A 144,179-nucleotide genomic window follows, 5' to 3' on the forward strand; every position below is an offset into this window, starting at 1 on the left:
GACATTGGCAGAGAGGGAAGCAGGCTCCATGCAGAGAACCTGATGTGGGACTCGATCCCGGGACCCAGGATCACGCCCTGGGCTGAAGGCAGACGCTCAACCCCTGAGCCACCCAGGCGTCCCCATTTGTTTTGTTTCCTAAATTCCATATATGAGTGATGATGGTGTTTGTCTTTCTCTGACTTATTTCACTTAGCATAATACCCCCTAGATCCATACATGTTGTTGCGAATGGCAAAATTTAATTCTTTTTTATGACTAATTTCCATATACACACACGCACACACCCCACTTTTTTTTCTTTATTCATCTATTTATAGACACTTCTTGGGTTGCTTCCATATTCTTGGTACTAGAAATAAACCTGCAGTAAACATAGGGGTGCATATTATCTTTTCAAAATAATGTTTTCATATTCTTTGGGTAAGTAATAGCGCAATTAATGGATCCTTTCATAGCATTTTGCAGCATTTTTCCATTTTTTAATATACCTGTGATGTTCTTCACTTAATATGTATATGTCTTAAAGACTAGAACTTTCTATTTTTTTCTAGCAATTCTCTAGACACAAAGATTTCAGCTTCTTTGAATATGAAGGTGACGCTTATTGCTTTTCTTGCTTCAAAAGAATTGTCAACCCTGAATTTGCCAACTAACATGCATTGAGTTCCTCCATTTGATATTCATATAGTTGCTTATCAGCTTATACATATATTTACTTTCTATACACTTGTGTATATATATTCCTTATCACTCTTACTCTCTCTTTATCTTTGTGTACAGTAGAGAAATATGAAGGAGTTAGAAAGACCAACATGTTTTTGGAATTACATTGATTTGGATTTCTAATATCCAGGAGCATATAGACCACAGATAGGGAACATGACATGGGCATGGGAATGGTGAGTTAAGGGTCAGGGCAAAGAAAGCCCTGGAGTATAAGAACTACGCAGTCAGATCTAAGAACCAAGGCAGGCTGTTCTCTTTAGCCTTTTCCCACTCTGTCAAGAGATAGGTTCTGGGCATCAACCTGGGCATATAAATAGCCTAAGTCTCTGCTCTAAAAGTTGGCTCTGGGCCTCCTGATTGTATAGGTTATCTTCTACTTCTGCATCTAAAATGGAGTCAATTCCACAGGCAAGATGAGGTGTTCTGGCTCTCTGTAAGGTCTTTGGGGTCTCCAGAGTCCTTGGAGACCCTTACAGAGGTCTCTCTGAAGAACTTATGAAAGAAGGGGATCCCTGGGTGGCTCAGTGGTTTGGCTCCTACCTTCAGCCCAAGGCATGATCCTGGAGTCTCAGGATCAAGTTCCATGTCAGGCTTGTTGCATGGAGCCTGCTTCTCCCTCTGCCTGTATCTCTGCCTCTCTCTCTCTCTCTGTGTGTCTCTCATGAATAAATGAATAAAATCTTTAAAAAAAAATAACTCATGAAGGAATTGATTTTTGGAAATGGATGACAAAAACAGGGGAATTTCTTCCTGTGCTTACTAATAATTAGTTAGAGTAGTTGGATAGATAGATAGCTGCAATTGTTTGCTAACAATAATGGAGAAATTCATTCAAATAATCATGTCAGGGACTTGCTGAAGCAATTCTCAAATGAATGGCAACTAACGGAAAGTACCAAAGACTCATAGCATCAAGATGTTCTCTGCTTGTGAAATACTGTGTCTCCATAGTGGAAGCATATTTCTTATTTCCTAACCTTTAAAACAGACTCTTGATCAAGGGAATAGATCTTTATTTTGTGAATAATCAGTTGACAACATGTTAGTTTGGAGAGATTATCACTTTTTGCCAAAGTCTACACCATCTGTTTCACACTCTAATTACCAATAAAAGAAGGACCTAATTCACAATTGCATCATAAAAAAGTTAGATGTGATTTAAATGTATTTGTTTGTTTTTTATTTAAAGAAGTTTCAATGATGCATCTGTTACACATTTTTCAATATTTTGACACAGATGATAAGAAAAATTCAAATAGGTGTATAGCAAGCAAATATGCAAAGTTTCCAAATGGACAATTTCTGTCAGTATATGGACCTAAAAATTGGTGTTATTACCCATTAGATTAATGATCAAATAAAGAGAATTTGTTATAAAATCCATGCATATTTTGAAACAACATTTAAAATATTTTAAATTCAGATTACCTAAGAAATTATATCTGTAAATTTTTTAAAAACTACTATATTTCAAGAGGAATCAATTAATTTTTATTAAGTCATGTGGCATTTTGAAGGTAATTAGGATTACATGAGGTCCTGAGGGTGGAGCTCTCTTGAATGGAATTACTGCCTGTTTAAGAGTCGGGGGAGAGGTTGCACCCTCTCCCTGCTCTCTACAATATGAAGATACAAAAAGTCAGAAGTCTGCAACCCAGAAGAAAGTTCACCAGAACTCAACCATGCTGGCACCCTGATCTGGGACTTCCAGGCTGCAGAACTGTGAGAAATAAATTTCTGTTGTTTATGAGCTACCCAATTTATAGTACTTTGTTATAGCAGCCAGAACTAAGTGTGTTGAGTTTGGGCCATCCTGGAGCCACATTGAGGCTCTATGAAGAAAACAGAGCCAGGAGCTGGAGAAAACAGATTCTTATGCCATTTCAGCTGTTGGATCAAGCTGCATTGAAAACAAAGTGATACCTGAACTTGTTGATTATATAATGCAGTAATTTTATAAATTAAGCAGGCTTTATTTTAGTCTCTTCATTTACAACAGAATGAGTCCTCATTAATCCTTGATTAAGAGCTCCTCAGTTTAGAAACAAAAAGTATTCCAGCCTTTTACACAAATCATTTATATAGTTAGTTATATATCACTAAGGGTTCCAAGGAAATGTAAAAGATTTTTGTATTAGTTTTCTGCTCTTGATTATCATAGGGATTCACATGAAAATAATAATATTATTATTAGGAACTGTCATGTGATTATGTCCTTGGCAATCAATATTTAGTAGGTTCTGAAGAAGTTGCTTTTCATATATTATTTAATTTCTTTCATACAAAGAAGTTCTCAATTTTATACTTTAAATTTGTTTTTCATTACTTTACTTATTTAAAAATATTTCAAATGTAGATATAAAGAATATGTAAAACTATACTGAAAACTCTGTATGTACCACCAATTTTATAACATATTTGCTTCTAATGTTTTTAAAACATAAGCATAAATTACACATCAAAAAATAAAAAAAACTCAGGGCTCTCTCTCATCTCACTTCTGTTCATCGCTACCCAGAGGTTGCCATCCCTATCAGTGTTTATCCTTTCTATGTTTGTTTTTACACTTTATTTATTTATTTTCATTACTTTTTGGTAAAGGGAGCATGAGAGCGAGTGGGGGTTGGGAGAGGGAAAAGGAGAGAGAGAGAAGCCAAACAGGGGACTTTCTCTCACAATCCAGAGATTATATCCAAGCCAAAGTCAAGAGTCAGACGCTCAACCGACTGAGCCACCCAGTTGCCCCTGGTTTTATACTTTAATCACATGTTTATACCTAATAACCTTTCCATAAATAGTATTATTTATATTTTTAGAGACTATAAAATCGTGTCACTTTGTATGGACCCTTCTGTAGCTTAGCTTTTCTACTCTTCATTATATATATTTTTTAAAGATTTTATTTATTTATTCATGATAGTCAGAGAGAGAGAGAGAGAGGCAGAGACACAGGCAGAGGGAGAAGCAGGCTCCATGCACCGGGAGCCCGACGTGGGATTTGATCCCGGGTCTCCAGGATCGCGCCCTGGGCCAAAGGCAGGCGCCAATCCGCTGCGCCACCCAGGGATCCCTACTCTTCATTATATTTTGGAAACTTGTCTACATCTTAGTTTATTCCTTGAACATTGCTTAGAGATATCTATTTTATACATGTGCCACAATTTATTTTTATTTTTTTATGTCAGCATTGCCTGTATAGTGAAAATTGAAATGATTATACAAAAAAAAAAAAAAAAGGAAAATTGCAAGCAAAACTCATTAAACAACTAGATACAAAAATTCTAAAGAAAATAGTAAGAAACCACATTTGCCAGCATATAAATAGGATAAATTATTCTGGAAAAATTGGATTGATTCTAAGTATACAAGTTTGTCTTAATATTTTCTAAAACACAAAGCAATTCATATTTTAGCACAATAAAGAAAAAAATCAGATCATCTCAGTAGATGAATACAAAGCATTGTATGAGTTTTGTTATCCATTCTGGGAAAAAAATAAAACTTTGCATTTAGTTCTGAAATGAGACAAATATGCCTGCTATTACCAATTCTTTGTAATACTTTGTTTCCTGCCATTGAGGCATGCAAAATACAGAAACCAATATTATGAAGATTTTCATGCAAAAAATAAAAAAGTTATTATTTTCAGAGGGTATTATTATGTTCATCAGATTTTAAAAGAAAAAAAAATCAATGAATAGGATTACAGTGACTTAAAAAAAGTTACTGGATACCAGATCAACATACAAAACTCATCTACATTTCTCTGTAACATCAACATGCAATAAAATAAATATATATGTGCCATCTAAAATGATTCCATCAAAATCACATATATATAAACAAATCTAATAAAAGTACCTAAGCAATCTTCCAGAAAACTATGAAGTATTAATAAAGGTAAAAAGACTTGATAAGTGAAAGGATATTCTTAGTACATGAACTAGAAGATAATACCATAAAGATGCTGATCTCTGTAAGTTGACTTATAGATTCAATGATATAATTTTAGTAAAAATCTCTGTAGATTTTATGTGAAGGTATGACTATAACTTGAAAACTAATTGTAAAATATGCATAGAAACTCAAGGAGCCACATAGAAAGGAAAGAAGGAAAAAGCAGGTACCGGTATAGGTTTGACAGATCAACATAGCAGAATAGAGAGCTATGAAATAGTCGTGAACACATGTGGGTATTTGATTTAAAACAAAACATTACTTACTGACAGTAGAGCAAAAACATGTCAATATACAGTAATGAACAGTCAGATATCGGATAATCGGAAAAGAAAAACCAAAAACTTGATCCTTGCTAGATACCAAACATGAAATCATGTCAGGTTGGAGGGAGGAGGAAATTGAGCTAAATGCAAAAAGTAAAGCTATTAAGAGTCTATAAAATAATATTAGATTATTATCATGACCTCTGGGTATGGAGGACTTCTTAAGTAAGAATCAGAAAACTCTTACCAGAAAGGGAAAGGTAGATAAATTGTACGAAATTGAAATTAAAAACTTATTTTCTTTAAAAGAATCTACTGAAGAGATGGAAAGATAAACCAAGAAATAGAAAGATATTTACAAAACATGTATCCATGATATATACATTACTACTGCTATATTTTCATTAAGAAATACAAAAAAGAGGGACGCCTGGGTGTCCCAGTGGTTGAGCATCTGCCTCGTGCTCAGGGCATGATCCCCGAGTTCCAGGACTGGGTTCCACATTGGGTTCCTTGCATGAAGCTTGCCTCTCCTGTCTCTGCCTCTCTCTGAGTCTCTCATGAATAAATAAATAAAATCTTTAAAAAAAAAAAAAGAATTATGAGAGACATAATGGATACTTTACAAAAGAGTATATCCAGTGGTCACAAGGATATGAAAAGACATTCAACTTCATTATTAACAATAAAAATGAAAATTAAAACTATAATGAGATACACCTCTACAACACCTACCAGAATGCATTACATTTAAAAGTCTGATGAATATCAAAAGTTGGTAAGGTTGTATAGCCTAAGTAGGTCACAGAAACTACTGGTATGTGAAAAAAGTTTAGCACTATTTACTTTAGTTAAAGCTGCACATGTTGTAAGACCCAAAATCATACCCTAGTTATACAGCTAACAGCAATGCATGTACCTGTGAACCAAGAGGTATATAAAAACTGTCCAATAGCAGCAATATGCAAAATTGGCATACATTGGATTGTCCATCAGTATTTAAAATTAATAAAAAAATTTTTTGTAAAGTGGAATAATATTCAGCAGTGACAATTAAGAAACAAGTATTGCTACATGCAACAACATGGTTAAGTCTCATAAAACAATGTTGAACAAAAGAAGCCAGACAAAAAATATATACTGGGTATTCTATTTATTTAACTTTCAAAATGAGGAGAAACTATAGTGTTTAGACACAGACTTAGTTGGCATCTAAAGGACCAGTGGGGTTTATGAAGAAAAGTCAGGAGCTCTTCCTTAAACATCAGGTTAGTGGTTACCTTAGGATGGGAGGGAGATTTAAGTGATTTAGATAAGGACAACATGAAGAGTAGGTTTTTGAGAGTTCCATTTGCTGTTTTTTTTTTTTTCTCTTAATATGGATAACTATTACATGGGATTCATTTTGTGATAAAGCATTGAATAAAACAAAACAAAAGAAGTATACCTTCTTAAGCCTAACTCCACGCCAAAATATTGTTTAGGTTATCTGCATTGTAAGGTGTCATGTGGCTGAGGATAGAATAGGTATTTCAGGTGAGAGTTCTCATGATCTAATACAATTTAGTTATTTAGTTTTTTTAATTTCTTTTTAGATATAGATACATACATATGATTGAAATGATGGTCTAAATGTCCCTTTCATTTACAACTTGTTAATAACCTGCTGAGCAGCAGCCTTAGGCAATCTTTTGCTTTTACTAAGTCAGTCATTAAAAGAGGAAACTGTAAATGACCAGCAGGAAGTAAATTGCTCTTAGTTAAATGAAAATGTGTTAACTTCATTTGACTAATAAAATTACTTTTGGCACTAAGTCACAAAATAGGAAATAGCTACAATTCCTACTAGGAAACTTGAAGTAAGAAAAAAATATATATGTATATACTTTGATGCTTCTGAATTTGAAATATCTTAATTATATTAAAATAATTACATTTCAAAAGGCTAGAAATTCCTTTGTCATTGGCGGGTAATAAATACTTTTGAAAAGCATAGGAGCTGCAGTAAAGCATATGCAACATTTTGAACTCCTTTTGTTAAGCAAAATTTAAAATAAAAATATTTTATTCAGGAAAATATATCTCAGTTTATTGGCATCTCAAGGCAAAATATTGGCATTAAATCCTGTGTTTTCAAATGTACACATTATATTTATATGCACTACAAATTGATACAGTGTGCTAGTATTCTTGAACATTCTTGCTTGCCTCTGCCTTTGAGCCTTTTGTTTTCTGCAGTTGCAAAGACATTACTTCCTTCTCACTTTTCCATTTTTCTTACCTGTTCATGGGGTAGCCTAATTCCAGTGCCATCTATTTCAGGTATCCTCCCCCTTTTGTTCTGATTCTAAATGAATAATACCATCCTTTGTTCCTGGATCCCTGTGTTTACACTTCCACTATATAAAATATAATCAGCCCATTTTTTAAAAAATTTATCCAGGTATGTTTCTATGACACTAGATTATCAAATTTCCTAAGGACAGGGACAGGTCTTATATGTCCTTGTATATCTATAGGATACCAGCTTGATATATTAAAAGCTTATTTATTAAATCACTTATTTATTGAACTAAATTTAACAAAATAAAGAAGCAAATTCCATGTTTTCTCCTCTCAAGATAAAATCATTTCAACTAATAGAATGTATCCCTGCTTAGTGACAAAGTTAGCTATACCATTTTTTCAGTGGTCCGTGTTTAGAGATTTATTATTTGGACAATATTAAGTTCAAGCCAGTGCTTTAAGGTGGCTTTAAGGAGCCACATTACCAAGGATACATGATTAAATTCATATTTATTATTTATCAGATGCCTCTGCCATTTTAATGGCTAACATTTATTAAACACTATGTGTCAGGTAATCCAATAAGCACTTTAGTTGATTTATCTTTTTTCAATCATATCACAGATCTGAGGTTGGACTATTTTATCTCCATTTTATAAATGGGGAAATGGAAACTCTGAGGCAGTAATAAGAGGCACAAAGTAGCTGAGCTAGTAAATGGACAGGATAAAACAATAGATAAGGTCATGACCTAGCATTTGACATCCTAAGATAGAAACCCATTCCACTACTGAGTAGTAGGATACCCTGAGTAGTGTGAATGCACTTTCAAAAGTATGACAAGCTCTTCTTACAAATCCCTGTTGAAAAACCTCCAAAATGCATGGACATCAAGATTTCTACTTTTCTTTTTTATATTGATAATATTACTAGTATCAAGAGGTTTTATTTAAAAACAAATCAGTGTATTTGAAATAGATGAAGGTACAATAAAAAGTGCTGAAAGCAAAATAGAAATTGATAGCTCAAGAAGGTACAAAATCATAAATGATATCATAATTAAGTTTTATAATGTGGTGAGCTTAAGGTAATCAGCAGCTTCAGTTTTGCCCTCTGAGAAACCTTAGAACAAATTACTTGGCATATGATGTCGAGGCTATGATATTTCAGGTTATATTTATAGGATTTATGAATTAATATTTGAAAAATGTCTTTAAAAGAACCTGTGAGTTAAGCAATATATGAAGTTATTACAGCATGGTCCTCCTATCTACAGCAACTTTTATGATGGCAAAAATATATCAGGTCTGTTTATTAATGTGTTCTTTACCTCGGAGTGGAGGAGCTTCCCTAAAATATCAATTAGAAAAAGAGCTGGCATAGTGCTTGCTGTCAAATGTTTTACTTATTCAAGTTTCTTTAGACAGGTTGATGAGAGATCTATGGTCTTGAGAGGGCTGTGGTAGCAGCATGTCTTTTCATTCCAATTCAGATGACATCTGTTGAGACATGGGTCTGAATCATTTAATAACTAGGATTACTTGGCTTAAACTTCAGTCGGCCTTAAGCAGAGTATTTTCAAATAGCTACTTTTTGAAGGGATGGTTATATATAGTGTCCAAGACATGGTAAAGACTCAGGAAATGTTACAGAATGATCCTTTGGATGAGGAATGAGTTGGAGAAAATATAATCACTGTGACAGGGAACTAGGGTAGATAGAGATCCAAAGAAGACTGTGAGAAATCAAATCTTGTCATGCCCCAAGAAATCAGACTAAAGCAAGTGGCCATGGCAATGTGTGAATTCCATGATAGTCTTTGCACTCAGTGTGTTCTGAGATGAAATAGCTCAGTGTTTATGGGGTTGTAATCCTACCTATTTCTCATTGAGCTCCATGTCCAGGGTTAGGTTTTTTTACAAGCAAACTTCAGAGCACAGTATAATATTTTATGAGCTACTGTTTCAGCAGCTTGGTCTAGATAGAGCAATTAGCAAACCAGTTCAACTCAGCAGAATCTAGGAGGATCCTACATCTTTAGACATTTTTTTGGATAGAACAGTTCTAGCTAACAGTTCATAGATACTCAAAAAAGAACATATAAGCTACTGCTTAAGTAAGGAGATCTACCTTAGTACTATTGTGGCTGAAATTGTGGCGTAATTGGTATGGTTCTTCAGTAGTGCAAGATTGACACTTCCACCTAGTTGGTGTTCTATTTGAAAGTGGAAAATATACTTTCACAAACTTGCAAAGAATAAGCAGGTAGCCTACCTATTTTCAGCCCCATCTTCCCCTATTTATCAACATGATGCAGTAAGACAAATCCTATTTTTCAGAGTAATCTGGATGTTCCATGGTCTCTAAAACTACTAAAACCTTTTACTTGGGCCTCTCCTAGAATGTCCTTCACTGCAAAGTACACACCTTTTACAACTCAAAAAGGACTAGAAGGTCAAAATGGCATCACTCAGCTGTCCTGTGCCAATTGCTCATTAAAATAGAGTGAAGAGACAGAACAAGATTTTAAAAGGTCACAAATGAAGACAGACAAAATAAAGCCCAGGTAATAGAAAATGAATGGAACTTTTTCTGATTATAAGACAGATGATAAATATGTTTGGGGGGAGCAGAGTGACTGGGAGAGGTTATGTGACAGACTCCTGACTTCCCTTTACAAAGTAAAGGCTTACTAGGCAAATATAAGAAGAGAAGTGCACTGAGTAACACGTCCCCACCTTGTGCCATTATCACTGGAATCTTGATTCAGAACCCCAGGGGGCCCAGCAATAGATCTTGACCTCTGTCTCTACCCTTTGGATGTGTTGTATACTGGGCAGAGTGTAGCACCTTCTTCACTCCCCTGTCCTTAACTCTGAAGTAATTTCTGTGCAGGAAGAGATTTCAAATCTCTGCTACAAATGAACAGGAAAAAGTGGGAGAAGTGACAGACTCTTGGTGATGCTCTGCAGGATTGGAGTTATAATTTTCATTAGAAAATTAGCATTTTCAGGGATGAATATAGCAAAGACTGTAGGAGACATAACAGAAGGGTTCATCCAAAAAAGAATGACAATAAAGTTAGTGCTGATATTAAAATGTTTTCTAGGTTTTCTTTCTCAAAAAAAAAAAAATGTGTGGAGGGGCACTTGGATGGCTCAGTCAGTTAAGCTTCAGACTCTTGATTTTGGCTCAGATCATGGTCTCAGGGTCATGAGAGCCCCGTGTCAGGGTCTGTGCCAAGTGCCTGCTTAAGATTCTCTCTCTCTCCCTCTCTCTCTCTCTGTACCTCCATCGTATGTGCTCATCCCCCTCCTCTCTCTCTCTCAATTAAAAAGAAATTATAAAAAGATGTGGTTATATTTAAATTACAGAAGCAATTTGTGTTCATTGTAGAAAAGCTAGAAAGTTCACAGATTATGGATAAGCAATGCTTTAAAAATTGTCTTACTACCCATCGAAAACCTTTGAGGGTTTTTAAGTTTTGGAATTGAATTTTGGCATTTCTACTATTGATTTCTAGTTTATATTGACCCTAAAACATATACTATACTATTCTATATTATACATTTTAAAAATTGCATATAATTTAGAAAAAAAGTGTTAATCTCAGTTTATGGGAATCATAGGTTTTCTTTTTATATACACTTGATTACATCAAGACTAAACATCATACACTAAATTGTCCTTACTAATATTATAGTCCTATTAATTTCTCTCCTATGCTTAGAACTAAGGCTTACATATAAAAGTTTAAGGGATATAGGCTTCTTATAAGTTGAACACTTTATTAATATAATGATACCATTTTTCATTCAATAATTGTATTCATCATATTTTCCCTAATGTTACTGTTGTAACTGCTGCTGTCTTTTCATTTTTCCATAGTTGTGCTATTAACCGTAAAATCTCAATCCTAACTTGGTCTTTTTTTCTACATCATCTTCCTAGTGATCTTATCTATTTTTATGCATTAAATTCCAACTTTATGATGATAATTCCCTTACTTATGTATGTAATCTGTCCTCTGAGTTCCAGATTTGCATCTTCAGGTACCTATTTGATGTCTCCATTTGCTGTATCACAGACATCTCAAATATAAGTATTCCAAAAAAGAAGCCCTTACTTTCCCCCACCCAATTCCTCCCACTACCTACTTCCCTTCCAATATATATTCTATGTCAGTAAATAGAACTAATGTTTACCCAGATGATAAAAACAAAAGAAAAAAGTTTCTGATATATCATGCTTACAGCAGGGAACAGGAAGTGCACTCAAGTTGGGTAAATTTGGAGGAGTTTAATGAAGTTTTACAAGTATATGAGCAGGGTTAGGAAAAACACAAAGGATAGTGAAGTATCTCAGGACTAGCAAAGGTGGGAACTTATCACCACATGATACCTGAATGGGCTTGTAGAAGGGCAGTTATCAACATATGGGCAATAAAACTCTTTGCAGAGAGCTACTCTTCACAGGAGCTGTGGTTTCAATACAGGGTCACATCGTCCCGTCATGAGTCATGGATAGAAATCTGAGGAAATAAACACTGTGCCCTTGATCTCTTCCACTATGATCTCCTGCTAGTACCTACCATTGACTGAACTCAATAGGAAACCAGAGAGCAAGGGGATTCTGTTGATAGTCCATCAAAGTCAGGCTTTCAAGTGCACAGAACAAGATGGAGTCGATTGGACGTGAATTTCATTGGACAGTTTAAAAAGTATGAATGTTTGGTATATGGCTCAGATATAATTATCCCTAAAATGTAATATAAAATGAAAAAACTATGTCTTAGAAAATATATAGTATAATTACATTTGTGTAAATCAAAATTACATGAAGAATATTGAATATTATTTAGAAATATGTCAAATAACTTAAAAATGTTAACCAAGTTCCTGCTTATGGGGAAGTGGGGATAGTGTCATAACTGTCCCTATGAAAGGAAAACTCAGAGGTCAGTTCCTCTTTATTTTCTCAAAAAAAAACAACAAATAAAGTCAAGGTGATGAAATATGTTACAACATTTATTTTAGTTTTGGTTTTCTTTTTTTTTTTCTAGTTTTGGATTTCTATTCATCGGTTTCAATCTGAAGGCAATTTTCTTCAAAAGAAAAAAAATATAAAATCTTATAGCAATTAAACTCTATATTCATTACAGTCACACCTTTCTCTCCCCTGCCCTCAGCCACTGACAGCCATTAACCTACCTTCTGCCTCTAGAGATTTATCTATTCTTGACATTACATATAAAAGAAATCAAATAATAGAATTCTCATGTTTGTCATTTTTCAACCTTAGCATGTTTTCTTTTTTTAATATTTTTTTAATAAATTTATTTTTTATTTGTGTTCAATCTACCAACATACAGAATAACACCCAGTGCTCATCCCGTCAAGTTCCCCTCTCAGTGCCTGTCACCCATTCACCCCCACCCCCCACCCTCCTCCCCCTCCACCACCCCTAGTTCGTTTCCCAGAGTTAGGAGTCTTTATGTTCTGTCTCCCTTTCTGATTTTTCCCACACATTTCTTCTCCCTTCCCTTATATTCCCTTTCACTATTATTTATATTCCCCAAATGAATGAGAACATGTAATGTTTGTCCTTCTACGATTGACTTACTTCACTCAGCATGATGTTTTCAAGGTTATCCACGTTGTACTATAACTTAATTTGTTTTTGGAGCAGAGTAATATTCCCTTGTATGGGTATATACCATATTGCTTATTAATTCATTAGTTGATGGAAATTTGGGTTGGTTCCACTGTATATCCAAATTAATAATGCTTCTGTAAACAGTTATGTTAAAGCTTTTGTGTGTCTTTGATTCTCTTGGGTATATACTTGGAAGTGTAGTTGTTGGATCATATGATAACTCTGTGTTTAACATTTTGGGGAACTTCAAAATATTTACTAAGGTGGCTAGAGCATTTTACATATCCACCAATAATATGAAGGTTCTAGTTTCTTCTTATCTTGGCAACATGTGTTATTTTCTTGTGGTTTTTTTTTGTTTGTTTGTTTTTTGTTTTTGGAGGGTTCTTTTTTTTTTTTTTAATTCTAGTCATTGTACTAGGTGTGAAGTGGTAGCTCATTGTGGTTTTGACAAGGGCCAAATGATGTAGAATATCTTTTTATGTGCTTTTTAGTTATCTATATATCTTCTTTGGAGAGATATCTATTTAAATCCTTGTTCATTCTTTGGATTTTTTTTTTTTTTGCTCCTTTCTTTGTTGCCTCTCTTCCTGTATTCCCATTATGCATAAACTGTTTTTTTTTTTTAACTGGTATTTTTGATGGCATCCAAAAGTTCTCTAAAACTCGGCTCATTATTCATTATTATTGTCTTTTTTAATATCTCAGACTGAAAAATCTCAGTTGACTTTCTTCAATATCATTGATTTTTTCCTTATCCAATTAAAATTAAATTTGTCTGTTCAAATCCCCACTCTAGTGAAATTTTCATTTAAGTTCTACTTTTTGACTCTAGAATGTCTTTTTGTTTGCTTGCCTTTAATTATTCAGAGCTCTTTATTAATATTCCCTATGGACATCATTCTCAGACTTTCTCTTGGCTTTCAAGGTATAGTTTTCTTAACTTTAAAAAATCTATTTAAAATAGAGTTAGTCTTTGTCTAGTAAGTCCATCGTCTGGTGTTCCTACAGATAATTTTTATAACAGCTTTTTTTTTTCTGTATAGAACGTACTATTTATTCTGTTTAATTGCTCTATCTCAGAACTTTTTGTTTAAACCTGGATATTTTAAATAATATAGTGTGTCAGCTCTGGAAATCAGATTTATATCCCCTGCCCCAGATTTTTTATTGCTGCTTGTCACTATTGTGCTGCTACTGCTAGTTATTTTACCAGATTAAACTATTAAATCCTATATTCTTTATTGCACCCTATTACTGAAGTCTCTGTACCATTAACTTACTAATTAGCTCTGATCAGACAGAGATTTCCTTAAATGCCTTAAGCTAATAAGTCTCCAGCCTTTGCTAAGGAGCTCAGTGGATGTTTTGGGGCAAACCTGCAAAACTTCAATGGGCAGGGTGCAACTCTGGCTTATCTGTCCCTTCCTGCTTGTCTAGATCCTCAAGGTCAGCCAGAGGTAAGATCCTAGGACCCTCTCAGGACTGTTATCCTTCACTTTCTGCTTGTGTGGAGACTTAAGGTTGGCCAAAGGTATGAACTTAGCACTCTCTCGGGACTGTTCTGGGCATGTGCACAACCTTGTGCATATGCAGACGTTTATAGATTCCTTATATTATCAGAGGTTTTTTTTAGAGGACCCTGTGGACATCTCATTACTCAATTTTTCCTGATTTTTTTTTTAATCTGTAACCCTGCAGATTTATGAACCCTGTTCACATAAAGTGAGTCCTGAGTCAGTTCAACTAAAATGAATGGAGCTTTTCAGAGTTTTCAGACAGGTCAAATGGTGACCCATCCTCTAGGAATGAGGCTTTTATGAACTCCAAGCCTGTTTTGTTCCATTCAGGCTGCCAGGCTGCTGTTTTTCACAGCTACCATGTTTGCAAATCTGTTGGTTTGCACGGATGCCACAGAGCTGAGGAGAGAGGGATGGAATTACAGCAAATTAAAATGCTACATTGCTTACTGCTCATATTGAGATTTAGCCATATTTCTTGAATAAACACTCCTCAAATTATTGTAATTCTTTAGTTAATATCCAGAGTTGTAAAAAAGTTGATTTGACAGCTTTTGCCAAATATCATTGACTTTATGAAGGACTGACTTTTCAGAGGTCCTTACTATAGTGCCCTGGCATTCAGGTCTTGAATCTCCTTAAATATTACTGAACCTAAATCAGTTCCCTGAATGTTGTGAATATTTCCAAGAACAAATGTAGTTTTATCCTTTAAACAAACATTTCCTTGAGCTAAAGAATGTTACACACAAAGCACATGTCTTATGAGCCATTTTATCCTGACATTGGGCTTAGGTGTATAAAAGATAATAAAACTGGGACGTTCCCCCAGTGAATTACGAAATTAAAAAACAATGACTTAAATGTAAATCTGCATGTTATTTCCAGTTAGCAACATTTAACATTCCCCTCATTTATAATATTGGAGCAAGTTTTGCAGAAAATACAAGCAAATGGCCAGAGAGTAGCGTTATCTCAGCTTGAGTCTAAATAGATTTTATGTAATAGTAATTATTGCAGGATGACTGAAGCAGCTCTTTAAACAAAGTAGACAATTCCAGAAAAGTAAGTTATTCAACATGAAATTAGAAAATGTGACTGCACTTCTTGAAGAGCATTTTAGACTTTTTTGGAGCTCCTCATTTCATAAGATCTAAACTTGTATAAAACACATTTTTTTGAAAAACATTTGAGCTTAAATTACTAACAAATACATAATATATGGTCAAATATGCCATTGTGTTTACTTTAGTGATAAAGAAACAAAGATACACAGTTTTCTGGTATAATGAGAAAGATTCTCCAGATATAGTATATGAAGAATACGTGTAAACCAAGTTGGTGTGATTCAGTGATATAAACAGAATGATTACATGGCTGGGAAATATATCAACAAAAATTTTGATTAGTTCACAAAATCATCAAGTTGAAGATGTCACAAAAAGATATCTTAATTGTAATTGTAATGCCACTATCCATACAGATCCATTTATTCATAATTCATTTATTTATTCATTTAATTAATTTTACAGTGATTCTTTCTCCTCTGTTGGGTCCCAGTTGGCCACAGGATACATTTCAAACCCTTGTGTTAGTTGGTGGAAAGGGCCCTTTATGAACTGATCACCATATACTTTTCCAGGTTCATCTCTTGTCAATTTTTTGTCTCTGAAAGCCCACAATCTTCCAAACAGTTATACTGACCACATTTGCAGTCGAAATGTATCTGTGCCTCTGCTTCCAATACTTTCTTCAGGTTGTTTGTTTGTTTGTTTGTTTTGGGAACTACCTTCTGGCCCCTTGCCATAAGTACCAAGTTTAAATGTTACTTTGAGAAGCCTTGTCCTAACCTTAGGGAAATCTTACAGAGATTATGATTAAGCATGAAGTCATTGAAGCCTTAAGTCACTGAAACTCTAGCTGCTCCAAGTTTCTTATCTGACAAAAGGAGAGAGAAACAGTAGCTGCCTCATGGATTTCTGTGAGGATGAATTGTGTTGATACATGTAAAATTTTTAGTCAGCACAATAAGCTGCTACTGCTACCTCGATCACTACCACCACCAACACTTTTAGAATGTAAGAGGCATAGAAAGAATTGTACGTTGAAACTGGAGTGGAAAAGAAATGATAATTTCTCAATGGAGCCTGAAGAAAGGAATTAAGAAACAGTAAGATGCTGGAACAACAGGTATGGACTCCTTAGACCCAGGATGGGAGGAGCCGGAGTTGACTAGAATATTGAGAAGGATCCTCTCAGGGCTTGAATTTCTGTTGCTACTTCTTCTCTGCACACTGACCAAAATTTATTATTATGTTGCCTCTAAAGCTTGTACAGTCTCATGTTCCTATTACATCCAATTTAGCTTTATTTGAACAGGAAGCACAGAAAATGTTTCTATCCAGGAAAGAAAAAATGAGTATGCTGGCAGCATTTTTCTCAATATATTCCTTAGAGACCTGGTCCCCTGAGATGTTCCTTGAGGGAAAATATATGAGACGAGGTTTGGAAAATATTGCATACTATCAAACTATATGTCTTTCTTCGTAGTTCACACATTATATTTGACTATTGAAGAATATGCAAGCCTGTAGTATGGTATCGTGCTTAATTCCATTTAACATGGTGTTTCACAAATTATTAACCTTTGAGATTACACTCACTTCTCATTTATTTAACACCAGTTAGCATTTTGTGAAAAGAAATTTTGCAATTTATCATCTTCCATAAAGACTGAAGGAGAATTTTCTAGTATAGATCTTCCTCTGTCTCACTATAAGACCCTCTTTTGGGCTAAGTATTGGCAAATGCCACATTGTAATACAACCCGATGTCTTTGGTTAGCTGAATTAATTAAAGCCTGAAGGCCTTAATGTACATACAAGTGGACACAGAAAGAGTATAGGGCTTAAATGCAAATTAACTACTCATCTTAAAGCTTGAGAAGTCTGGCCGTAAATGATAAATTTGAAATATTACCTTTACATGTACCAACCTTTAAACTCAAACTTTAAATTGCTCAATAAAAATCAATGACCAATTCACTTAGCCAAAAATAAAAGAGAACTTCACAATTCTATCTCCAAGGCAGCCAGAAGTGATGGAACATATTCTGTGGTCCTTACTGAGCCATGGTACCTACTAGAAAATTCTCATTTCCTCCTCTTACTAGTCAATGCAGATGGAGTTTGAAGGACATCATCCACCCATTATGGTTCTCCTCTCCTTCCAACTCTTCATTCCTACTGCTGTCCCTTTCATCCTCATTGATTCCGAGCAGGTTTGGAGTCAACCCTATAGTGTATTTCTCTCCTATGCTGTGTTTTATGCTTTACACACACTTCACAGAGACACACTTGAAATTAAGAATTTTGTAGATGATCAATATCATGTTTTAACTTTTTTCATAAAATTCTGTTCTTTAGAATAATTTGACATTTTGAGTGTGTAGTATCACCTACTAGATGAAAGAAATGTTGTTAGAATTGAATGTACAGCATCATGCCCAGCAAAGACAAGTTCTCAGAGTGAGAGTGTGGATAATGATCTGATGAAAGTCACACCTTGAAGGCTTCAGAAAATAGCGAGAAACATTAACTGTTCTGCATCAGATTAATGTAATCCCATAAGTGGTTGCTAGAGATTCAGTATGCAGGGAAATAGAACATCTTAGGCCGAGAGGCAGAGAAGCCCGGGGCTCAGTTCTGAGTGTAATGATTACAAGTCCAGCAGACTATTTTGTATGAGGTTAGAATGACAAATGACTTCCTCTTTATGCCTCAGTTTCTTCCTCAGCACAAGAGTCATTGTTATTTCTGCCTACCCCATAACATATTTGGTATTTAGGGATGTCACATCAGCAGGACGTCACATCAGCAGGACAAATAGTTCCCTAATTCCTCTCCTCTGTCTGTCTTAATCATTGCTTTTCATTTTGTCCTTTAGGTCTTCCTATGATCCATCTCTTCCAAGTCTTGAAAGTGTTCTCAGTTGCCATTGTCCTCTGAATCCACTGTCCATACTAACTGTTAAATCCTCAGCTCTGGATTACTTCAGCAGTTACACTTCTTTCTTTCTTATCTGAGACTGTGGAGCCCTACTGAAGAAAAATAAGATACCAGTGCTGCTATAAATCTGCATCCTCTACCCTCAGCTGGACTCCGACACTGTCCACTAATCTCTATTTCCTGGGTGGGGAATTGTCCAAAGTGGTATTTCCAAGCTATGTCTGCTTTTCTCAAATACTCAACCCCTCTAATTCCCCATTTTTGTTTCTTCCTTAACAAAAAGTGAGAACATCCACACAGGAAGTCCCCAAAGTTGTATCTTTATATACATTTTACAACTGTAATATTACTTACAACATAGCTTATCTATTCCCCCAATTTTATCTGACGTAGCAGAAAAGCTGACATTACTCTTTACCTAATGCTTCGAATCTTCTCATCTTCTGCTGCTTCAGTGACCTGAACCTATAGATTACCTCTTCTGTCTTATAGCATCATCCTCTTCATGTCTTAAAATAGAATTAATTCTTTAAAGAAGTTTGGGGTTCTGTGCTCAAAAAGAATGTGAACAGAAAGTATAGAGATTTCCCACATCCATCTGTCCCCACACCTACACAGCCTCCCCCACTGTCGATATCCTGCATCGAGCAGTGCATTTGTTACAAATGATGAACTTTGTACTGACACAACATTATCATCCAAACTTCATGGCTTACATTAGGTTTTACTCTTGGTGTTGCACATTCTATGGGTTCTGGCAAATGCATCCACTAATATATTACCATATAGAATAGTTTCTCTGCCCTAAAAGTCCAGTACTCTCTGCCTATTCATCTGTCCCTCTCCCCGACCTCTGGCAACCACTAATCTCTCTATGATCTGTATAGTTTTGCCCATCCAGAATGTCAGATAGTTCGAATCATACAATATGTAACCTTCCCAGATTGGCTTCTTTCACTTAATAATATGCATTTAAATTTCCTCCGTGTCTTTCTGTGGCTTGGAAGCTCATTTCTTTTTAAGGCAATCCTCTTTATCTTCTCTATTTTCTCTCTTCCTAAGGAAGTAAATACTCCTTTCAGTACTTTAAAATCTCATCAGTCTTTAATCCAAACAAACTAGCAAACTAACACATAAGATGTCCCTACAAACCCTTTTGTCTTTCACAGATTATTCTTTCTTCCTCTTTCTCTAATAACCCAGATTCTTGTGTTATTTACAGTCACTATTTTCTCTCTTTGAATTTACTTCCCACCCATACACTGAAATCTAATTTCCACTCATGTATATCCACAGTTTTTTTCAGCACTGGCATCGCATTTAAAGCCTTTTTCCAGGAACCCCGGGGGCTCTGCGGTTTAGAGCCACCTTCAGCCCAGGCCTGATCCTGGAGACCCGGGATCGAGTCCCATGTCAGGCTCCCTGCATGGAGCATGCTTCTCCCTCTGCCTTTGTCTCTGCCTCTCTGTCTCTGTGTCTCTCATGAATAAATAAATAAAAATCTTTAAAAAAATAAAAAATAAATAAAACCTTATTTCTTTTGACTTCCATAAGAACAGTATCCCAATTTTCTCTCTATTCTTCCTCCTTCTTCTTTACCTGCTCTTCCCTTTGATATTCTTTTTGAATAAGAGATAGATAGATAGAAAAATGATAGATATATTTCACTCTGCATTCTCCTTGGACGGTCTGGTACACATCAATGCCTTTTGCAGTATAAATTATAAGGAGTCTTTGCTTTTCATGGTACCATGTTGACTGAAACATGTGCAAACTGGAAATGTGTCTACACTTTGCACAGTTACCATGCAAACAAAGACCTGTTTCTTATATGGATGGTTTTAGTTCACACAATATCATGCAAAGTGAGGATTACCTATATTAACTATATACTCCCATCTTTATCCAGAGCCCTGCACATGAATTTTCTCAGTTATCTCCATTAGCTTTCCCAAGGGCTTCTAAATATTTATAGGTCCAAGTCTGAATTTTTCAGCTTCTATCCACACTCCTCCCTTTCCATATTCTCTATCACAGGTCAGTAAACAGTTTGATACTTATTAGCACAAGCTATTGCCAGGCACTGTGCTAGATACCTGTGATACAGTGATAATATTTCAACATGTCTTCTGCAGTAATATAATTCACAATCTAGAAGAGAAGGCAACTTTCCAATAGATTAAACAATTATATAATGATTATGGTTGTTCAGTGTCCTGTAAAAGAGGTTATTACTGAAAGGGAAGATGGATATGCAGATTTCTCTGAGGAAGTGATAAATAAGATGCTTTGTGAAAGTTAAATTGAAATTAGGTAAAAAAAATAAAGGCAGAAGAGTACGTAAGGATGGGAACCACATACATAAAAATTCAAAGTAGGGAGAGAAAATGGGCTTCTCCAGGAATTGATACTGTAGTTGCCCATTGTAGTTGATACGTTAACAGTCAAAAAAAGACACACACAGCAAATCTGATGAGGCAAATAGGAAATGAGCATGAAGGTGTTTGTGATTACCATTTTATTTTACATTGCTCAAGTCAAAATCTGCAAGTCATTCTCATTTCTCCCTTCCCTTCACTCTATGTAAGCATTCTGTTACAAAACTCCATCATATCTCCTGAATAACTATCAAACATGTGTTTCTATCCCATTTCCTCACTCAGAGTTCAAACAACAATAGCTCTACTGCATTACTATTTTACTATTTGGCACCTATTTTGTCCCTGTTTCTTCCCATGTCCTAAAATGCAAGCATACATTGACTTATCCATTGGTTAATTTTTGACAAATACTTAAGGGAGGCCTCGCCCATATATAAACCCTTTTAATTCTCAATACTACTATATTTAGAAAGTGCTGTTATTATGTTCATTTTACAAATAAGGGCATCAAAGTACAGGAAACCTACTGCAGTTCCCAGAGTAGCATTTCTGGCTAGGGGCCTTGCATATGCTGTTTTGTCATGGAAGCTCCACTGTCTTGGTACTCTTTCTCACGTTAACTTCAAATCATCCTGTAGGCATCTCTTCATTCAGAAGGATTTTGAGACTTGATTTTATTTCCTTGCCACATGCTCCATACTGCATCATTCGGTATTATCATAATATGCCATGTCCATTTTCTTCTCTGGACTCTAAGCTTGCTGTAACTATGTTAGTAATTGCACTTCCGTAATTATTTTTTTAATGAATCAGTTAATTGAAGCATCATATGAGAAACTTAAATGCAAAAGTGCTTTGAAAATGATAAATGACCATAAGTGTGTTGCTTATGAATGAGAGTGCCAATAATGACAACTATATTTATTCAACTAACAATTACCCACTCTTTATAAGACACTATGTTATGAAGATGGAATAAATAAAGATAAATAAGAAATAACTAGTACCCCCAGGGAACTTACATTAAAAATAATTATATCTCATTACCTAAAGTAGCTTTTTAAAATGAATGCATTTTCAAGTTATTTGTGTTCCTTAAAAGATAAAGGCCTATAAATAGTATATTCAATGTTACTCGTATCATTTTACTTTTTCTTTTATATATTTGTGAAATTTTGGAACTCCTAAAACAAAGCACTTCTGCATAAACATTACGTAGACTTCTCAAATAGCTAAGAGGCATGATCTATTTGGTTACTTGAATTTTTTTTAAATTTTTTGAGTATGAATGGAATAAAAATGGACATTATGCAGAATGCTATATATTCATTTATTCGTCATTCCATTTATCTAACATTTATGTATATAAATATTATGTAAAAATATGTAATTTTATGCACAACATTGTAAGGCCTGAACATACACTTTTAATGTAACAGTAAACCAGAAACAGTAAGACTTTATGGTCATTTATTGTGAGAGTGGCTACAGAGATAGAAAACAACTGAAACTCCCCTGGGATATTCAAACAAAATATTGCAGAGAAAGAAAAAAAATGGATTATATGACAGTTCTTCCTACCAGCAACATTGTTGAAGGTTTAGGGTTATTTGTAGCTCAGAGAATACTAGGCAAGGCAGATGATGGCCATTGTGCGCTCTATGGATTACTGAAAAGTTGAGAAGTAAATCTGCTATAATTCAAGAGGCTTACTGGATGCCTCCAAGACTTAATGCAGATCTCAGAGAAAGAATAACTCTCTTCTTGTCCTCATGGTAACTTATCCATCATAATCTTGGTAGAGACAGAAGTCAGTACGTGCAGCAGAGTCTTGAGAAACTTACAAGATGGAACAGAAAAGTAAGTATCCACCAAGGAAATTATCCCTATTAATCTTCATTTTATGGTAGTCTGCGAATAAAATATTTGGATCTGGGGAGCAAATAAAGACATGTTACATCAATATAGCAAGAATATTCTAGACCTAAAATCCTTAAACAAGGACAATTTAACATCCCACAATTAAAAAAAAAAAAAAGCTAGTCAGTAAATTTTAAACATTTTACGTTACTAGAAAAAATGACTATGACTCATCTGACTAGAAAGTTAGCAAAAGAGATTCTATGACAGCAGAGTCAAATTTTTCATCTCCAAAAGGTCCTAGTTTTTCTTACTCAGGCTGGTTGTGAAAATGTTATGTATAAAATGAATAATAAATCTAAGAGGTTTGATGGATTATGTAACTATTTTATACTGACTACTTACATAGATGAGTGGGAGAAATTTCTTAAATGTGATTAGTCAAAGATCCATCTTTTGCCTTATGTCTGACTTGGTTATATGTATTCAAATACTAGCAATCTGGTTTTTTGGGTTTTGTTTTTGTTTTTTGTTTTGTTTTGTTTTTTTACTTAAATTTTGTTTTTACTGGGATGCCTGGGTGGCTCAGCAGTTGAGCACCTGCCCCTGGCTCAGGGCGTGATCCACGGTCTCAGGATCCAGTCCCACACCGGGCTCCCTGCCTGAAGCCTGCTTCTCCTCCTGCCTGCATCTCTGCCTTTCTCTCCATCTTTCATGAATAAATAAATAAAATCTTTAAAAAAAATTTGTTTTTACTTAGAAAAATAGGGTGGAGAAACCTCTAATAATGAATAATAAATTAGAGACTGTATGTAAAGTAACTCATACAATACCCATGATATTGGCAATAATGATAGTATTATTTCCATTGTTTAAAAACAGTACTTACCTATCTGTACAAAATAGGGAATGTTTGTTTTTGCTATTTTACTGCAATAAAATTAATGATAGTAAAGTATGTAAATCTCAAAAGTGGATTGTTGAGTCCTGACTAGTGCATATACCTGTGTAACTGACATTTGTTAAGATATAGAATACTTTATCACCTAGAAAATTCCCTATGCCCTTTCCAGTCCATCTCCCCAGCCTGCTCTACTACAGGCAAACATCAGCCTGCCTGATACCCTCATAGATTAAGTGATACACACCTTTTTCAGAAATTTCTCATAGTTAAGTGGAAATTAGGGTGAATACCTTTTTGTAAAATGTTATCCAAACAAAGACCTTCTAAACTAAAAGGCAAAAATATTCCAGGTAGGAGAAAGATCCTCTACTGGATTAGAAGAAGAAGGAATTTGATTCAAATAAAAATATATCCACCAATTAAACAACCAAGATATGTTTTGACAAAGGTGATATAAATAGTAATGGTTTTATACAGTTAATAAAAGGACCTTTATCCCATAAGCCCTCCAATAAAACAAAGGTGATATTGGGCAGAACAATAGACTCTTTGAATTGAATGTTGAATAGATAGTAATATAAACTATCTCCCCTCAATAGATTTTGAATTCCAGAACCAGAAATAATGTCTCATTCAATTTTGAATGTCCTATAGTACCCAAGTCATAGAAAATAGCTGGTTGTAAAAAACATTTGTTGCCTTAATATTTACCTTAAACACTCATTGGCATGAACTCTTTTGATGTTAAACAAACAGAAAAAGAAATTTTTTATTTTGGAATTCTATAACAGGATGGATTGACAAGATTGACTATACGTGCTAGAATTAGAGTTTGTATCAACTAAATGGAGACTTGCATACTCAAATGTGAATGAGACGAATAGTGTATCAGAATGAAACAAGCTTTGTGGGAACTAATGAGTGCATGACTATCTAAATGGAGCAGTCTCTAATCTGCTTTAGTCATGAGTAACCATCAGAAATCGTTACCACGCAGCCCCAGTGGCTATGGAGGAAGTATCTCCCTACAGAAGTTGTCATTACTTAGGAATTCAACAACTACAGAAGAAAGATACCAAAGCAAGGAGGAAGAATGATAAGATTCTTAATCTTCCCTTTTTCCTGCCCTTTGCTGTCCTGTGGTACTTCCCATTGGCCAAATCATGTAACAAACCAGTCCGTAATCTGCAGGGATCAGCCACTCTGGACCCAGAGCAGGGTGGAGGAAGGTAATATGGTGCCAGGGAGAATATAACCAGCATGAGAAGTGTTTTTCTTGTAAAAATGAAAGGAAAACTATAACTCACTGTTAACTCTAAAACTGAAAACTGTAACTCACTGTTATTTTAGATAAAAAGGATGTGTAATATTTGGAACTCATGTGAACACATTGAAATAGGTATATGTTATATTCAAATAATAGCACTATTTTCAATTTACTAAATATTTACTGTGTGACTACTATGTACAAAGCCTACTCTGGGATGATTGGATATTCTCTAAAATCAAGGACAGAATGAGGAATAGACTTAAAGTGCAAGATGAAGAACTTATCATTAGTAGTAAGACCATGACTTTGTTTTAAATATTTACCTGTCTGAGCTGATTTAGATGTGCACAACCTGCAGACAGAGCTATGAAATCTATTTTCTTTATACCTAGGTGTTATAATTTTTTTGGTGATGGATGATTGAGGTTCACCTAGAAATATAAGGGCCATAATTAAGTAATTCCTGTTCACAGGTCCAAAGAAATTTAATCTATTCATAATGCCAATTTATGTGAACAATTGTAATAGAAATAAGTTGCTTTAGAATTTTTTTCCTGTAAACACAAGCAAATAAATGGCAATCGGCTCCAGTAATGTATGCTTCTGTGTGCCAGTATAGAATCACTCTGTGGGATTTTTTATGAGCTCCGTGTCACAACTACATTCAACAAGAGAGGCAACTTCTAGAAAAATGTTTAAATATTATGTTCTTGTTTATGATATTTTACCATATGTGACTATACTACAAATAAAATGGACTAGTCTTCTTTGCTCAAGTTATTTGAGAAACACCCTACAAAGAAATCCTTGCTATTCATATGAAATGTATATTAGTTTCTAGGGCTGCTGTAACAAAGTACCACAAACTGAGAGTGTCTGAAAACAACAGACAGTTCTGCTGTCATAATTCTGGAGGCTAAAAGTCCAAAATTAAGGGTTTTCAGGGCCATTCTCCCTCTGAAATCTGTAGGACAATCCTTCATTGATTCTTCCTAGCTTCTGGTGGTTTCTGAATAATAGTTGGTGTTCCAGGCTTGCAACCACATATCTCCAATCTCTACTTTTGTCATCACATGATATTCTTTCCGTAAATATCTGTCTTCTCATGAATGTCTTCTTATGAGGACACCAGTCATATTAGATTAAGGTCCCATTCAACTCCAGTATGACCTCATTTTAACTAATTCTATCTACTTTTGGAGGTACTGGAAATTAGGATTATAACATATCTTTTAGGGGGAACAATCCATAACAAAGAATAAGCAATAAAAATTTAAGTGCACATATAGAAATGGGAACTAAGGAGGTTCTTGTAAAATCGTTCTGTCATTATTCTATTTTTCTAATAAAAATTCTGGTATTTACCTAAATACCTTTTGGTTGTATTAGGTTGATTCAGATACAGCCAGTTTAAATGTAAACAAATTAGATAAGTATTTTTTTTTAATTTGTTCTGTAAGTGGAAGCTACTTTAGTTTTCTACTACCCATCCTATTCTATTGATAAGTTGTCTTGGTGTTAGAAATACTTTATTTAGAGTTTTAAGAAGATGAATTTTTAGAGGATAAATTAGGGTAGGATATTACCAGAGAAAGAAATGTTGGTATTAGAGTATTGGTGTGTTCAGGCTAGAGATAATAGGACCTGATTTAGAACTGAAGAGAAATGGAAAGGAGATAATAAATAGGATATGGTGTGGGACACTTTGATGTTGATGTCTTCTGGTTATGTTAAAAGATTGCATATCAATTAAGGATCTTCTTTGAAAATACCAAATTCCACTCTTGATGGAAAAGAAGAAAAGGATCTTAGTATAAGGTAGATAACTCCAAGATTCCCTAAGAAGAGTAAGTGGAAAGTATGTGTGGCAGGTTTAAGAAACAGCAAAGAAGCAATTGTGGTTGGAACACTGTAAGCGAGATGAGGTTATACTGTTGAATGGCAATGGAAGGAAAAACAGGGACCATGTTTTGTGGGGTCTTACAGAGGATTGTAAGGATTTTGATTTTTACACAACCCCAATGAAGCAGCATTCCTTAAAAAGTACAGGTGCTATTGCTGCCATGTTGAGAAGAAACACTGCAGGTCAGTCAGGACATCTACCATGACTGCTCCTGAAAGCTTAGTTTCTCTGCCACCCTTACCATAATCAATTCACTCTGTCATGTCCTTTATTCTCTTTATTATCTTCCAAACCGAATGGCTGAGTCTGATTGTCAGAGTTGAGGTGACAAGCCTTTAAAAGGATGGGGTAAAAGTTACCAGTTTCTGCTCTAAGCATGATAAATGTCCAGTAGAGATTGAAGGACATGAAAAGGGTGAAAAAGAAGGAAAATGTAAAGCTAACTCTGAGTATTCAAGTCAGAGAAACAGGGAGATTATGTTAACTTGAAAAAAAAATGCCACAGGAAGAGTAAATTTGTGGAAAAGGAGGTAAATTTCATGTAAAACAAAGGAAATTTAAGTTAGAACATGTCAAATAGAATTACTCACTAAGAAGTGACAATGAGTAAGGACAGAGGGATGAAACTGAGGCTATTGATGGAGATAAAGATCTTGAAGCCAAATTCATGAATTGCCCATGGGCATGAAACAAATATATATTCTTTTTGGACATAAAGCATTGAAAGTTTAACAAGAATTGGAGCTGAGAGTGCTCATACACTTTGTTGTTGTCAGTGGGGGGTAAGGAGTAGCAAGAAAATCAGATAGATGTGAATATTTTGAAGGAGAAAAGAAGTATTTGGTAGAAAGATTGATAAATTGAGAATAAGAGTGATAGCATATGGTAGAGAATTTAAACATGCAAAGGAAAGAAAAGATGGTTGAAAAGGGGATTGGATCAAAGAGAATTGTGTTTTATTTTTGTTTTTAAAGAGAAAAACCTTTTCCTAGCAGGTAGGTACAGAGAAATAAAGTAGATTTTTTCCCTGTGTTTTCTTCCAAGAGTTTCATGTTTTCAGGTCTTTCATTTAAGTCTTAAATACATTTTTAGTTTATTTTTGTATATGGTGTAAGAAAGTATTCTAGTTTCATTATTTTGCATGTAGTTGTCCAGTTTTCCCAACACCATTTGTTGAAAAGACTGTCCTTTCCCCATTGGGTATTCTTGCTTCCTTTGCTGTAGAATAATTGACCATATAACTGTGGGTTTATTTTTAGGCTTTCTATTCTGTTCTATTGATCTATGTCTATTTTTGTGACAGTACCATATTGTTTTGATTACTGTAGTAGTAGTAGAATCTCTTGAAATCTGGGATTGTGATACCTCTAGCTTTGTTCTTTTTCAAGATTGCTTTGAATACATAAGGTCTTTTGTGGTTCCATACAAATTTCAGGTTTATTTGTTCTAGTTTTGTGAAAAATGCTGTTGATATTTTGATAGGGATTGCATTAAATGCGTAGATTGCTTTGGGTAATATGGACATTTTAACAATATTTGTTATCCTGATCCACGAGCATGGAATATCTTTTTATTTGTTTGTGTCATCTTCCGTTTCTTTCATCAGTGTTTTATAGTTTTCAGAATACAAGTCTTTCACCTCCTTGGTTAAGTTCATTCCTAGGTACTTTTATTATTTTTGGTACATTTTTACATGTTGACAGTGAAGTAGCAGAAAGAGAAATTAAGAAAATAATCCCATTTACAATTGCATCAGATAATTTTTTAAAAGCAAAAAAGAAAGAAAATTTGAGCTGAGGTCTGGGAATTTTAGGGTATACACATTCTTATTTATTTTTTTATTATAAAATCATAAATGACCCTGGGTTTCAAAAATGCAAGTTATACATAAATGTTTTAAGTATTAAAAAAAATGGAAATGCCCTCAATACATTTCCTTTATATATCCTAGCCTAGCTTACTTCCCAAAGACTAACCATACTGTTAAAATTTCACTGTGCATTTGTGAGGTTGTGTATAGGTGTATGTGTGTGTGTGCAACACGTACATGATGAAATGTACATCTATGGTTCCTCTTGGGAATGATTCAGTTAGAATCACTGGGTTTGTGACAAATGACTGAGGAAATACTAAAACAATGGATACTATTTTTTCAAACTTTTTTAGTCCTGTTACTCAGGTTGTGATAAGAAAACATTTGCCAAATTTCAGTGGATTAATAAAACAGAAGTTTATTTCTCATTTAGGTTACACGAATAATTCCAACTAGTGGGAGCTCTGCTCCAGAAAGTCACTGAAGGACCCCAGTTGACAAAAACCCAAATTTTGTAGTTGTACCATCTGCTAACAAGCAGGCTGTTTTTAAAGCTCCAGTCTGAAAGTGGCACACTTCACTTCCCTTTATAGTCTGTTGGCCAACACTGGTTAAAGGTGCTATGCCTGACAATAAATGGGGGTGGGATGTGTTGGAAAGCACAATGACAGTCACCTAGCAGTAAATGACTGCCATGCTAACCCACAGACACATCAAATTACTTATAGAATCCTGGCGTTTCAGCTTTAAAACAGTGAAATAATAATTATCACAGGATTGGTAGGTAAATATCAACCCTCTGTGACCATATAATTATGTGACTTCAAGTGACTAGCTTTTTTCCCCCCAAAATATTTAAACATAGATTCCTATTATAACATACACTAACAGAATTTTCCTTTAAAAACCAAGCATGTATAATATAACCTCCTTTATTAATAGCTATATTCCAAAGGAAATAACACAAACTTTTAAAGCCTGGCTATCTCACAGTTCCAGGTCAAAAATAGAATACATTAGTTAAAACAAAACTTTTAATACTTCAGAAAGATCCTGGCCCTTATTAGCATACAGATATTGATAATACTTTTCCTTTGTACAAAATCTATATAGTGTCATGTAAATATTCAGTAAACCTTTTCTTGTCTGCATATTAAAGCAATGTTATAATCACTTTAACATATATTAACCCATTTAGTTATATCAACAGTGTGATGAATTAGTTGCTGTTTTTGTTCCCATATTTAGTAAGACAACTGTAAGAGGCAAAGAAGTGCTTAATATTCTTTAACACCAACATCAACAGTTTCACATTTGTCAAATATTCTTCATTACAGTGCTAACTGAGATTTATGGCGTCTGTGTTTTCCTTTGTTTTTCTAATCATGTTTGAATTAAAGAATATAGGCCTTCTAATTTTCTGTTTTCACAAACATACATTATATATATTTACTTTTACATAATAAGATGACAAATATTGCATATACTACTTTTTTTATATCCCTCAATTTTGGATTATTGAATAGAATGTGATTAACTAGTGCTCTGTTGACAGTCAATTGAGTATTTTCCCCATTGATTCAATTTCAAATATGTTCCATGAATAGCTTAGGCAAAGCATATGTGTATTTCTTTACCAAAATCTCCAAAATTGCTGAACTAACTTATACTTCCCACAAGTCTGTGTGTACCTTTTTCTTCCTTTTTTTTTTTTGAAATAAAACATTGCCAACATGTGGTATTATGTATTAGAAAAAAGTAGCACATACAGTTGTTCACTTATGAGTGCACATCAACAGCCTCTATACATCTTTTTTTAATAAAGCTTTTCATCTTATATGAAGTTGTCATTTTTGTTTTTTTTCAGTATTTTTATTTAAATTCAATTAGCCAACATATCGTTAGTTTCAGATTTAGTTTTCAATAATTCGTCAAGAGTATATAACACTCAGTGTTCATCACATCATTTTCTTATTGTTACAGAGGAGTCCTTTGTATATATGGTATGCAAAAAAATCACCACCACCCCACCACTGCGAAAGATGTCTGCATCCTAAGCCTCAGAATCTGTAAATGTGTTACCTCACATGGCAAAAGAGACTTTGCAGGTGCGATTAAATTAAAGATCATGGAAAAATTCTATTGGATTATCTAGATGGGCCCATTATTATCACCAAAGTCATGGAAAGGAAGGCAAGAGTCAGAGAAGAAAATAGGATGACAGAAGCAGAGGTCTGAGTGAAACAGAGCTATAAACCAAGGAATGTGGGCAGCTTCTAGAAGCTCAAAAAGACAATGAATAAATTCTCCCCTAGAACTTCCAGAAGGAATGCAGCCCAACATTTTGGCACCTTGACTTTAGCCTGTAAAATCCATATTTGGGCTTAATGCCAAAAACATAAGATGAATAACTTGTGTTGTTTTAAACCACCAAGTTTGTGGTAATTTGTCTTGCAGCAATAAGAAACTACTACAAAATATTAAGGCAGTTGGTCCTATGCCAGTTGACATATGCAATTACTTTAACTCTGTCCTTTAGTCCTTGTTTCTAATGTTGGGTTTTGGGGGGTTTTGCCCCAGTATATTTTAAAAGTACTCAACATTGATACTCGAAGTTTTTCAAGGAATTTTACAGTTTTGTACTTGCTTGTACTTGTTCGATCTATCAATTTATTTTGATGATACGGTTAAGGTGGGAATCTAATGTTACTATTTTTCTCCAAAACAAATGACAAGAGATCACAATCTCCTAAGCATGGGCTATATGTTTTATAACTGTGATTACTCCAGAAGTCTATTTCTTGAACCAGACTAACACTCAAAAATTATTGCTTTGGAAGATAATAGTGATTTTTGTGTGTGTGATTTAGTTTGATGACAATTACAATTTTGACTAATTTCTCTTCAACCTGAATAAGTACATAGCAGTGCAAGGGAGATGTGAAAATATGCACAGAAACCAGGTTGAGTGAGCTTTCCTCAATCCTTCATTTTTTGATGTTTAGAAAAAGAGCATAAACTGAAAATCAAAATTTGTCCCTCTAATTCATATATGAAATATTCAGAGTAGAATAATAATGGCTTGAGTGTCAGGAAAGTAAGTGATTGATTTGGTAGCTTAATTCACTAGGTACCATATCACTTGAGGCAACAAAGGTAAAACTAGACTAACTGATTATTTTTGTCACTTCTAACTCAGTGGATTCCTGGAGAGTCCTCTGGAGAAAAGCTGCCCAAATGATGAATAGGGATTTCTAGCGCCTGGATCGTACACATGGATTTTAGTTTTCTAGCCATCTCTAATTATTTCCTTTCTATTCTGTGTTCATTTATAAATCTCTAAGAAAGATATAAAGAGACAGTCTCCTTGGTGAACATAAAAAAAAAAATAAGGAAACCAACACAAAGCAGGTACACTAGCTTTTTATTAAGCTGCTGAAAATAAAAGAACAGGTGGAAAGCTTTATAGCCTCTTCATCAAGCTACAAGGAAGCGTATTGAACTCTAGGCATGATAGTGACTTGGAATTAATGTGTTTAGTGCAATATCAATAGAATTAAAGGAGAGAAATGCAAAATGTGAAAATGCTAGTTTCTGTTTCTCAAACTATTTCCCCACAGTTAAGAGAAAGTGGTTAGTAAAAAATCCTCATCGTTAGTATTTAAAAGTTCTGTTGTTTTACAATTAATTACATTGTTTTCACAAGTTACTGTGAACTTCTTTCCAATAAAACAGATATTCAATGGGAGGTTTGTTTTTGTTTTTGTTTTTTTTTAAGGAAAACAGTATTTTTTGATAAATACTTGGAAACATTAGAATGACAGAAATTCTGGTATCTAATTAATTTATGAATTCAAACTAGCATGAGTATGTATCACATAGAAATAAATTGGTTTTAAGCAAGATGCATACCTTGCCTGTATCAGTAATGGTCAACGAAAGTTAACATTAAATACATTGTTCAGGTTTGAGATATCAGTGTGTTTGGTGATCTGGATCTATTTCTGGAATAGGAATTAACACTGCTAGCTAAGGAACTTTCAGTGCCTCCAAAAACCAGTTATAGCCTATCTCTTCCACTGTTTACAACTAAACTCTGAACAAAATACAAAACCACCTCTCAAGGACTCTTAACTGTTAACAATAGTAGGCAGATTGGTGAGGAGAACCACATCTTGAAGAAAAACCTGTAACCAGACTGAGTTTTTTTTTCTCTCTCTCTTTTTTTATCTCTCAGCTTTATTGAAGGGTATACCTAATGTGGGACTGCTAAGCAAGTATGGGAAGAGAAATTCTTCTGGGAAAGACAGGAACCCCTGTCTTTCAGGCCAGAAGATAGGGATAAGGAACCTCTGCAAGCTGTCACCAGTAGTAGGTGTAGGGTCACTGTGTTTTCTTCATATTTTCCTCTTCCAGCTGGGCAGCAAGGGGAGTCTCAGCAGTAGACTGACAATGTAGTAATGGCAGCAGATCTAAAACCCTAAAAGGAAACCCAGACTTTAAAACAACCATTGAGGTAGTTTAAACTCCATTGAAATTAGTGAAAAATTAATATTTCTCAACAGAAAAATAGAGGTTACATTAAGAACTAAATGGAAATGTTCCAAGTGAAAAAGTAAAATATCTTAAATATAAAAATTCACTAGATGTGCATAATAGCAGAATAGAGATTACAGAAGAAAGATTCAAAGAACTTAAAGACAGATAAATAGAAATAATCCATCTGTAGAGAAGACAGAACAAAAATGTATTGAATAAAATAAACTTCGGGGACCTATGACAATATCAAATTTGGGAAGTCTTGCTCATTATACCTAAATAAAAAAAAATTCCTCTCCTTTTAGGAATCCAGTGACACAAGAATTAGACTTTTTGATATTGTATTTTGATTTTTATTTTACAATTTGTTTCATGAATTCACAGGGCTTTAAATGTCATGTAAATATAAAAGTTCATTTTGAGGCCATTATAACTCTTCTTATAACTCAAGAAATCCAACTGAATCATTTGAATGAATAGAATTTGAAATCTTCTTAGTTTGTAAGCAATTAGTCTTAGAGAAAGAAAATATAAAAACAGAGTTTAGTTTCTGGCAGTGGCATCTCAGATATTTGGGAGAAAAAAACACCCTCTAGGAATTCTGGATAAAATAAAGTTCCTTTCAAATGCATTGTTACTTGTATTGAATTAAGGAAATCTCTAGGGTTTGAAAAAAAAATATGTTGCTTAAAATAAGAGTGCTTTGTTAGTCATACTGAATGAATTTGCCAACCTTGGTCATAATGGACCTTCAATATTGACAATTGATTTTTATGAAATGTTCATTACAAACCCAGGGATAGCAGTAAAGACCTTGGGCAGCATGAACTGAAGAGTTGGAACAACTGCTCAATGTTGGTATCCTCCAATAATGAGACACTAAATTAGGGAAAAGAAATTCACAATCATGAACAAAGATAACAATTTTTGTTTTGTTGTTTTGTTTTTGTTTTTATTTTTCTGTCTCAAATTGAACTCCGGCTGAGAAACAATATTGACTCTTTGAAAACCAAAACCACAGACCTGCTGTCATACACTATTGGGAATCTAAATTTACACTACCAAAAATATTATAGTAAGTTAAAATTTACCAAATCTCTTATAGTAATTTTCCCTGGCTATCTGGCAGACAAAAAAAAAAAAGAAGATTAAATTTTATGTTGAGAAATTTACTTTCAATTAATGCATTATGAGATTCTGATATATGAAGTTCCACCAAACTTTAGTAAGCAATCCAAAATTCTGAAGACATATGAGGAAATATTATAGGGATTGTCAGTATAAATTAAAGAGAGAAACATTAAACAGCAAGACACAGGAAGTAGTAAATGAGGCACCTGTTTAAAGAAGCATACAAGATGCCAAATTTGATTCTAACAAATAAACCTATACCACATTGTAGTGATTCAGTAGAACACTAAAGACAAAGCAAAGATCTTAAAAGAACCAGAAAAAAAAAAAAAAAGAATACTATGACAAAGAATGTCAGTTAGACTGAGGATAGAATTTCAGCAAAACAAAAGTATTCTAAAAGAGTTGAGAAAAATAACTGAAAATGCATGATTTTCTATCAAGGTAAAATATTATCCAAAGAAGATATAGAAATAGAGACATTTTTAGATAATCAGAATTCAGAGAGATTATTGCTAGCATTATCAAACTGAAGAAGCTTCCCACAGATCTCCCCAAAAGAGAAAAAAATTTAAATAACATAAAATGATGGTTAAGTGGTAATCAGATTAAATTATCAGAAGATTAGGGCACTATGAATCATTTCCAGATCATCTGATAAAAAAGAAGAAAAACCCCTCTATCAGTCTAAAGCAATATACAAAAAGGTGAAAAAAGACAAAAAAAAAAAATCAAAGTAAATGAAAATCACAAATATATGTTGTAGAAACAAATCCATACATTTAGTGACCATAATGAAATAAAGTTGCCTGTATGAATGACAGTTGTTGTCAGAATGTATTTGTGAAAAAGAAAGCTTCCATCCATGAGTTGTTTATAGATATACCTAAAACCCAATGGGAAAGAGAATTTGAAAGTATGGAAAAATATGTACTAGGTATATAATAACCAAAATAAAACCTGTGTATTTCTATTAATGTCAGATAGAAATCTTAATCACCTTAGATATTAATAAACATGATAAGGAACAACAAGATCGTAGAATATCTATACAATGGGATGCTATATAGCAGTGGAAAGAAATGAACTAGAGCTAGAAGTTGAATAACAATATAAATTACTAAAGAATTTAAATTCTTTTTAAAGAATTAATTACTAAATTACTTACTTAAAGAATTAATTACTAAAATTACTAAATATAAATATTTTATAATTAAAATATTATAACAATATAAATTACTAAATATCATACTTATGTATGATATATGTATGTGTAAAACATTAAAAATAAATTTAATATGGTATAATGGGACATAAATAGTTGCTTTAATAAGTACTTTACCTAATGAGTACCCAGGTAGTTGTACTTTGTTTATTTATTTTTGTATGCCTATGAAAGGTCAGAACAATAAAATAATACAAAGAAATAAGAAAAACATAGATTCTACAGTGCTAAGAGTTCCTCTGGCTTGTATAAGCCTTTTCCTGGGAATGATAATATTATCTGGCTTTCATTGTATAATGAAAAAATAAATCATTAGAGTCATCTCAAGATTGATTTGGCAACAGTTTTTTTTTTTTTCCTTCAACTCCAACTGCCTGAACTGTGTCTAATTTGTAAATCCCAGGATGTATTGCTGTCCTTTTGAAGAAGTCACATTATTTATTTTATACAGACATTAATTTTATTCCAGTTTCTTTTCTGTGGGCAATTAGAGTATTTTCAAGTCCAACCCATTATTCATTTGGGGGTTGACAAATTCTTCTGTAGCTTGCACTGACTTTCTAGATTTGAATCTGATTTTAATGCTCTTTGGTCTCCCTTCCACCCTGACTCTCAGGACATGTAGTTGAAAAAAAGCACGAATCTTTTTGTCCCAAAGTACATATCCCAGTTTTATTAGCATATCCATAATCAGAATGATTCTGACAATATACAAAATACAAAAGTGGTGCATATTATATGTGTCTATATACACACATATATATAATGATAAAATGTATAATTATATGTTATATGTGTGTGTGTACCTATAATCGTGACTGAGGTTTAGTTCAGTTGTGCTTTGTTTTAGTTGTACTTCACTATGGTGATATTATAGGCTGAGTTTGAGATTCTAGAAACTATCTCTCCTTCAGCTTTGACCTTCCTGCCCCACCTCAATACCCCTTATAGATTTTTACTTTAATATTACAATGATTGATGAATATAGTGGATTTATCACTTTGTGTGTGTGTGTGTGTGTGTGTGTGTGTGTGTCTTTATGCTTTTTTTTTTTCTTTCTGATATTAATTTGATTCTTTCCTTTGGTAAATTTACTGTGATGTTAATTTGTCAGGTCTATCTCCAGGTCCCTGGCTGCAAATGGGTGAACAAAAGAACCTCATCATCCTCACTGATTATTTATTTATTTTTAATATTTTATTTAAATTCAATTTGCCAACATGTAGTATAACACCTAGTGCCCATCCCATCAAATGCCCTCCTTAGTGCCTGTCACCCAGTTACCCCATCTGGTTTGCCTTCTTCTCTAATTTTTTCCCACTCAGTTCACTTCCTTTCCCTTATAGTCCCTTTCACTATTTCTTATATATCACATCTGAATGAAACTATATGATAAATGTCTTTCTCCAATTGACTTATTTCACTCAGCATAATACCCTCCAATTCCATCCACGTCAAAGCAAATAGTAAGTATTCATCCATTCTGATGGCAGAGTAATATTCCATTGTGTATATACCACATCTTCTTTATCCATTCATCTGTCAAAGGACATCTTGGCTCCTTCTACAGCATTGACATTTTCACAATGTTAATTCTTCCAATCCATGAGCATGGAATATTTTTCTATCTCTTTGTGTCTCAGTTTCTTTCAGAAGTGTTCGGTAGTTTTTAGGGTATAGATCCTTTACCTCTTTGGTTAGGTTTATTCCTAGGTATCTCATGCTTTTGGGTGCAATTGTACGTGGTATTGACTCCTTAACTTCTTTCTTCAGTTTCATTGTTAGTGTATAGAAATGCCACTGATTTCCGGGCATTGATTTTGTATCCCACCACACTGCCGAATTGCTGTATGAGTTCTAGCAATCTTAGGGTAGAGTCTTTTGGGCTTTCAATATACAGTATCATGTCATCTGCAAAGAGGGAGAGTTTGACTTCTTCTTTGTCAATTTGAATGGCTTTTGTTTCTTTTTGTTATTTGATTGCTGAGGCGAGGACTTCCAGTACTATGTTGAATAGCAGTGGTGAGAGTGGACATCCCTGTCATGTTCCTGATCTTAGGGGAAAGGCTCCCAGTGTTTCCCCACTGAGAATGATATTTGCTGTGGGCTTTTCGTAGATGACTTTTATGATATTGAAAAATGTTCCCCCTACCCCTACACTTTTGATCAGGAATGGATGCTGTATTTTGTCAAATTATTTCTCTGCATCATATGGGATCATATGGTTCTTTTCGTTTATTGATGTGATCTATCACATTGATTGTTTTATGAATGCTGAACTACCCTTGCATCTCAGAGATAAATCCCACTTGGTCATGGTGAATAATCTTTTTAATGTACTTTTGGATCCTATTGGCTAGTACGTTGGTGAGAATTTTTGCATCCATGTTCATCAGGGATATTGATCTGTAATTCACCTTTTTTGGTGAAGTCTTTGGTTTTGGGATCAAGATAATACTGGCCTCATAGAATGAGTTTTGAAGTATTCCCTTCATTTCTAACCTTTGAAATAGCTTTAGTAGGATAGGTACTATTTCTTCTCTAAATGTTTGGTAGAATTCCCCCGGGAAGCCATCTGTCCCTGGACTTTTGTGTCTTGGGAGGTTTTTGATGACGGCTTCAATTTCCTTGCTGGTTATTGGCCTGTTCAGGTTTTCTATTTCTTCCTGTTTCAGTTTTGGTAATTTCTAGGTTTCCATGAATACATCCATTTCTTCCAGATTGCCTAATTTGTTGGCAATACAAATTAGTTGCTCATAATACATTTTCAAAATTGTTTGTGTTTCTTTGGTATTTTGGTTGTGATCGCTTTCGTTCATGATTTTATTTGAGTTTTTGCTCTTTTCTTTTTAATAAGGCTGGCTAGGGGTTTATCTATCTTATTAATTCTTTCAAAGAGCCAGTTCCTGGTTTTGTTAGTTTCCATGAATCTTTTTAATTCCTCTCTAATTCCCTGGTTGAGCCATTCATCTTTTGGTAGGATGCTCTTTAACCTTCCACGTGTTTTGAGTTTCTTCCAATTTTTTTTTTTTTTTTTTTTTTTTTTTTTTTTGTGATTGATTGAGTTCTAGTTTCAAAGAATTGTGGTCTGAAAATATGCAGGGAATAATTCCAATCTTTCGGTATTGGTTGAGACCTGATTTGTGACCCAGTATGTGGTCTGTTCTGGAGAAAGTTCCATGTGTACTTTAGAAGAATGGGTATTCAATTGCTGGCTGGGATCCTCCTGGGGTCAGGTGTGGGGACACTGACTCGTACAAATTGGAGGGTGCCCAGCTGCAGGAGAGCTTTTGCCATCTTGTGGACTCTCTGGTTCTGCCTCTCCTGGGGGGAACAGAGGGTAGCCTGCTTCTGTATGCTGCAGGGCCCTGGGACAGAGAGTGCTGATCCACTGGACTATGAACCCAGTCCACCTCTCCCAGATGCCTCAGAGGGTTGCTGTGTTCTAGTCCTTTACCAGGACCTAGGATGGCATTGGTCCCACTACCGAACCGCATTTTGTAGTTTATGGCATAGGTTGAGCTTTCTCCCAGGTGCTCCTGTCCTTACTGTGTCTCCAGGAATATTGAGACTTCACTGCCCCTCCTGCAATTTTGCCCTATTTCCCCACTGAGCACTTTTCAGGCAGGGGTGATCCTCTGAGGAGCAGATTTCTAAAGTCCCTGATTGTGCACTGTACCGCTTTCCTGCAGCAGCTTAGCAACTTTCCCCCCAACCTTTTATCTTCCAATATATCCCCTCCTTTTCTCTTCTCTTCTGCACACTCCCACCTTGCAAGAAGCGATCACTTTCCTTTGTCTCTGTCGCATCCCACCTGTTCTCTCTTTACATCTCAGGTTGAATTCATAGGTCTTCAAGATGGTTTGAAAGCTGTCTAGGTAACTCAGGAAACCAGATGAAACAAGGACTTCTACTCTTCCGCATCTTGCCTCTCTCCCTCGTTGATTATTTCAATGATGGTACGTGACTAAAGCTAGTCTTTGTTGTGATTTACCAGACAAATAACAAAATAGACAATCTCTCTCACCCAAAGTATTTAAGTTTGTGTTCTATAAATATGGGGCCACTGACAGCCATCTGGGCTGCTAAGATAATAGAAGTCATTTAAGGAATAGAGAGAGAAAGAAAAAGAGAAGAGAAAGATGAAGGCACCGGTGACAACATTCGAGCACCTGGACTCAGGAAGTAGACTTCAAGAATCTAGAAATACAGAGCCTGGACAATGTCATTTGGTCCAGATTTGTCTGAATCCAGCTATGCCCTAGGACTTCACAACCATGTGAGTAATTTTTCTCTATGTAGGATTGGATTTCTATTATTTGCTATGAAAGGGTTCAGAATAATGCTGATTTCTAAAACGTTTTTGTTGAAATAGAGCATACATATGTATGTAATTAAACATACATATTCAGTTTGCTAGATTTTCACAAAGTAAACTCCTCTAGTAATGGGCAACTAGACCAAGAAACAGAACACTCCTAGTATTCACCAAGTCCTCTTGTGCCTCTTCCAGTCAATGTCCTTTCTAAACACAACTACAATGCCATTTTTAATTTTTTCAACATTGTATTATGAAAAGTTTCAAACATATAGAAACTTTGGAAACCTTTTACAGTAGACACTTAAATAACCATCATATACATTCTATAATTAACATTTTACTGTAGTTGCTTGATTACATATTTAGCCATTTATTCATATTTCCTCCTGTCTTTTAATCCATCTCACTTTTTCAATGCATTCTAGGTAAGCTGCTGACATCACTGTACTTCCTTGTAAGTTCTTCATCACAAATAACTTTCAGTAAGAATCTTTATCTTCCTTTTAGGAAAACATATAAAATGAAACTCACAGTCAATTCTAGTCAATCTTTGAACTCTCTCAGAAGCAAACGTGTTTATGTTCTGTTTTCATGGTAATTGGGAGGGTTGTCTAAAATTAAAAATAAAAAACCATGAAGTCAGACGGGTGATATGTTTACTGTAGTTTGACTAGATTTTATAATCTAATCACTATTTCATGTAATGATTATACTGTCTTTTTTCCTCTTTGAATAGTCCAGAAAGTGTGTAAGAATGTATAATACTTATATTATTGCCCAGTCATATTTGTGTTAGGTATAGACTAAGCTGACTTGAATCTTCCATTTTTAGGCAATAGTTGGAAGCCTTCCCTGGGTGACTAATGTCAAAGTGGGGACCTAACATGCTCAGCAATCAGTCTTCATTCTATCAATGGTTCTACTTTCTGCTGATATCAGTTCACTCCAAAGATGACCAGGAAAGTAATAGGTCTTTTGAGAAGTTAAAAATACAGTCTACAGTCCTTGGTGTAATATTTAGGAGGAGTCAGAAAAACCAGTATCCCATACATTAAACCAGCCTTTAATTTATTGAGTTAATGATTAGAGGTCAAATTATTTATGTGTTTATTCTCACTTCATATTTCTAATGGGTTCAATATATTTCTAACAGGAATGTTTTGAAAACAGATGTGTTGGGATCCCTGGGTGGTGCAGTGGTTTGGGCCTGCCTTTGGCCCAGGGCGCGATCCTGGAGACCCGGGATCGAGTCCCACGTCGGGCTACCGGTGCATGGAGCCTGCTTCTCCCTCTGCCTATGTCTCTGCCTATGACTCTGCCTCTCTCTCTCTCTCTCTCTCTCTCTGTGACTATCATAAAATAAAAAAATAAAAAAATAAAAAAATAAAGAAAACAGATGTGTTGATAAATGCAACATTTTTTTAAACCAGGTAATAACCTATTATACTTATGTTGTCAGTAAAAAGTGTATCAGTTGTTAAACATTAGAAACTATATTTATGTCTCATGCTTTTTTCCTGTTTTTGATTGAGACACCAGTGAAGGGTAGGGCTGCTGTGCTCTCATTCTCTAATGTACCTGACAGGATTCCTAAAGATGAAACCGGGTACCATTTCCTAATGATATTGTACCATTGAGTGCACAGAATGGGATCTATTACACCATAGAATCCATGTGCTCTGTGAGCCACTTTGCATTTCCAACCTCTTATTGTACTTCCATTGCACCTTCTGCCTCCAAACAGGGTGGATTCTCGGGTCTCTAACTTTCACCATCTTCAGGCCCCATAATGCTTGTTTGTTATGGACTACAGAATATGATTGCTTGTGCTTGCATTCTTGTTTTGCCTATATGCAATCTTTAATAGTACTTAACTCTTCTTATTGGGATTACATTTATTACTTAGGGACTAAAGTGAGATTTCACCAACAAATGTGTATAAAGAAATATAATTTTCAAGTGAGAATTAAACTATAATATCTATTCATAATGAAAATAGCCCAAATAATTCAAAGTTATAATAAAAAAACAACTGATGATTGACTGGCTCCAAAGCCAGCAAATTTTGATTATAATGCTTTTGAATTCATTCACTCATTTATTTACTCAGTGACTCATTTATTCAGTCAACAAATCTTATTAAGCACCTTCTATGTGTTCAGCATTATTTAGAGTACTGAGAATACAGAAATGGAAATGAGACAAAAGTCTTTGCCCTCATGGAACCCAGATAGAAAAAAAGAACTGCTAGTAAAAAAAACCCAGGAATAGAATAAGCTTGGCACATTTATGGAGCATTAAAAAAGCCAGTGTAATGCAAGTTTAGTGAACAAATGGGAAAATGAGAGATGAGAACAATGACTCTTCCTGGGCCCCATGGGCATGGTGTTATGGACTGCATGTTTATGTCATCCCACAATTTATATGTTAAAATTCTAATCCCCAGTGCAATGGAATTTGGAGATGTGGCCTTTGTGAGGTAATTAGTACATGAGGGTGGAGCCCTCAGGATTGGATTACTGTCTTTAGGAAAAAAGAGGAGAGGCGCCTGGATGGTGCAGTCCATTATAAATCCGACTCTTGATTTCCCCCTCAGACTGTGATTGCAGGGTTTTGAGATCAAGCCCAGTGTTGGGCTCTGCAGCCAGCATGGAGTCTGCCTAAGATTCTCCCCTCTGCCGCTCCCCCCAATGTGATATCTCTCTCTCTCACACACTCTCTCTCTTTCTCTCTCCATTTCAAATAAATAAGTATATCTTGAAAAGATAGGAAAGTGTGCATGTCTCTGTATTCTCTGTCATACAAGGACACAGCATGAAGGTTGCTGAGAAGTCTAATCTGAGTGCTGGCATGATGGTGTTGCAGTGAGAACTCACTTCCTGGCTTGTAGACAGCCATCTTCTTGCTGTTTGTCAGAAATAAATGTTTGTTGTTTAAGTAAACCAGTCTTGTTTTGTTACAGCAACCTAAGCAGACTAAGGTATGTAAGAAGTATTTTGAATTGAACTTAAGATATGATAAACCATTGGGCAATTTAATCAGGGGAGTAACAAATTGATCCAATTGGTCTTAACTACCCCCTCAACTTGATCAAACCTAGACAGGATTCTTCTTGTTTCTAGGCCCCTGGCCTCCCTTTTCTTAGAGCTTTCCTTTGAAAACTTGTGATTGTAATTTCTTTCTCTCCACTTTGAGATGTAAATCTTTTTAAAAGCCTCTTGCTAGTTTTACAGCCCAGGAATACCTTTCTAATAGGTAATTAATTTTCAGGTGATTGTATATGTGGGTGGCTGGCTCCTACAAAAATCTAAGGTACCCCCTATGACAAAAGAAATCATAGCCATTGAGGGAAAAGGAGACATTCAGTGAGGCTGGAGCCCCAGAGAAAGGCGGAGCAAAGTGCAATATGAAATGGGAGTATCAAGTAGGGACCAGCCCGTGCAAAATGTTATGGGGTACCTTAAATGTTTTCATTTATCCAAAAACAAATGAAACCATCAAAGTGTCTGGGCAAAGAGAAAGGTGGGTCTTGACATGGTTCGATGTCTTTGGGGAAAAACATAACAATCCAGTGGTGATGTGGAAATTAAATAGAGAAGAATAGAGTATATGTGAGGGTTTAGTTAGTAGGCCAGTATGGTAATTTAGATAAGACAGGAGCTGGTCAGAAGGTAGTGGAGATGAGAAGGAGTGAACATAACTTCAACTATTTATGAAGCAAAGTAGACAAATTGGGGATAAGTTAAACGGAGAAGATGAGAGAGAAAAAGTAAAGATGACTATTAGTTTTGGAACTGAAGAAACAGACTCATTCACTGAGAAACAGAATATGCAACAGCGCCAGTGTTGGGCAGGAAGAGGGGCTGAGTTGGGAGAAGTATATATAAAGAATACCGCAGTCAAAAGGGAAGTCACTACGTCATAAAGCTACAGGAAGAAAGTCAGAGAGGCATGTGTAGGGGATAAAAAAGAATTTTCTCTCTACTCTTCTAGGTTTTTGGTTGAGACACCCATTAATAAAAAACAGATTAACAAGAGAATAACAAAGCAGGAGTTTAATAACCTGTATACCTCCTGCATACATTGAAGATTGAGTAACTCCCTGAAATGGGCTGAGCTATCATCTCAAGTACTATCTCCAGCTAAAGATAAAAGATGATAGGGGGTGGGGTGTTGTGCCCAAGATTGCAAATCGGAGAAACCACCAAGGAGCTGACACTGATGCAAGCGCACAAGGGTTTATTAGCAAGCTCGAGCTTGGGTCCAAGTATACCCGACACAGTGGAGCAGGGACTTGGACCCCGAAGTAGGTTACGGCTGGGTTTTTTATGGGCTGGTCTAGGGGATCTTCAGAAGGGGTAGAGGAATTTCTCAAGTTCTGTTTACATTCTGATATGGGGCTTTCAAGGGCATTGAGCTCTGTTCTCATTCTAATATGGGACTTTCTACCACGGGCGTGGGCTCTGTTGTCTTTCTGATATGGGATTCTGTGCCAAGGACATTCTGGAGTTTTTCCTGTAAGGTTCAGCTCTTATTCACAGGGGCCTAAGATGGCTGTACTTGTGCTAATGCTAAACTTGAGGTGGAATGGCCTTAATGTTTCTCAGCCTCCACATGGGGCAGGAATGGGAGTAACACCTTTTTTTTCAGGCAAAGTATGGTCAGTGTTCCATTGACCTGCATAAACCTATACAGATAGAATTTCTAGAGTTTAGTTATCCTTCCTGGTACAGAGAAGGAGACACCCTTACAAATGGAGATTTCCCTTACAAATGTAAATGTCTCTCACAAAAGAGTGACTTCTAGTAGATTTTCAGAGATTTCTCTATGTCTGATGCTTAAAAATAACCAGCTCAAGATAATCTTTATACCGAAGAGACATATTATGGGGATAGCAAATTCTGCTCCCCTTGATGTGTATCGACAATGACTTTGAAAATTACTTTTCAGGGAAAGGTATCCTATTCAGAAGTAGGATACCTTTCATTACCTGACTGATGGGGAATCCATGTGGCAAAATAAAACAAAAAACAAACCACAACAGAAAACAGATTACTTTAGTGTCTTTCATTCATTCATTCATTTATTCACTCAAGAAAATGTTTATTGTGTAATAACTAAGTGGCAGGAAGCTTAAGTCTAGATTTAGGATCACCTAATGCTACCTTCTGATACCATGCTTACTCACTCTCTTTTTATTCATAATTTGGATTTTATGTAGCTTTCGCATGGAAAAAAATGGGCCAACCAAAGAACATGAGTTGGCAAGAGCCATTTTGGCATTTAAATTTCCACTGCAATATATTTAATTTGCATTCAAGTTTTATATATCAGTATCCTCAGTTTACAATATGTGAATTAATCCCAGATATATGGGGCTACTCTGAATAGGCTAACAAACTACTGAGTTCTCTGAGCCTGAAAGACTAAGATTAGGATACACTCAGGGGTTTTTATCACTCAGAAATATACGGAAGATCCTTTCCATTGGCCAGATTGACAAAATGATCGCATACACATTAAGTGTAATGTCTTGAATGGGAAGCCAGCTCAACTGAGAAATAAAACTATAGTGTCTTGATAAATATCCTCAAGGAAGCATTTTTGAACCATTCCATACCTGAGTTATTTTTAAAGTGTTAGGTGTAGTTCACTTATCCCATGAATACCATTTAACATTATTTGAATTAACACTCACCCTTTCAGATTTTACAGCTACTAGCATTTACCTACCTTGTTGATTGGTTAATTCATCTTCCACTAATGTTTCCAGCATGCAGACTTGACAGATTATTACCCTACTTGTAAATGGATTATTTGGTGTTCTTAAAGTTGGATGTGATTTGACATAACATGACTTACAACTAAATAAACAACTTAAAAGCCATATGCCAACTCGCTTTGCTATTATATTGATTTTTAGTTCGTGCCTAGTGACATGTAAAAGAATTTTTTAAAAGTAGCCACTTTTACCACACCGAGGAGTGATACGGTGTGAATAACGTAGAAAATATTTTGAAGTGTGACAGACCATGGATTGAATCACTGCCAGCCCCTGTCAGCATTACTGTATGTCTCCCCTAGTTTCCTACGCCACACAGTTATTCTGAGGTCTAGGCATAATGTTTGTAAAATATCCATACAGTTAATTAGCCAAAAGAAATGGCCTTAGAAATATGTAATGAGAAATAGTAAAATTATTGTTACAATAATCATTGTCATTTTTAGCCATAGAAGCTTCTGAAATCTTTTTCAGGAAAAGCACCATTTATTTGGTATTTGGGAGAGATCCAGGTTCTGTAGGGTCAGAAGCTTATAAAATTGTGAGTGTTTTCTTTAAAAAAAGGATTACAAAAAAACCCAGAAAATTTGGTGCAGAGCCTTAAAAGGGGCTAGGTTAGTTAAGGAGCCCTGAAGCTTAAGCTTTATTAATAAAGGGCAACAAAATACATAACCCCAAAATACGCCACTTTGGCATGTAGATTGCTTTGGGCTGAAGCAGTAAAGACCCAGCAGATTCAAGAAAAATTTTTACCTCTCCTTTAGCTATCCAAAAGAATTTCGATCGATAGTCTAGCCCAGAAAGAGAGATATTACCAGAGATAACTTTTTATTTGAAAGACCTCTCTGTCTGGCAGGGCAAACATCCAATTACCAAACATCTGATCTTCATATAGTCCTATGGATTACCCTGCTCCCTTTTGAAGCCTCAAGCCCTTATCCCATTCCTTACCTCCGGATGGCATAGAAGCCATAATTACGTGACTTGTCCCTGGGTTTCATATTCTTACAGCACTCCCATACATATGTAATTAAATTTGTTTTTCTCCTGTTAATCTGTTTTATGTCAATTTAATTAATAGACCAGCCCAAATAACCTAGGAGTGCAGAGAAAAAATTTTCCCTCCCCAACATTAACTTCACAGTAAATAAACCTCAAACAAAAGCAGACTAGGGTTTATAATCTGGAAAATCTGTAACATCACAGTAATTAATATTTTCCCTCCCAAGAGTAAAATAGAACTCCAATTCAGTGATGCACATCTCTCCAGGGATTGTCCAGGCTCTTTTCTATATGCCTTTATTTAAATTTTGAACATGACATCAGGATAGAGCACATTTGTTACCTAATGTCCCACTGATACAAATGAAGATATGCCTACATATCCCTTCTGGGACTCTAGTAACAGGTATTTACCAATAAAGTTTGTAGAGAAATCAGAGAGGAAAAAATGCTGAGAACTAGAAGTTGAGGCCTGGACCTGCAGTTAGATGGATGGAGCAGTTTCAAATGTCAATTCAACTCAATTTAACAAGCATCATTTACTTTGAAGCAAATAAACCCAACCAAGATCTGAGAAGGCTTCACGAAGAAAGTGACTTGACTTTGGCATTAAAAGATGATTTGGATCCATCAAATTACTTTTTCTCTTGTTATCCTCATTCCCTAATTTGGCTCTTAACTCTCTTGAAGGGATTGCTGTGCAGACCCATCTCTGACATGCATCATAACAGAGAATCTTTCTTTTTTCTCTACACTACTATCTACAGCTTAATATTATGAAATATAGGCACTGTTGAAATGATATTAAATCATTTACAGCATTTTTAAAAGCTCAAGAAAACCATGCCATGAACTGAAGTGGCTGTGCCTATGTATAAGATGAGGAAATTGAGGTTCAGGTGCCCATGCTCCTTATATAAGTGGCAGAGACAGAAGTCAAATCCAGGTTTCCTCAGATCCCTCTGTTTCCAGAACACCTATTCTTTCCATACTTCAATGCACTTCTGTGTCCTTCTGGACTACTCGGCTCCTGTCTTACCTGTTGAATATAATAAATTGCTGTTCCTTTTGTGCACAAGTATTTAGAAAGTTATAGTCCTTGTTATTTTAGGATTTTTAGAGGTACATATCTCACTCATATTCAAGAACCTGATTCTCTACGGTACATGTGAAAACCAACCTCATTATTTAAGGTCTTGTGATTAATTAAGGTCTTGTGATTAATTAAGATACCCAGATTCAAATTATTCCTTTTGCAAAGCAAGTAAGTGATCTGCAAGCTGCTGCATTAGTTACCGTTCTGTAAGGAAAAGTTGACTCAGTAAAAATGTATTTGTAAAAACCATTTGATTAGTGCAATACACTTAAAAATTTTAAGATTGTTAGTCACCCTTTACCAATTTATGTTTGACTTTTGATGCATGTGACCTCTTAATATAAAATCTAGTTTACTGGGTCTTTAAACGGAGGCTCAGTGAGTTAAGCATCTGACACTTGATTCCATTCAGGTCATGATCTCAGAGTCGTGAGATCCAGTCATGCATGCGGCTCTACCCTCAGCAGATTCTGCTTGGGACTCCCTCCCTCTGCTTCTCCCCTCCCCCCCCCCCCCCCATGTGCTTGAGCTAAGTAAGTAAGTAAGTAAATAAGTAAAGTAACAATTAGGATTCTAATTTTTAAAAAGATTTTATTAATTTATTTATTCATAAGAGATATACACACAGAGATAAGGCAGAGATATAGGCAGAGGGAGGAGCAGGCTCCATGCAGGGAGCCCAATATGGGACTCCATCTGGGGACTCCAGGATCACGTCCTGGGCCGAAGGCAGGTGCTCAACCACTGAGCCACCCAGGTGTCCCTAGGATTCTAATTTAATGCAATTTTTTCATGGGAAAGTGAAGCAAACTTCACTACTATGCTCTACCCAGATTCATGAAGTAAGTCCTTAGGAGTTACTTTACTACTTTACTACATTCCACACACTTCTGTTTTCCATTTCTCCCAGTGAAAAGGGGAAGGGGCTTAATCAGGGGGATGTTTGACAAAAGTAGGAGGAAATTTTCATATATTTTTTTAAAAAATCAACTCTGTTTCCCAGGGGGAATCATTGAAAAAAAAGAGGATATGTGCAAAATGAAGAGAAAAATCTCTTCATCTGGAATATTTCATTAAAATTTTGGGATTCCAGGAGGAGCTCAGAAATGACTGCGTGCTGAACATCCCCAATAACTGCATAGAAGAGTCACCTTCCAGTGTGCCAGAAGTCTCTCTGAAGAGAAACCTCTGGGGAGCTGGCCAAGAGGCAAGTGGGAAAAGAGAAGAGACCAAATCACCAAAGCAGACACTAAACATTTTTCTTTGCTTTGGTAACTGTTTCAGGAGAGATGCAGCTGAAAACTTCACATTTTGTTTTACCTCACAAAGTCTTTACTCTAGGTAATGGGGAACATGATGAAAGTAAGGATATCACGAAATTTTGCAGAAACCTTTTCCTGAGAGAATATAAAATCCTCACAGAAAAATGTCTAATTGACCCTGTCAGCAGCAGCTTATGGACCAAGGAGCTCACAACCCAGCACGTACAAATGAAGAATTAAAAGACTCCGTGCCTTGCCAACAGCTCAAATGCTATTATGGATGTGTCAGTTCACTAATCCAGCCACTAGAGTTCACTGGCGGATGCCAATGCGGGAGCCCTGGCCCAGACAATCAAGATGGAAATGTTGTGTAGCATGGCTCACCCAGTGGAATACCCAGAGCCTTACTATGTTTATTAAATTCTCTGCTTATTCTAGCAGTTAAGTAGCTTTTTATTCTGAGTCAAAAAATGTAATATAGTGAAAGCTCATTAATTTGGATTTCAGTGGCTTCTATTCTTTCATAATCTTGAAGGAAGTTATACAGAATTTCCTTTGGAATATCTCTAAAGAAACATTCAGTAAGCAAATTAATAGCAAGCGTAGGTGGTTTTGGGGAGGGGCTTTCTTAAAATGCTTCACAGATGGAACTTTTCGTTCACCATCAAATAATTTATATACTCTCCCACTTTCTTGCTAAGGCAATCATGTTTTAGTTAGAAATCATTCTTACGTCTTCATTTAAAAATTTTCTCTAAGAATATCTCCCAAAAAAGATTTGCTTGACTGATCCCAGTTAATTTACAGTGAATGCAAATTTCCTATCATTCAGATTTATTTATTTTTAAAGACAATAGCAGTTTATTAGGGTACAGCCCAAAGTTTGTAGCATGATTTACAAGACTGAACCTGCATAAATGTACTTTTTAAATTCTCTTGCCACCTCCCACCTCCACTAAACACACACACATACACACACAGGCACTATAAACTGCTAGGCTGATCTATTTTCAGTTTCTTCTCAAACATTGCATGAATTGTCTCCTTCTGAAACATTCTTTTCACATCCTTTTCACCTAGAATATTTATATTTCAAATTTTATATTAGATATCTTTTTTTTTTTCATGAAAGCCTTCTGTAGCTTGAACAGAATCCTGTATTTCCTCCAAATTCTTGCACAGTATAATGAGCGTCTGATCCCTTAGGCTGCAAACCTTTGTTTAGCACCGGACTCAGCTCAGTGCCTAAGCCCGTACAGGTTGAATACACAAATGAATAAGTTAATGTAAGTTGGTATATTTTTTTTCTATTGCTAAGCAACAAAATTACCACAAACTCGTCAGCTTTAAACAACATATACTTTAAAAGAAAAAAGTAATGGCCTAATTAGATAGTCAAAGCTATTAACTGAACACTTTATTTTATTTTTTAGGGTAAAATGGGTGCATGTGTATTAAAGATGAGAGTGATAATTAGTAAAACCTCCTTTCCAAAATTCACAATTTGAAAAATAGTAAAATATTGTCACTTTTTGACAAAGAAAATATATAACCAAAAACTTATTCCCAGGAATTGATTGGAGATATGAAAAAATACTTGGATCCACAATCAGAATATTATTCATAATTACAGCATTATTTTTAGCTGGGAAAAAAAAACAGAAAAAACTAAGAGATTGAGTAACAAATTGGAGTATATGTAAATGGTACAATACTGTATGGTACTTTTATCTTTTTTAAAGATTATTTTATTTTCTTTATTTTTTATTTTTTAATACTTAGAGGTTTTAAAAATTTAATTAAATTCAGTTAATTAACATATAATGTATTACTGGTTTCAGAGATAGAGGTCACTAATTCATCAGTCTCATGTACAGCCAGTGCTCATTACATCACATGCCTTCCTTATTGTCCATCACCCAGTTACCACACCCCCACCCCTCCAATTTGTTTCCTATGATTAAGAGTCTTTATGGTTTGTCTCCCTCTCTGATTTTGTTTTGTTTTATGTTTTCCTCTCTTCCCATATGTTCACCTGTTTTGTTTCTTAAATTCTACATATGAGTGAGATCATATATTTGCCTTTCTCTGATTGACCTATTTCGCTTAGCATAATATCCTCTAGTTCCATCCAAGTTATTGCAAAATGCCAAGATTTCATTTTTGATGGCTGACTTCTATTCCCTTGTACATATATACCACATCTTCTTTATCCATTCCTCTGTCGATGGACATCTGGGCTCTTTCCACAGTCTGGCTACTGTGGACATCGCTGTTGTAAACATTGGGGTACAGGTGCCCCTTCAGATCACTATATTTGTATCTTTGGGGTAAATCTCCCCAAAAAGATTTGTTTGCCTGATTCCCGGTACTTCATTTACAGTAAGTGCAAATTTCCGAACATTATTTTTAAAAATCCAATTGTTTTTTTCCTCAAAGATCCCATTATAAAGAATTTTTTTTCCCCTAATCAGCCTCTACTTAAATTTTTTGCATCTCATTTTGTCCTATCATACCCTTCCCTGAATCTGCCCTTCTTCTTCTAAGACTATCTTGGAAATAATTCTTTGTCTTGGTTTCTTTTAACCTGTCCTCATTATCTTTTTTTTTATCTAATGTGTTCTGCACCTTTAGATTGCTGACTGGTTGCCATTACTCTTGTCTGGTGCTTGGGTTGCATTTCATGAAGTATTTTTGTATCACCACCCCCCATCAAAACCAGTGACCCATTTCCGAAAGCATACCCTGTCTGCTAAGATGTGCCTACTGCTTCAGTCTGATGTTTGCCAGCCTTAAGCAACCAGGTTTATTAAGTCAATTAAAAAGCAGATGCTTTCAGAACTTTTTGAACAATAATATGGTGATCCTTGAACACCTTGAGATGCATGGCTTTGGTTAGGTCATTCTTGTAATCACCACCAAATTACCATGGATGTGACTGCCTGTTTTGCTGAAACAAAACTGCCTTTTGGAATTGGGGACACTATTTTACTAATCCTTCCAGCAATTCCTTCTGCCATACTTTACTTTGAATGGTCTGTCAGGCCTTTGCCACTTGTGAAAGTTTTAAGAAATAGAGCACTAAAGGGAGTCAACAGAAATGTGCTCTTTTCTTTAAAATTCAGACCACTCAATAACTTAATACTTTCAGTATTGTAATTTACAGATTTTATAAGCTGACATGAAAATATTTAGCATTTTTTCAAAGTCATTTTCAAGCAAAAAAAAAATTAGAAATGTAAAACCACCAGTGTCTTTACGACTTCTTTGAGTTCCACCATCCGTAAAATGCACATAATACATTTTATATCACAGAATGTTCTGAGTCTATCATGCTTGGAATAGGTACATTGCTCATTGTACATTGGTTCTCTTCTCACTGCTTAACATAAACGTGCATGTGTACACACATGTAGTTAGGAAATTGTCTACACTTGCATTTACTTGGAGATGTTTGTTTAATGTAAAAAGTGTTTCCTATTATATTCTTTCATTGAAATTTGTCCTCATGAGGATTATAGCATGCTTTCTTCCTGTTTTGTGAGAAAGACCATATATACTTCTGTTGCTTTTTTTTTTTTGCTTATATTCTTTTTTTAAAAAAAAGATTTTATTAAAAAAAAGATTTTATTTATTTATACATGAGAGACACACACACAGAGAGGCAGAGGGATAAGCAGGATCCCTGTAGGGAGCCCAATGTGAGACTCTATCCAAAGATCCTGGGATCATGACCTGAGCCAAAGGTAGATGCTCAACCACTGAGCCACCCAGGTGTCCCTTTTGCTTATATTCTTAATCTCAAAAGAGGTCCTCATCATTTTAATCCATCTTGAATAATGCTGTTTGTGTTTACATAACCACAATACCAAAATGTGTGCAGATATGGATGTGTGGCTGTGTGAAAACAGAGGTCTTTCTCACATATACCCCAAATTCCTTAATCAAGTTTCTTTGAGGCACTGAAAACCCTCCTAAAACCTAAGAGAACAGGAACTTTGGGAACTCTGGCTTTTATTTAATTTGTGATGAATTCCTATTGATAATTTCTGTTTTAGAAATAGTACATCATAGGTTTTTGATAAATATTTCTAAGGGAAGAAGGAATACAAGGCTGAGTGAAGAGAGAAAAAATGTCCTACATCTAATAGAACAAATGCAACTTTTAAAAATAAGTTTTGACAGTTAGCAGTACCTTGTCACTTAATGTCTCTTAATATTTGAATTTTCCCAGCCTGTTGTGTGCTTATATACATGACTATGCATAAGCACACACACACTCACACACACATACACACACGCACACACACACACCACTTCACTGTCTCACTGACCCCAGTTAACTGGAGAGGATAGCTATTTATGCTAACTTTGATTCCATTAAGGTTGTTTGTTTACCTTTTGTATTGGTTGTTATATCTCTTTCTTGCAATATTGTTGACACTTGTGCAGGATTGGCAAAAACAGAGCAGATGAGTAGGCTGGACTTCAATTTTCTGGCGATTGACTCTCCTCTGTGCAAATGAGTTCATACAGACTTTGTTCACTGGTCAGAGAATTGCAAGCTGTTAAAAACCTTTATTTAGCTTTTATCTCATCTATCTCTTACTTTTGGGTAATGCATGAAATATATTTTATTATCATTACTAATAGCATCAAGGTGTGGAGACTTCCAGAAATCAGAGTACCCCAGTACACAATTAGTTGGGACTGAAACTCAGTCTCATTTTTCTCCCATATATAAGATGATGTGCCTGAGGGATCCTTTCCCTTTAATAGACCTCTGAAAGTCCAGGAGTCTAAACTGCTATTTTAGATGCATCCCCTCATGATAGTTCCTGGCATGTCTGGACCTTTGCTGTTTCCAAACTACCCTTGGGTCAGCCCCACCACTCCTTGGGCCCATCCTTGGGCTAGCGGTGCTCAACCTCTTAAGCCCCAACCACTATTTCTTTTTCTCTTTCTTTCTTTTTTTCTTTCTTCCTTTCCTTCTTTTCTTCTTTCTAGATTTATTTATTTCAGAGAGACAGAGAGCACAAGTAGGTGGGGGAGAAGGAGAAAGAATCTTTGAGTCCTGAATATGGAGCCTGAGGCAGGGCTCCATCCCTTGATCCTAAGATCATGACTTGAGCCAAAACCAAGAGCCCTTCGCCAAACTGGTTGCGCCACCCAGGTGCCCTAATAGATTTTTTACTCCAACCTACTGCTATTCACCACCTGCTCTCGTGTTTTCTTTTGTTATCTCTCCTTTGATTTCTCCCTTTTCCTTGCTAAGGAGAGGTATTTGGTGACTACTTTATTTACTTTGGCTGCCAAACACCCAAGCTATTCTCTTGCAAATGATTTACCAAAATATTTTTCTTAAAAAAAGATTTTTTTTTAAAGACATTTTCTATACCCATAAGACACATGCTGTGTCCAACTTCTAAAATGCTAAATTTTCACCCTAAATGTTTAAAATAATATTTAGCTCTAAAATGAAACACAAATTTACATTAAGCTTCATTGTAAGGACAGGATCCCTCCTGCCCCCCCCCCCCAATTAAAGGTCATAAGGTGGGGGGCGGGGCAAGATGGCTGAGGAGTAGGGTCCCCAAGTCATCTGGCCCCATCAGCTTATCTAGATAACTTTCAAATGACCCTGAAAACCTAAGAACTCGACCTGAGATTTAAAGAGAGAACAGCTGGAACACTATGGAGAGAAAGGATAGGAAGGCAGGAAAAAATAAAAAAGCATCCAGTGGGGGAGGGGCCCTGAGAGGAGCTGGCTGAGGGGGGCGGCGGGAGCCTCGGGAAGGAAAGCCCCGACCCGGAGAAGCAGGAACTTTAATAATCCGCCCCGATTCTTCCTGGATGGAAAGGGGCTCACATGGAACTTGGGGAGGATCCGGGGGTGGCAGGGAGCCCCCAGGTTCCCGGGGTCACTAACAGAGGAGGTGCACGGGGAGGGCGCTGCACACCGGGGGGGGGGGGGGCTGAGCGGAAAGGGCTGGAGGGGGTGCCCGGTGGGGCCTTGGGAGCAGCTCCTGGGAGGCTCCCTGGAGGGGGATGCACGCCAGGAGCCTGGGACCAGGCGCAGGCCCCAGAGCCCAGGGTGCTGGGGGACACAGCCCTGGATCCGATGCTCCCCCTGGGATAGGCTGAGGTGGGGAGAACACAGGACAGCGACAATGATCCTGTCCCGGGTGCCCCTGAGGTGCCCAGGTCAGCGCCCCCCACCCCTGGAGCATCGAGGCTCCTGCAGACTGGGAGCTGTGGTGGTTACTGCGGGAGCTCACTCCAGGGCTGGAGAGTTGGCCGCAGCCACTGTTGTTGTTCCTCCTGGTGTCACCTTGTACCTGGGACTGAGCAGGGGCCTCACAGGATAAACAGCTCCCACTGAGCGGTGAACCAAGCAGAGGGCGGGGCAGCTCCCCCAGGTGCACACACCTGAGACTCAGCACAGCAGGCCCCTCCTCCCGAGGGACCTACAGTATATAGAATCAGAGGATGCCCTCCTTGGTTTTTTTGTCTTCCTTTTTCCAGTACAACTAGTTTTTATATCAGACTGTAAACTTCCAATGTTTTTTCTCTTTTTCCACCTTAACTACAATATTTTACCACCTCTTCATTTTTAAGATTCTTCATTTTTTACTACAATTACGGGTCCTAGATATATTTTCCACTTCTAGATTCCCTTCAACATACTCAACTTAATTTTGGAAGATATACAAGATGTTTTTGTTGGTGTTTTGTGTTTTTTGTTTTCTCTGCCTCATTTTGATCTACAATGGCAAAAGTTAATACCTTCTAAAACATGACCAGTATGCACCCGGAACCAAGTGGCATACCATGCTGGTTCATTCTGTGAGATTCCTCATTCCCATTCTGCCCCCTTCTTTTATCTCATTTATGTTTTGGGGATCAATGTTGGGGCCCTCTACAAGTATTTCTGGTTTATATAAATGTGGGACTGAGCATCTTCTAACATACAGAACTTAATATATTCAGAAACAATAGGATCACCATCTAATGGAACCCCTCAGGTTGGACTACATTCTCCCTTCACTACAACTTCTTCACCACCACCAAATCCCAGCCCCCCCTTCTTTCCTCTCTTTTTTTTCCTTTTTTCGTTTTCTTTCTTTTTTTTTTTTTTTCCTCTTCTTCTTTAAGATTCCTGGCATTTTATTTCTTACTACTTTGTTTTAAAATTTGTTTTTCACCTTAGTGGTCCTTTTGTTTTATTTCATTCTCATCTTTGTTTTCAATTTCTGGTCTCTGATCTCAACAGAATCATCTAAGGTGAAATTTACTTAGGTCGTGGTTGATATTCTTCATGCACCCCACTCACACAGCCACTCTGCACTGAGCAAACTGACTAGAAAGAAGAACTCACAACAAAAGAAAGAATCAGAAACAGTACTCTCTCCCATAGAGTTACAGAATTTGGATTACAATTCTATGTCAGAAAGCCATTTCGAAGCACAATTATAAAGCTACCGGTGGCTCTGGAAAAAAGCATAAAGGATTCAAGACACTTCATGACTGCAGAACTTAGATCTAATCAGGCTGAAATTAAAAATCGAATAAAAGAGATGCAACCCAAACTGGAGGTCCTAATGACAAGGGTTAATGAGGTAGAAGAAAGAGTGAGTGACATAGAAGAAAGTTGATGGCAAGGAAGGAAGCTGAGGAAAAAGAGAAAAACAAAACACCATGATGAAAGGCTAGGGAAATAAATGACAGCCTCAGAAGGAAAAATCTACTTTTAATTGGGGTTCCAGAGGGTGCCTAGAGGGATGGAGGACCAGAAGCATATTTAAAAAAATCATAGCTGAGAACTTCCCCAATTTGAGAAAAAGGTATTCAGATCCAAGAGATAAAGGGGTCTCCCCCTAAAATCAATAAAAACCATTTAACACCTCGACATTTAATAGTGAAACTTGTAAATTCCAAAGATAAAGAGAATATCCTTAAAGCAACAAGAGACAAGAGATCCCTAAATATATGGGGTGAAATATTATTTAACAGCAGACCTCTCCACAGAGACGAGGCAGGCCAGAAAGGGCTGGCAAGGTATCCTATTGAGGAGAACATGTAGCCAAGAATACTTTATCCAGCAAGGCTCTCATTCAGAATAGAAGGAAAGATAAAGAGCTTCCAAGATATGCATAACCTGAAAGAATATGTGATCACCAAACCAGCTCTGCAAGAGATATTAAGGGGGACTCTGTAAAAGAAAGAGGAAGCCCAAAGAAATAATCCATAAAAACAGGGACTGAATAGATACTATGATGACACTAAATTCATATCTTTCAATAGTAACTCTGAACATGAATGGCCTTAATGATCCTATCAAAAGGCACGGGGTATCAGACTGGATAAAAAATCAAAACCCATCTATTTGCTGTCTACAAGAGACTCGTTTTAGACCTAAGGACATCTACAGCCTGAAAAATGAAAGACAGGAGAACCATTTACCATTCAAATGTTCCTCAAAAGAAAGCAGGGGTAGCCATCCTCATATCAGATAAATTAAAGTTTATCCCAAAGACTGTAGTAAGAGATGAAGAGGGTAAAGGATCTATGCAACAAGAGGACCTAACAATCATGAACATTAATGCCCCTAATGTGGGAGCTGCCAAGTATATCAATCAATTAATAACCAAAGTTAAGACATACTTAGATAATAATACATTAATACTGGGAGACTTGAACATGGCACTTTCTGCAATTGATAGATCTAAGCACAAAATCTCCAAAGAAACAAGAGCTTTAAATGATACACTGGACCAGATGGATTTCACAGATATTTACAGAACTTTACATCCAAATGCAACTGAATACACATTCTCCTCAAGTGCACATAGAACGTTCTCCTGAATAGACCACATACTGAGTCATAAATGAGGTCTCAAAAGATACCAAAAGACTGGAATTGTCCCCCGAATATTTTCATACCTTAATGCTTTGAAACTTAACTCAATCACAAGAAGAAATTTGGAAGAAACTCAAACATGTGGAGGTTAAAGACCATCCTGCTAAAAGAAGAAAGCATCAACCAAGAAATTAGAAAAGAATTTAAAAGATTCATGGAAACTAATGAGGGTGAAGATACAACAGTTCAAAATCTTTGGGATACAGCAAAAGTAGTCCTGAGAGGGAAATACATCGCAAAAAAAGCTAACCTCAAAAAACTGGAAAAAAAAACTTAAATACACAAGCTAACCTTGCACATAAAGGAACTGGAGAAAGAACAGAAAATAAAATCTACACCTAGCAGAAGAAGAGAGTTAATAAAGATTAGAGCAGAACTCAATGAAATAGAGGGCAGAAGAATGGTAGAAGAGATCAACAGAACCAGGAGTTGGTTCTTTGAAAGATTTAATAAGATAGATATACCATTAGCCAGCCTTATTAAAACAAAAGAGAAAAGACTCTAATTAATAAAATCATGAATGAAAAAGGAGAGATCACAACCAATACCAAGGAAATACAAACGATTTTAAAAACTTACTTTGAGCAGCTATACACCAGTAAGGTAATCTAGAAGAAATGGACACATTTCTGGAAAACCGCAAACTACCAAAACTGGAACAAGAAGAAAGAGAAAACATGAACAGGCTGGTAACCATGGAGGAAATTGAAGCAGTGTTCAAAAAACTCCAAAGGCACAAAAGTCCAGGGCCAATGGCTTCCCAGGGGAATTCTATCAAACGTTTAAAGAAGAAACAATACCTACTCTACTAAAACTGTTCTGAAAGATAGAAAGAGATGGAATACTTCCAAACTCATTTTATAAGGCCAGCATCACCTTAATTCCAAAACCAGACAAAGACCCCACCAAAAAGGAGAATTATAGACCAATATCCCTGATGAACACAGATGCAAAAGTTCTCAACGAGATACTAGCCAATAGGATCTAACAGTACATTAAGAAGATTATCCACCATGACCAAGTGGGATTTATTCCTGGGATGCAAGGCTGGTTCAACACTCATAAAGCAATGAATGTGATAGATCATATCAACAAGAGAAAAAACAAGAACCATATGATCCTCTCAATAGATGCAGAGAAAGCATGTGACAAAATACAGCATCCATTCCTGATCAGACTCTTCAGAGTGTAGACATAGAGGGAACATTCATCAGCATCTTAAAAGCCATCTAGGAAAAGCCCACAGTAAATATCATTCTCAATGGGGAAACACTGGGAGCCTTTCCCCTAAGATCAGGAACACGACAGAAATGTCCACTCTCACCACTGCTATTCAACATAGTGCTGGAAGTCTTAGCCTCAGAAATCAGGCAACAAAAAGAAATAAAAGGTTTTCAAATTGGCAAAGAAGAAGTCAAACTCTCCCTCTCCGCAGATGACATGATACTGTACATAGAAAACCCAAAAGACTCCACCCCAAGATTGCTAGAACTCCTACAGCAATTTGGCACTGTGGCAGGATACAAAATCAATGCCCAGAAATCAGTGGCATTTCTCTACACTAAAATGAGACTGAAGAAAGAGAAATTAAGGAGCCAATCCCATTTACAATTGCACCCAAAGCATAAGGTACCTAGAAATAAGCCTAACCAAAGAGACAAAGGAACTATATCCTAAAAACCACAGAACACTTCTGAAATAAATTGAGGAAGACACAAAGAGATGGAAAAATATTCTATGCTCATGGATTGGAAGAATTGATGTCAAAATGTCAATGCTACCCAGGGCGATTTACACATTTTAATGCAATCCCTATCAAAATACCATGGACTTTGTTCAGAGAGATGGAACAAAGGATCTTAAGATTTGTGTGGAATCAGAAAAGACCCCAAATTGTCAGGGGAATATTAAAAAAGAAAACCAGAGCTGGGGGCACCATAATGAGAGATTTCAGGTTGTACTACAAAGCTGGGATCAGCAAGACAGTGTGGTACTGGCACAAAAACAGACACATAGATCAGTGGAACAGAATAGAGACTTCAGAAATGGGTCCTCAACTTTATGGTCAACTAACATTCGACAAAGCAGGAAAGACTATCCATTGGAAAAGGACTGTCTTTTCAATCAATGGTGCTGGGAAAATTGGACATCCACATGCAGAATAATGAAACTGGACAATTCTCTTACACCAGACACAAAGATAAACTCAAAATGGATGAAAGATCTAAATGTGAGACAAGAATCCATCAAAATCCTAGCAGAGAACACAGACAATACCCTTTTCGAACTTGGCCACAGCAACTTCTTGCAAGATACATCTATGAAGGCAAGAGAAACAAAAGCAAAAATGAATTATTGGGACTTTATCAAGATAAAAAGCTTCCGCACAGCAAAAGAAACAGTCAGCAAAACTAAAAGACAACCTACAGAATGGGAGAAGATCTTTGCAAATGACCTATCAGATAAAGGGCTAGTATCCAAGAGCTATAAAGAACTTATTAAACTCAACACATAAGAAACAAACAATCTAATCATGAAATGGGCAGAAGACATGAACAGAAATTTCTCCAAAGAAGACATAGACATGGCCAACAAGCACTTGATAAAATGCTCTGCAGACTTTGCCATCTGGGAAATACAAATCAAAACCACAATGAGGGGATCCCTGAGTGGCGCAGCGGTTTAACACCTGCCTTTGGCCCAGGGCACGATCCTGGAGACCCGGGATCGAATCCCACGTCGGGCTCCCGGTGCATGGAGCTTGCTTCTCCCTCTGCCTGTGTCTCTGCCTCTCTCTCTCTGTGTGTGACTATCATAAATAAATAAAAAAAATTAAAAAAAAAAACCACAATGAGATACCGTCTCACACCAGTGAGAATGGGGAAAATTAGCAATACCAGAAACAACAAATGTTGGAGAGGAGGTGGAGAAAGGGGAACCCTCTTGCACTGTTGGTGGGAATGTGAACTGGTGCAGCCACTCTGGAAAACTGTGTGGAGGTTCCTCAGAGAGCTAAAAATAGACTCTTTGACCCAACAATTGCAGTACTGGGGATTTACCCCACAGACACAGATGCAGTGAAATGCTGGGACACCTGCACCCCGATGTTTCTAGCAGCAATGTCCACAGTAGCTAAACTGTGGAAGGAGCCTCGGTGTCCATCGAAAGATGAAGGATAAAGAAGATGTGGTCTATATACACAATGGAATATTCCTCAGCCATTAGAAACGACTAATACCCACCATTTGCTTTGACGTGGATGGAACTGGACGGTATTATGCTGAGTGAAGTAAGTCCATTGGAGAAGGACAAACATTATATGGTCTCATTCATTTGGGGAATATAAAAAGTAGTGAAAGGGAATAAAGGGGAAAGGAGAGAAAAATGAGTGGGAAATATCAGAAAGGAAGACAGAACATGAGAGACTCCTAACTCTGGGAAATGAACATGGGGTGGTAGAAGGGGAGGTTTGGGGGGGTGACTGGGTGACAGGCACTGAAGAGCCTACTTGATGGGATGAGCACTGGGTGTTATGGTGTATGTTGGCAAATCGAACTCCATTTAAAAAACAAACAAACAAAGAAATAAATAAATAGATCACCTCTCCTCCCCCGTCACCAGTTATTGATTCAGCGCCTCAGAAATTACACTCAAAAAAAATATTCTCTATCTCTGCATTTACTTAGGTCTTTTATTTTCAAGATTTTTTGTTTGTTTATTTATTTATTTATTTATTTATTTATTTATTTATGGATTCTGGTCCACAGTCCACTTTTGGCAAACTGTACTGGTGTGTGATGACTTACCATGTCTTCTTCCAGTCAGATTTTTGAGCTTTCTTATTTGTTCCACTTATCTTTTTAAATTAAAATGATTCCGAATTCCTTTTCCGTTGCCATTGTCAATGAGATGATTCCCTTTTATATTTTCCTGTGTGCGTGTGTGTGTGTGTCTGAATCCAATTGTCAAAGAACACCAGAGCTGGACAATAGTTAAAGTAGTAAAAGCAGATTGAAGTCAGGACCCTTGCAATAAGCAAAAGAGACCTTCGTTAGAATTGGGCTCAAATCTGAACCCAGGATGGACAAGAAGAAATTTATAACCAGGAACCAGAGCAGGGGTCAGTGGATAGAAAATTACTAAGAGGAAACATGAGGAGAAAAGGAAGATTCTGGCTAAACCCACATAATGGGACTCTGTAGAAGAAAGTCCCCAATGGTCAGACATCACATGGGGATGGCAGAGGATAAAGGAATCTGAGCAAATATCAAGGGTAATCTGATATCGAGGGTAGAGGTTCAGATTCAGGTTAAAATGATTTAGCAGGGTTTTTGCTAAAACTGGATTTTATGTGGGTATACTAAAATATGCTTAGGAGAAGGTTCAGGAACTTGACTAAAGTTTGTCAAGCAAAGAATTTTTGTCACCATATCATTCTAAAGATGTCTGTAATCATTCAAAATATTAATGGATTGGGGTGTTTTAAAAGATTTATTTATATTGTCTTCTGATTAAGGAGTATTATCTCTATCTTTGCAACACATGGTTATTCTTGCTCTATTTAAATATTAATTTTTAATTATTTAACTTAATAATTACTGTTACTTTATTTTTTATACTTTCTGTTAACATTAATATATGTACATAGTAAAAAGAAAAAAAAGAAACCTCCAAGTGTATACGTTTATAGTACAAAAGTAAATTACCTTGATGTCTGTCCTCCAAAGAAGCTGCAGCAATATATATTTATATATACTCTGAGAAGCCTTGAGAGTATCTTTACTAGAATATTTCACATTGGATAATCAATGTTTTTAATCTTTATGGGAATGGTAAATAAAACAAGGTGTGATTCGTATTTCAGTTTACACTTTTCTAAGCTCGAGTGATTTAGCATATTTTACATATGATTAAAAACATGCATATTTCTATTTTTGTATGCTATCTCTTCCTGTCCTTCATACGTAAGTAATATATGAATAATCGCTACTATAAAAGTGAAATATTACAGATAAAGCATATTTCTCCTCAGGTCACCAACCACGATCCTGTGTTTTTTACTGCCTATCTTTTAATACATGCACATATACAAACATAAACACACATGCAGAAAAAATACTATGATTTGTGTATGGTTCTTGTTTTTCATAAATATTATTTTTTATGAATTGTCCTGCAACCTGCCTTTTGTTTGTGACAATATCTTGAAGTTTTCCTGATGTACAGACAAGCAGATCTACCTCTTGTTTTTAACTGTTGCATATTATTCTAATGTATAAGTGTACATGTTGGCTAGCCTTTTCCCTAATGATGGTAATTTGGGTTGTTTAAAATTAATATCCATATACATGCTTCTTTGAGCATATAAGTGAGTGTTTCTCTGGAGTAGAAAAAAATGGAAAGAAATTGTTGCATCATAAAATATGCATATTAAAAATGTTTAAACATTGCCAGACTGCCCTTCAAAGTGACTGCATAAATTTACATAGCCACTGGTAGTGTATGATTGTATCTGTTTCTCTACATACTTACCTATAGTTTATATTCTCATGTTTTATGAGTTTTGCCGACATGAAAGATTAGAGATTATTTTATAGATATTTTATTTGCATATTCATTTTGCCTAGTTAGGTTGAGCAACTTTTCATGTTTGTTTTCTTTATAGGCAAATTACTTGTTTTTATTTCTCAGCAGGTTTTCTATTTGTTTGCTTATTTATTTTTTTAAATTAACCATGAATAAATAAATTGTGGATTCAAGTTTATTGTCTTCTGAATCTATAGCTAATATTTGTTTACAGCGTTGGGGCACCTGGGTGACTCACTCAGTTAAATGTCTATGTCTGCGTTTGGCTTGGCTCAGGTCATGATCCAGCTTCCAGTCGGGCTCCTGGCTCAGCTCAGGCAGGGAGTCTGCTTCTCCCTCTTCCTCTGCCCCTCTTCCCCACCCCAGTCGTGCTCTCTCTCTCTCTCTCTCTCTCAAATAAATGAATGGAGTCTTGTAATGTTTGTTTATAGTGCTTTTTTATATAAAGGACTTGTATTAAATTCTGAGGTAGCTAAACTTATCATTATTCTTAGATTTTGCTTTTTCAGTCTCATTTTTTTTAAGTATCCTACCTCATGTCTTACAGATATTATTTTCTATTTGCCTCTAATACTAATATGGTGTTGTTCTTTATATTTAGAATCTGAATTTATCTGGCAAAAGTGTCTCAGCATGATTTTTTTATACTGTTTTTTCTTTATCAGAAAGGGAGACAGAACATAAAGACTCCTAACTCTGGGAAACGAACTAGGGGTGGTGGAAAGGGAGGAGGGCGGGGGGTGGGGGTGAATGGGTGATGGGCACTGAGGGGGGCACTTGACAGGATGAGCACTGGGTGTTATTCTGTATGTTGGTAAATTGAACACCAATAAAAAATAAATTTATTAAAAAATACTGTTTTTTCTCAAATGAAGTGTAACACTTTTAAATAATAAATTTCTGTATATATATATGTATATATACATATATACATATATATATATATATGAGCTATCTCCCTAATATACATAGATACCTTTGTATTTCAATTATTGGAATCCCATAATAAATTTTGTTTTATCACTTTTTCAAATAAGTTGCTGTTGTTTTTTTTTTAATTTTTTTATTTATGATAGTCACAGAGAGAGAGAGAGAGGCAAAGACATAGGCAGAGGGAGAAGCAGGCTCCATGCACTGGGAGCCCGATGTGGGATTCGATCCCGGGTCTCCAGGATCGCACCCTGGGCCAAAGGCAGGCACTAAACCGCTGCGCCACCCAGAGATCCCAAGTTGCTGTTTTTGTATACATTTTCCTACATGAAATTTAGCTTATTTTTGTTCACATCCCTAAATAAAAAATTGTGAATAGAGATACATTGAATGCAGAGATTAATTACTTACAATATTAAGAGGGATAATTACTTATATTACTTATAAAATAAAGTATAATTATTTATAATATTAAGTACCCACATTCATGAACATGCTATTTTTTTACATCTTTTTGAGTCTTATACACCTTTCATTTGTTTTATTTCTTTGTAGATTTTTTCCACTTCATTGTTGCACATTTTTTTTCTTGTTATCAATGTCTATATATTTTTGTGGCTACTGTGAGTGAGATATTTTAAATTTTATTTTCTATTGACAGTGGTGAGTAGGAAGCTTTACAGGTCTGATGTTCTTAAATTCAGTAATATTCTCTCCACTTAGCAAAAGGATTCTCTTGTTTGGGTAGGTGATAATCTACCATTTACATTATTATTTCCTTATTTTCACACCATTTATTTCTGCATTATATTTTGTTAAATAATGATAGGATCTTATTGATTTTAATTAAAGTTGTTATTTCTTAAGAATATTATATAATAAGAAATATATTTTATTTTTTTTTGAAATATTATATTTTAAAGAAATTATATCTACCACACATATTTTTAATTATTGTCATCTTTCCTTTTTCTATTTTCTATCTTATTGATTGACAAAAGCATCTTTATTTAGTGACCTGTTCAGAATTACTATCTTTGCACTCCAGGGAAAGACGAATCTAATCTCTTAGAAGGCAGAGATATATTAAAACTGGAAGTAAGAAAAAAAAATCTTAGTGAAAGATTTAATTTAAAAAAATCTTAGTACTCCACTTTTAATAAAACATCGCTATTGCTTTCATGGGGTTTTATTTTTTCTTATATTTTTAACATATTAAAATTATCGTGTGATGTGCATACCACCATGTCAAGACAAATAACGATTGGTTGATAAACCAAAATGTTGCAGCCAAATGAAAAATAATTCTTTTTTGGCCATGAATAGGGTTTTGTGATGCTCAGTCTTAACAGAACAGGTGAATTTGATAAGAATCTCTTTCCTTAATAACTGAAAGATGGTTTTTACCGTAAGAGTGCCATATCTTATATTCAAAATATTACAGATGCTGTTACATTTTCTCTTAGCATTGTTGTTAAGGAGAAATCATAAGCCAAATTTTTTCTCAATCTTTTTCTCTTGTTGATTTCTTTTCCAAATAAAATGTTATTTTAGGATATGTGCTGCATACTTTCCTAAATCATTAATTCAAATATTCTCCCGTGATGACTGTTTTATTGTTTTGTTTATTCATTACTTAACAATTCACAGTGTATTTAAGTGACTGTTCTTCCCAGCTAACCTCTACAGTTTGTCCTTTCTTTAGCTATTCTACAATCACCACTTTTATTCCCCCACAAAGGGCTCTGGTTCCACTTAGAAACAGATCTGAGAGCTTTATGCTCATTGCTGCTGTGATATTTTTTGTTCCTAGGCTGAGAAGATAGAGCTAAGAAATATATACATCTGTTAGTTTTCTATCTATCCATCTACCATCATCTCTTAAACCATGAGCTCCTACTTATTTCAGGTTAACACCCCAGAGTTCATTTCTATGGCTATATTAGTAACTTTCTTCTCCAGTTGTGAGAAACCTCGCTTATATGATTTTCAATACATAATAAATGATGCTTCAATGAATTGTCTTGGACAATTGTATTTTCTTAGTAATCTTTGGGGTGAATCTTTAGAGCAAATGCCTAGGAAAGAAATTGATGGATCAAAAGATAATTTCAATTTCCCCTTAAAGCTTGTACCATGTTATGTTACCATCAGTAATATGTGACAGGTCTCCTTTCCCCACAGCAGGAGATATTTTCAATTTGTTTTTTCAATTTTGTTTTTGTTTTTTGTTAGTCTTGTTGAGAAAATACTGGAATCTCAGTGTGATTTTAATTTGTATTGTCTTATTATGAGTGAAGGTGAATATATTTTATGTTTATGGGTGATGTTAATATATGTTTCTTAAAATTATGTGTTAATTTCATTTGCCCAAAAAAAAAAAATTTCATTTGCCCATTATTTTCTAAAGGATTTTTATACTTATCCTTTAATTTTTTTAAAAAATGTATATTATGGATAGTAGTCCTTTCCTGTGATGTGAGTTGTAAATATTTTTTTTCCAAAGTTGTCAGTTTGACTCTCAGTTTGGCCTGAACTGATTTTTCTTTTCAATGCAAAGATATTTTTTATTTCTTAATTTAGTCCAGTGTTTGGATCTTTGGTTGGTCCACCTAGATTTAAGGTCATAGTTAGAAGCCTTTCCAAGTACCTGGGTTATAGAGGAATCCACCTATATTTTCTTCTAGGAACTGTATGGTTTTATTTGTTACATTTAAATCTGTGACCTATTTGGAGCATATTCTTGATAAGTTGTGAGACAGGGATTTTAATTTGCCCTTTTCTTAAGCGGCTATTGGGTTGCCTTGGTGCCACTTATTAAAAGACTCATCTTTTCCCTTGTGATCTCTGATAACTTCTTTATCATTATTAAATGTGCATATATATGTGGTCACTTTATAGATTTTATTTTATTTCACTGGCCTGTCTATTCACGTATCAGTACCACTCTGTATTACCTGTTAAGGATTTAAATGCTAAATATCTGGCAGGACTAGGCTCTCCCTATCCCTTTCCATAGCTTTTCTTTCATTGTTTTTCTAGTTATTTTTGTGTGCTTTGCTTTCTGTAATAACTGTAGCATTAATGTCTGCCTTTTTTTAAAAAATGCTATTTCTATTGAGATTGTCTAAAATATTGTAAGTTAGCTTGGGAAGAACTGACCCTTTTATGATAGGGAGTCATCTTATCCAAGAACTAAGTAATATTTTCCTGTTTATTTACATTTTTATGCATTTCATAAGTATCTTAAAGCTGTCCTTACATAGGTTTTGATCACTTATTAAATTTGTTCCTAAATATTTCAGCTTCTTTGGTAATATTGTAAACAACATTTTTGCTATAATTAAATATTTTTGTTTGTGTATATGGAGGCCTTTGATTTCTGGTGTATCATACTAATGGATTTCCTATTAAGAACTAACCTTCAATTCCTAAAATAAATTTCTTATTGTCAGAGTGTATTTCTTGCTGTGCCATTTTATATATATATATATATATATATATATATATATATATATATATATATATACTTAGAATGAATATTCATGTATGATATTGGCCTGTTATTCTATTATTTTTTTGGTGCTATCATAATTTCATTTTATTTCACCCATTTAAAAAAAATTCTAAGTTTCTCTTCACTTCTGTTCTCTGGAACAATTTCTGTAGTGTTGCAATAATCTGGTTTTGGTGGAATAGCATAATTTCCTTCTGAATCTATTTGGGTCTGATGTTTTATATAAATAGTTCCTTAATGAAGTTTTGTTCAGTGGAAATTGGTCTGTTTGAACTAACTCTAACGAAATAGATTTTGACAAATAGTGTATCTTTCTTTTAAATCATCCCTTTAATCTAGAATTTTCTATTTCATTGCAAAGAGGTCTGCAAAGTAGTGTCATAGTTTAAATCCTGGTGTATTTTAAAGATCACCCATGTACATCTTTGCCTTCTCACTTTTTTATTGATTAGGTTAGCCACATGGTTTGCCTATTTTGTCAGTTTCTAAAAATAAGGAGGATTCGACTTATTTAAAAGTATATGTAGTGTTTCCTACCTTATGAATTTCTACTTTTTTCCAGAAAAATTAAATTTCTGGAGAAAAAAAAAACTCAAGGAAAAAACTCAAAACTCCCAAAAAACTCAAGGATATTACTTCATTCTGTATGAAAGAGTCATAAGCATATACTCTTTTTTTCTTCACATCCTGTGGTTTTTGGGAGTTACTGCCTCTGAACAGACAAAACAGATAAAAGTGAGTTAATTTGTCATCATTGGCAATGAACATTTATATAGTGTGATTTTATATGGTTCAAACTTTGGATGATAAAAATCACTTTCGCACATATGCTCTTGCTGCCTCAAAAATCAGTTTTCACACATCATAGAAAGGGTTGCCCTTCTGGTTTGTTGTTTGAAATCTTTGTTCTGTGAGTCAGAGGAGAAAGAAAGACAAAGGAGGAGGATCAGAATGTTTTACTTAGATTCTTTTCCCCTGAAGAACTGTTTTTTTTTTTTTTTTTTTGATATGGAAGCTGTGTACATCAAGAAAAAAATTATGATTACATTTTGAAGATTATTTTCTCAATCCAAATTCATATGCCTAAGTGTCAAGTCCTCCAATATTCAAGACAATATCTGTTCTTTCATACTATATTTTTTTAATATTTAGTTTTTATAGTGATTTATTAGCAAGTTGAGAGAAGCTGTATTTAACTTGTGTCTGCTGGCCTGACAAAAGGGAAATTGTTGTCACTTATAAGAAAAAGGCACTACAGTCATTTTAGCAATAGCATATCTAGACCTGCTGGTATTCATAGAAAAAAATCATATGGAATTTTATAGAAAAAGAAGAATTTCCCACAAATAGCTCTGGGGCCTGGCATGATAAATTTGGCTGCCTGCCTCATTCAAAATATCTATGAAGGCCTCCATCTTCCATCTTCCTTTGCTATGTAATAGTATATTAGTGTGCTTTGGGCAGTTATAACCAGGAATTTGGAAGGAAACTTCCTTCTTTTGGAGGCATGATCCATATTGATGTTATTTGAGATTTTCAAAAAGTTGTTTAGACAACAATCTTAGCACAAAATATTATTTTTATTTGTAATACATTCATCATCATCTAAAGAGAAAGGTAGCCATTTGTAGATGATCAGTGATGTGATATTTACTTTTTCTTATACCACCTTGAGATTCTGAATTGTTGTAGTACTAGTACATATTGATACACAATTTAATGACATTGGAAATTAAATTTATTTATATGCATTAACTTCAAAGTAACAAACATCTATCCTTCAAATATAAAATTGGTGGGGAGCATATTAAAAAATCTATGAAATACAGAAGTGTGTCTATCTAGGAAATTTTATTTTACCCAAAACTAGTATCAATCTAGAAATATGTTTTATAGTATATCTATATAATTATATTTTGCTGCTATTTCATAGTTGGCCAGTGTTGAGGTAATGAAGGTATTTTGCTTTTTATGGCTCCAGAGAAACAGTTTGAAAATGGAATTGACTCTTTCAAATGAAGAGTTCTTTTAAAATGAAATAGCAGAAAAGTATAGAAATTCGGAACACAGGAAGCAAACCCATAAAGTCCCATTTTATTTAGAAAGCTCTACATTTTATTTTCAAAGTCTCTTTCTTTCCTCTAAATAAAAAGAAGTAATTTACAATACTCAATTTAATGTAGTGTTCTAAATGGCCAAGTGTCACAGACAATACTCTACCTCATAAACAAAAGTGCACAGTAATTGTCCTTGGAAGCTGGAAGTGAAATGCACCATAACAAAGGAAAATTCATTATCTTTTCCACAGGCTTGATAATGTTAATGTGTCTCAATTGTGTTTAAACCATAAATAAAGTACAATTTTACCGGGTTAACTTCCTTATGTTTGACTAAGTGATTCAGGAAGAAAACAACTTGAATTTGATTAAGCAATTTGTTTAGATTACACCATGTAATATAACTGTGATGATATATATTTTTAAACTAAAAGTTTATATTGACATGATAGAAAAACTAGTCTTAGTATAAAAGAAAGGTAAAATGAGTGAGGTGAAAGCAAAAGTTAAAAATAAAGGGAAAAAAAGAATGATAATACCAAATATAGTATAAAATATTTTCCAGATATCACACATATTTTCCCTTTCCAATTTTTGGAGAATGCATAATAGTCCAATCTTTTTTAAACAACCCAAACTGCTACTCCATTATGTAATTATATCCTTCTTTTTTTTTCATTGTTGTCTCAGATAATTCTCCATGTTTTCCAATTTTCAAATTTAATAAGTCCTCTATATAGGTAAAACAAAATAACTGAAGATAATAGTATTAAAGAAAGTTATTGGAGGCATGGAATAGTGCACCAGGGCATGGAAAATAGATAATTTCTCACTTTCCTGAAAAGACAAAGTCCTCGCCAATAAGCTTCAAACAGTGTAAATGGTGTTTAAGAAAAGTTGGTCATTAAGGTTTTCTGTGGTCAGTATGTGAAATCTCATCCATATAGAGACATTTTGGTGACAATGCAAAAAAAGGTAAAAATAACCATAAATGCAACATATTATCATAATCATCAACTGTGCTTCAAATCACTGGCTTTAGGATATACTGAAAAATCATTTGATGGGAAGGTTTCGTTGAGGTCTCATTTCTCCACAGTAATTTATTTAGTACAGAGTTACTGAGTTCATCCTGTCCACTGCCTTCAATTCCCTCTTTTTCTTTCTGTGTGTTCTCTTCTCTAGTGGAGAAGTAGAGACCCCAAGATAGGTCACAGAGATTATTATTACGGAGGGAAATGTTTGTCAAATGATGGCATTTGTGTTGATTTTATAAATTCAGTAATAACTAAAATGTGGAAAACAATTTCTCTCTTAAATTTATATTGATATTTTAAAAATATACTTAATTCTGGGGCACCAGGTGGCTCAGTCAGTTAAGCTCAGGTCTTGATCTCCTAGTTGCGAGTTCAAACCCCACGATGGGGTCCATACTGGGCATGGAACCTACTTAAAAAAAAATAGAAGAGGGCAGCCCAGGTGGCTCAGCAGTTTAGTGCCACCTTCAGCCCAGGGCGTGATCCTGGGACACCCGGATCAAGTCCCATATCAGGCTCCCTTCATGGAGCCTGCTTCTCTCTCTGCCTATGTCTCTGCCTCTCTCTGTGTGTGTCTCTCATGAATAAATAAATAAAATCTTAAAAAAAATAAAAACATAAAAGAAATAAATGAGTAAATAAATAATAAAAACACATTTGATTCTGAAGCCACTAGGAATCATATTGCAAAGGTACTACTTTTTATAAAAAATATATTTTAATTTTTTTGTGTTAGATAGTAATGTGCAACTGACATTATTGCTCACTGAATAAGATAACCATCTACCTCTGAAAGGGATTCATTAGGTAAGTCAACATTCCAGGTAGCCCATAGAACGAGCTTTACAGGTATCCCTCTATGAACCAATTATACCTTTTCTGCTATAAAATATGTGACTATGGAATGTGATGACTCAGTTGAATTTACAATAAATTGTATTCCACATTCTGTTGGCTTCAGGGAAACTAGGTGATTTTAATTTGTTTTATCCCTCTCTATACTAATGTGAAAAGAATGGTATTTCATATAGGTATTGTGAGGTTTAGTTAAAATTTATGGAGAGTTTTATATGTAAGTCTATAAAGTTATGCATGGGAGTCTTGTTTGTTTATAGTGCTGATATGTTGTCCAAATAGGTAAGGAGAAAAAAAATAGGTAAGGAGAATCAGGACATCATACTTCACACAGGAAACTGTGGTTTTAGAAAAAAAATGTATTTTTTAACAAATTAGGGGTCTTGGAGGTGAGTCCTTATAATCTTATGAGTTGAGCCATGGAACCTGCTTAGCAAGTTTTGAAATCCAACCTAGAACCACAGTTTTTCTTTTATAAAGCTAATAAAGCAGCATTGACATGGTTTCTATAAATCACAAATGTGTTAGTGTTTATAAATTAAATATTAAATAGCTATTTTTAAAAAATATTTTATTTATTTATTCATGAGAGACAGAGAGAGAGAGAGAGGTAGAGACACAGGCAGAGGGATAAGCAGGCTCCATAAAAGGAGCCTGACATGGGACTCGATCCCGGGGCTCCAGGATCAGCCCTGGGCCGAAGGCAGGCGCCAAACCACTGAGCCACCAATGGATCCCCTTAAATGGCTATTAAGATGTTGAAATATTGGGTTAGGTGGGCTCCCAGAGTTGAGGAATATACAGGAGTCCAACCCAAAGGAGGATGGCATGATGGCTTGACGGCAATGCATGCATATACTATGAAAGCAGCATGGTCTATGACCAATAATCTGATTTACAAGAAAATGAGAAGGGTTAAGAATGTGGGCTGGTGTCAGAACCACAGAAATTGCCTAGATTTTTGCAACTCAAAGAACAGTCCACAGATCAGCAGCATCAGCAATAATTGGAAACTTGTTAGATTTTCAGACTTTTATGCCCCATCTCTGACATAATGAATCAGAATCTGCATTTTAACAAAATGCTGAAGTGATTCATGTGTACATTAAAATTTTAGAAGTATTAGCCTTGACATTGTGATATAGCCTAGGATTGCCTGCTCTTGATAGAACCCCTTGAAATTAATAACCAAATATATCCAGGAGGACTGGGCCAATTAAGACTTTGTAGTGTTTTAGAACTTTATTGTCACTTCTATCTTTAAATTTTCTGAATGGCAAATCTTCCCAAGCACAGATCCTTTACTAGTCCCTATAAGTCGTATAGCTAGATAACTAAGTCAATTTAAGGATTTAGGTTCTTTATGAAAACAGGGATCTCAAATAAGACATATGTGAGTGACCCCATTGCCTTTTTTTTTTTTTTTTTTTAATTCTCATGCAGGGAAACCAGCCATTTTAGTTGCTGCCTTACAACTAGTCACAAAGACATTTAAGTCTCAGAGAAGGCATTGGAGATACTTGCCAGACCAGGGCTTATTTTTACTACATAAGAAACTTATAAGATACAAAATTCCAAGGCCCCAACACCTAAAGGCTGATTTCCCAGGAATCTGCATTTTTTAAAAAATATTTTATTTATTTGAGAGAGAGAGAGAGAGAGAGAACGCACAAGCAGGGGGGAAGAACAGAGGGAGAGGCAGAGAGACAATATCCAAGCTGACTCCTGCTGAGCGTGGAGCCCAACATGGGGATCCACCTCACAACTCAATCTTACAGTTTTGGCTGTTCATTACCTGAGCCAAAAACCGAGAGTTGGACACTTAACTGAGTCACTCAGGTGCCCCTTCAGGAATCTGCATTTTAACATGAATTGTAATTTGTTCTTTTATAGATACCTTCATATTCAAATCTGTAATTTTGCCTATCTAGGAATTGACTGTTATGAGAAATTCACCTTACTATAAGTATGCATTAAAGACTACTATTTAGGACAGAGAGGGTTGTTTTTTTTTTTTTAAGATTTTATTTATTCATGAGAGAGAGCAAGAGAGAAAGGCAGAGAGATAGGCAGAGGGAAAAGGAGGTTCCTTGCTGGGAGCCTGATGCTGGACTCGATCCCTGGATCTGGGATCATGTCCTGAGCCTCAGGCAGACACTCCACTGCTGAGCCACCCAGGCGTCCCTAGGATAGTGTTTTTTATTCACGTCTATCAAACACTTGCATCAGAGATACCTGGCATGCTTGTCACAATTTCGCATTCTTGCCCATAACCAACAAACTAGAAATACTAGAGGGACTCAGCATTGTTTCTTATTCTTCAGGAATGTCTGATTCACAGCTCAGTCTGGAAACCACTTTTCTAGAGTCTTAGTTCCTAACCCTAGGTCTGGTTTTGAATCAGGTGAAGACATTTTCAAATATCCCCCTACTTGTGTCCCGAAGCCAGTGCTTCATATTTAATTGGTGACAGGGGAAGGGATGGGTAGCCATCAGAATGAAATGTCTTACTGTGACTTAATCAGTGTTCTAGCTATATAGCCTGAAGCTGGTGATCACAAAATAAATGTCCTTTCATGAAAAATGTTAGGGTCAATAATAGTCTTTGCCATTGGAGGGATTCAGAACAAGCTTCCCCAAAAGTGTGCCACACTGGCACGTGGATTACTTTAAGCTGAAATCAATGAAGTCCCAAAAGTCTCAGGGTAAAAGCCCCAAAGAGCTTTTACCTCACCCTCAACTGCCTAAAAGAATTGAAATGGAGGGCCTAGTCCATGAAAAGAGTTATCAACAGAAATAACTACAAAGAATATGGACCAGGTGTGGTAAGCTGGGGGGATGCTCAGCAGGACCTAGATATCAAATTCCTCTCTGTGTCCCATTATCTCTGTAAGGTGTAGCAAACATATGTTTACCAAACATTTGTTCTTCCCATCTTCCTGTGAACTGTCTTCCTCTCTTTTGGAGTCTCTGACCTCTACTTCCTTCTTATTGCTCAGTATGATATATAAGTCTCAATTGCCTGACTGCCTGTGGGTCTCATATTTTTATGGGGCTCCCATACATACAAAATTAGTTTTTCCTGTTAATCTGTCTTATACTAATTTAATTAACAGACCAGCTAAAAGAACCTAGAAGAGCAGAAGAAAATTTTTTTTTTCCTCTACACCATCCAGAGTAAGGACACTTTCTACACCTGAAAACCTTTTCTGATGTTCACCTACTACCTCCCTCTCTGCCTCTCAAAATCTAAATAGAATCTATCATTACAATTGCAGGCTAGTGAAAAAGTCCACATTCAAATCAGAAAGAGAAAAATTCCCGGATATATTCTCACATATCTTGCTTTTGGATTCATTATCCTTAGCCACTGTTCCCTGTCTTCACAGGATTGTTACTGTATTTCATTCAGGGGAAATGGAGCATATTCCAAGTGGAGGAAATGGTGCAGTAAGTGTAGTCTTCAGCAAAATGTCATAAGTGACTTCTTTTAATTCATGAAGCAGGTCATGAATAATAGTAGGAAGATATGAGAATCTTATTCTATTTCTTCCCAGGTCATTTTAGCAATCATATCATGCAGCTTCTTTGTCAAGAGAAAGCAGGCAGAATTATCATTGTAACTAGAACAGGTGTGCTTTGATGGATAGCTATATATAATAGCAGAAAAAAAAAAACCTGTCTAAATCACAAAGATTTTAAATAAAGTAAGGGCTATACTGGAGGTTGACATAAAAAGGAACTCCATAGTTCATCCTTTTGTTGTAAATTTGTAAAGTTATATTGTTGGTATACAAAGAAAGATATTTACTTAGCCCCAATAATTTCACCTAATATGTTAACCAAGATAGCACTTGGAAATATTATAGCACTCATTTATTTGCTTACATATGAGAAGACAAATGCTATGAGATATTCCATGACCCTTTTTTTTTTTTTTTTTACACTGTAGTGAGAGGAGAGTTCAGAACAGGAATTCCAAGTGTCTTGACTTCTAGCCAGTGTTTTTCCCTCTCCTACACCCAGCTTAGTCTTTGAAGGGATAGATGAACTTTAAGTGTAAGAAGTTGAACATTTAGATTCATATCATGAAATCAGGTTTTTTAAAGGCATGACTGATTTCTCAGGTGCAAAATATCACTAATGCATGAGCATTTAAATATCTAAATTGGATGTAATAATACTTTTTATGGAAGATTTAAAACGGCCTATGCTTTTAATGTTAATAGTTTTCAAATATCTACTAATAGGTAAGCCAATTAATGCAGAATGAATACTTAGCATCATCATTTCAATAATGTACAAGTCAGATGTGCTTATCATCAGGTTTTTCCTCTGCTCTATTTTTTAAAGATTTATGTATTTATGTATTTGTTTATATATTTATTTACTTGAGAAAGAGAGAGAGGCAGGGGCAGGGGAAGAGCAGTATCTGAGCACTGGACTCAATCTCAGTCAAGAACCAAGAGCCAGGCGCTTAACCGACTGAGCCACCCAGGCATCCCTCCCACTTCATTCTCAAACTCTCAAACTAAGAGGTTTGCATCCAGTGACTTTTCCTAGTCACATGTTGCTTTTGTAGCACGGTGTGAAACACAGCAGCAGGATTTGAAGCCAAGTTTATCTCAAAAAGTAAAATCTGTGGTCAAAAGAAAATGCAAGGTTGGTAGAAGGCAAACATGGAGGCTTGGCAAAATACTGAAGCTCCTGTCTCATTTACTAATTTGCTACCTCATTGATTGTCTTGTTGAAATTTTATTAGGCACTTCCTAAAAGCTCAAAAAGAGAATGTGGCACATAAGAGGCTAGATTCTTAGGACATATTAGATTTTTCCTATCCTCATTCCCTTTTTAAAAGAAAATTTTGGGTAAAGACTCAATATTTACATTTTAAAGATCCATTCAAATTATCAAGGGTGAATTTTGTAGGTATTGTTTTTGAGGTGTTTTTTGAAGAAAAAGAAACATAGCATCTTGACTAATCTGGTAGAGTAAGATCAAAAAGTTATTGATACAAATAATTACATCACAGTAAGTTTTTTTTATTCTACATGAAATTTTATCAATAATCACTTAATCTTGACATTCTACATATAAGTAAGTAAAACCTTGTTTGAAATAAAACCTAAGGAAAGGTAAAATGCTTTCTCATGGAAGTTGGACATTTGTGAAACTAGATAAGAAAATTGAGTCTTATTGAGAATACTACTTGTGAAAGGCTGGGAGATTTCATAGATGCCTATGGACCAAATGTCACAAAAGCAGGCCAAGACTCAAAAAGAAGGCAATGTACTCAGAAATATAGTCTACAGCCAATTTGTTATCCTGTGGAAAGATATAAAAATAATAACCTCATTGGTCTTAGTAGACTAATTCTTCTACCTTTGCACACTTGCAGATTTAACCTTTCCCCCTATTATTTGTGACAAACACATTTAGCTACTGAGTAAACCTACCCATCTGCCCAACAACTGAAACTCCACATAGCTGTTTTGTTCTGTATGCTTTATTTTATTGCTATAAGGTTTAGGTGATTTTAAAACAAAACAAATTTTAAATTCTTCATTTTTTAAAAAGTATACTCTTTAACCAAGTAGCGCTGGAAAGCTCCAGGGGAAGTCGAGGGACTTACAGTATATAGAATCAGAGTATACTCCTCCTTATTTTTTGTTATTTGTTTGTTTGTTCCCCCTCCTTTATTTTCTTCCCTTTTTCCTTCCTTTTTCCAGTACAACTTGTTTTTAGCCACTCTGCACTGAGCAAAACGACTAGAAGGAAGAACTCACCACAGAAGAAAGAATCAGAAACAGTCCTCTCTCCCACAAAATTACAGAATTTGGATTACAATTCGATGTCAGAAAGCCAATTCAGAAGCACAATTATAAAGCTACTGGTGGCTTTGGAAAAAAGGCATAAAGGATTCAAGAGACTTCATGACTGCAGAATTTAGATCTAATCAGGCCAGAATTAAAAATCAATTAAATGAGATACAATCCAAACTGGAGGTCCTAACGCTGAGGGTTAACGAGGTAGAAGAACAAGTGAGTGACCTAGAAGACAAGTTGATGGCAAGGAAGGAAGATGAGGAAAAAAGAGAAAAACAATTAAAGATCATGAGGAAAGGCTAAGGGAAATAAATGACAGTCTCAGAGGGAAAAATCTACATTTAATTGGGGTTCCAGAGGGCACCAAAAGGGACAGAGGACCAGAAAGTGTATTTGAACAAATCATAGCTGAGAACTTCCCTAACTTGGGAAGGGAAACAGGCATTCACATCCAGAGGATAGAGAGGCCCCTCTAAAATCAATAAAAACCGTTCAACAACCCGAAATTTCATAGTGAAACTTGCAAATTTCAAAATAAGGAGAAGATCCTTAAAGCAGCAAGAGATAAGAAATCCCTAACCTTTATGGAGAGAAGTATTAGGTTAACAGCAGACCCCTCCACAGAGACCTGGCAGGCCAGAAAGGGCTGGCAGGATTTATTCAGGGTCCTAAATGAGAAGAACATGCAGCCAAGAATACTCTATCCAGCAAGGCTCTCATTCAGAATAGAAGAGATAAAGAGCTTCCAAGATAGGCAGAAACTGAAAGAATATGTGATCACCAAACCAGTTGTGCTAAAAATATTAAGGGGGACTCTGTAAAAGAAAGAGGAAGTCCAAAGAAACAATCCACAAAAATAGGGACTGAATAGGTATTATAATGACACTAAATTCATATCTGTCAGTAGTAACTCTGAACGTGAATGAGCTTAATGATCCCATCAAAAGGTGTAGGGTTTCAGACTGGATAAAAAATCAAGACCCATCTATTTGCTGTCTACAAGAGACTCCTTTTAGATCTAAGGACACCTACAGCCTGAAAATGAAAGACAGGAGAACCATTTACCATTCAAATGTTCCTCAAAAGAAAGCAGGGGTAGCCATCCTCATATCAGATAAATTAAAGTTCATCCCAAAGACAGTAGTAAGAGATGAAGAGGGTAAAGGATCTATCCAACAAGAGGACCTAACAATCATATTTATGCCTCTAATGTGGGAGCTGCCAAGTATATCAATCAATTAACAACCAAAGTTAAGACATACTTAGATAATAATACACTAATACTGGGAGACTTCAATATGGAACTTTCTGCAATTGATAGATCTAGGCACAACATCTCCAAAGAAACAAGAGCTTTAAATAATACACTGGACCAGATGGATTTCACAGATATTTACATAACTTTACATCCAAATGCAACTGAATACACATTCTTCTCAAGTGCACATGGAACTTTCTCCAGAATAGACCACATACTGTGTCACAACTCAGGTCTCAATCAATACCAAAAGACTGGGTTTGTCCCCTGCATATTTTCAGACCATATTGTTCTGAAAATTGAACTCAATCACAAGAAGAAATTTGGAAGAAACTCCAACACGTGGAGGTTAAAGACCATCTTGCTAAAAGAAGAAAGCGTCAACCAGGAAATTAGAGAAGAATTTAAAAAATTCATGGAACTAATGCAAATGAAGATACAACCATTCAAAATCTTTAGGATACAGCGAAAGCAGTCCTGAGAGGGAAATACATAGCAAAACATGCTAACCTCAAAAAACTGGAAAACACTCAAATACACAAGCTAACCTTGCACATAAAGGAACTGGAGAAAGAACAGAAAATAAAACCTACACCTAGCAGAAGAAGAGAGTTAATAAAAATTCGAGCAGAACTCAATGAAATAGAGACCAGAAGAACTGTGGAACAGATCAACAAAACCAGGAGTTGGTTCTTTGAAAGAATTAATAAGATAGATATACCATTAGCCAGCCTTATTAAAAAGAAGAGAGAAAAAACTCAAATTAATAAAATCATTAATGAAAAGGAGAGATCACCACCAATACCAAGGAAATACAAATGATTTTAAAAACTTATTATGAGCAGCTATAGGCCAATAAATTAGGCAATCTAGAAGAAATGGACACATTGCTGGAAAACCACAAACAACCAAAACTGGAACAAGAAGAAAGAGAAAAGATGAACAGGCTGGTAAACACGGAGGAAATTGAAGCAGTCTTCAAAAACCTCAAAGACACAGAAGTCCAGGGCCAGATGGCTTCCCAGGGGAATTCTATCAAATGTTTAAAGAAGAAACAATACTTATTCTACTAAAACTGTTCTGAAAGATAGAAAGAGATGGAATACTTCTAAACTCATTTTATGAGGCCAGCATCACCTTAATTCAAAAACCAGACAAAGACCCCACCAAAAAGGAGAATTATAGATCAATATCCCTGATGAACACAGATGCAAAAATTCTCAATGAGATACTAGCCAATAGGATCCAACAATACATTAAGAAGATTATCCACCATGACCAAGTGGGATTTATCCCTGGATGCAAGGCTGGTTCAACACTCATAAAGCAATGAATGTGATAGATCATATCAACAAGAGAAAAAACAAGAACCATATTATCCTCTCAATAGATGCAGAGAAAGCATTTGACAAAATACAGCATCCATTCCTGATCAAAACTCTTCAGAGTGTGAACATAGAGGGAACATTCATCAGCATCTTAAAAGCCATCTAGGAAAAGCCCACAGTAAATATCATTCTCAATGGGGAAACACTGGGAGCCTTTCCCCTAAGATCAGGAACACGACAGGGATGTCCATTCTCACTACTGCTATTCAACATAGTACTAGAAATTCTCATCTCAGCCATCAGGCAGCAAAAAGAAATAAAAGGCATTTGAATTGGCAAAGAAGTCAAACTCTCCCTCTTCACAGATGACATGATACTGTACATAGAAAACCCAAAAGACTCCCCCCCAAGATTGCTAGAACTCCTACAGCAATTCAGCAGTGTGGCAGGATACAAAATCAATGCCCAGAAATCAGTGGCATTTCTCTACACTAACAATGAGACTGAAGAAAGAGAAATTACAGAGCCAATCCCATTTACAATTGCATCCAAAACCATAAGATAAGTAGAAATAAGCCTAACCAAAGAGACAAAGGAACTATACCTTAAAAACTACAGAACACTTTTGAAAGAAATTGAGGAAGACACAAAGAGATGGAAAAATATTCATGTTCATGGATTGGAAGAATTGATATTGCCAAAATGTCAATGTTACCCAGGGCACTTTACACATTTAATGCAATCCCTATCAAAATACCATGGACTTTGTTCAGAGAGTTGGAATAAATGATCTTAAAATTTGTGTGGAATCGGAAAAGATTCCAAATAGCCAGGGGGATATTAAAAAAGAGAACCAGAGCTGGGGGCATCACATAGCTGGATTTCAGGCTGTACTACAAAGCTGGGATCTACAAGTCAGCATGGTACTGGCACAAAAACCGACACATAGATCAATGGAACAGAATAGAGAATTTAGAAATGGGCCCTCAACTTTATGGTCAACTAATATTCGACAAAGCAGGAAAGACTATCCACTGGAAAAAAGACAGTCTCTTCAATAAATGGTGCTGGGAAAATTGGACATCCACATGCAGAATAATGGAACTAAATCATTTTCTTACACCATACACAAAGATAAACTCAAAATGGATGAAAGATCTAAATGTGAGACAGGAATCCATCAAAATGCTAGAGGAGAACACAGGCAACAACCTCTTTGAACCTGGCCACGGTAACTTCTTGCAATCATCTATGAAGGCAAGGGAAACAAAAGCAAAAATGAATTATTGGGACTTTATCAAGATAAAAAGCTTCTGCACAGCAAAAGAAAGAGTCAACAAAACTAAAAGGCAAGCTACAGAATGGGAGAAGATCTTTGCAAATGTCCTATCAGATAAAGGGTAGTATCCAAGAGCTATAAAGAACTTATTATACTCAACAGCAAAGAAACAAACAGTCCAATCACGAAATGAGCAGAAGACATGAACAGAAATTTCTCCAAAGAAGACATAGACATGGCCAACAAGCACTTGATAAAATGCTCTGCAGACCTTGCTATCAGGGAAATACAAATCAAAACCACAATGAGATATCTCCTCACACCAATGAGAAGGGCGAAATTAACAATACTGGAAACAACAAATGTTGGAGAGGAGGTAGAGAAAGGGGACCCCTCTTGTGTTGTTAGTGGGAATGTGAACTGGTATAGCCACTGGAAAACTGTGTGGATGTTCCTCAATTAATTAAAAATAGAACTGCCCTATGACCCAGCAATTGCCCTGCTGGGGATTAACCCCAAAGATACAGATGCAGTGAAATCCCGGGACCCCTGCACCCCGATGTTTCTAGCAGCAATGTCCACAATAGCCAAACTATGGAAGGGACCTTGGTGTCCATCGAAAGATGAATGGATGAAGAAGATGTGGTCTATGTATACAATGGAATATTACTCAGCCATTAGAAACAACTAATACCCACCATTTGCTTTGACGTGGATGGAACTGGAGGGTATTATTTTGAGTGAAATAAGTCAATCGGAGAAGGACAAACATTATATGGTCTCATTCATTTGGGGAATATAAAAAATAGTGAAAGGGAATAAAGAAGAAAGGAGAGAAAATGAGTGGGTCATATTAATGAGGGTGACAACACATGAGAGACACCTAATTCTAGGAAATGAACAAGGGTTAGTGCAAAGGGAGGTTGGCGGGGGGTTGGGGTGACTGGGTAATGGGCACGGAGTGGGGCACTTGGCAGGATGAGCACCGATATTATGCTATATGTTGGCAAATTGAAGTCCAATTAAAAAAATAAAATAAAATAAAATAATACTCAAAAGAAATATATCTCACATTGAGGTGAGTAGTAAAAATAAGACTAAGAGTTCTAAGAAACTGTTAGCCAGTCAATATGCCAAATGGCAAATATTCACTAATCTAGAGATTTGCAAAGGTGCCCCTTGTTTATGTATATTTTGGGGTCCGCATCTCTCTCCATGCTCTGGATCCTCCATGGGGTAGGAGACCTGGTCTCCCCTGGATGTCTCCATAGAGAGAAAAATCCCTTTTGGTCATCATCCACCATCTCTAAATAGGCAGGGCAAACACATATAGGTAGATGGGTGGGACCAAAGGAAAGAGCCAGCCAGAGTCTTAGTAACAACCTCCCCACCCTCCAGGGCCCCAACTCAGGTGCCATTGAGAGATTCCGCCTAGATGGAAAGGAGGCCACAGGCCCCAAGGATGTCAGCAAGTGGACCGCGGATGAGGTCTGCAAATTTGTTGGGGCCTGTTTGGCTGTGGACCAAATGCACTGGTATGTGGGGGCATATGCCCCTGGACAGAGCTGGGATACCTACCCAAGACGGTTTTGATCTCTTCCTGGAAAGGAGGGGATGGACAGGGCAGCACCATTCCTCAGTGCCTCTCCACACCTGAAATCTCCTCCCCTTAAAGACTACATGGGGAGATGGAGGGACAGTTTGTATGCATATGCGCAACACAAAGATCCTTCTTTCATTGGAAAATTCTTCCTGCAGGCTGCACAATCAGCATTTCTTGGCCCTGCTCTCTCTCTCTCTCTCTCTTTCTCTCTCTCTCTCTCTGGAAAGCCTTGAGCCACCTGAGGACACTCAGGCCTTGATGGACATCAGGGATCCAGCAGAGTGAGCCAGCGCTACTCCTTTAGACCCTTGGCCCCAGGAAGTAACAAAGGAACACTTCCTGACCCCCATGGGGCTGAAGCTAGGGCCTACACTCAAGATCTGGGCCTAGGTGAATGCCAGCTGGAGGCAGTGGCCTGCAAACAATGGAAGGGGCAGCACTGAGCCTCTTTGTGACTTTGGGCCAGCATTGGGCAAACCCCCATGCAGGCCTGCCTCCACGGGTAGCCAACCACCTGAGTCACATCTTCCACGTGGCCAGCTTCCCAGCGGCTATGTCGTTGAAGCCACCAATGCCAGAGGCATTAGAGAGCAGCTTACCTAGGGAAGCAGTCCCCATCCCCAGCAGGGCCACTTCCCCTTATGGGGAAGGGCACTCCCTCCTGGCTGAGCCTCCCCCAAGCAAGAGATTGGGACCATGCCTCTGCTTTTAGGTACAACAGACTCCTCCCAGCCTCTACTAAGCTGGTGGGTAGGCAGCTCAGATCCCTGAACCCCTTCAGTGCTGGCCACTCAGAAGCAAAAGTCCCTCCTCCCCTTTTGGTTTTGGATGCAAAACATATTTTAAAAAGAAAACCTGTAACTGAAGAGAAAAGGAACAAGTTTCCAAAGATTTTCTGGGGTTCACTTTAGAGGAGCCTGTTGTAGATGGCCCTGGCAACCCAAACTTGGGCCCAGGCCCAGGGGCTCTGCATCCTGAGCAGAAAACCAAAAACAAAGGAGGCAACGAGACAGGAGGCAGCACCAGGCTGTCTTTGGCCATGCCCACCCTCTCCCTCTGAAAGGGGGACTGCTCTTTGCAAGGTTTTCAGCATCCTGACATCTGACAAGGGGTCAGGGTAGAGCCCCATTCTGGGTCAGCTTCCCTCACAGAGTTGATATCTTAGCCCACCGCTATGGGATGCAGCCTTAGGCAGAGTCCATGTGATAATTTCCACCTCAAGGCAGTTGCTCCAAGGATCGGCAAAGCTCTTCCTACTTTCTGATCTTTTATGTTGTAAAAATAAAGCCCTGTCCACCGTCTACTGCCCTTCCTCTATTTTATGGTTTTGACTTCAGGGCCTCTGGGCAGAGCACAGGCAAGGAAGCTACTTGCCGGGCTGACCTCAAGGTGGAAACACTGCACAGCAGCTCCTGCAGGCCCCCAGCAGGCAGCTTTCCCGCCTCTGAGAGAAGTAGATCCCCTCCTTGTCTTTGGGCCCTGGGTCAACCTGCCTTAGCCGCTGGGCCTCTATCCTCTGGGCCTCTATCCTCTGAGTAGCTACCCCCGCCATCCTCCTGCTACTTCCTCCTCCTCCAGCCACTGCTGAGGTCTCAGAGACCCAACTGTCCCTCTCTTTCTGGAGAAGTCCGTAGTGTCCTTGCCACTTTCCAGGTCAGAGAATTCCTTGAATTCCCTCCCATCCTCCACCTTCTATTTTATTTCTGGGAAGTTCAAGTCTTCTAGCCACTATTTGCCATTGATCTCCACGGGGGTGTGGGGGGATCTCTTGGGCCCTCCACATTCGCCCCTGACTGTAGTGCTTGGCTAGTGGGGTCCCCAGCTGGCTTGCTGGTAGGTGACACGGGTGTCCAGGATGAGCAGCTCCATGTAGTCGATGAGGGGCAGGGCGCTGGGGGGAGGGAACCGCGGTTAGTCCCTTAGCTGATACACAGCTGCTGGAGGACCGAGCTCAGGGCAGCGTCCTTCTTGTGCCCGCCGACTGGCGAGAACCAGGGAGTCCGGCACTCGCAGCGTCCTCCTGAGCAGCACGTGGCACCGCTTGGGGAAGGTCAGAGAGTGGAGACCGAGCCGCTGACATGCGGGGAGACAGCCGCCACCTCTGTCCCCTCTGCCGTGCAGGCCACCAGCCTACGCCCGACTCTAGTGAGCCCTGATGGCAGGCTGGAGCTTCCCCCGGGGGCTGCTGGGCAGCCGCAGGGGCCCGCCGCTGCCCGTCGGGGCCTTTTCGCATCAGCAGCTTCTGAAGGCAGCCAGAGGCCTCCGGCGTCGACGGCGGTCAGCGCTGGACCCAGCCGTGCCGGGGGCCTGGCGTTAGGTGGCCTCAGCACCTTTCTGGTCTGCGGGTGCTCAGGGCGTCCGCAGCACCTCGCGGCAGCGCTGGAGTAAGGCGTAGCTTCGGACCACCGCGGCGAGGGGCACGCACGGCAGATGCCCCTCGGTCCCCTGGGCACCCGGTCCTCCTCCTCCTCTTCATCTTCCTCCTCGTCCTCTGCATCTTCCTCCTCCTCTTCCTCCTTGTCCTCTTCATCTTCCTCCTCCTCGTCCTCTTCCTCCTCCTCCTCATGGGCTTCCTCCTCCTCCTCTTCATCTTCGTCCTCATCCTCTGCATCTTCCTCCTCCTCTTTCTCTTCCTCCTCATCCTCTTCATCTTCCTCCTCCTCTTCCTCCTTGTCCTCTTCATCTTCCTCTTCCTCGTCCACTTCCTCCTCCTCCTCCTCATGGGCTTCCTCCTCCTCCTCTTCATCTTCCTCCTCCTCTTCCTCCTTGTCCTCTTCATCTTCCTCCTCCTCGTCCACTTCCTCCTCCTCCTCCTCATGGGCTTCCTCCTCCTCCTCTTCATCTTCCTCCTCCTCCTCCTCCTCCTCACGGGCTTCTTCCTCCTCCTCTTCCTCCTCCTCCTCATCTTCCTCTTCGTTCTCCTTGTCCTCTTCATCTTCCTCCTCCTCGTCCTCTTCCTCCTCCTCCTCTTCATCTTCCTCCTCGTCCTCTTCAACTTCCTCCTCCTCCTCTTCCTCCTCTGCATCTTCCTCCTCCCTCGTCCTCCTTGTCCTCTTCATCTTCCTCCTCCTTGTCCTCTTCATCTTCCTCCTCCTCGTCCTCTTCATCTTCCTCCTCCTCGTCCTCTTCATCTTCCTCCTCCTCATCCTCTTCATCTTCCTCCTCCTCGTCCTCTTCATCTTCCTCCTCCTCCTCATCTTCCTCCTCCTCCTCTTCATCTTCCTCCTCCTCCTCCTCACAGGCTCCCTCCAGCAAGTCTGGCAGGGAATGGAACGGCCCGGTCATCAGGCTTGGAGCTGTCCAGGCGGCTAAGGCGGAGCAGGCTGCGGTCCCCCTGCAGGCACTTGTGGAACCGGGGACCTTTCCCTTCCGCCAAGAGAACTGGTCCTTCTGCCCCGGGTCTCCCCTGCCGGGGCTCCTTCCGGCCCCCACAGCCCGTCCGCGGCTACTGCGGCTGCGCGGTGCCACGTCACTTCCGGCCGCCCGCACTTCCGGTGCTCCTGCCTCAGGGCGGAAGGAAGGACGTCGGGGTGGAGGTCGTGCTCCTCTTTCCTCTTCCTTTGTGAAGGTCGGGAAATATGTGCTTTTTACTTGTTTTGTCTTTTGCTGTTTTATTCTCCTAATCCCAGAAGTCTCTGAGATACCATTGCCGATTCCGTTCTGTAACAACGAACAATACGGTGGTGCTTCACCCTCTTTTAGGAAAATAATTTTATGCTGTATTCGGCGTTCTTATATGATTGTACAAATCTTAGAAAACAGGAATAGCAGAAAAAAAAAAAATTCATAGTCATCTACCCAAAGAAAATGACAGTAAGCCATTTGATGTGTTTTTTTCAATATTTTTTCCTCTTTTTTTTTTTTTTTTTACTGATTTTCTTTCCCTTTAGTAACATTCACACACATACGTTTTTCTTTCTAAAAGGGCAGTGCTATTTATTTTGATAATTTTAAACATGCAATTAATAAACATTAATTGTGTGATGATGATAGGAGAATTTAGTTATTCCACTGTTGTTAGATTTTTAGGTAATCTTCAAATTCTTCTCGTTACAGCCGATGGTGTTCACGATTTTTTACTAATTCATGTTTTTCTGCATTTGCATCAATTGATGCTTTTATTTTTATCGATACGGTAGTTTTAAAATTAATTTAATCCAGGAGGACCTTCTTTGAGAAAGAGCTTGATGGAGGTGAGGATTGTGGAAATGAGGGAAGAGAAAAATGCATCTTACAAATCCACACTAGTGCAAGTCAGTACTTGCTCTGGTCCAGAAACACATGTTATCTGATTTGTTTACCTGGCTGTGGATTCTGTCTTCAGATCCTCCGCCTGCTTACCATTCAGATCTTACCTATTTCTTACTGGATTTTAAGATTCATAACATGTGTCTTGTCCTTTATACTTACTACAAATAAAATGTTTATACTTTTTCTCCTTGCCTATTGATTATTTAAAAAGTTTGTGGTTTTTTTTTTTTTTTTTTTTTTCCAATTACAGCTGAGACTTGCTTCCGTGTCTCACAAGTGTTAGGCACTGAATCATTAATTTAAAGTAACATTTTTTATTTTTAAAAGATTTTATTTATTTATTCATGAGAGACATAGAGAGAGAGAGAGAAAGAGGCAGAGACACAGGCAGAAGGGGAAGCAGGCTCCATGCAGGGAGCGGGTCGTGGGACTCATCCCAGGACCTCAGGATCATGCCCTGGGTTGAGGGCGGTGCTAAACCACTGTGCCACCTGGGCTGCCCTAAAATAACTATTTTGAAAGCAAAGCAGCCTTTTGCTCCCTTCTGAACTCTAGTTAGAGCTTTTTCTGTCTCTGGTTTTGTTATCTGTTTCTTTCTTATTTATTAATGCTTAAATAATGAAGGCATTTTGGACAGTTTATTTCCTTTTGTTGTTGTTGGCAGTGATGTAAGGAATGTGAAAAATCATAATTATATAAGCCTCAGTTTTACTTCAGTTCGCATTATTGTTTTCATAGAAAATGGAATAGAATCATATATAAATTAAACATGATTTTCATAGTGGCATATGACCAGGTGTATTTTTTATGAATGCTTAGTATGTAAATGCCATGTGAATTTGTAAATGTTTTACCTACTCACTGTTATTTTATAATATTTTATTATTTCAGCGAAACAATATGCTGCGATATCTATGGGACAGCATGCCAGCTTCCTTCACTGAAGGGTTTTCTGGAGATTAAGGTACACTAACGTTGTTTTATCTACTATATTGTATCCCATTAATAAATCATCATCCAAATTATCAAAGAGTTATGGGTGCTATTTTTAGTTAGGTGATTATAGAAATTGAGGAAATACAGGAAAGTTAAAAAGGAATGAAAGACAGAGATTAAAACAACCTCTTGCTGTAATTATTTTAATTCTTTTTAAAAAATAGAATACTGAATCTTTATTTTTTTAGGCAGAATGACTGTTTCCATTTTCCAGATGTTGAAATATAATTTTAAAAATTAAATATATTTTGAAGGAAATTCTTCTAACTATATCATAATCCCCTTTGTCTTGTACAGAAAGTACAAGTGTGTGTTTTTAAAGATGTCTATGTGGATGTGTTTAAATTTTAACATTGAAATATTATATATATTAATAATAGATTTTTCCTGAAATACATCATTTTGTTCCCTTCAACATACATCAAAATAGTGATTTCTGGTCCTTAGGGATCTGGGGACAGTATCCATAAATTGACATTTCCAATCTCTAAAATCTTTTCATGTGCAGAAAAAAATAGTTTTGTATGTAGTACTGCTTTACTTAATAAGTACACAATTGGTAGTGGTTTCTGTCTGTGTGCAGGTATATCACTCATGTCTACAGATAATGCAGGTCATTATTCTTTTTGGTGCCAAACTTAATCAGATAACCTGAGCTTTGCTTTTTAGAGATGAAATATTACATTAGCCATAGGACATTAACAAGAAAAACAATGCAGCTGTAGACTGAAATGCCCCTGATAACTCGATTTTTTAATGTATTATGCTAATACTGCCAAGCAGATGTTACAGCTTTGTGGCTGTTTTATATGAGCTGCTGAAGGAAATGCAGAGGATGGTTTCTAAATCAATAAAGCATATAATAGTGATGATGAGAGAATAGCCATTCCATTCCAGTAACTTTTAAGTGATATTCCCATTGGCAATGGCTGTTTTGGGGTATCTGTTAGGAAGATGTTTTTACTTTTACGTTAACCAACAAAGATTCTTTCTCATCCAACAAGAAGCTGGGTATGATTTTTATTCTTTGAAAAACTCCAGGGGCAGTGATATGAAGGTTTGAGCACTTCACAAATTATTACACACATTTGGTAAAACCAATTCTCACTTAGTTTAGTGTTAAGAAGGAAAGTATTGCTCTGGGCACATCTAATGATCTTCCCACTGTAGACAAGGATGGCTACTCTGTGCACAGGATATAATTGGATAAAAGGATTCAGACTCTTGAACCCCCTCATCATGACCTTGTTTTATAGATCCTAAGACTCACCGCTTCAACAAAGTGTCAGGTTTTCTCAGTTAGTGGCTGATAGTGTAAAATCACTCCAGACACATTTCCTGGGGTTTTGTTTGTTTGTTTCTTTTTTTTTTTAATTTTTATTTATTTACGATAGTCACAGAGAGATAGAGAGAGAGGCAGAGACACAGGCAGACTCCATGCACCGGGAGCCCGACGTGGGATTCGATCCCGGGTCTCCAGGATCGCGCCCTGGGCCAAAGGCAGGCGCCAAACCGCTGCGCCACCCAGGGATCCCTGTTTGTTTGTTTCTTATTGTTGTAGTTGTCTTTAAGTATTTTGACCTGTGATTTCATAAAAGATATTTAAATTTTTCCATGTGATCTTGATTTCATAGTAATGCTAGTGGCTAACCGTCTTATGTGCTATACATTTCTCAAGCAGTTACTACATGATTAGATAGTATGATAATTGGTGAGAGGACGTGAGAAATTAAAGACGATTTTCAAATTTCTTGCACTGCTGTCTTAAAATGCTCCTTACAGTAAAATATCAATTTAGGCAGGAGGAAACAGGAAATTAAAATATTAGCATTTGGCATCACAATAATATTTATTTATTTATTTATTTATTTATTTATTTATTTATTGTTTTACAATAATAATTGTTTAGATAAGAGTTATCAATAGCTACTAAGTTGAGAGGATGGAAGTTTTGTAAGAAACAGAAATAGCCAATACTTCCCCATATGCATTAATTACAGACACAAAACTGTAGTGTAGAAACCTGGTAACCAGGTGATCAAAATGATCTTTACCCGTAGTAGTAAATAGTTATCATGTGTATCCTAAAGAATGATTAACCAAAAGTACATGTCTTCTTTGGTGTCCTGACCAAAATATGTAAGTTGAATTTTGAGACTACATTAGAGAAAGTTGAATTTATTCAACTAAATAAAGTAGATGAATTCTTTAAAATGTCAAAGACATGATTAAAAAAAGGAAGACCAATGAACTGTTCTAGATTAAAGACTAACAAGGGATGACAACTAAATGCAACACGTGATGCTGGCTTGGATCCTGGGCCAGAAATTTGTGTCTTTGGCTATAAAAAACATTAGTGGGACCATTGAAATCTGAATAAGCAATGTAAATTAGATAATAGTGCCATTTTAATGTGAATTTCCTGACTTGGATCATTATATTGTGGTTATATTCATGACTTTTAGGAACTCTACCCTGAAGTACTTAAGGGGTAAAGGGGCATCATGCATGAGTGCAACTTACTGTCAGATGATATGTCTGTATGTATGGATAAAGAAATAGGAAAAGTGATAATACAAATGTCTACATTTCAATAGCTATTCTTTTTGTCCTTGCTACTCAGTGTGCTCTGTGGACCAGCAGTATTAATACTAGCTGAAGTTAGTAGACTTGCAAGTCCTACTGTTTGAAAATCTGCTTTTCAATAAGATCATCAGGTAACTGGTATATCATGAACTTTTGAGAAGCACTGCTGTATTTCACCTTCATTATACGTATAATACGGCTTGAGTCACAGAGGTGAAGTAGAGCTGGAGTCTTAAGCTGGATGGCATCATCCTTGGAATATGTGTGTAATGCCAGGTCTTACTATTATTATTACCCACTTATATGTTAAAAATGAGAAGACCCCCAAACCCTTTAGAATAAGAATTTTTGTGCTTTCCTTCTCTTGAATTAGAATTTTCAACTGGAATCTACAATTAGTGGGTTGTATAATCAGTGTAGAAAGTTATGGTCACTGTTCTTATAAATGAAATAGTATGAAAGGGAATAGAAAATTTAAAAAAATTCTTCACCTATAGTAAATTAGATAAATGCTGTGGTCACCCTGAAGAAGTGGAATGGCACCTGAGTTTGGTTTAGGTGTGGAGACATGATGCCACACATGCACCAAGAAGGTGACAAAAATAATTACTCACAAGATAGGATTTCTGAGAGAGCAGAGCAGCTCCTACACAGGTTAAAAATGACTTGAGAGAGTTGCAAAAGGAGAATCTCAAGGGGATTTTATGATGGTTAGAGTGTGGGGATGTGGAAAAGATTCCCACAAGTAGCCTGGGCCTTGATGGCTTTGAAATCTCACACCTCTTGGCTCCAAAGGGAGCTTTCTTATTTGCCCAGGTGGAGGTAACAGATAAAAAGTGGGCATGATGGGACTTGAAAGCAGCCAGTAGTGAAGCATCAAAAGCAGAATCCTACTCTATCACAGTAAGCAGTACTTCATGAAACCTGTTTTCAGTATCATGTGTGCAAGTGTTACGAACTGTGTTCTGCAAAAACAATGGTTTTTGGTTTGTGGTCAGAAAAGTTTGAAAGTTTGAAAGCTGGAAACCGATAAGTTATTGAACAGGTTACACTAAATTATAGCTTGACTTAAGGAATATACATTCAGAGACTCCCTCCCATACCCCCAAGCTCATCACCAAATTAACTGCAGAAATGAATTTTAATGGTTCTACCCAGGCTTTAACTGTCTCAATATTATTTTATTCAGGGAATTTAGAGACCAGGAAATTTAAAGATCAGTTGTTAACACTCTCACTGCCTGCCAGGCCATTTGTTTCACCTGGACTACAATAATAAATGTTTCTTCTTTTAATATTAACTTTGACATAATCAGGCCCTGTGCTCTAATCTCATCATAGATTTGGCTTTCCACACAATCTTATGGTATAAAAACTTGAACCTCTCAGGCATTATATTAATCTTTTGCATAGGATGTTACTTGGATACTTCATTCTTTTCTATAGTTCTGCAAGTTTGAGAGTAGATTTTCTGAACTTTCAAAATCCCTAAAAACAGAAATTCAAAACAATCTCTTTGGTCTAGTCAGCAGAGTTCCTACTATTTAGCTTACCCAAATAGTGGTAAAATTTCTATAATATATTTTCTTATCAACCAGAATTTAACACAAACATATTTTATTTTGGCCGGCCTACAAATATATTAAGAACTTGTTTTACTGCATGACAACTCCTGCTGATTCCTCTTCCCAACTCTTACCCAGATTATGGCGTTACATGATGTTCTATGCATGAAAGTATATTGGCTTTTGTCTAATTAATGTAATTCTTCCATTTTTCACAGTTATGGCTATGAGTATGGTCAGATGACTAGGATTTTCAAAGATATTCCAATATTCTGACAAAAGAGTTATTTAAATTAATTTTTATTCTTGAGTTAAGTGTATTTTTGAAATGTATATGATTTTAGTTTTTTGTTTTTGCTTTTTAAGCAATGCAATGAGATTATGCCAACTGTACAAACATATATATGTGTGTGTATCTATATATATATTTGTATAGACACACAGCCATATCCCTTTGATAGATGGAAAATGTTGATTAAAATGATACCACTTTTCAATGTTAATTGAACTGTGATCTCACTGTATAATAAGCTTCCATTTTCAAAAAGTATGCAGTGTGAGGTGTTTTTGGACACTGCATTTTAGATTAGAACATGACTGAATATATAGTCTGCTGCCTTAAAAAGCACAATTACCACCCTTTAAAAAAACAATATAAGTTGCTGGATAATCTGACATGTGAGTGCCTTGTGATGTTCATCCAGAAGCAGGGTCTCAGGTGTGTGATTTGGATGTGATACAAAAAGAAACGGAGAGCAAAGGCACATTTCTGTTTTGTTTCTTCTCTTGGTACTTCTAATTTTTATAATTGGACATTTTCCTTTTCATGCTTTCCTTTCTATGCTTTTTCTCTTATTGTCACTTCTGCCTTTTAAATATAATTTTGTATATTTTTGTAATAACTTTTAAATATATTTTTGTAATAACTTTTCTCTTTCTTTTGCTTCTTATCCCTAACATTCATTAAATTCTATAAAATCCAAAGATATGCATGGTCTCATGGAATAATGTTAATTAAATAAGAGAAAACAAGGGTGGCCCTTTTTTCCACCTAAAAATCTGTTTCAGTATAAAGTATCATTATGTCAGTTTTCAAAAATGCCTAAGATTTGTCTGAACATATAATTGGAGTCAGAGAATGTGCTTATTCTTGCTCACAGCAGAGCAATAAAAATAAATTAACTAGCTTTGGTGGTCTGTATGCCATATGGTCTTTAACGTGCTAGAGTAAGATCACCTTTGAAAAAACACCTTACTGATGAAAGGGAAAAGTATCATCTATTACTGTTGGTTTATCCTTGACAGAACTGTGTCACATGGCATTCCAGTGCACCATGTACCTTAAATTCCAGAAGGAATATGTTTCATTAAAATACTTGGCTCATTTTCAATTTTCATTTTTATTAATCTTGATTGTTATACCACCAAACATTTGGATTTGTTGCTGTATAATTGAGCTAAACCTTTTATTTCCAGAATGTTTGAGAAATACAGGTTATTCATATAGACTAATCAAATAATAACGTGTATGAAACTAATCAGTCAACAGTTGCTGTTTAAGGTAATTTTCTGTTCAACATTGTAAGTTTCAAAGATCAAGGACAAAACAACAAATGATGAAAAATGAAGTTTAATTGGTAATTTAGTTGTGAAGCAAGTTACAGGTTATATAAAAGTAAAACTATATTAATATATTAATGTAGCATTTGCACATTTCATGTATTTTCACCTAAATCATCAATTAAAACATTGAATAGGAGAGAATATTAAAATATTCCATGGGTGACTTCCCTCTATACTGACATAATTAATAACTAAATTTTTTCATATTAAAATTCAATTAAATATCTCATACCACTGTTTTTCACCCCATAAATTAAGCCTAATCTGAAAATTGATGATAACAAAGAAATTACTAAATGCTTTACTAATCTTATGATATAACTATAATTGTTTTTATTGGCAGTGAATAATATTTAGATCAATATGTATGAACACATTTGTATTTGTTAATAGTAAACAATTTAATTCCTCATTCTCATTTTTTTATTGCCTAAATATTAATCAAAGTATGTCTGCTAATCCACTGTAGCAATTCCAGAAATCAACATAACTCTTACCACTTAGCCTTAGTTTCCAGAAGGTTCATTTTTTTTCTTAATCATGATATTTACTAATCTTAATTTTTTTAAGATTTTATTTATTTATTCAGACACAGAGAGGGAGGCAGAGACACAGGCAGAGGAAGAAGAGGCTCCATGCAGGGAGCCCAACGTGGGACTCGATCCTGGGTCTCCACGATTACACCCTGGGCTGAAGGTGGCACTAAACTGCTGAGCCACCCCAGCTGCCCTACTAATCTTAATTCTTTCGGCTACTTTCTATTCACCATGTTCTTTCAAAGGCCATCCACCTCATCACTGTAAGACTGCTTCAACACCTCTCTCTTCAGCCCCCTGGGATAATTTTTAACAAAACAGTAAGTTGAAAGAGACCAGATATCATTGTGAGTGGTTCCAACATGGAAATTTTCAAAGTAAGTTTTGCAACCTTAAAGTTATCATTCAAGTTATTGAGTTTAAGAAGCATGGGTTTAGAAAGAAGATTTCTTTGGAGATAGCTGTACTCTGAGACCTGTAGAATAAGGGTGAAATAATCAAGCCTGGTGAGAATACTTTTAACAAAACTGTTGAGAAAGTTTAATAATGCAGTGAGCAGTGTTGGCTGGTGGTTATCTGTCTAACTTCCTCCTGAAAAATATAAAGGTAATACATGATCTAGGCAGTGGCTGGTAGATGAGCTGAACAAAAGGTGTATGTACTTCCAGAATTCATTGGAGAAAAGATACATGATTATTTCCCAAAAGGAGTGGTGTGCTACAAGGGGGTGAGGGTTAGTGTGGTAGCATTTTAAGCTGTAAGGGTCTATATAGGAGAGAGTGGATGAACAAAAAAACAAGGTGAACTTGAGGAGTGGAATTGATAGGAAAATACATCTGTCTACTTCATGGGCCGTGCAGTAGACATTCCCAGTGGGACCTCCAAAAAGCCCATAAAAGTACCTTATAAGAGTAGGTTTTAAACCCAGCATTAGGGACTGCAAAATCATGTAAATATAGCATTAGTTAAATAAGAATTTTCCTGTTCTGTCTTACCTTCTTTCATCGCTAAACTCAAACCTGAGGGAGATCAGAATGATCTTGAGCAAATGGACACATGAATGAAAAGGAAAAACCTCACAATACCACCCTAACCTTAATTGCTGGCTTCTTGCCTGTGGATTGTCATAACTAGAGACAAATATTTAATTTTATAATGTAAGAATTTTATCATTATATGGATCTTAGAATTATAATTTCTGAATTGAGTTGGTATTTCTTGACTTAAGTGATCATTTACTTTTTATTACCTAGAAGTAGTCAGAGAAGTCAATGTATTGAGTAAGTTTTGTCTATATGCGAGGAAATGTTTTGGCTGCTGAATTGATTTTTTAAAATTCTTTATTACGGAAAATTTCAAATGTATACATAGTGCAATGAACTACCATGCATCAATGACCAATTAAAATAGTTATCAACTCATGACCAGCTTGTTTCAGTTATGCTATTACCCTTGGATTTGTTGAAGTACATCTCAGATATCCTATCACTAACTGATTTCATTTTAAAGAGAGAAAGGAGAGGCAGGGATACTTTAAGATTATACTTCAAGAGCCTTTTGTGGAGTTAAAGACATATGTGTGTTTCTGTGTGCCATGTCAGGGATAGAGCTGGCCTGGATTTAAAATCATGCTCAGAGAGGGCTGGATTTATCAGATCCAAGAATATCGAATTAATTTAAAGTGATTTGAGACTGCTGTCTCCTAACCCATTTTGGGCTTCTGGGCAGTAATTCATTCTCTGTCTTAGAATTTATTATGAAACATTTTATTCATAAATGGGAATGTTTTAATACCTTTATAAAGCATAAGTATTAATATATAGGTAATATAGGTAATAATACAACCTAAGTAATTGAATTATTAGTACTGGGGAAACCTGTGTACTCCTCTCTGACCCTCATTCTTCTTACCCTCTGTGTGATAATCATGATCCCCACTCTTGTATTTATCATGCCATTGCTTTTTTTTTAAAGAGTTGCTTTGTTTGTGTGTGTGTATCCTTAAAATATACATTATTTAGTTTTGCATGTTTTTTAACTTGATGTGCGAAATATTGACGATGGACATTTGGAATATTCCTAGTTTTTTGGACATTATAAATAATGCTGCTATGAGCATTCTTTTATATGACTCCTTGGGCATCTGGGCAAGAATTTCTCTAGGGTATATGCGTAGGAATGAACTTGCTGGGCCATTAGGCTCATATCATCAACTTCTGTGGTTGAATTTAAATTTATCTATGAAGTGGTTTGCCAATTTACATTCTTGCTAGCTCTGTGTAATAATTCCCAATGTACCATATCTAAAAGAAACACATGAAATAGGCAAAATATTTACAATTTTGTCACTTATTAATTTGAAATGGAAATTTGATATTGTTTTGATTTGTATTACCGATAGCCAATAGAGTATATTTTCATATTTTATATGTTATGTGTGCCTCTCTCATCTAAAATGCATGGTCTTTTTTGGCCTAATTTTTAATTTGATTGAATTTTTCCCCTCGTTTGTAAGAGTAATTGGCTTAATCTGCATATAAATCCCTTGCCAGTCTTATATGTTAAAAATTTGTGGCTTTTAATTGCCTTTTTAAAATGGTGCCTTTGATGAAGGCTTTACATATATAAATCTTTTCCTTATGAACTATACTTTCTATATCTTGTTTAATAAATTCCCCTATATTTACTTATAAAAGCTTTAAAGTTCTCTTTTCACATTTTCAGATTTTTGTCATCTGGACTTGATATTTGCTTACAGTGTGAAGTATATCCAAACTTACCATTTGTCAAATAGATAACCAGTCGTTCAACTATTCATTGAATTGCCCATTCGGGGATCCCTGGGTGGCGCAGCGGTTTGGCGCCTGCCTTTGGCCCAGGGCGCGATCCTGGAGACCCGGGATTGAATCCCACATCGGGCTCCCGGTGCATGGAGCCTGCTTCTCCCTCTGCCTGTGTCTCTGCCTCTCTCTCTCTCTCTGTGACTATCATAAGTAAATAAAAATTAAAAAAAAAATTGTTTGAATTGCCCATTCGTTCCCCAGTTGATATTCAGAAGCAATTTGGATTATATTAAGAATAGCAGAACTGGGGAGTCTGTTTCTGGACTCTTAATATTATTCCGTTGGCTATTTGCCTATCCATGCACTAGTGCTACTCGTTAGTTATTATTTAATTTTATAATTATTTCTGGTAGGGTAGAGGTAATGTCCTTTTACATTCTTATTAAGAAAAGTATTTTCTTGGGTGCTTGGGTGGCTCAGTGGTTGAGTGTCTGCCTTTGGCTCAGGTTGTGATCCCGGTTGTGAGTCCTGCATTAGGTTCCCTGCTCTGTGGGAGACCTCTGCCTCTGCCTCTCCATCTCTCATGAATGAATAAATAAATAAAGTTTTTAAAAAAGAAGAAAAAAAAGAAAAAATAAGTCTTTTCTTGGAGTGTCTGGGAGGCTCAGCTGGTTAAGTGTTACACTCTTCATTTTGGCTCAGGTCATGATCTCAGGGTCATGAGATTGAGCCCCACGTGTGGCACCACACACAGTGGTGAGTCTACTTGGGATTCCCTCTCTTCCTCTGCTCTGCTCCCCGGTGCTTGCTCTCTCTCTCTCTAAAATAAATCTTTAAAAAAAAAAAAAAAGTCTTTTCTTGAAATTTGTAGACTTTATTGTGTTTTTCTGTTTTGTTTTGTTTTATTGTTTTTTTAGAGAGAGAGGAAGTGAAGAAAGGCAGGGGAGAGAGATTCTTAAGCAGACTCTACACCCAGTGAAGCCAACACAGGGCTCAGTCTTCTAATCCTGAGATCATGACCTGAGCCAAAATCAAGAGCTGAAGCGAACTGACTGAGCCACCCAGGTACCCTGAAACTTTGTAGACTTTAGAATTACCTTGTGTTGGATTTCAATTGCAACAGAAATGAGTGTATAAAATTAGTATTGAGAGAAATATCAAATTCATAACATTGTTCTTCATGGATATATTTAGTTGAACCATGTGAAATTGCTGATGTTTGACCATTTTGACCAACCAAAATAGCAGTTTCATCTAGTTGAACTTAATAGTTCATCTCTCAATTTATTTGTGCTTCTTTAATGTCTTCCATTAAAATTTTATTATTTTCTTCATGAATTTACATGCATTATTTGTTAAATTTAACCCTAAACACATATTTTTATTTTAATTTATTATTGTGAAACAAATCCTTTTTAAAAATCACTTTTCTGTTTTGCTATTATGAAGAAGTAGTTAATTTACTTGCATTCATTTTTTTCTCTTTTAACTTTAATTTCCTCAACTAGATGGTATTTGTATGAGCAATGATTGGCAATATCTTTGCCTCATTCAGTTCTTGATTTAAAGGCTTCTGTAGTTCACTATTAAAGTATAGTGTTTGCTTGAGATTTTTTGGCCAATAACCTTAAGATATTTAGGAATGATTTTTTAAAATCCTAGTTCCTAAATAGGCTTTAACTTATCATGAATAAAGGTTGAATATTATCAACATATTTTTCTGCAGTTATTGATAGGAACTTGTGGATTTTCTTCATTTAACTAATGGATTATGGTGCAGTAGGTTGATAAGCTTTTGTGGGGAAGTGTATATGGTTTTCTTCATTTTTATTTTTTATATTTAAAAAATTAGATACATCCTTACAAAAAAGTGAATTAATATGTAGGTATTTTACCAAATAATATAAAACTAACACCTGTTTGCTTTCTCCAGCTTATGCAGTAGAAAACTATCAGTAGCCAAAAGGCTACCCCAGAATAAATACTAAAAAAGATTTTGTTTAAAAAAATGACCTGTATTATTCTGGATAGCAAACAATCGTGCCTTCTATTCCTAGGGAGACACTGTCTCTATCTTCCCAACTTGTTTGCTAGACATACATCCTTGACCATTTGGAACAAAGCTGAAGCAAGATGTATGGCAATATGAAAGATTCCCATAGAGAATTGTCTGTCAGTAATCCTGGACTTTGAACTCATGTTGTGACTGTGGAATTTGGAGTTTTCTACTTTAGGGATAGCTACATGCACCTTCTCTGCAAAGAAGGGCTAACAGATACTTACAACAGAGGCAGAGGCAGATTGTAACAAACACATAAATGCCCAGTGATATCCATTCTTTGTCTTCATCCTGCATTTACCACTAAACTACATTTTTAGACCCTTTGCAACTATGTGGAGCTAGGAAATTCTCATCAGAGGATTATGAGCTGAAATAATGTGTGTTAACACTTGATAAAGTTATTAATAAGCAATATGCCTTCCACATGTTTTTTTTTTTTTCTTTTGTGTGACAGCTAGGTGCAAAGGATCCAACATCTTTGAAAATGAGAGAGAAACACAATGAATAGAGTCTACATTCCTGAGTGACTAGAAGGAGCAAGAGCCTCTCTTCTGACTTTCATTAGTCAGACACACATACATGCATACACACTATTATTTCTTTTGTTGTATGTATTTATATGTTAAAAACCACAAGTTCATATCAATACCTTCAATTCTAATCCAATACCACATAGTTTGTTCTGCTTTTCTTCCTTTCCAAATTTGTTAGTCCCTTTTTCTTTATTGAGAAGAGGAGCAGAGCTCAGAGATACTTTCTGTTGTGTACCATCAACTACTTTTGCATGGTTGTTCTCCATACTCAGGCTCCAGCACCCAGCACTCTGACAACCCACACTAGGATATCCCTCCATATGGGTTCTCTTCTCATTTCACGTGAGCTCTGACACCTCCTACATGATCATCCCTACTCAGTAGCATGGATTCTCTCCTTACCCTGTTCTAATTCTAACACCCTACCCCGGGCTGTCTCTTGTGGGGACATGCTCTTTACCCTGCCCACTAGGGCATATGTTTCCGTATGAAACATGTTTTAAAGCATAGAAAGTAGATCTGTGAAGAATATTGAAAGTTGTTACTGAAGGAGAAGGGATCAACAGATTTGGAAAGGGAGAAAAGTAGAATAAACTATGTGGTATTGAATTAGAATTGACAATGTTGGAATAATTTTTTTTAATATATAGATATGGAAATGCCTATTTTCTCTGCCCTGCCCAATGATGTTCAGTCCAAATTGTTCAGGAATAGAGGAAAAGAAGAAGAAAAGCCAAAACTATGATTTAAATTTTTTTTTTAAAAAATTAATTCCTGCATAATTAATATACAGTGTTATATTAGTTTCAAGTGTAAAATATAGCGATTCAGCAATTCTATAGATTGCTCAATGCACCTCATGGTAAATGTGCTCCTCTTAATCTCCTTTACATGTTTTACCCATTCTTCCACCTACCTCCTCTCAGTTAACCATCAGTATATTCTCATAGAATTAAGAGTCTGTAATAGTGCACAAGGGTTCCTTTTTCTCCATATCCTCACCAACATTTATTGTTTCTTGTGGCTTTGATTTTAGCCATTCTGACAGATGTGAGGTAATATCTCACTGTAGTTTGATTTGCATTTCCCTGGTAATGAGTGACGCTGAGTGTCTTTTCATGTGGCTGTTAGCCATCTGTATGTCTTCTTTGGACAAATGTGTGTTCATATCTTCTATCCATTTTGGATTATTTGTTTTTTGGGTGTTAAATTATATAAGTTCTTTATATATTTTTGGGTATTAACCCCTTATTGAGTATATCACTTGTAAATATCTTCTCCCATTCAGTAGGTTGTCTTTTATTTTGATTGTTTGCTGTGTAGGACCTTTTTATTTTGATGTAGTCCCAATAGTTTAATTTTGCTTTTTTTTCTCCTTGATTCAGGAAAAATGCTGCTATTAATATACTCAAAGAAATGACTGCCTATGCTCTCATTTAGGACTTTTATGGTTTCAGGTCTCACTTTTAGGTCATTAATCCTTTTTTTTTTTTTTTTGGTTTGGTGTAAGAAAGTGGTCCAATTTCTTTTCTTTCACATGTAGTTGTACAGTTTTCCCACCATCATTTGTTGAAGTGATTGCTTCTTTTTTTTCCTATTGCACATTCTTGCCTCCTTTGTTGAAGATTAATTGTATAATTGTAGGTTTATTTATGGGTGCCCTATTTTGTTCATTTGATCTTTGTATCTATTTTTGTGCCAGTTGCATACTGTTTTGATTATTACAGCTTCATAGTATATCTTGAAATCTGGAACGGTGATAACTACAGTTTTGTTCTTTTTCGAGATTGCTTTAGCTATTCAGGATCTTTTGGGTTCCCCAGAAATTTAGGATTGTTCTAGTTCTCTGAAAAACGCTGTTGGTTTTTTGATAGGGATTGCATTAAATCTGCAGATTTTGGGGGGTAATATGGACATTTTAACAGTATTTGTTCTTCCAGCCCATGAGCATGGAATATCTTTCCATTTGTGTCATCTTCAGTTTCTTTCATCAATATATTATTGTTTTCAGAGAGTATATACAGTTCAGTTTCACTGCCTCAGTTAAGTTTATTCCTAGGTATTATTTTGCTGCAATTGTAAATGGAATTGTTTTCTTAATTTCTTTCTGCTACTTCATTACGAGTGTATAGAAATGCAAAAGATTTGTCTATATTGATTTTGTATTCTGCAACTTTACTGAATTCAGTTGTCAGTTCTGGTAGTTTTTTAGGGTTTATATATGCTGTCATGTCATCTGCAAGTAGCGAAATTTTACTTATTCCTTATGACTTTGAATGGCTTTTATTACTTTTTCTTAGCTTATTGCCATGGCTAATACTTTAGTACTCTCTTGGGTAAAAATCGTGAAAGTGGACATCCTTGTCTTGTTCCTGATCTTAAGGGAAAAACTTTTGGTTATTACCCATCAACTTCAGGTTGATGTCAGCTGTGGATTTTTCATAGATGGCTTTTATCATGTTGACATATGTTTCCACTAAACCTATTCTGTTGATGTTTTATCCTGAGTGAATGTTATATGTTATAAAATGCTTTTTCTGCATCTGTTGAAGTGATCATAAAGGATTTTTATCCTTTCTCTTGTTGATGCTATGTATCATCTTGATTTATGTCTGAATGATGAACCACCCTTCCATCAAAAAATAAATTCCACTTGGTCATGGTGGTTTTACCTGGTTTTGGTATCAGGATAAATCTGGCCCAATAGAATGAATTTTGAGGCTTGGCTTCTATTATTTTTTTGAAATAGTTTGAAAAGAGTAGGTATTAACTCTTTAAATGTTTTTAGAATTTACCTGTGAAACCATCTGGTCCTTGATTTTTGTTTGAGTTTTTTGATTAATGAGTCAGTTTGTTGCTGGTAATCAGTCTGTTCAAAATTTCTATTTCTTCCTGATTAAGTTTTGGGAGGTTATATATTTCTGGGAATGTATCCATTTTTTCTAGGTTGTTCAATTTGTTGGCATATTATTTTTCATAATACCCTCTTAATAACCCTTGTATTTTTGTGTGTTGGTTTTCTCTTACATTTCCAATTCTGTTTGAGTCCTTTCTCTCTCTCTCTCTCTCTCTCTCTCTCATCTGTCCAAAGGTTTATCAGTTTTTTTTTAATTTTTCCAAAGGACCAGATTTTGGTTGCATTATCTTTTCTATTGATTTTTTTATACTATTTTTCTTGTTTCTGCTCTAATCTTTATTATTTCCTTCTATTTACTGGTTTGGAGTTTTGTTTGTTCTTTTATAATTTCTTTAGGTGTAAAGTCAGGTTGTTTATTTGAGATTGTTCTTGCTTCTTGTTGTAGGCCTATATTACTATGAACTTCCCTCTTAGAATTTGCTGCATCCTGAAGATTTTGGACTGTTGCGTTTTCATTTTCATTTATTTCCATATAATTTTAAATTTCCTCTTGATTTCATGGTTGACCCATTTGATGTTTAGTAACATGATATTTAAACTCAATGTATTTGTGTTCCCTCCAGATATTTCTTGTGGTTTATAGCATTATGGTTGGAAAAGATGCATGATATGACTTAAGTCTTTCTGAATTTGTTGAGACTTGTTTTGTGATTTAACATATGATCTATTTTGGAGAATATTCTATGTGCCCTTGATAAGAATGTGTATTCTGCTGTTTTAGGGTGGGATATTCTAAATATATCTGTTAAATCCTTCTGGTCCAGTGTGTCATTCAAATCCTTGTTGAATTTCTTTTTTGGATGATTAGTCCATTGACGTAAGTGGGGTGTTAAAGTCCCCTGTTATTATTATATGACTATAGATTACTTCCTTTGTATTTGTAATAAATTGTTTTATATGTCTGGGGCTGATTTTTATACATATACTTAATTTTACTGATTTATACTGCCTGCTTTTCTTACTTCCACTCATAGTCTTTGCTTTCTACTCAGAATCCCCCTTAATGTCTCTTGTGGAATTGGTTTAGTGGTCATGAATTCCTTTGACTTTTTTTTAACCTAGACATCATTTCTCCTTCTATTCTGAATGACAGCCTTGTTGGATAGAGTATTCTGATTGCAGTTTTTTTTTTCTATCAGCACTTTATAATATCATGACACTCCTTGTTGTCCTCAGTGTTTCTGCAGAAAAATCAACTGATAGTTTTATGGGGTTTCCCTTGTATGTAACTATTCTCTTTTCTCTTGCTGCTTTTAAAGTTCTCTCTTTATCAGTACTTTTTGCCATTTTAATTACAATCTGTCTTGGTGTGGACTTGCTTGGGTTGCTTTTGGAAGTTCTCTGTGACTCCTGGATATGTCTTTATGTTTTCTTTCCCAGATTTGGGAAGTTTTCAGCTCTCATTTTTTCAAATAATTTTTTTCTCATCCCCTTTCTCTCTTTTCTGGGTTCTCTATAATGTAGATGTCATTACAACTTATGGTGTCACTGATTTCCCTATCTATTTTCATTTTTCCCCCTCTCACTTGTTCAGCTCTATTGCTTTCCAGTATTGTTCTCTAGGTCACTGATTCATTTTTCTGCTTGTTCTAGGATATTTATTCCATCTAGTATGTTTATTTATCTTCTTTTTTTTTTAGGATTTTATTTGTTTCTTCATGAGAAACACACAGAGACAGGCAGAGACATAGGCAGAGGTAAAAGCAGGCTCCCTGTGGTTAGCCTGATGTGGGACTCGATCCCAGGACTCCAGGATCATGACCTGAGCCCAAAGGCAGATGCTCAATCACTGAGTCACCCAGGTATCTCCATCTAGGATGATTTTTATCCATTATTGAGTTCCTCATTTCTGGTTGGTTCTTTTTTGTTTTCTCAGTCTTTTTAAAGGATCTCTCCACTCTTTTCCCAAGTCCAATGATTATATTTGTGACCATTACTTTAAATTTTTTTTTTAAATTTTTTAAAAGGCATATTACTTACATATGTTTTGTTTAGCTGTCATGCTGTGATATTGTCCTGTTCTTTCATTTGGGACATATTCCTCTTTTTACTCATTATTTCTAACTCTCTGTACCAGCGTCTCTGTGTTAGGAAAGTCAGCTACATTTCCTGCTCTTAAGAGTAGAGGCCTTATAAAGAGGAGGTCCTGTAGTGCCCTGCAGTGCAATATCTCCTGTTGACCAGAACATTCAGGGATGTCTTCCATGTGTGCTATATGATCCCTACTGAGCTACATTTGCCTTGAGTCCCATAATCTACAGAGGCTCTCTGCCTGTTGTAGAAAGGATTTGGTCTCTCTATTGCTAGTGGGCCAGTCTGGGGCCACCTTTGGCTTGAGACCAGGCATTCGCAAGAGAGATGCCATAGTACCAAACTACAGGACACTCTCTCTGTGTTGTCCATTGAGAAGTTTTTATGTGAACAGAGCCTGGAATCAGAACAGATGTCTGCCTCCAACCTACTTCCAGGACTGTAGTCAGAATGGTGTGGATGGGAGTGTGTTGGAAGGGGCAGGTCTACAGGAAAATGCAGGGTGTGGCATGTGGTGTTTGCAAGGTTTGTGCATTTCTGCTTGAGAGGGGACCTAGAGCTGAGGCTGGTCGGGGAGGATTTGCAGAAGTGTGAGGGGCCCAGGTGTGCTGTTAGCATGCTGGTTAGTGTTGCACTGTGCTGATTCCTACACATGTCTATCTATCTAGGCTGGGGGGGGGGGGGGTAGGGGAGGGTAATAGAGTTCACCAGTTTTTTTGTTCTTAGAGAAATCTCTCAAGGATCCCTGCTGTCTCTAGCACACACTCTGAGTTTAGAAAACAAATCTGTTTCCCATATACTTCAGTCCCTTTTCAAATTTCTGCTGTATATTACTGGGACTATTAGTTGTGCTATTTCTTGAAGGATGGAGACTCATTTTCCTGTTGCCCTTCTGGCTCTCCCAGAGCTGAATCACTAATTTTTAAAGTTCTAGGTGTTAAGCCCTGCTGACTGTAAGAACTCATGAAATATGCCCCTCTGGTCTTCTGAGCCAGATGTTGTGTGGCTTCATCTTCCCCATGGGTTCCCTGAGCCTTTGGTGCTTGATATGAGGATCTGGTCCTCTCCCTCTCTATGGCCTCAGTGTCCCTCCGTCCTGTGGACATTTTTGTGGGTCTCTTTAGCTCCTGATTGAGTCTCTGCCATTGCTACCCTCTTCAGTATGATCTCTTCTCTACATTTACATATGGAAAGTCTATTCTGCCAGTTTTAGATCATTTCTTGGTTTATTTACATGGACGTGGCTGTTTTCTAGTTGTATCCATGGGACAAGGTGAGCTTAGAATCCTCTTACGCCACCATCTCCCCTGGAAGTCTCAAAATTACAATTTTTCATGGCTGCATTTTCTCTGTTCCATGATTTTTAAATTGACTTTTCTACTTTTGGATGTCTTAACAGTCTTAATATTTCTTTATGTGATGCTATAATAACTTTTGGAACCTCAGATTATTAAAGAAGATTGCTACAAGTAAAATTACTAGATTACGGTATGTAAAATTCTGGAACCTTTATAGAAAAAAAAAAACTCTCTCATTGTTCTAATCCCCATTTCCTTAGTTAGCAACAATTTTGCACCTTTTGTTATTTCCCATTTTTCCTGTGAATTCTTTTTTCATGTTTACTGACCTTATTTTTTATAGTGCTTTATTGATTAGTTTTAAAATGCTATTTACATTAATCATTGTAATACTTCGTCATATTTATTGCAAACATGCTTAGTAATTTTTCATATAGGTTTTGTTGTGTATTTTTAATGTAATATAATTTTAGACCTTTTTCATATTATTGAATAGTTTCTATGGCATATTTGGAAAAATTCTCTCTCAGTGATATTTTAACCATTTACAGCTTTCTTCTACAGCTATTATGGTTTCATCTTTCATATATAGCTCTTTAATATATTCCTTAAAATATTTATTTTGTGTGGTTTCTAGCAAAGATTTTAATTATTTCTTTTCTAAAATAGTACAGTTTCCGTAACATTAGTTGACTGATTTTTCTTAAATATTTAGTTATAGATGTTAATATCCATTTCAGGGCAATTTATTTCATTCTGTCCACTTTTCAAGTCTTATACCAATACCACAGTGTTTTAATCCCTGTGTATTTAGTCATTAGACCAAAAAATTCCTTCCATACCTCATCCTATTCACAGCTTGAACTATTCTGAGTGTTTTTGCAAATGGTCTTAGAATCTTCTTCCTTGCTTTTCTCCAACAACCTATTGTATTTTATCATTTATCCAAATCTATGATGTCTCTTTTTATTCAGTCCTTTTGTCTCTTGGTAAAATTTTCATCTTTCCTTCTTATACCTGTTCCTACATTTTTTATATATTTTGTTGTCACTATGAATGAGTTCATATTTTTTCTTATAAATTCCACTGTCTTTCTGTTATCTGGGGAAATTACTGATTTTTATGCATTTATCTTATATCAAGCTATTTTACTATAGTCGTTTTTACTATAAATATGTTATTTTTTTTCTTGGTATTTTAGGAATACATTGATATTGTCTTAAAATCTCATATATGTTTTTCATCAAATATACTGTATTAAAGTAAATTTATCAGCAAATTATGAAAGCTAAACTTTCACAGCTACATTGTCTTTTAGAATAACAGATTTACAGTAGCATTATTTTGTCAGAAGACATACCTCTGTCTGGGTTTTGGAAAATTAGATATATTCCAAAACTCATGTCTGTAAGGGGGGATATAAATGGCTACTTAAATAAAAATTTTTACTGATATATATATATATATATATATATATATATATATATATATATTTATATATATATGTAGCCACAATATGACGTAATAATTCATTTTGATTATAGGTCCAGTCTTCATATGTGTTTTCTAACTATATTTTTTCTTCTTTTCATTTGTATATGACTATTTGTATACTGCTTTTAAGTCTAGTTTCTAATTGTAATGAATTTTATTTCAAAGTCATTCTGTATTATACTGATACACAACCATTATGAAATATACAGTGCTTTAGGAAACCCCAATCCTTAACTTCATGAGAAGGTCATACAGATATATCAAGAATCTCTATAGTATATCTTTAACAGGGAATTTTACAAAGATGTTTAATGACTGAACCTAAAATGAAAAAAAAAGAAACTTTTTTTCATAGACATTAACTTAGAGATCAGTCAGTATAGGTGGAAGCTCTATGCCATTTAGTGAGGTTCACTAAAGATATGACCTTCCATCTTCTCTGTATTTTCTCATTTCTACTGACTTTCCTATGTGTTTGCTTCACTACTCTGTCACAGGCCAAAAATAGTAAGTGGTGAAGCATTACCAAGAATTATTTCGATTTTTGTAACTTAAAGGGAAAATAAGTCACAAAATGTGTTTTTTTCTTTTTAAATCATGTGCTGTCATAAGGGAGTGGTTTTGTTTTCTCTTGCCTAAATATTCCAAGCCTCATAACCTGGTAGGTCTCTTAATTCCATGAGAAGTAGCTGTAACTTATCCTTGTAAAGTTATCAATATCTGAGTATTTATGCCACCTCAGTATAAAATCCTAATGCCATTTTCATCAAGATAAATATCTATACCCATATTCTCTGATTTTATCTATTCAGTAAACGTTTCATTAGTCCGTATTTTGCTTCCCCAAATATGTAGAGAAGCTCACTAATTATCTTGGAACTTCAGACTGCATAGAAAACCTGGTGAAAATTTCTGTGGGAAGTATCATTTTTCAAAATGTTTCCAAGGATGTGGGAAGGGCTGGAATTGTAATTTACCTGTTTAATGGCTACCTGGAGTAAGCTGATACGCACTACTCATTCCCCAGATATTCTTCTCTTCACCTTCAGCAAGATGTTAAATGCTTTTAAATAGCTATTCTGTACTGTTTTATTGGTGTTAACAGAACTGTTATGGCTGTTACTGGCCATCTTTATAGCCCTTTGCTGCTTCACTTCCACAGCATGCATGTCTGGCTACCAAAAATGTCATTGATCATAGTTTTAAGCATCATCCTTAGATGATAAAATTGGTGATATCATTGAATGACAGATTCAAAAGTATCATAAAAAGTCTCTCCAACAGATGGCAAATATACCACTGTTTACATTTTTTAAATGAATGCTACAGATGGTAAGAAATTATTCCTCCATGTTTAATAGGAAAATTCTACAGCATTTCTACAAAGGCACTTTTCTTTTTACTGCAAGGAAATATATTCAGTAATTTAGCTCCCAACCACTCTTTTGACTTCCAAATTGTATGTTGGAAGCATATGGGAAAGATACCTAAAGAGCCAGTATTCATTTTTTCTTTATGTGTCCTTAAATTTATTGAGTTGTAAAAATAAATAGTAATGAGAAAGGTATATGGATGTGTTCATTTTTAGGGAAAAAATGGTAATTCCTAAAAGCATTTTTAGGTAGTTTACTCATTCAATTACGACATGTTTCATGATTAAAATTCCTTGGCTCTAAAGAAGATATTTAAATATCACATAACATCTTAATATCATTTACTGATGTTTGTATTGTATACTAATTTTATGCTTATCTTATGAAAAGATATGACAATGTTTTGCGTGAAGCAGTAATTTGATAAATAGGCATTTGAAAACAAGAATTTAAATTTTCTATTTGATTATGATTATAGTTCTAGTAGCAGAATAGTAGAGATCATTACACTTTACATAAACAGAAGGTTCAGACCTTAAAATATTTTGTTCTATTCTCTCAGTAGTGTATATATATTGCATGGATGCTGATAAGGAAATCATTTTCTCCATAATTAAATCATTTTATGCCCATGTTTTAAAAAATAAAAATTTAATTCTGACATCAGGGTCCCTTTGTAGAATGTCAGTATCATTCTCAACTTTCTTTCTTTTGGACACTTACTGTAACGGTCTTGTTTTTCAAATGTACATTTAACTTAAACATAAATTTGATTTCTTTGAAAATATACATTATTAGATTTTCCGCTTCGAATAGCCTCTTGACATATTTCTCACTTGTGAGTATAAGGGCTAGTAGTAGAGTTAGTTTCTGGTTGTATCACATATAAAAGAAAGTTATATTTAAGTATTCAGAGTTGAGGTACAGTACTCCTTGCATTCTGGCTGTTGTTCGCTCCCATTATTTCTTCTTTATATAGTCCTTTAATAAACATTAGAAGGCATTGTTAAAATTAAAATTCTGTAATTTTTTTAAAATCAAAACAGAGATTAAATTAATGAGAGGTGGATTTAGCAATTAATATTTATACGTCAACATTCAAACATTGCATGGCACATCTGTTTTGTGACGACAAGATAGTACATAGTGGCCTTCCAAAGGCAGGACATAGACATTGCCTCAGTATGCTAAAGCCAAGGCCACATAAGACATCACTGTTAGAAATTCTTTTATAGTCTTGAATTCTCTTTTTTAAAATGGTTCACAGACATTATATCATAATCACTGTGGAAGTTGATTAAAACAAAGATTGCTGTGTCCCAGACCTAGAGTTTCAGATCCAGCAAGTCTGAGGTGCGGCCAGAAAATCTGCATTTCTAACAAGTTCCCAGGTGATTTTGATGCTGCTGGTCTGGAGACCACACTTTGAGAACTACTACTTTAGCATTAAGACAAAGGAAAAAAGTTCTAACGTTCTAAATTAAGTTTTGCCATTAGCTATGTGATCTTGGAAATGGCACTTACTATTGCAGGTTTACTCTTTTATCTTTCTTCAAATGAGAGTGTTCATCTAGGTGTTTACTCATTTCCTTGTGTTTCACCCAAAGATCTATGAATATAAATCAAGAGCCACAAAAGAGCATATAGTGCTTTTAATTAGGGTGATTCAAAGGTCTTACAAAGCGCAGAGCTCTGAAAATACTTTTTAAATTACACAGGAACTCTGCCCTTCATCCCTGCTTCCTCTGCAAAGGTTACTACGCTTAAGGATAACCGGACTTATGGGTATCATTTTTTTAATGTATAAAAGTATCAAATCACTATGATGTATGCCTGAACCTGGTAGGATCTTGTATGTTAATTATACTTCAATGTAAAAAATTTCTCTGCTTGAGCTATACAAAAAACAAACAGAACAAAAAATGTTCTCTAATGGATACGTGTTTCTATATTTAATCTTTATCACATTACAAAATTAGTGTGGAGGCTCCCACAACAATGTTATCAGATATTTCTCTGTCTCAGGCTGCTCTTTGGGCTCAATGCTATGGAAGCCAGTTCCTTAGTGTTCTTTACTGATTTAAAATTCAAAGGTTTCTAGAGCATCTTACAAACCCTTGTATGGTCAGCTTTTTAGTAAGTACCAGTTTCTGTAAATTATAATAGTGGCCTTTCCCATCCTTCTATTTCAGAGACTTATAAACCTCTGAGTTAGAAAGGCTGGGGCTAGGGGCAGCCCCAGTGGCGCAGCGGTTTAGTGCCGCCTGCAACCCAGGGCCTGATCCTGGAGACCCTAGGATGGAGTCCCATGTCAGGCTCTCTGCATGGTGCATGCTTCTCCCTCTGCCTGTGTCTCTGCCTCTCTCTCTCTCTCTCTGTCTCTATGAATAAATAAATAAATAAAATCTTAAAAAAAAAAAGGCTGGGGCTTAGAGACATACATGTTCTCTCCATGATTAATCTGATTGGGTTCTACTTAGGTTGAATTTACCTAGGTCCATTTAACCTTTCTTGAATTACATTACTCTATTTCAGTTACAGGTGAGACCATTTTAGTCACTGATAAAAGCAGACTGGAAAGATTATCGACTATTCAGAATCAGTAGAGGGCATGACTGGTTTGTTTTGATGGAGCACTAACTGTTAAAAAAATGGTTTTCAAATCTTTATCATTGACAGTCCCCAAAATTTTACCACAAGGGCTATGAAAGTATTAACTTTACTTATTTAAAGTTTTTTTTTTTTTAAGATTTTATTTATTTATTTGTGAGAGACACAGAGAGAGAGAGAGGCAGAGACACAGGCAGGGGGAGAAGCAGGCTCCGTGAAGGCAGCCTGATGTGGGACTTGATCCCAGGTCTCCGGGATCATGCCCCGGCTGAAGGCAGGTGCCAAACTGCTGAGCCACTCAGGGATTCTGCCTCCTGCCCTTTTTTTTTTTTTTTCAAATTTTATTTATTTCTTCATGAGAGACACAGAGAGAGAGAGAGGCAGAGACACAACTTTTTTTTTTAAGTTTTAAAGAAGTCAGATATATTCTTAAATTTTATTTGTAGTCTGTTTTGTTATAAAATTGTTCAACTAAAAACATGTCTGCCTTGTAGGTTCTCCTTTCCCATCTCCCCCTTTAGCAGTGATCTTAAAAAAAAAGGCAAATGGCTAGGTCAAAACTCACATCAGTACCTGGCCTACTCTGTAAATATGTCCAGAATGACAAATTAAGGAATGTTTCCATAATAGCTTCAAGCAAGTCATCTACAATCATTTCATTGAAGTTTTTTTTCAAATCACTTATACTTTATAAAAATCGTATTTATTGGAATTCATAATATGTTTTGCTATTTTAGATAAGCTAATAATTTTAATAGTCAATCTAAAAGATGTGTAGGCGGGCAAGATGGTGGAAGAGTTAGGGTCCCCAAGTCACCTGGCCCCACCAACTTACCTAGATAACTTTCAAATCATCCTGAAAACCTACGAATCTCAGCCTGAGATTTAAAGAGAGAACAGCTGGAATGCTACAGAGAGAAGAGTTTATGCTTCTAAAAAGGTAGGAAGACGGAAAAAATAAATTAATTAATTAAATAAGTGGCGGAGGGGCACCCAGCGAGGAGTCGGGCTAAGGCCTGGCGGCAATAGCCTCCAGGACAGGAAAGGCCAGTCCTGGAGAAGTGAGAACTTTTAAAAATCTGCAACGTATTCTTCGGGGATAGAAAGGCGCTCGCAGGGAACTCAGGCAGGATCCCCGGAGGGCAGTGGAGCCCCAGGTTCCCGGGGTCACTAACAGAGGAGGTGCAACGGGGAGAGCGCGCCGCACGCGGGGGCTGAGCGGGAAAGGGCTGGAGCGCGGCCCCGGCGGGGCCTTGGGAGCAGCTCAGGTGGCGGCTCTGCAAGGGGGGGGGGGGGGCGTGTGGCCCCGGGAGCACGATTCCAGCGGCGCAGACCCCGGATCCCGAGGCGCCAGGGGACACAGCTCAGGATCGGCCTCCCGGGGACACGCAAGGCTGAGAGGGCCCAGGACAGCAAGGACGCTCCTGCCCCTGGGCGGCCCCGAGCTGTGCAGGTCAGCACCTCCTACCCCGGGAGCATCCAGGCCCCTGCGGACTGGGAGCTGCCTCCAGGGCTGGGGGGCTGGCCGCCGCCAGTGGGGTTGTTCCTCCTGGTGTCACCCTGTGCCTGGGGCCGCCAAGGAACAGGGACCTCATGGGGCCAACAGCTCCCACCTGGCAGGGAGCGGGACAGCTCCCCCAGGTGCACACACCTGAGAATCAGCACAGCAGGCCCCTCTCCCCAGGAGTCCAGCTGGAAGGACAGGGGAAGAGTAAGTTCTTGACCGAGCAGCACTGGAAAGCTCCAGAGGAAGTCGAGGGACTTACAGTATATAGAATCAGAGGATGCCCCACCTTTTTTTGTTGTTGTTGTTTTGTTTTTGTTTTTGGTGGGTTTTTTTATTTGTTTGTTTCTTTTTTCTTTCTCCTTTTTTTCCTTTTTTCCAATACAACTCGTTTTTAGCCACTCTGCACTGAGCGAAATGACTAGAAAGAACTCGCCACAAAAGAATCAGAAACAGTCCTCTCTCCCACAGAGTTACAGAATTTGGATTACAATTCGATGTCAGAAAGCCAATTCAGAAGCACAATTATAAAGCTACTGGTGGCTCTGGAAGAAAAGCATAAAGGTTTCAAGAGACTTCATGACTGCAGAATTTAGATCTAATCAGGCCGAAATTAAAAATCAAGTATATGAGACGCAATCCAAACTGGAGGTCCTAACGATGAGAGTTAATGAGGTAGAAGAACAAGTGAGTGACCTAGAAGACAAGTTGATGGCAAAGAAGGAAGCTGAAGAAAAGGAGAAAAACAATCAAAAGACCATGAGGATAGGTTAAGGGAAATAAATGACAGCCTCAGAAGGAAAAGTCTATGCTTAATTGGGGTTCCAGAGGGCGCCAAAAGGGGCAGAGGACCAGAAAGCATATTTGAACAAATCATAGATGAGAACTTCCCTAACCTGAGGAGGGATAAAGGCATTCAGATCCAGGAGATAGAGAGATTCCCCCCCCCACCCCCCAAATCAATAAAAACCGTTCAACACCTTGACATCTATTAGTGAAACTTGCAAATTCAAAAGATAAAGAGAAAATCTTTAAAGCAGCAAGAGACAAGAGATCCCTAACCTTTATGGAGAGAAGTATTAAGTTAACAGCAGACCTCTCCACAGAGACCTGGCAGGCCAGAAAGGGCTGGCAGGATTTATTCAGGGTCCTAAATGAGAAGAACATGCAGCCAAGAATACTCTATCCAGCAAGGCTCTCATTCAGAATAGAAGGAAAGATAAAGAGCTTCCAAGATAGGCAGAAACTGAAAGAATATGTGATCATTAAACCAGTTGTGTTAGAAATATTAAGGGGGACTCTGTAAAAGAAACAGGAAGCCCAAAGAAATAATCCGCAAAAACAGGGACTGAATAGGTATTATGATGACACTAAATTCATATCTTTCAATAGTAACTCTGAACGTGAATGGGCTTAATGATCCCATTAAAGACGCAGGGTTTCAGACTGGATAAAAAAGCAAGCAAGACCCATCTATTTGCTGTCTATAAGAGACTCATTTTAGACCTAAGGACACCTATAGCCTGAAAATGAAAGGTTGGAAAACCATTTACCATTCAAATGTTCCTCAAAAGAAAGCAGGGATAGCAATCCTCATATCAGATAAATTAAAGTTTATCCCAAAGACTGTAGTAAGAGATGAAGAGGGCACTATATCATACTTAAAAGATCTATCCAACAAGAAGACCTAACAATCATGAATATTTATGCCTTTAATGTGGGAGTTGCCAAGTATATCAATCAATTGATTGATTTGATTTTGGTTTGATTTGGTTTAATTAAAATCAAAACCAATTGATTTGGTTTAATTAAACCAAAGTTAAGACATACTTAGATAATAATACACTTATACTGGGAGACTTTAATATTGCACTTTCTACAATAATGGATCTTCTAAACATATCTCCAAAGAAACAAGAGCTTTAAATGATACACTGGACCAGATGGATTTCACAGATATTTACAGAACTTTACATCCAAACGCAACTGAATACACGTTCTTCTCAAGTGCACATGGAACTTTCTCCAGAATAGACCACATACTGAGTCATAACTCAGGTCTCAACCAATACCAAAAGATTGGGATTGCCCCTTGCATATTTTCAGATCATATTGCTTTGAAACTTGAACTCAATCACAAGAAGAAATTTGGAAGAAACTCAAAAGACGTGGAGGTTAAAGAGCATCCTGCTAAAAGATGAAAGGGTCAACTAGGAAATTAGAGAAGAATTAAAAAGTTTCATGGAAACTAATGAGAATGAAGATACAACCATTAAAATCTATAGGATACAGCAAAAGCAGTCCTGAGAGGGAAATACATTGTAATACAAGCATTCCTCAAAAAACTCAAATACACAAGCTAACCTTGCACCTAAAGACTGGAGAAAGAACATCAAATAAAACCTACACCTAGCAGAAGAAGAGAGTTAATAAAGATTTGATCAGAACTCAATGAAATAGAGACCAGAAGAACTGTAGAACGGATCAGCAAAACCAGGAGTTGCTTCTTTGAAGGAATTAATAAGATAGATAAACCATTAACCAGCCTTATTAAAAACACGAGAGAAAAGACTCTAATTAATAAAATCATGAATGAAAAAGGAGAGATCACCACCAATACCAAGGAAATACAAACTATTTTAAAAACTTATTATGAGCAGCTATAGGCCAATAAATTAGGCAATCTAGAAGAAATGGACACATTTCTGGAAAACCACAAACTACCAAAACTGGAACAAGAAGAAAGAGAAAAACCTGAACAGGCCGATAACCAGAGAGGAAATTGAAGCAGTCTTCAAAAACCTCCCAAGACACTAAAGTCCAGGACCAGATGGCTTCCCATGGGAAATCTATCAAACGTTTAAAGAAGAAACAATACCTATTCTACTAAAACTGTTCTGAAAGATAGAAAGGGATAGAATACTTCCAAACTCATTTTATGAGGCCAGCATCACCTTAATTCCAAAACCAGACAAAGACCCCACGAAAAAGGAGAATTATACACCAATATCCCTGATGAACACAGATGTAAAAATTCTCAACACGATACTAGCCAGTAGGATCCAAAAGTATATTAAGAAGTTTATTCACCTTGGCCAAGTGGGGTTTATCCCTAGGATGCAAGGCTGGTTCAGCACTCGTAAAGCAATCAATGTGATAGATCATATTAACAAGAGAAAAAAACAAGAACCATAGGATCCTCTCAATAGATGCAGAGAAAGCATTTGACAAAATAGAGCATCCATTCCTGATCAAAACTCTTCAGAGTGTAGGATAGAGAGAACATTCCCCAGTATTTTAAAAGCCATCCATGAAAAGCCCACAGTAAATATCATTCTCCATGGGAAAACACTGGGAGCCTTTTCCCTAAGGTCAGGAACATGACAGGGATGTCCACTCTCACCACTGCTATTCAACATAGTACTAGAAGTCCTAGCCTCACAATGGGGCAACAAAAAGAAATAAAAGGCATTCAAATTGGCAAACAAGAAGTCAAACTCTCCCTCTTCACAGATGATATGATACTGTACATAGAAAACCCCAAAGACTCCACCCCAAGATTGCAAGAACTCCTATAGCACTCGGCATTGTGGCAGGATACAAAATAAATGCCTAGAAATCAGTGGCATTTCTATATACTAACAGTGAAACTAAAGAAAGAAAAATTAAGGAATCAATCCCATTTACAATTGCACCCAAAAGCATAAGATACCTAGGAATATACCTAACCAAAGAGGTAAAGGATCTATACCCTAAAAACTACAGAACCCTTCTGAAAGAAACTGAGGAAGACACAAAGAGATGGAAAAATATTCCATGCTCATGGATTGGAAGATCACTATTGTGAAAATGTCAATGCTATCCAAGGCGATTTATACATTTAATGCAATCCTTATCAAAATACCATGGACTTTGTTCAGAGAGTTGGAACAAATGATCTTAAGATTTGTGTGGACTCAGAAAAGACCCCAGATTGTCAGGGGAATATTAAAAAAGAGAGCCAGAGCTGCGGGCATCACAATGGCAATTTCAGGTTGTAATACAAAGCTGGGATCATCAAGACAGTGTGGTACTGGCACAAAAACAGACACATAGATCAGTGGAACAGAATAGAGACTTCAGAAATGGGTCCTCAATTCTATGGTCAACTAATATTTGACAAAGCAGGAAAGACTATCCTATCCACTGGAAACAGGACAGTCTCTTCAATAAATTTTGCTGGGAAAATTAGCCACATGCGGAAGAATGAAACTAAACCATTTTCTTACACCATACACAAAGATAAACTCAAAATGGATGAAAGATCTAAATGTCAGACAAGAATCCATCAAATTCCTAGAGGAGAACACAGGCAACACACTTTTCAAATTTGGTCACAGCAACTTCTTGCAAGATACATCTATGAAGGCAAGGGAAACAAAAGCAAAAATGAACTATTGGGACTTTATCAAGATAAAAAGCTTCTGCACAGTAAAAGGAACAGTCAACAAAACTAAAAGACAACCTACAGAATGGGAGAAGATCTTTGCAAATGACGTATCAGATAAAGAGCTAGTATCCAAGATCTATAAAGAACTTATTAAACTACACAGCAAAGAAACAAACAATCCGATCATGAAATGGTCAAAAGACATGAACAGAAATTTCGCAGAGGAAGATACAGACATGGCCAACAAACACATGAGAAAATGCTCTGCAGACCTTGCCATCAGGGAAATACAAATCAAAACCACAATGCGAAACCACGTCACAGCAGGGAGAAGGGTGAAACTTTACAAGACAGGGAACAACAGATATTGGAGAGGATGTGGAGAAGGGGGAACCCTCCTGCACTGTTAGTGGGAATGTGAACTGGTGCAGCCACTCTGGAAAACTGTGTGGAGGTTCCTCAGAGTTAAAAAAATAGAACTGCCTTATGACCCAGCAATTGCACTGCTTGGGATTTACCCCAAAGATACAGATGCAGTGAAACGCTGGGACACCTGTGCCCCAATGTTTCTAGCAGCAATGTCCATGATAACCAAACTGTGGAAGGAGCCTCAGTGTCCATCGAAAGATGATGGATAAAGAAGATGTGGTCTTTATATACAGTGGAATATTACTCAGCCATTAGAAATGACAAATACCCACCATTTGCTTTGATGTGGAAGGAACTGGAGGATATTATGCTGAGTGAAGTAAGTCATTTGGAGAAGGACAGACATTATATGGTCTCATTCATTTGGGGAATATAAAAAGTAGTGAAAGGGAATAAAGGGGAAAGGAGAGAAAATGAGTGAAACTATCAGGGTGACAAAACATGAGAGACACTTAACACTGGGAAACAAACGGGGGTTAGTGGAAAGGGAGGTGGGCAGGGGGTTGGGGTGACTAAAGAAAAAAAAGATCTGTAGAGCCTTCTGTTACAGGAAATTAAAATTTAAAAATAATTATCTATTGAGAATAAGATGTTCATTAATGATAAGTAGAAAACCTTCAGGTATAAAATTGTTTTTAAGTTAGGATAAAAGAGTGTTGCAGAATTAGATGAGAATAAAAGTTCAGAGATGAAATTAATGGTATAAAATTTCCTACTATTAAAAATAGCTTATTTTTGTGTTTATAAAGGAATGACAGTGATATTAATTTATTGTGATATCTTTGTTTCAACTCTTTGTACTTAAGATTTAAAATTTAGGTATCATTTTAAAATTTGTGGGTAGAATGGTTTTTAACACTTCTTTTTGGAGTAACATTAATGTCTGTACACCTGTTTTTCAGTATTGAATAAAGTATAAAATGGACAACTCTAGTTATAATAGTAATAATTCAAATACTGATAAACCTGGTTTAAAAGCATTTCTGAAATTGAACTGAAATCTTCATATAATATTGTATGCTTGTTTATCTCCTCTTTAGAGATGAGGAAACTGACCACTGGTGTAATACGGGCAAGTTGCTTGCTCAACGTGAACATAATGTGAAAGGTGCATCAGGGCAGAATTTGATCCAGTGATTTGAATATCTCTTCTTTCTACCTAACTTCTGCCTCAATGTAAAAAAGTGAACATAGATAATAATGTACCAAGTTCACTTTGTTTATCTATACATCTATCATTGGGTCTGAAAAACTTTAGAAGAACTTGTTTGGTTTTCACCAAAATAGTCCCAGTTTATAATTTTTTAACGACAACTATATTGTAATATCATGAGTTTCCTTCCTAGAACATTAATATTTTATTTTGAGCCATTCTTCTTTTGTAATTAGCGTTGGTCACTCTCCCAACTTCTGTTAAAATATTAGTGAAGCACTAGTGGAGTCAGTGTCGTCAAATCCAATGGAGTTAAATTATCACTTCTGACTGCTAATTCTCAAGAGTAAATTATCTCTGAATTATTTAAGGAGATTAGCACTTGTAATTACCTTTATTTTTTAAAAAAGTCAAAATTAGTTCAACCAAGAAAGTGATAAAATACTGTTTTTATTGACAAAAATGATGCTATTGGCTATAATTAAAGAAAATGAGTGCCTGAACTGCCAAGAATATTATCTTGCACCTACCTAGTGCTAATATTTCTTTCTATTAAAATGTGTTAGGTTCAGCTTTTATTTTGATAACTAGGTATTCTCAAAGCTCAGATCAACATTGGCATCCAAAAATGTTGCTAATCATTTTGACTCGAAAGTAAAATCTTGAGCATTCTGAGGCCAAATACTACCCTACATTTTGCCCCCAAATACTTATTATGATGTATTACTGACTGTTAATCTAAAATTTGTTGGGAAAAGAAATATAACCTATGCTGAATTTCATTACATGAATTCACTGATTTAATGTAATCTAACACATTAGTTACAGTACTTCAAATATATACCCCTTCTGAGTACCTGAAAATGTCTTTGGGCTACATGATGGTTATAGTTCACCCCTTACGGGGAAAGACAGTTCTTTGTTTCTTCCTGGACATTTCCAGTATTTATATATGTGGCACAAGGTGTTATACTTGGTAAATGTCTCAAAAAGCTTTCTTCTGCCTCACCAGAAAGACATGCTTAAAATTTACTGTATATCCACTGGTCAGAGAATAGAATTTTATTTTATTTATTTTTATTTATTTTTAATTTTTATTTATTTATGATAGTCACACGGGGAGAGAGAGAGAGAGAGGCAGAGACACAGGCAGAGGGAGAAGCAGGGAGCCCGACGTGGGATTTGATCCCAGGTCTCCAGGATCGCGCCCTGGGCCAAAGGCAGGCGCCAAACCACTGCACCAGCCAGGGATCCCCAGAGGATAGAATTTTAAAAACATTATTGTTAATTTGTCCAGTGCTATCTAATTTTATCTGTGCTGAGCAACCTTGACTCACACCTGAAGAACAACATCATAATGAGGCTTATGTTTAAATATGTCATGTATAAGCTATTAGTGAGGAAGCTTGCATTTTTGAAGGATATGATTTTTTTAAAAAAAAAATTGAGTCCTCTTTTAAGTATAGAATCATGTGTCATAGAAACTGAAGAATATATATATTTAAAGTTACACAGCAGTTATTAAGCCACTTACATAGTATCCCTAAAAGGTAATTTAGATGGTAATGATAGCACATGTTTATAAAAAAGAAATGGATAAGAATTGAAGAAAGCTTTAACTTAAAAGTTTGTCGTTTCTGAGTGTATCTGGTGACAGACATGTATTACAAGATTGATGAAGGGAATAGTATTCTCCAGAATGGATATAGGGAATTTTTCTCTACTTATTAATCAGAGTAATGTTCATGACATTTCTTAGCCTGAGAAGAGTAGAAATTCATAATAGATCCAGTCACACTTTTACATAATTATGCAGTCAGAGGGTGCCAAAATGAAGGCATTTTATAAAAGTTCAGAACGGAGTAAAATTCACTTTCTAAATATTGTATAACCATATTTGAATATCAAAATAGTCTTTTCCAAGTTATCAGAATAAAAGCATTTCTTCATTAACTTTACTTGGTAAAATGTGTTTATAAGACAGGTTCATATGTTTTATACAAATACAATTCATCTAAAGCTCATAGCAGTGCTAGTAAAGTCAATTACTTTTTTCTTGGTCACACATTATTTGGCAGGAAGTCTATTGTTGCTGCAACATTTAGGTTTTACAAGCAGTTCTGTTTTATAGGAAGCAGTGGTAGTATTTTTTAAAGAGAAGCTATATAATGCATTTTACAGTCTCTGAGGTGAAGATTTATTGTATTCAGTGGTGCCAAGAATAGATAGCATGGGCTGGCAATATACAAACATGTCCATGGTCATGATACAGTAGTCCAGCATTGACATACAAAATGTCTCCTATTTCAGCCCCTGACATCTCAATGGAGATTGGCAGCTCAATCTTGTACTAACTTGTCCAAACATGAGGCAGAGTTCTAAAATATGAACCTCTATGTGCAAGTAAAAACTCTAAATATATTTACTGATATATGACTTTTTTTCTCTATAGAAATTGCCTAGTATTTTAAGTTTAAATATGTAAATAGGATTTACCTTCAAAATGATTTTAATTCTCAGAATTTATCAAACCAGCTAGGTACCATGTGTAACATATTTATTCAAGTAATATTTATAAACATTTTAGAATTTGTTATCTAAATTAAATTTGATCAGCCTACTGGAAAACTTTGAGCTCTCATGAGTAACTCACCTCTATTGTCAGAAGTAATTTGGTCAAAGGGCAAAATATGGTACGTTTCCAGACAGAGATATTAATGTCTGCAATGAACATGCACTTGAGAATCATGAAGAGTAAGTTTAAGTATTTTAATAAGTAACCTATTTGCCTTATTGTATAGTAAAACAACTTTAGTAGTAATGAGACATATCAAGGCAGATCAGATTGACTTGTTTCTTATTGCCTTTGCTTAGAGAAATGAGTGTAATTATTTGCGATTGCAATAGAGTTTTTGGCTTAGGGAAGAGTGTGCATTTCCACCCCCCTGTATAAAATGTAATATCATGAAGATACTAAGTTATGCATTTGAGCATAACTGATATTATAAATTGCTTGTTGTACTAGTGACCCCATTAATTGATGTAGTAAAAGTATAGAATCCCCCATGTGTCTTTAACCAATAATATGACAGGGCCCTATGGAAACTGGAATTTATATTCCAGGATGTTATCCATTTTTCTGCCTGAGTGAGATATGCTACTTTTATGGAAGGGATATACAAGGAAGGAAGGAAATAAACTAGAAAACAAGTTTACAACTTGATTAAAATTACATTTTGAACTTCTGCTGCAATTATAGCTTTCATGTCCTCTTTTCCCTTGGACATTTAGTAATTCCCAGCATAGATTCATATAACTCTCACCAAAAATAGTGTCACTTTACATAGCAAACACCTGTCATCCAATTTCATATGAAACTTTGCTTCAAATCAATGAACTTTCGAATTAACAACATACTGGCACATTAACTGCTGAGTTATATGTTTGAAGTTCATTCTTAATGCAACTTTTATTGATTAACCTCTCATAATACCAGTTTATTTAGTTTCAGAATTGTGAACTATATTGACTAAAAAACAATGAAAGGTGAAGTGTTGTATTAGGTTTTACTGTTTCCAAGGAACAGTAAGTGATTGTTACTAACCCCAAAGATACTGATGTAGTGAAACTCTGGGATACCTGCACCCCAATGTTCATAGCAGCAGTGTCCACAATAGCCAACTGTGAAAGAAGCCTCAATGTCCTTCAACAGATGAATGGATAAAGATGTGGTATATACACAATGGAGTATTACTCAGCCATCAGAAAGGACGAATACCTACCATTTGCTTCAACGTAGATGGAACTGGAGGGGATTATGCTGAGGGAAGTAAGTCAATTGGAGAAGGACAGTCATATGGTTTCACTCATACAGGGATTATAAGAAATAGTGAAAGAGACTATAAGGGAAAGGAGGGGAACTGAGTCATTTTGAATTTCTAATTTTCCTCCCCCATCCACTGATGTTTAATCTCTTAGAAAATATCTAGCACTGATACAGTATACTCAGAATAGTGTTAAATACAGAGCATTTGCCTGCCTAACATTATGTCAGGTTTTTTTAATGTGATATGGCAAATATTTCAAAACCTTAACCAATTCTGGATACTGTTAGGAAAGTATAGCATTGTTTCTATATAAACCATACAAACAAAAATGACACACTTTAAAAAGAATTTTTTTTAGATGAGGTCAGTATCATATCAGGAATGAAGAAAATGGTTAACAGATTCTAAATTTTAAAAAAAAGTAATATAGATAGATGCCTATTTTTTTCTATTATTATACTAACTAAGTTGAAATGGGTAGCTTAAAGGGGATGAAGGATTTTTTTCAAAGTTTTAAAATTTGAGAGCAAGTGTAATGAATAATATTTTATAAATAAATAATAGTAGGAAATTTTAAAAAATATTTTATTTATTCATGAGAGACACAGAGAGAGAGAGAGAGAGGCAGAGACACAGGCAGAGAAAGAAGCAGGCTCCATGCAGGGAGCCCAATGTGGGACTCAATCCTGGGTCTCCAGGATCACACCCTGGGCTGAAGGCAGGCGCTAAACCACTGAGCCACCCAGGTATCCCCAATAGTAGGAAATCCTAAAAAGAAAATGTGAGAATAGGGGTACTTGACAAAACATTAGAGGCAATCAAGGAAGGGCATTAGCAAAGAGAAAGTAGGACCAATTACCTTTTAGAAACAACAAAAGACAAAAGAAAAAGGAGGCTTTTTTTTTTTTTTTTAATAATCAAGAATCAATTCAGAGCAAAAGCCACTGATAAAAGTATGTAGAAGGGTCAGTAGAAGGCCCTTGATAATAACATTGAGGTACACTGGTGGTGAAACGCGAAGGAGGAGACCGAATTCAGATAGGATCAGATAAGCCAGACAGAACTTCAGGAGTGAAATGCATTTCTATATGTGTATGATTGGTGATTGAAATTCATTGGAAGGTTTACTCAGTATATTAAACTCAAGTGAGGAAAATGTAAATTCATTCAAGGATAGATACAAATAACTGATCAGCTTGCAGCCAGTCAGGGAACACGTGTAATCATTCACATACATGGAAGGGGAAGTGTCAACATAGATGTGATTGGAGTTTCAGTAACATTTGATTTTATATGTTGGATTTCACATATTGTTGGTGAATCTGCAAATTGGTAACCATATTGGAAACAATTTGGCATTCATTATAAATTTAGACATGTGTATCATCAGTTTCCAACAATCCAACTCCTAGATATATAACCTAGAGGAATCATTTCATGTTCATCAGGGAACCTACAGAAGCAATAGCAAAAACAGCCCAAATCTTCATTGGTTATTGTAAATAATAGATGACAATATGCACAAGTAATAGAAGCATTGGAAATGAATGAGTAAGCTACATAAGATAAAAAGATTGAAATTCAAAAACACATTAAGCAGAAAGAAAAGCCTTGGAAAAATACACATTATTATTCCATATATAGAAATTATGTATAGGCAACATTAAGTAATATACTATTTATGGCTACATATTTATGTGGCAAATCTATAAAAAGCAAAGAAATTACCCTAACATTTAGAATAGGAGTTATCTTTAGAAGAGAAGAGATGCCATGGGGTAGAGGGAGAATACAGTGGCTTGGATTTGGATGATGTAGTACCTCAGGAACATAAATGTAGATACAAAATTCTAATCAAAATAGTAGAAAATGGAATCTGAAATCATATTAAAAGATTCATGACCAAGTAGATTTTATACTAGAAATTCAAGTTTAATTTAATATCTGAAACTCAATATAATTTACCACATTAATAGGATAGAGAGAAAATATCATATAATCATCGTAATAAGAGTAATAATGCTTGTAATAATTCAGTACTCATTCATGACCAAAAGAACTTGTTAATAGGAAGAAATTTATTCAACCTGATTAAGAGCATTTCTGGAAATCCCCAAGGAGAGGATTTTCACCTAAATGCAAAGATGTCTGCTCACAGACTTCTATTCAACTTTGTATTGGGTGTGCCAGGTAGTTCTGTAAGGCTGGATAAATACTGTGTAATGTAGATTCTTGGATTATTAATTTTACTAATGGAGCGCCTGAATAATTGACCTTGAAAAACACTGTCAAAAAAATATGAGCAGCCATTTAAACACATATCTTAAGGAATAAAAGTGAATTTCAAATAGTATGGTGATTTGAGATTTACATAATTCTTAGATTGAACACTTTGAAGACTGGCACCTTATCTTTCATTTGTTTCAGTGTTTATCATTATATCCATTGGAAATAATACATACTCCTGCTGGTTCTCTTCAATCAGAGAATAGTACCACTAAGAAATACGTGTTAAGAGATTTATTTCAAAGCATTGGTTCATACTGTTGTAGGGCTGCCTAGGCAAGTACAAAAGCCATATAGCAGACCATGAGAAAGCTCAGGCTGGAACTCTGTCACAAAGAAGCATCTAATCCCAGGCAGAATTTCTCCTGTCTCAGAGAAGCCTCAGTTCTGCTCTTAAGAACTTGCAATGAATTGAATCAGACCCATCCAGATATCTAGGATAATTTCCCATACTTCAAGATGTTCTTTAACCACATCTGTATAGTTCCTTCATAGAAATCATGAAATTGACGTTTGACTAAATAACTGGAGACTGTAACCTAACCAAGTTGACACACAAAACTGGAATTCACAGTCCAACCCTTGGCAACTTGGCACCCATACAAAAATCTTAAATGATATTAATCCCTAAATAAAGATAATGATACTTCTATCTTATATGATATAGCTATCTTGCATACAACTAAAGACATACTGATCCTTTCTCCATAAGAGGATGCAAAGACATTGCATAATATTCACTATTCTCCATTGATATTTAGTACCTTAAGTTCTATGATTATAAAATTAGCTACTGTTCATGTATATATGTTAAATTATAAGGGAAGAAGGAGGAGAAGAAAAAAAAATATTGTGTTGATATATATAACTAGATATATTTAAACAAAATAAGGAAGAAATATAACAAAAAAAAAAAGGAAATACTCATAAGGTGTTAGGGTTCTCCAGAGAAGAGAGATAGGGAGAGGGAGGGAGGTAAGGAGAGGTAGAGGGAGACACCGAAACAAAAAGGAGAGTGAAAGAGAGGTTGATTGGGATTTATTTTAAGGAATTGACTCACATGATTGTGGAGGCTTGGTGAGTCCCAAATCTGGTGGAGTAGACTGGCAGATGAGAGATTCAGGAAAGAGTTGATGTTCTAGTTTGAAAGTAGTATACTGGTTGCATTACTTCTTGCATAGGGAAGGTCAGTCTTTGTTCTATTAAGGCCTTCAACTAATTGGATGAGGCTGATCCATGTTATGGAGAGTTTATTTGCTTTACTCAAAATCCACCAATTTAAATGTTAACCTCATCAAAAATCACATACACAGAACTATCTAAAATAATGCCTAACCAAATATCTGAGCCCTATGGCCCAGTCAGGTTGACATATAAAATTAGCCATTGCATCTCAGTATTAATTCTCATTTTGCAACTGGTCATGTGATATAGTTGGTATTTATACCTACCTTCTACTACTATTGATACCATATTCCCTTTACCTTCAGTAGGACCTCAGCTGGTTGTAGTTCTTTGCCTTGTGGATGACTCACATCTTCATTCCTGAAGGTTCTGGACCATTGGAAGTCCAGCCTGAACTGAGTTGTAGTTTTCCATTGACTTTAGTCACAGGACGTGATACCACTATAAGTCACCTTATGGGATATCTTGTATTCCTGACATACCCTTCCTTATTCCGCTGTATGACAGCAACCCAGTTTCCCCTTGGTAGAATTAACTGTTCAGCCAGTTTAGTAATTCAACACTCTTCTTTGCTTTTTGGTTCAGAGGCTTGCAGGAGCTCGGAGTGGCTGAATGGCAGTTGGAGCTTCCCATTTAGGAGTTATAGTTGTGTTTCCTGGTAATAGCAAGACTCTCTGTAACTAAGACCTGTAGACTATCAGATCCCAAGGTAGTAGGAAAGGAAGCAAAGATTTTGCTAGTAAATCACTAGGGCTAAAAATTCATGGAGCCACCCCCATTTCAGCCACTTGATTCCTGGGCTCATAGATCCTGAATATGAGAGAAAAAGCACTGTTATGCTAATTTAGAACACACAAAGTATCCTGAAGAACATTGCCCCAGCCCTGCAAATTATTGCCAGCTAGATGGTGCTGTAACTGATCTTCAGAGGCTATTTTATCATTTTATCGAAACAGCTGCTTCTGAATAATGGGGAACATGGTGAAACTAGTGAATTCCATGAACGTGGGCCCATTGCTACACTTCATTTACTGTGAAGTAAGTTCTTTCATCAGAAATAATGTGTTGAAAGGGTACCTGGGTAACTCAGTCAATTAAGCATCTGCCTCTTGGTTTTGGCTCAGGTCATAAGTCGTAGGATCAAGCCCTGCTTAGAGCTCTGCACTCTGCTTGAAGATTCTTTCCTTCTGCCCCTCCACCCACCATGCAGCTCTCTTGCTCTTTCTCTGTCTCTCTCTCTCTCTCTCTCTATATATATATATATATATATATATATATATATATTTTTTTTTTTTTTTTTAAAGAATGTGTTGAGTACCATGAGTACCATAATGGTGGATAAGGCATTCTGTAAGCCCAGGATAGTAGTTTTAGCAGAAGCATTGCATGAGAAAAAGAGATTCCTTTCCAGAATAAATGTCCCTTCATGGGAAGAACAAAAAAATGTCCTTTTCATATTGGAAGGATACCAGTTAACTGGTTGATTATCTTGGACAGTGGTGCCATACCATGCACCCAGTGTTTGCCTCTGTTGCTGGTAGATTGGGCATCATAGATAGGTGGGCCTTGGTGAGTGAAAGTCTGTGTTATTACTTCTAGAGAATAAATAAAAATTAAAAACTTAAGGATAGAATTTTTCACAATAAATACCTAACTAAGTAATTAATAGTCTACATTGTAAAAAGTTACCAGGATTTATTCAATTTCATAAGACTTTGAAAGTATGCCAAAAGCAAGGCAGAGGGGAGGGTAATCTTTTATTCATTTCTACCATTACAAGTACCTAAGCACGTATGATAATATGACATTTATCCACAAAGATATGTGTACTTGTAACTTACTCTTAACACTGCTTGTTGTGCCGTGAGATCAGAGAATTCCATTGTTTGTGAACTGTAACTACTTTATTCCCCCATCCACAAGATATCAATACACCTACACCTGTCACTCTTGCCAAGGGGTTAACATTTATTCATGAAGTAATAATAGATTTGGTTGTCAGACATATTTGCAAACCCTATTTTAACTACTGAGCTGGATTTCATAGACCAGAATTCTTAATGATTTCCTTGTTGTAACTATTCTGGTTAGAGAGTTGCATCTTCCAGCATAATTGGCTCATGCTTTGACTTCTGAGGAAAGTTTACCTGTTTTCTGGGCAAACAAACCTCCACTAACAATGTTTGAATTCTCAACCAAACTGAAGGTTATTTCAAGTTATACAAAATAGATTTTTCTTTTCAACAAGTGATGCACTATATGAATTAGATGCACTTTCTAAATGCCATCAAGCTTTTCTATAGATACCCAAGTGTGAAAAGAGAGCAGACAAAACAAGGCAGTTTTGTAGATACTTTGATAAAGTTTCCTTCTTTGAAAGGATTTTGAAAAATAATGATTTACCTGAATGTTCAGTCATGAAAAGGAATAATCCAATATATAACATAAATCATGCATATATCTTGTATACATTTGAAGACATTACTTCTGTAAAGCAACAGTCATATATCAGCAATTTCATATACAATCTAAATATTGTATAGTTATCTTCTTTGTGTACTCACACTTTTAATTTTTTAAAAGATTTTATTTATTTGTTTGAAAAAGAGAGGGAGAGGGAACATGAACAGGAGTGAGGGGAGGCAGAGGGAGAAGCAGACTCCCTGCTGAGCAGGGAGACCAATGCGAGGCTCAATCCCAGGCCTCTCGGGATCTTGAATGACTACAAGCCTGAGACAAAGGCAGATGCTTAACCAACTGAGCAACTCAGGCACCCCTGTTTAAATTTATTGATACTGATTTTTACTTCATGGAATTTGTGTTTGTAGTAATAGGTATAAAATTATTACATTTGTTGTTTTAGGGAAACATTGTTGGGGAGGAAGAAAGTTTATATTTGGATATTCTTCTGGCTGGTCTAAGAATTAGCTTGACTTGACATGGGTTAACAGGAGAAAGTAAAATTTAATTGTGTATGTATAGGGAAGCCACATAAACATGAGAGATTCCAAAGGCAAGTCAGGTAAAATGAGGCATATGTCATCCTGAACTAAGGAAATGGTATAAGGGTCCAGGACTTGGAAGGAAAGCAGCTAATACGAGGATGAAATACTTGTTTGTCAAATATTTGCTGGTCCTCATAGAAAGTTTGACATAGGCATTTTAAGTCTCTGTCTACCCCTTCCTATTTCATATTATAATGTATATATTTTTGGTGATAGCTCCCTTCCTGGAGCAGGTCCTTTACCTGAATTGTTTCAGGCAGTTAGAGGGAAGGTTAGTTTCTTCCTGAGGCTTTTGGGCCTTGATTGTTTTCAGCTTGAAATAATCCACATCCCAAAGTGGCACATCTTGGGGTAATTTGTTTTGGTCCCCTACAATGTTGAAACTTAAATCACTTTTAATGACCGAAGTTTTTCTCTCCTTGGCTCTGATGACTATTTTTTGCTTATATTGCACACAATACAGGAATTCCATATAGCATGTAACAACAACAAAAAAAATCTGGCTGACCAGAATCCACTGAAGCTCCATATTATTCCTGCAGATATAAAGAGTAGTAAACATGAAACAGTGATAAGACAGACATGAAAATGCAATGTGCTACTTTTCAAGGGGTTTTCTAGAAGACTGCTTCTCAAAATATTTAATCCTATGTAAATATTTCAGCCATATTCCCACACAAACTAAGATTTTTATGCAACTTACACTGCTTAAAGAAGAGCAGACACTCAAATTGATATTCAGCTTTGTTTTCCCTTATCCCTTTGAAGCTCCGTGGATACCCAGGAAGGAGGAAGGAAACAAAATGAAACACAAAACTGAGAATAGATGATTCACAGGACAGACATGCAAACAAGCTTGTGTGACTTCAGTTCAGGAGCCCTGCCATCAAAATACATCTGTGATGTTGCATTTGTTTTCACCAATGAGGAGTTTTTAAGAGGACAAGTGGGAAGAAGGGTATCACTTTCATAGATTTTTTTTAATCTTTTGTTTTCAACTCAGCCTTTGTCCTTGATACTCTCCTATGAAAGTACATAGTGAATAACCTTTTAAAAAAGTAATTTATTGATGTGTCTATTAATATCTATCTTTAGCTTTGTGTGACAAGCCCTGTCAAAGTGACGTGCAGTGGACATAGTGATGCTCCCGTGCTGTAGCAACTCACGATAGAGGTTTATTTTGTCATTTGATCTTTATATCTGATGGGTCCCCACTGAACCTGAATGAGTGACTGAACATGACAGGAAGAGCCAGTCGGTGCCTTGCATCTCAATGGTAGGTTGCACAGCTCCTCAATCAAGAGTCTTTGTGCTGGGATGAATTTTGATGCTGGGTTGGCACAAACCTGCCACAACATGTGCTTGCTTTTCTTCGATATGGTTTTCAAATTCCTGATTTATCACTTTGACATTTGAGAAAGCAAAGGAAAAAAATAAAAAGCAAAATTCAGTGACAACTAACAACTTTCTCTTCTCTCAAAGATTTTGTAGGTTTGCCTGAGGAGAGTTGAATCTCAACTATTTGGTTGTTAATTAGAACTGCTATGTGAACACTACAAAATCAAAACACATATAATCTGGTTTGTGTCATCTTATATTTGTGACAATAGGGCAAAACTGTCAGTTTATTGCAATTAATGAATAACTGCCTCAGGGACTGTGGATGTGATTGGCCTCAAAGAAAATTTTAAATGTATTGTAATGCTAGATTTTTTATTTCATACTACAGAGTAGTAATAAATTTAAACACATACAGATACGTAAAACTCAGGTAGCCTTCTTTAAAATTGGTTTAGACAGAATGCCATTTATTGAAAGTTAAGTATGGAAATTATATTCGATGTTTGGTTTGCTGACATTAGATAAATACTTGAGTATTTCGGATGTTAATCTGAAGAACTTGACACCATTTTTAAAAAGTTTCCTACATCTTTTGTTGAACAGGTCATTATGGAAATGGTGTGTCTACATTCACACTTTAAATACAGACATAATGCCATAGGAGAAGCCGCAAAAACTTCATTGGAGGTTATTAACTTATATGGAAGACAGTGAAAGAGATGTTGTATCACACCACTAGATACCACATCCCTTAAAGTTTTCAATAATTTTATCTTACCTACTTGTTAGTTTAGAAGTAGATGTATTTAGCTTTGTTAATGGTTCATAAAACAGTAAATTTAATTAAACATCTGCCTTTTTTTCTTTTTGTAATTATATTTTTCATTTCTCAATTATTTTACTGCTTTACTTTCAGATAGTCAAGTATGTTACCTTTTAATCAAAAGGTAATCAAATAAAAAATGTTACCTTTTAATCATTGACTTTTTAGCATTGATCACTTAGTGTGTATAAGGAAGCATTATGAGATTCTATCCTTAGAGATGTATTATTTGTCTCTCTGATTTACACTATTCTCCATCACTCACTATAATTCCTCAGTATTTTAATTTAACATATATTGTGAATTTTTCTTCAGAATTTCCATTTTGTTTTATCTTTGTCCTGTTTTTTAGCTTCTCTAATAGTGATAGCCATGATTTTCTGAAACACTTTAAGTGCTCTATATTCCCAATTTCCTTTCATTCTTCTAATAGTCTTGGAAGGTAGATACCATTTTTGGCTCTGTTTCATGGAATAGGCACAGAGAGGTTAAATTACATAACCAAGATTACATACCTAAATAACACAAAATTGTTCATCAAAGTTTACAAACTAAAGAGATAAGACATTTGCATACACAGGAGCCTCCTAAAAACAGTTACTTGGCTTAGCAAATGACTCTAATGGAAATAATTCAGGTGGGTCCTTGAAAAAAGTTTATTATGTACATGGAAACTTTTAAGAAAATAGATTATGATGGCAACTGCTTACTTCACTTTTGTACTGGAAACATGCAGAATTCATCTCTCTCTCTCTTCCCCCATCCTTTGATTTAACCAAGATATTAATAGAAAAAAATGTTTCTTGCTTCAGATATTTAGAGACAAATACAAAATTCAGATTCAAAAGGTCAGTTTATGCTATTTATATGTTATTTGTAAAAGTGAAATAGATATATGTATGCAAGATGAAAGGGATAAACATATTAAATAAGGATTATGTATTTTTTTTAAGATTTTATTTATTTATTCATGAAAGACACAGATTGAGAGAGAGAGAGAGAGAGAGGCAGAGACATAGGCAGAAGAAGAAGCAGGCTCCATCTAGGGAGCCCAATGCGGGACTGGATCCTGGGACTCCAGGATCACACCCTGGGCCAAATGCAGGCGCTAAACCACCGAGCCACCCAGACGTCCCAGGATTATGTATGTTTCTGTTGTCTGTTCTCCTCACTCTATATCCCTCTTAAATATCATTGTTCCCTTTATTTCTCACTTGAAATGCCGCAACTCTAGTGTCTATAGTGTGATGTGTTGGTCTATCAGTATCTCATCTTCTCTTGAGCTGTGTACTCTTATTGCTATAAAATCTTCAAATTAATATTTTGAAATAGGTTCCCACCCCTCCTAACTATTTCCTCTTCTATTTTCACCTACTCCTCCCTGCCCTTGTTTGTTATCTTTCACCTTAATTCTCCCTATTGACTTTCTGCTTGTAGCCACTCAGACCATCAGTCAGTTATTAATCACACTAAGTACAAATTACCTTTCCAAACACCAGATGTCATCCTATCACTCATCTGCTCAGAATCAAATCCAGACTCCTTAGCAATGAATATAGTTATTCTTGCTAGTTTTTCCTTAATTCTTTCATACTTACTAAGATTACATCAAAGTATACCACTGACTTGGTTGCATTGAATTAATATATTTTTAAAACAAGATTATTAGAGAGTGAGAGAGAACACATGTGAGCAAGGGGGAGAGGCAGAGAGAGGGAGGGAGGGAAAGAGGGTGAGAGAAAGAATATCTCAGGCAGACTCTCCACTGACAATGGAGCTCACCTAATGTAAGTATCTCATGACCCTAAGATCATAATCTGAGCTAAAACCAAGAATCAGATGCAACAAACTAAGCCAGCCATGCGCCCTTGGATTAATATATATTTTAAAGTCATAGTAGTGTATATGTACTTTCCCTTCTCATAAAGACTCCACAAATATTTGGTTGTAGAATACCTGACATAGCTCCCTTATTTACCATTTCTTTTTATGTGGAATCCTAGTTTTTTACGAAAATTTGTTTCTTTTGAAATGTGGGGAATATGTTCACAAAAAGTTTAAAGTGCAAAAGGAAGAGTATATGCAAAATAAGAATGGAAAAAGAAGGAGATTCATGGAATGTATTAAGCTACAGGACATATTTTATACAGCAGATCTAGGGTCTTTCAAAAACAACTGCAAATTCTAGTACAAAATGAAAAATAGAAAAACCACAATATAGTGTTTATAAAAACAGCAACCACATATAAATTTCAGGGTTCTTCCTTCCCCCAAATGGCAGCAGCAGAGTGCAGGGTACTTCTGTGTGGCTCCATGAGCTGTTCTGAAACAGCAAAGAGGTTCTGAATGAGTAGAAGTTGCATTTAAACCTACCAGTTTCCAGATGGTCCAAGATAAGATGGTTAAAGGTCTGAATCTTCACTGACACCAGGTTACCAAAGAAATGCATAATGGCACAATGGCAGTTACAGTTTTCCTAATAGTATATTTGAAATATATAAAGAAAGCTAGACATTTTAATGTCAGTAGAAAACAGTCATTTTATGGTATAAATAATTGTGCCTCCTTTTACTTATGCATGATTTATATGTTTAGTGCTGGCTTATAAGAATTCCCTACACAAGCATTTATGTTAATAATTGAAGTAAATAATTCTCATTTGATAAATCTGAACAAAGATCCTTTGAAGTTGGTTTTATTAATGTCCAAATTAATTATTATAATTAGCTGTGAAGAAAATAAAGATAAGCACATTAATACAGTTGAAAGACAGTAAAAATCTGGAGGGAGATAAAACTTATTGTGGAATTTGTTTAAATTCAGTTTTTTAATCCTTCCTATTAAGATTAAATTCTTAAACTTCCCATGCTTCACCATAGCAAAAAGTAAGGGTAATAATTACTTTATGTCTCAAGTTCAAACCTGTATTTCTTGACTCTTCATTGTACATTATCTTTATATACTAGTAACAAGCAGATCCTAATCCTTAGGATCTTGACTGTTGCATACTATATTGTGGAGATACTGCATTTTTTACATATTTGGGACTGAAGAAATGTAATGATGATTTTTTCATGCCTGTATCTTTCTACTGCTAAAGATGGTAATCACATTTATATTCTTTTTCCTTTGTATATTCAGACTGTTCTAGACATGGATTTTCTTTCTTATACAGGGTGAAATAATTGACTCCACAGGGATATATATGTGTGTGTGTGTGTGTGTGTGTGTGTGTGTGTGTGTGTGTGTGTGTATGTGTGTGATCTAGGAAAATAAGGGCCATAATTAGCTCTTAAGGAATTTGGTTTTAGAAAATTTTAAATTATGTGTTAATGCCGTCTATTGAAATGATTGTTTTATATTTAAGGAAAAGTTGAGATCATTTTTGCTGTATTATTCATTAAAGTTGAATTTTTTGAATTTCTCATCTTCATTTATTTATTGCCAACATTTAGAAAAGAGTTTCATGTTAAGAGATTATTTTTGCTTTCAATTTTTTTTTTTATATATATTTTAGCCTTTGAAACTTTTTTAGCCCTAAACTGTCCCTGATCTAGTGGAACCACCTGAAGGCAATTTTGTCAGTACATTGCTGGATCCGTCCACACCTTGTTAGAGAGGTGTATCTACCATCAAGCAAAGTAGACACATGAAAGTTTTCATATGATCAAAAGATTATTTATCCTCTTTGCAAAATTATTTTGGAAATTACCTTGGAAATTAATTTGCACAATTTCTTTATGTATACTGCCACGCTGTTGAGTTTAAGAGATTATTTTATTGCAGATCATTTTCTTTCACACTTTCTCAGGAAATTATCCACTGTAAATTTAACAAGTGGTATACCTAAAAGTAGCTATTCATTCACACATAATTATACTGATGAAGCTCCCAGGGTATAATTTTGCAAAGTTGATAGGTGCCCTGATATCTACATTTAATTTGCTACAGACAGCTAAAATTTGGTTCTTAACTCTTTTTGACCACACTAAAATTGAATACTGCAATAAAGAAGAGCATAGCAGTGGTGTCTTAAAAATTATTTTTGGCGTTTTTGCAGTTGGAACAGTGAGAAGAAAGTAATTTGCATCTCTCTGAGGCCTGTTTATGGTCCCATTCTCTTCATTCAACTATTTTTTTTTCTTTCTTGTCAGTCTTTATATTGCAATTTACAGTTATCGGCAATCAATTTAATAGATGTTTATTGTGTACCAGCTATGCATTATGCATTAATCTAGGGGACAAGATTTACAAAAATAAGCCTGCATTGAAGGAATTACATAGGTGAGCAGATATGCAAGTAAAAGGTAATTATAATACAGTGTGATAAAAGCAATCATTACAGTATGAATAGAATGATATGGGAGTACAAAAGAGGGATTGAATTATTACTCTGGCTTGAGTTGTTTCAGAATGCTTTATGGAAAAGATGATGTTGAATTAGTTTTTGGCATGTAAATAATTTGTTGTCATTCCTGTTTTTTGTGTTTTTTTCCCCCTCAGTTTTTTTTTATTGTGGTGAAATACACATAATAAAAATTTACCATTTTAACCATTTTTAAGTGTACCCTTCAGTGGTATTAAATACAAACTATCATTGTGCAACCATCACCATCATCCATCTTCATGTCTCTTTGTATTTTATAAAACTGAAACTTTGTAGCCATTAAACAACAACCACTCATTTTATTTCCCCACCACTTGCACCCCCAGACCCTGGCAACCATCATTCTACTGTTTTTCTGTGATTTTTGACTACCCTGAATACCTCATATACATAGGATCATAGAGTATTTGTCTTTATGTGACTGACTTATTTCACTTAGGATAATGTCCTCAGAATTCATCCATGTTGTAGCAAATGTCAGAATTGTCTTCTTTTTTAAGGACTGAAAAATATTCCATTGTATGTATATATACTACATTTTGCTTATCCACTTATCTGTCCACGGACAGTTGGGTTGCTTCTACATATTAGCTATTGTGAATAATGCTGATATGAACATGGATATACAAATATCTCTTTGAAACTTTGTTTTCAATTATTTTGGGTATATATCCAAAAGTGGAATTGCTGGATCATATGATAGTTCTGTTTAATCTTTTTGAGGAACTACCATGTGTTTTCCACAGCAGCTGTACCATTTTATGTTCCCATCAACAATACAAATGTTTCAGTTTCTTCATATCCTTGTCAACACTTAGAATTTTCTGTTTTTTCCTGATACTACCCATCCTAATGGGTATTAGGAGGTATCTCATTGTATTTTTCATTTGTGTTTGTTTTTAGTTTGATTTTTTTATTAATTTTCCTTAGACCAGAGTTTCTCAGAGTGTGTTCCAAGGATCAGATGACCAAGTCAACCAGAATGTTTATTAGCAGTGTAATTTTTTATGCTCCCAAAATTTTATTCAGTACTTATGGAGTTGTATGGAATATGTACATTTTTATAACTCCTGAGGTGATTTTTTTAGCACAATAAATTTTGCCATCAAATCAAGTGAAAGTTATTTTTTCTTTCAATAAGATTACTATCATCTTTCTAATCATATAGTTTACTACCATCAAGTTCAAATTGTGTTAACATGAGCATATATTTATATTTCACTGATGTATTGAAAAAACCATGGTTTTCTCGGAGATAGGTTAGTGAGCCTCCGATTCTGGGATTGGTGGGTATTTTATAGGTCAAAGTAGTTTATGCCCCCTTTTAATCTTCAGATTCTTTCTGTACTATCCTACTAAGTCACCTAGCTTGTGCCATGTCTTTGAATCTGCTGATTCCTCTCTCTGGAATATATTTTAGCCCACACTCTCTACAGATGTTTGCTCATATTTCATGTCTACCCCAAGTGCCTCCTCTTGGAAGCCATCCATAGATGACTTAGGCCAGACAGAGCTGATGTTGCCTTCTGTCATAGCATCACCGGACATACCTTTGCTGTTGTACTGTATCACAAATCTTGTTGCCGAGGCTGCCTTAAACTCCTTGAGGATAAAAACTGTTCATTTTTAAAAAAATATTTTATTTATTTATTCATGAGAGACACAGGGAGAGAGAGAGGCAGAGACACAAGCAGAGGGAGAAGCAGGCTCCATTCAGGGAGCCCAATGTGGGACTCGATCCTGGGTCTCCAGGATCACATCCTGGGCTGCAGGCGGTGCTAAACCGCTATGCCACCAGGGCTGCCCTAAAAACTGTTCTTAATTAATATTATTATTTTTTTGCCTACAGCAGTACCATATACCTCCTATATAAAAATATGTTCTTTAATTCATTTAAAATGGAATTTTAATAAATTTTTAAAAAGTAAGGTAACCAAGGAACATTGATATATTGATACTGATGATAATTTTATCCACAGAAAGGACTAAAGTTCAAAATTTACATAGGTCTTTTTCAGATTGAAAATATTAAAACTTGAATTTTGTGAATAAAACAGAAAAAATCTATATTGATAAAGAAAATATAACAAGAATCTATGTAAGAAAAATGTATTTTTTTCAGAATTCTTTTGCAGTGAGAAATAGGTAAATTCTTTTAATAGGTGGAAAATAAGAATATAAAGTTTTCCCTTTGACATATCATGCAGAATTTTAGTTTTCAAATACAATAAGGATAATTAAGTCCTGGAAAATATTCTGCAGATATTAATACAGATCCCTTGTAGTGTACAATGTACAATTTTAAGAGATACTAAATTAATGGGGGTTTGAAAGTTTTTCAGTTATATAATACTGATGGAATTTGTTTGAGGAACCCCTTTTAAGCAGTAAATTTAAAAAAGTAAATATGGAATACATCTTTCCTAGAGCCAATCCTAGAGCGCATGGAGTCTCCTACAGATAACATACATTAATTCTGCAAACAACTCTGAACTGCTTTATTCCTTTTTGGTCTCTCAGGTAATTAATTGTAGGTAAAATGAATAGTTTCCTCAATACAGGGTCTACCATTGCAATGATAATACAATAATCATTTTCATTATATTTTTTAAACTATCCTTCGGGTATGTTAGCTCAAAAACAAGATAATCAGAAGAACAGGATTTGAAAATAATAATCTGCAATGAAAAAAAAAAAAAAAGAACCACATAGTCTATAGTGCCCATGAAAAAAAAACCACATAGTCTATAGTGCCCATTTAAAAGTGAAAGTTTCATGCATGGCTATAAATAATAAACCATACATTACTGAGTTAGTATTAACATTCAAGATATTAGTTGCATGTTCTGAGGACTCGTGACAATCTGATGGCAGGCAAGTGATTGCAGTAAGCTAACAGTTGACCAGGTACTTCAAAATAATGAACCAAACCTTTTCCAGAAAGCCTAGGGAGAACACAGGTCAAGCCAACCCAGAGAAGCTGACAGTGAGGCAGTGAAATGCCTGTGAGGGCAGTAAACTAATCTTCATCTGATTCATTATCCAGGTAGAAAAATCCCTGTGAGAAGCCCTGTTAAAAATCAATGCATATTGGCCTTTTATCCCAAAATCTTCCTCCTGAAAAACATCTGAAGGCTTTTCAATTTGAGATTATAAAAAAGAAAAGGAAAAGAAAGCAATTTTTAAAAGATTTATTGACTTATTAGAGAGAGTATATGCCCAAGCTGGAGTAGGGACAGAGAGAATCCTCAGGCAGACTCCCCGCTGAGCATGGAGCCCGAGGTTGGGGCTTAATCCCAGGACTCTGAGATCATGACCAATCAAAATCAAGAGTCACATACTGCACTGACTAAGCCACCCAGACACCCCCAAAATGTTTTTAAGTAAAACAACGTTGTCATAGGGGTGAAACTCTCTTTATCTTCTCTTTCGCTCACCCTGAACTTATATTTAGTACATAGTACTCTAGGGATGCTCCCAATTTTTCTCTTCTGAGTATGATACATAGAAAAAGAGAAGGAAAATGAAATTACTCTAACTTTACCAATGTATTGAAAGGTGATGGGTTAAAATGGTCTGTCAGACCATTCTGTGGACTTCAAATGTCAAATTGAGAGGTTAGCAATTCTAAAGTTTCACTTTATTAACTATTTCTTCTGAGAAAGTGCCAGAAAATTTTGTTCCCTAGGGTTAATCCTCCATCAGAGAGCACTGCCAACCCCCTTTAATCGGCCAAAGTTGTTCTGAATGTTCTTCCTTCATAAGCCAGCAAGTGAGTGGTGGATGATTGTCAGTTTTGATCTATTAAACATTTTGATTGTCCTCCCCTCAGTGACATCAGTTGTCTGCCCAAGATTGTGCAGCCATTCTCTGCACTCAGAGGGTGACTTCCTTTGACAGATGGACAGGCAGGGGCTGAAGGTAGCTTGACAGCACCTGCGATTCTATTGTGCATCAGAATCAACCTGCAGATTGGCACCAGATGAAGGCAAATGTGGGAAACATCTCACCCACTAGAGTGTCCTGATATCACTCTGCTTTGGTTCATTTGTTGTTTCATTTCACTTACTGGCTTTGGTTGTTTCTAATTTTGACATGCTGTGACTTGAGTGCAGGGAGGAGCCCTGTCTCTTGGGTCCTGAAATCTTAAAGGGACTGAACTCAATAGGACTGTGGGAAGCCAATCACGTAGGCATTCAGGAGATACGTGTGACTCACTTTACACGGTGTTTATGTCTATCAGAATTTTTTACTTAGTTAGATTCCGTTATGAAACTTAAAACACCCACTGGATGATAACCAAACATACCATGCTTGAAATGAGGATTTCATTTATGATTATGATAATTATGAATATAATAATATTGTCATAATAATATAGTGAATAATCATAATAATGATATGAATAATCATAATGTTATGAATATAGTAATTTTAAGGAAACAAGTAGGTACCATCTGCTGATTCTAAAGCTGGGTAAAGGGCTCTGGATGTTTGGAGTTACAGAGGCACAGTGCAGATGAGTTCTGCTCCCACATCTGTGCCCATCCCCTGTGCTCACAAATTGCTCCCTAGAAAAACTTCATACTGATTTCAAGGCATTGTGAAAAGTTCTGTGGCATGTTAAGATCTAAAGAGAATACAACCTCACTTACACGGGCTGGAAGTCGAGAGGAGAAGAGCAGGGAGTGCACAGGGTCCCCCATCTTTCAGTGCCCTGCAGGCGGTGTGCTTGCACCACAGAAGAGTTAGACATACTGTGCTTTACTACAGTTTGTACAGGGTGTGGTAGTGAACACTGCAGGTACTCCATCCAGATCTTTATCTCAAATATGAATTACAAGTTCAGTGCTCCCCATTGCCAGCTTTAAAGTTCATTTGGCCTGTATTTGGGACCTCCCTTCATCACACAGCCCTAGAGGCTTCTAGAGTTGTTTTGCATAATCACAAGTTGCAAAGCGCAACTGGCAGGTTACACTTTCACTCCTCCTCAACCAGGGTACCCTTAGCTAATGATGAACAGCTGTGAGACTATGAAAGCATGAAGCCCACCTCTCTTGCCTTTGTTTTTTGTTTTGTTTTCTTTGAAGGTATTTATTTATTTATTTATTTATTTATTTAGAGTGCAAGCTGGGGGGAGGGGCAGATGGCGAGAATTTCTATCAGACTGTGCTGAGCAAGAGCTTGATGCAGGAGCTCAGTCTTATGACCCTGAGATCATCATCTGAGCCAAAACCTAGAGTCAGCTGCTTAACTGACTGCACCCCACTGGCTCCTCTCACCTCTCTTCCCTTTATGCTGGACAGATGTGAGGAGTAACATATACTCCTGGGTTCCTTTGTGGGACCAAGCTAAAGCTGCTCTTCTCCAATCTTTCCCTGGAATCGTGTCTTGGCTGGTCTTCATCTGCCCTAACCAGTTTCCCTAACTCCTTTACGTGGTTCTCCAGGAGGACTTCTTTAGTAAATCCTTAGCTCAGGTCAAGATCTGGTTCCAGTTAAGACAACTTTACCAAAAACTTGTGTCAAATATGAAAGCTGCCTTATACTAACAGATTTATTTGGTTACTAGTCTATCTGGATTTAGTGTCAGTGATTTTCAGTTGTGAGATAGGAGCTGTTGAGCACTTGGATACTTGGGGAACTCATGGAAGGTTAGGGGAATGCATTAATTATCTATTACTGGAAGAAATTATTCCAAAGCTTGATTGTTTAAATAATATACATTTATAATCTCACAGCTTTTGTGTGCCAGGAATTATGGTGACAGCCAAACTTGGGCTGCTTCTTCAGGATCTCTCATCTATAATTCAGATATCAGCTAGGTTGGAGTCATCTCAAGGCTTAAATAGGGTGAATTCACTTCCAGGCTCACTCAGTGGTTGTTGGCAAGATTCAGTCCATTGTGAGCTGTTGGCCTTATTTTTTTGCTAGTTGTTGGGTGCAGTTGCACCCTCAGCTCCTTACTACATGAGCCTTTTCAGCATGGCAACTTGTTTCAGCGAAGTGAAAAAAAAAAAAAAAAAAGAAGAAGAAGAAGAAGAAGAAAAGAAGAAGAAGAAGAAGAAGAAGAAGAAGAAAAGAAGAAGAAGAAGAAGAAGAAGAAGAAGAAGAAGAAGAAGAAGAAAGAAAGAAAGAAAGAAAGAAGAAAGGAAAGAAGAAAGAAAGAAGGGCAAGGGAGAGAAGGAGTTTCAGCAAGGGAGAGAGAGAGAGATAGAGGAGAGTCATAGTCTTTTGTAACCTAATCATGGAAGTGATAGTTCCTCACTCTTGTCATTATTCTCTTGGTTAGAAGCAAGTCACTATATGTAGACCACACTTAGGGGAAGGAGATTGCAAAAGGGCATGTGGATAGGGAAGTAGGACTCTCCCTCTATAGCCTACATCATTCTAAGCAACCTGACAAAACTCTCTGGGGTCATCTTTGTAGATTCTTGCTTGTTGCTCCAGTTTCCTTTCATTAAAACTTTATACCTCAGCGATCATATTCACAACTAAATTCTATGGAATTCATTATTTTATAGAAAGAAGCAGCACATATTTACACATAAATATCCCTTAAATGTCAGCATAAGGGAGAAATACTTATAATAGTTGCATCCTTGGAATACCTTATAAAAAATAAAATGGTTAAAATTCTGTCATGACAAATCATGCAGTTTAGAAACTCAAAAATCTCTGCTGCCACTCAGTTGGCATTTCTTTTGACACTTTCTGAAATGATGCTTAGATAATTTGCTTCTTTGCTCAATCTGGCTTGACAACTGAAAGGTATTTTATGCTGGTCTTCCATGAAAAGCTCTATGTCCACTTCAATGGCTCCAAAATGAATCAGCTCAACTCTTGGATATGAATGATTCATTGGATCTTATCTCCCTTGTGCTGGCTGCCTTGGCTCTCAATTTGCTAATATAATGATTTCTAAATACCGAGTCCAGATGTTCTCCTTGGATAAGCAGGGCAGAGGAATACAGGCGTGTGAAAAGACAAAATTTGTTTTTATTTTGAGTTTTTAATTTCAAATAATTGTAGTATGGCTGATAGACTGTACTAAAGCCTTTAATGCAATGGCATAGACAACCTCTTATCTTTCTACCTGGATGACTACGTGCATATATATCCATATGCATTTGTATCTCTGCATTATATAGGTAATAAATAAGGTCGGGTCAGCAGAATTGCCAAGAGAGCCATTATTTTGAAGTTGGCCTTACATCTGTCTAAAATTTCAGAAAAGATAGAGAAGTCCGTGCCTCTACTAGTTAATGAGAAAACCAAGTGGCATTAAATGAAAAGTAGTGCTCCTGTGCCAGATCAAGTGGCCTTTTATGCTCATGGACTTTGGACTGAGCTATAACTACTGACAGCGGCCTGTGACCTTGTTTTAATATCACATAAGCATGAAGGTTATCTCTTTGGTTTCCAGAAATCTTTATTCGGTACATAATTAATTTTAAGATGAATCATCATTGCAGTTAATCATTAATTAAAAATGTGTGTGTGTATGTGTGTGTATTTAAAAACCCTAATGGCTAAGAAAAAGCCATGCTTTGTGCCAGAATATTTAAAAAGCACTAAAATCCCAGAGCACCCTCAGCCAGACAGCCACTCAGATAGCTGAACAAAACGACAGAGCTGTGCAATTCATATAAATACACACAGATGTGATGTTGGAAATCCATTATTTTTCTTGCGGGTTACTTTCTGTCTCAACAGTAATAAAATTTATACAATTGTTAAATCAAACAGATGTAGCTTACATTGTGTCTAAAGGCCACCAAATCTGGATTCTGCAAGAATTAGATAAGAGAGAAAGCTCTTGTGTCAAAACTGTAAGCCCTACACTGGTTCCACGGCCCTTTATGCAACTATGAAGAGATAAATAGAAGGTGAAAGTCAGATCTCTATCTATAGTTAAAACTTTCCCAAATGAAATGATGTGTTTTCTGAGTAAGAAACATGTTAACGCCTCTTACCCCAGTTAAGAAATTCTCAGGACTATGGACGGGAGACAGAGATTTTGGTAGTTGGGATACTAAGATACTCCCAT

Source organism: Vulpes vulpes, chromosome 7 (assembly GCF_048418805.1).
Source record: "Vulpes vulpes isolate BD-2025 chromosome 7, VulVul3, whole genome shotgun sequence".
Classification (NCBI taxonomy): domain Eukaryota; kingdom Metazoa; phylum Chordata; class Mammalia; order Carnivora; family Canidae; genus Vulpes; species Vulpes vulpes.